Source organism: Seriola dumerili, unplaced genomic scaffold, assembly GCF_002260705.1.
Source record: "Seriola dumerili isolate Sdu_G_001 unplaced genomic scaffold, Sdu_1.0 BDQW01000242.1, whole genome shotgun sequence".
NCBI lineage: Eukaryota > Metazoa > Chordata > Actinopteri > Carangiformes > Carangidae > Seriola > Seriola dumerili.
This window is the reverse complement of record NW_019174497.1, coordinates 7397434-7516542: the sequence shown is the minus strand read 5'-3', so window position 1 is coordinate 7516542 and position 119109 is coordinate 7397434. Positions and strand designations below refer to the sequence as shown.

General features: G+C 40.0%; 3 protein-coding genes across 4 annotated transcripts in view; all 3 read left to right on the top strand.

Annotated features, from left to right (window-relative positions):
• Positions 1 to 13075: 13075 nt before the first annotated feature.
• Positions 13076 to 15339, top strand: LOC111229841 (calcitonin-1-like). The gene is made up of 3 exons (XM_022756325.1): positions 13076 to 13161; positions 14155 to 14289; positions 15150 to 15339. The coding sequence occupies exons 1-3, from the start codon at positions 13076 to 13078 to the stop codon at positions 15337 to 15339; spliced, it is 411 nt and encodes a 136-aa protein (XP_022612046.1).
• Positions 15340 to 23364: 8025 nt separating this feature from the next.
• insc (INSC, spindle orientation adaptor protein) lies at positions 23365 to 83639 on the top strand. 2 transcript variants are annotated; one of them, XM_022756283.1, is made up of 13 exons: positions 23365 to 23472; positions 44549 to 44644; positions 58363 to 58729; positions 59491 to 59543; positions 59644 to 59767; positions 60968 to 61081; positions 68884 to 69009; positions 78058 to 78229; positions 79230 to 79408; positions 79505 to 79571; positions 80763 to 80918; positions 82091 to 82167; positions 83275 to 83639. In XM_022756283.1, exons 2-13 carry the CDS (start codon positions 44571 to 44573, stop codon positions 83401 to 83403), a joined length of 1638 nt encoding a protein of 545 aa, XP_022612004.1. In that variant the 5' UTR covers positions 23365 to 23472; positions 44549 to 44570; the 3' UTR covers positions 83404 to 83639. The 2 variants fall into 2 exon arrangements, with proteins under 2 accessions (XP_022612004.1, XP_022612003.1); XM_022756282.1 differs by lacking the exon at positions 23365 to 23472 and adding an exon at positions 40480 to 40543.
• A 20210-nt stretch (positions 83640 to 103849) lies between these two features.
• Positions 103850 to 119109, top strand: part of LOC111229674 (ethanolamine kinase 1-like) — a 32154-nt gene continuing 16894 nt past the window's right edge. Inside the window, exons 1-5 of the mRNA XM_022756097.1 lie at positions 103850 to 104273; positions 109346 to 109608; positions 110921 to 111073; positions 117839 to 117987; positions 118498 to 118581. Coding sequence (XP_022611818.1) covers positions 104133 to 104273; positions 109346 to 109608; positions 110921 to 111073; positions 117839 to 117987; positions 118498 to 118581 — 790 coding nt within the window. The 5' untranslated portion in view covers positions 103850 to 104132. The remainder of the gene's footprint in view (positions 104274 to 109345; positions 109609 to 110920; positions 111074 to 117838; positions 117988 to 118497; positions 118582 to 119109) is intronic.

Sequence of the window (119109 nt, the reverse complement as noted above, 5' to 3'; positions counted from 1 at the left end):
ATGTCAGTAGCAGTAGCTAACTATCTAGCTTGTTTAATACTCTTAGCTTTCTTAACTTCAGAGTTTTTGAATTAGATTATGTCAAGTATCTACGGATGAATGCTAACGTTAACTAGTTTCTAACTGAAGCCTTAATTTACAGTTTAGCTCATTAATGTTAGCTAGTTTTTAACTTTAGACTTAAGTTACAGTTTAGCTAACTAATATCTGCTAGTCTCTAACTTTGGACTTAAGTTACAGTTTAACTAACTAATGTTAGGTAGCTGACAGCTAACCCTTTCATTTCCTATGTTAACTTGACATTTCATTACCAATATGAAATGTCATATATGATCTAATATTAGCAAATGGTGGTGCTCAGTCATGAGCAGGGAGACAATGGAGGATTAGTTGTTGTACAGACATGTTTTGACATAAATCGAGAGTTTACTATTTAATTTGGTGAGGTGGTTTAGTTAGTCTTTTACCTTGAACATTAGTTTTTATAATAGACACCCTCTTTATTTTCACTCAGGAATTCAGGACTTCTACTGGTTGGGTAATTAAACAATATTGAAATATGTGTGGCCAATACCTCAGTTCATTGAAGCACGTGCCTGTGCTGTACTGGATTCCCTTTCACTCTGGAGAAATAGTTGACCCCCTGATTGTCATTGTATAATTCACACTGTCTACAACATTTATCATACAGGTTGCTTGATTAGGTGGAGGAGTATCACTTGAAATAGGGGCAGTAGGGGCGTCGCGTAGCGCAGTGTGTTAAGCAGGCGCCCCATATATAGAGGCTACAGTCCTCGCTGCAGCTGGCCCCCAGTTCGACTCCCGCATCGGACGGCCCTTTCCTGCATGTCATTCCCCCTCTCTCTGCCTCCCCATTTCCTGTCTCTCTACTGTCCTGTCCATTAAAGGCACAAAAAGCCCAAAAAAAGAAATTAAAAAAAAAAAGAAATAGGGGCAGTACTGTTTTTATATATATCATGTGTTTCCAGCTCATGAAACTAACAGTAAACTTTACATGTACATTTGGTTGGAATACCAATTGAAAAGCAATACTGTAAACTTTTAAGCATTGTATGCATCACAGTCTTTTGTTTATTTTTTGTGTGTGGTTGTTGTTGTATTTATTAGTTTCTTATTCTATTTTAACTTTCCATGTCTTTTGTGATTGTAAAATTTTGTTTATTGTGAAACTATAATCATTCAAAAAAAACAACCAATTTGAATATTTAATATAATAGTATATTAATAGCAATAGGGTATGACAGTTAAACGAGATACAAAATATAGGAGATATAGAATTGCTCAAGCAGTGATTGGAGCAATGCATTTATACTCAGAAACTAATTAAAATATTCCCCTGCTTTAAATTTCATGTGATGTGACCTTTGCTTAATGTAGAATTTATATGAAAGCTTGTGGTTTAGTAAGGGCATGCATGACTGATTTAAATGATTACAGGCTGCTATAAAAAGATATTGAGTGATTTGTGAGAGCCATCGCTATGCGATCATGTCATTGGCTTCAATGGTGGGATTTATCAGGACATTGTCTAAGTATGAATCGTTGGTTACAGCGAAGCAAGCATGACATCAGATGAGGACAGGGAGGCCTGCCAATCAATACTCACAGAGATGTATAAGTCCGGCAAACAGTCTCTGCACAGAGGGATTCTGGTTCATAGCGAAAGGTTAGCTCAATTTGATATTTATGCTATCTGACTCTTGGTCTTGGCTGTTTTGGGAAATCCAATGAAATAATAAAGTCTAGACATATTTGGGTGTCTTGAGGGAATCCTTCAGTCCAGCATCAGTTTCTTTGGAAAGGAAAGAATGTTTTACCATTGTATGGACAGATTATCTTTGCCTGTAATAATGTCAGATTTTTTTATACATAAACCTGTCAACTGGTGAAGTGAACTCGGCATTGACTTGTAACTTGTGTGATTTGGCACCTAATGGGCAGGAGACACTTTGGTGGCACCGTTTAGGTGGGTGTGTGATCAAGTGTTGTTCTGGAGACACCTGGCTGCTCCAGCTAATCTATTCATTAAACCCCCTTAATGGCCTCTTGTGCTTCAGGATCCATCATGTCACAATAATGGCTTTTACGAGTGAAGGACGCTTTTAACTACATTTGACTGATTGGAAAAACTGTCCCATTTCTGGTGAGCAGAAAAAAAACACAATGGTTGAACACACCATATTAATTTCATTGCCATGCCGGCTGAACCATTAACTGGTAGACTCAATTACGTCAACGAGGGCGACATTACAAGGGAAAGAAGAGGTTCACGGGTCAGGAATTTGATGGTCCACAATTTGAGATATTTCCCTCTGAAAGGGAGAACGAGCTCTCCAAAGGATGATGAGTACTCTTTGGCAAGGCAAACTTGTCTTAGGTAGCAGGAGGTACAGGAACAATGACAAAGAAAAAAAGACAGAAGTAATGAAAGAACATGATGCAAAAAAAGCCTGAGTGAAAAAAACTTTTCACAAAAGATGATGTAAGAAAGGACTCAGTGTACTCTGATGAGAGAAAAAAGAAATTTACAGGAAAAAGATAATGACTGAGAGCTTTCCTGAAAGCTGCTGTTAAAAAACTGAATTTAGATTTAGATTTGGGTAGAACAATAAATAATCTACGGATACATATTTTTACCCATTGATGAAGATTTTTCTTCTTGGTTTCATTGTTACTTGAGCATCATTGAGTCACACCAAGAGCCAGAAATTTCCAACTCTCAGCTTTACTGCAGAGGCAGAAATGATGGCAGATTCTTGGGTCTGGGCCAGGCTCTATAACCGCATAATGTTTAACTTTCTATAAATACCACGGGATGCGGTCCAGGTTGATCAAGTGTGATTGAATCTGAAATGACTCCAAAGACGAGAGCCAAGTTTCCTTAAGATACTTCAGAGGAACTGCTTGCCTCTGCCCAGCTTTTAACAGGGCACCAGCCTGAGTCACTCCACGGTTTCTTAAGGTGCATCAGAGTTATTTGAGCAAAAATAATGGTCACAACACACAAAAACTCAAGCAGGACTCTACACTGCTAAAGGAGATAGGTAGTTTAATTGACTGTTTGCGAAGCCCAACACTCATTATCTATTTATGCTATGCTTGTCAAGCTTTTTGTTCATATGCAGTTTACAAAAAGAACTGCAGATTTACCATCAAAATTTTAAATTACTTTTGTAACCATGGGTTCTTGTTCAAGGCAGAGAGACAAAAGTCTTGTTTCTTGTTTCAATAACTGTGTCTGCGGATTAGAAATGACAACTGTTGCTGTTAAGCACGCTAAAGCTAATGTTAGTTCCATGAGTTTGTCCAAAACACTGTGAATTTTAATGTTTGCAGCTGATATGTTTTAAAACAAGAACCCCATAAAAATGGTCTTACACTATGCACTTAATAGCTACATGCATAAATCGGTATCTATTTATTCAATTAAATTAAAAATCTAAGTAAAAAGAGCTTCTCAGATGTAATTTGCTGCTTTTCTTTGTTTTATATCTCAGATTAAACTGAATATCCTTTGGGTTTTGGACTGTTGGTTCGACAAAACAACAGATTTGATGATGTAACCTTAGAGTAAATCAAATTAGCATGGGCATTGTATGGACCAAACAATTAGTAAGAAAATAATTGGCAGAAGTAAGGACTTCTTGGTCTGCACCCATCTAGTTAATCCAATTTAATCATTTAGGCTTATGCTCCTTCTCAACCTCCATGTCCCTCCAAGGAACATCGCCCAGCACTGCTCTCCCTGCAGACAAGACAATCGCAGTCCAGACTGTTCTCATCTGTAGTTCCCCGATCGTAGAGCATGCTACCAATTCAGGGGCATCTCTATCTTCAAGAATCTCTTGAAGACACATCTCCTCTCTTTAGCACCCTAACATACCTATCTCACACTTACTGTGCACTTCTTAACACTGATCTCCTTCCACTTTGTCTTACTGAACAGATTTAGTATTTGATTACTTCAAGGTCTCCTACTGCACTTAAGTTTTTGTTTTCTCCCTCACTCGAAAGGTGCTCTGTATAAAAGTGTCTGCTCAATGATTAAATGTAAATGTACATGTAATAATTCTGTCTGGCTGCTTAGATACACACTTGTCCATATTTTCAAACAGGAAAGACACAAAGTGTTTGACGAATGTTATTCTATTTCAGGTAATGTTAGCTGAGCTTACTGGAGTGTAAAAGAGCAGGACAGAGCAGCTAACGGTAGCTTAAAATCTAATAGCATTCAAGACTCTTCTCCACAGAGTGAGGAAATTTTGTGGGAAACTTTCTCTTTTAATGAAACTGGTAACCCCACAAAACATTTAACATAATTATTTATAAAAAATACATATAATTAAGGTAGTTAATGACATATATGCTCCATGGCCTTGCAAGTAATGCTCAGTTACTATGTAAGCTAGTTAGCTGGACATGCTAACGATTGCAGCTTATGTAAAATCAGACAAACTCTGTTTGTAAACACATTTGTTCATGTGTTTTCAGTTTTCAGAGAGGTTAAAATTCCTGATGCTGAGTATTGCACACCCTTGAGCCCCATGCACACTGATTGAACAAAGATTGACAGGTGTGCTGTGCACAGTTACATTTGCTAAGCTAGGAATGGACAAATACTGCTGGAAGAGGGGTTTAGCGGATTGTCACTTACTCAGTGTTGGATTCAACTTCAATAAGCATAACTGATGGGACATGTTTGAACACTGCTGTCCTGCAATTACTGTATTTCAACACCTAGTTTGGATTGGTGCTGGATTCATTTTGACGATCGTTTGTAAGGTTACAAAAATGAAAAGACTGAGCTGTGCTATTTGTTTCTGTTTTTGCATCGTCGTCTAGGACTGCAAGAGGTCCTGCCTTTTATTAGGAAATGAGAGTGGATGAAATAAATGATTGAGTGATTATCATAATGTTTTATATAGTCAAGCTGGCAAGCACAATTGCTGCACAACTCAAATTCAATTCGACCACATTTGTGCTGGTCAGGTCACTTCATTCATTATTGTGTAATCATGATAAATAGGGCTCCCAACAGGCACTTTTCAGAAGCACAAACCCTCCTTAGTGTTGTTCTGTTCGTCCACAGCATTTGTAAGTGTCTAGCTATCGACTGCTGAGAGGTCTCTTTTTTCTGGTTTGCTCCTTCTTCTTGAATGAATGTGGAGCAGACGTAAGCCCAGCCTTTCAGACAGTGCCAAGAGGCCGACATCCCTCCCACGTCACGATGCTCAAGGCCCCTGATTGATGCTTTGAGGTTTCAACAATTTAATGTAATCTCCCTAATGTCTGGGGATAAACAACGGCAAGCACCTGGAAACTTAGAACAACCTGCTCCTTGACATTTACATGTTTCCTTAACTGATGACCTCCTGAAATGTTAGCATGACTTTCTGCTCAGCCACTTGTTCTGCTGGTTTTACAGACAGAACAACATATTCAAGAGTATAACACCTGTTTTAAAATACATATCCTCCACTTCAGCCTGTTTCTGTTAATCCCGGTGGACACTCAATCCCAGGTGTTTAAACACAGTCACTCGACTCCCTGATGTAAAACCACAAAGTGACACCAGCTCCACCATTTGAACTTGTATTTAATCAGGTGGCGAGCTTCCTTTGTGGTGGCAAGGCACTGATTAGATTTGGAGATTGAGAGCCATTACAGGAGGCTGCAGCTGGATGATGACTTAAGTGCTGTTTCGCTTTCCTTTCTCTTCAGGAAGTGATTTATCTGGATGGGCCTGGCCTTAACTGACTGGGAGGTGCCCAATGGTGAGCAATACCATTCATAGATCATATCACCCTGCTCTGACCCTATCAACACTCTCTGTCCTCCCAATGGTGATTTATGGTTTCTGTACAAGTGAAAGTATGACATTACAATACTGGTTACATTCACAGCTTATTAGATGGGATCTTACTTTCACTTGTTCTTGTCCTTCACTTTGTGTGTCCTGTTTCATGTTAGGAGGACATGTTGAGGGAGCTGAAGCAACTACTTGATTAATAGATCAGTCAACTTGTAAAAAAATAATATGCAACTATTTGGATATTGAATTGTTTTAGCCATTTTCAAGAAAACAAATTGAAAAATGTTAAATATTCTGAAGTCAATCGTCAAACATATTAAAGGGGCTATTTGTACGTTTTCTCTGCTGCTAAACATAGTTTCTTGATTGGAGCAGGTGGTGGTGATTGTTGCTCGACAACAGATTCAGTCATCGTTGTATTTACAAGACAAGAGGTTATAATATTCCCTCTGAGCAGATACGTCTTCAGGGCAGGTTTGAGGCTACAGTGAGTCGCTATCAGAAACTGACTCGATGGACCTATCTGGTTAGCATTGCTAACTTCAGTAGAAGAAAAGACATGATAGAGACAAGAGTTAACTCTGGTGTTGCTTCCCACCACTGGAGACAGTAAAGGAATAAGTAAAGGAGTAAAGGAATGAAGTTTGATACAAAACTTGTGAGGTTTCTCTTAGACTGGTAAGTAAACAGCTGGCTATGTTGCAATAGCAAAATGTAAAAATAGCTCTAAACTGAATATCTTTTGGACTCTTGGTTGGACTCAACTTTGGACATTGGGAGGATATTTTTCGCTAGCGTCTGACATTTTTTAGAGTAAACGATTAATGGATTAATTAGAAAACATAATCATTAAAAAAAAAAAAAAACAATTGAGAAATAAAATGTAAGTTGTTCGAATGAATTCAAATGCAGTCCACTTAACACAATCATAAACTTAATGTTGCGAAATTGATGCGTATTTGTTCATTCCTGTTGCTATTAGCTGCCTCAGTCGAATGACAAGCTTTTTGATAGTTTATAGATAATGTTACTACAGACATTTTTTAAACGCAACAAACAGCCTTTGTACACAAGTCAAGTCAAGAACGCCTCCACATACTTCTCAGTAGTTTTGAGTGTGCCGTTTACTAATGCCCCCCACTGGAGTAGGTTACAAGACCTCCAACCTGAACGACCATATGTCATTTGTTCCAACCCTCTGAACCGACACAGAGGAGTGTCTCCTGAAATAATGCGGCAGGCATACCAGACTTTTGTTGTCATGGTTACAAGAATAAACATGTGGTTAAGCTTACGGAACAGTCACGGTTTGGTTAGGATTAGGCACAAAAATTACTTTGCAAGGTTTAGGAAAAGATCATGCTGTGGGTTACACTCGCTACTTTGTTAAGGTTAGAGGACCTTCGTCGCCATGGTTACAATAATAAATACGCTATTAAGGCTGTAACGCTCATGGATAAAAGGAACAACAATGACTATTGGTTTCAAATGGGAAACAAACAGCAGTGTCCAGGGTCATAGCTCTTTGTTTTGTTGACCCATCCGTCCGCACCAAACTGCTCCTGACATAAGTACTATGCCCACTAGAGGTCACCTCACTCTAAATGTAACTATGGGTCGTTATAAGCTGCTTTCACAGAGGACCTATTGTGTTGTTTTCTTGTATGTTATATCCTATATTTGAATAGTAGTTTTGATTCTGAATAAAAAGTGACAGCCCTAATACTGTATATGATAAACTAATGGACATAACTGTAGCTTTTCAAAATATAATAGTGTTTCTAACAAAGCATCTACAGTGCATACAGTCTGTACATGACTATCATGGCATGAAAGCTTTTTCTGCAATGCTTTTGTGCAGATACAGAATAGATAAAGCTGAAATAAATATGAAAAATGTACTTGTGTGTATTAACTATGTTAATATCAATTAACATGGAAAATATAAAAACATTTATTGTTATTTGGAAATATTTTTTTTAATGGGCTTGTTATAGGTACAATATAAGAAAGACATAGTGAATCACTATTAAGTGTCATGGAGAATAATAAGTGTGACAGCAAAAGGCATCCTCAACAGTATTTTAGTCAATCATGTCCACTGGGTACTTAGTGATTTTCTGCATTTCCCAGAATGCCCTTCATTAAGCCTTAGACAAACTGGTGTGAACTGTTTCCATTTATCTGTGGGCAGCACTTCAAGTATTGAAACCAGTGGTTGTAAATTGTTCCTCCTTTTCTAGGACTCACAAACACACAGAATCAGTCTGGTTTTAATCATTTGTTTTACAAGTTATTGAAAAAGAAACAACAAATATCCACTGAACATCTGACTTCTAATATCGAGCCAACTTCACTCTAATTATTTTTTTTAGTTGGAGTGAACAAAAAGAATAGCTGTCAGCAGAGAAACACTGACAGTCGTGCCCCTTGAACAAACACATGTTTTGTGGCTTCAGATCTTAAAGGAGTATTGAAGTTGCCTTGACTTTCTGTGGTGTCACTCATTGTTTGGCTGGTCATTTTGAAGCCACATAATATTTATATGTTTACCACTACATCCTGGAGCTGAAGCAGAGTCTGGACAATAGTCTAGTCAGTGGTTCCCAGGCTGGGAGTTGGATCCCCCTCACGCGATCATAAGATAAAATAAGTTGTTAAGTTGTTTTTAAATACTTGATAATTTCACCATTTTTGTCTTGTATAATTATTCAAATAAAATAATCTGAGGAAAAGGTTTCCCTTATTAGAAAGGACCTGAAGCACATTTTGACTTGAAGCAAATGTGGAACTAATAACATTGTTCAATGGAAGTATTGCATTAAGCTAAAACAGTAACCCATTATGCATAACACCAGGGAGAAGGTGGAACCAGCAAATAAACTGCCAACTGTGACTGCACCCACCTATCACTTAAAGCAGCCACGCCCTCAATTATGCATAATTTTAAGCATTAATAAAATTTAAATAGGTAAGTTACAGTTGTCATGGAGGGGGGAATTAAGAATAGAGACCAAAATATTTTCTTTTGTACCAGTCTGTAATGTTGGACATTTTAACATGGGAGTCTATGGGGATTGACTCTGTTGGAGCCAGACTCTAGTGGTCAGTAGAGGAACTGCAGTTTTTGGTACATCAGTGTTAGCTTCATTTTTCAGCGCCGGAGGTTGATGCTTGGTATACATGTATTTACAGAAGACTGAACTTGTTTGTCCACCTTCATGTGTGTTTTGCAAGCACTGATTTTTGGTTTCTAAATGAGATTCTTAATAGTCCCAACACTGACACAGTCGCATAGCTTTTGAACTCATGCAATGAAACCATTGTGTGTGTTACTTAAGTGTATGTGTGTGCATGACTTGAAACATCCGTGTACAGTCCATCACCTCTTTAATGAGCTCAGCCATTATGCTGACATATAGCACAGCCGTCCTACATGCCCAGGAGTATCAATAACACAACTCGTGTGTTGGCATCAATTCTGCAGGTGTGCACTTTTTTTTTACATTTACACACAAGATACTTGACTGGTCTAATAGAGCTGAGCCATTAAGGTGACATATAGCATAACGTTTGTTCACATCCAATAATACCATAGCAGCAGCAGCAGCAGCAGCAGCAGCAGCAGCAGCAGCAGCAGCAGCAACAGACATAGTGGTCATTGTGTCCCCAGTAATAACTTACACTACGGTGGGTGTGTTGATCTCAGCTCGGGTAGGCCTGGCTTCAAAGGTTACCGTATCGACTCAGCGCTCCAAAGTTTTTTCAGGAAGTCAGGAAGAAAACTTTGGAGGAGTCAGGGTGGCCTGTGCAGCTCCCTGGGGTGAAGTCAGATGCAGATGAGCTGAAAGGAACACCCATGCTGAAAATAATGATCCCATATACGTAAGCATTCACATATAGGGATACACTCACCCACACGCTGGAACACAATATACCACAGAGATGACATATAACACACATTTATTTTTTAGTTCAACTGTGACACAACCACACCACACACTGTTCAATTGATTTTAAAAGGCCATGTAAAAACACACACAGTAGATGATCACATAGATCATCACACACAGCTGAAGTTAAGACAGAACTCTTCTCAGATCTTTATGAGACAAAGGTGTGTCCATTCCTTTTCTCTTAAGTACACACAAACAACAACAACCTTGTCTTTCCACATTCGCGGGGACCCGTCACCGACATAATGCATTCCGGAGCAGCCCTAACACTAATCTTAACCATCACAAAAGAATGCTTAACCGTACCCCTTAACCCTCTAGAAACCACAAGTAAAGTGGGCTCCTAGTTCGTAGCTTGATGCGTATGTAGGTAGGCTGTTAATTTTGTCGGAAGGTTGGTAAATACTAAGAGAGTTTTTTTTTTTTAGCAACATATTTATAGTCTTCCATGAAGTCGCTGCTTGAACAGGTTAACACTGCTCAATGCTCAAAGTTTTGGAAGAAAATGAAGCTGTTTAGAGAAAGTTATCATTTTAGAACAAGTCTGTGGTCGTCTGGTATGTTTCCATCTGTCCAGAGTAAGTTATGGCAGGACAGAGGGTGTGCAGGTAGAAAAGCGATGTAGGTACATAGATGTGGCATGAGTCCCGGCAGCTGTCTATTCAGCGGTGATTTAGCGTCTGACATAGGTGAGCCTTGTGCCTCAATAGCACTAAAAGGCTCATCCTGTCTAATGGGGTTCCTCTATGACGCAGACAAGGAGAGGCAACCCCTCCCCTTCTTTTACTCTGACATATAATCCTACACACACACACTCGCACGCAAGCACACACACACACACACACACGCACACACACAAACACACTTACTGTACATCCATTCATTTTGCCCAGTGTGCACACAGACTTTGAGTGCACACACACAGACACACACATATCAAACACACACATGCTCATCTGTGTGCACACACAATACACTGTACAAACACACACGCATGCCGTCCTGCACACTAATGAAAAGGAAGGGAATTGAGACACTGCACGACAAACAGTTGTGTAATTGCTTTTGAGAAACGGCTCTTGTCAGAGGCGGTCATCGATTGATCTCGCTGAAGACAACTCGTTTACTTAGTGTGTGGGAGGAGGCCCAGGCGGCAGTGATCATTACTGGACCGACTGTGGTATCACTTTATTAACTTAATATGGTTTGATGATTCACTGTAGAGGGGAGGGGTGGGGTGGGGTGGGGGGGCTGTCATGCGCAGCTTAGGAAGATTTTATTGCAAACTACAACAAACAAAACACAATTGAACTTGGAGAAGACAAAAAAATTGCACAACGCATTGTAGTTTTAAAGTAATTTGATGGATACTTTGAACACAGTTGACTCATATGCATGGTTACAAAATATGTTAAGATAAGAAGTTCATTGTTTGCAGTGAATCACATCATTTTGCCCCAAATCAAATCAATAACAAGCGGATTACATAAACTGATTGTAGATGGTCTATGCTGAGCTGAAGCGCAGTGGGTGTAGTGCTGGAGTTGGTGCTATCCAAACAGTGTTATGAATGAAGAGCCCAGGAGTGCGTCACTGTGTAGTATACATCCCTCCCCAGCAGATGGCCCCGCCTGCAAGTGCTTAGCAGAGAGGGTGGCGGTGGTGTTGGTTGGGGGGGGGGGCGCCCTTATCGATTTGGCATTTGAGATATAGCATGCAATGTAACATTTTTGGAAGGTTCTTAAAATATTTATTGCTGGTGAAGCTTCTCCACGGCCACCGGTTTGCTTTGCCTCCTATTTAATTAATGACATCAATGCAAATTGGGGATAGCAAATGGTCAAAATGACTGGTGGATTTTGTGAATGGAGCACTTAGTGACTAAGGAATGACGTCAGCACAAAGCCATATCCCTTATTAGTGAGCCAGGACTGAGGAGAGACATCCCATTGGCTCACCGTAGCATCAGAGCGATGTGATTGGCTGCCGGCGGATAATTAAACACCTACACAGTCAATGCACAAATCCAAGTGGTGGGATATATAGGCTGGTGCGTTGGCGCTGCATGCAACAGAATCAAGAGTTATTCTGCAAGTTGAGAGAAAGTCAACTTATTGTGTTTTGCATAGAGATACATAGAGATTTATATTTATAAAATTTTTTTTTGCTGGGTGATTATCACTGAAGGTAAGTGTTGACTTTTAACGCTGTATTGGGCAAAGTGTTGGAATGGCCGTTTGACTATAAATGTACCTGATAAGCTGTTTGCATGTGTGTGTAGATCAGAGGGGATATGGACACAGAGTCACTGCATTAGTCTGCGGTGACGTGATTGTGTTGGTAATGGGATTGGAGTGTGGCCACTGGGGTCACCAGTATCACCACCATCACCCATTTTGTGAGGGTTCAGTCTGCTACTAGAAGGCCAGAGTGAGAGAGAGAAAAGGGAAGAAAGACAGAGAAGAAGAAAGGGGGTCAAAGATGAGAAGAAGCTGAAGTAAAGAACAGTAAGAAAAAGCAAAAAAGAAAGAAGAGATGGACAGGAGGATGCAGGTTTAAGTGTGTGTGTGTGTGTGTGTGTCTGTGTGTGGGTGAGAGAGAGAGAGCAAGAGAGAGAGAGAGAGAGAGAGAGAGAGAGTGCTGGCAGCTCATTACACTAATGCACTGGTCCCTTAGGGAGTTGGCAAGCTTGGAGCCCCCCCCCTCCCTTTCGCTTCTCACCCCTCCTCTTCCAGCGCTAGCAAGTGCTACATGCATCACACAGTCTAGGACCCCCACCTAACCTCACACACACACACACACACCCACACACACACACACTCACACACACACACTCCCACCCACAGACATGCCACACTCTGAGAACCTGAGGCGTATACGACATGAGAGAAGTACCTGTCCTGTGCTCTTGGCTGGATGTGTTGGAGGAACAGTGCGTTTTGCAGAAGAAGAGTAGGGGGGATTGTTCTGAAGGGGTGTTTTGTGGAAGTAAAAGTGAAGACGTTCAGCAGGAGACCAGAGCTAAATAGTGGCAAGCTGGGATGTGGGTAGAGCTGAGCTCACCTCTCGGGGAAATGACAGAAAGCTTTTTTTTTTTGTCTTGTTGCAACTTCCTCCCAACAGCACGAGCAGATCAGACACCTGAAAGTATATTTTTTTAGACGTATGTTGATGAATTTTTAAGTGACTTGAGAACTTGTTGTTTTAGCGGTGTATGAGTGTGAACGGCTGCAGTCTTGTGCACAAGCAGCTGATGGGGGGTGTCTCTCTTGCTGTGTAGGGGACCATGGTTATGTTGAAGATCTCTGCTTTCCTCGTTGCCTACGCCCTGGTCATTTGCCAGATGTACTGCTCACAAGCCGCCCCTGCCAGGTGAGATGCTCCGCATTCGCACTCGCACTCGCACACTCTCAGCTGACATGCATTTTTCCAGCAACTTGAAATGCAAACAGTAGAATTACAAGCAACCAGTGGGAAGGAGTCGACAAGCGGGGGCAAAAAGATGCCTCAATGTGTTTTCTGTGCTGCTGGAAAAATATGAATAATTGAGGAAAGATTTGTGTATGAGAGGGACAGAGTGATGCAAACACATGTCAAGATACATGATATGTACATATAGATATGTACAAGTCTACAGCAGGTCTAACAATGTGCATGCACACAGAATTATTTGTTTATCTTAATAATTTATGGAGGTAAATTTTAGGCACAGTTGGGATTTCTTAGGTTGAAAATGTGTCTTCAACCACATACTTTGAAGTAGTAAAATAATGTATATCTTATTAATTTGATTTTCCTAATCAATATTTAAAGTTTCACTAGCTTATTTTAACTGTCATCTAATTTGATGACACTACTCAAACTGCAAATGGAAACAAAAAAAGAACCAAAGAAGTGAAAAAAGACAGGACAAAAAAAGTGTAATTCACTTCTTGGGGAGATAAATGTGATCCATGTATTTATATGAAGCCTCATTCAAGCCACACCCCTCACTGTTCCCATGAAGCTATCGATTTAGTGATAAATCTGAAGCCGGCTGCACATCAGCCCCTCTCTCTCAGATGGGGCACTTTCCGCAGATTGTTTCCCCCGCGTTGGCCGGGGGCCCTCAAACTCAGACGTCATCCCTCTCAGAGTTGGTGACGTCCCAGCCAACCGGCCCCCTCCCCCCCGACCCGTCCTATCCATCCAGCCAGTCGACCGGCACCCTACCCCACCCTAACACCCTCATACACACCCCCCTCCTTTTAACTGCAGGTGATAATTCCATAGCGAGGGATTTAATACTGATCTCAATGCCTGTCCTCCCTCAACCCTCCTGACCCCTAAACCTCCTCCTGCTCGCCCTCCCCTTCTTCACCACAGACCGGGTCTAGAGTCCATGTCAGACCGAGTCACGCTCACGGACTACGAGGCGCGAAGGTTACTCAACGCCATCGTGAAGGAGTTTGTGCAGATGACGGCGGAGGAGCTGGAGCAGCAGGCGACTGAAGGAAACAGGTACAGATGACTCCTCTTTTGTTTTAACCCGTGTTCAACATTTTTTCCCTGTGAAGACACAGACAGTGAAGGCTGACTAATAACACGATAGAAGGTAACTGGTTAAACTCAACTTTTTTGGCCTAAATATAAGGGACTTTAAGCTGGAACCATTTCCTGGTTCCACTTTGACACCACTGAGGATGCGTCTTTTTAGGGCCCTCACTTCACTCAGGTGTAGAGGTATGTACTTCTCGGCAGACCAACAGACAGAAAAACTGATTCTTCCCAAGAACAGATGCTAATACACGCACACACACACACACACACACACACAAAAACAATCCCTATTCTCTGTCTTGACCCTGCTCCTGCATGGATGAGTTTGATTTTGACTTTGTTTGAAGGGACTATTTCCAGCCTGCCTGCCGGGCATGTGAGCAGTGTGTGCCTAACGGAACGAATAAGTGTGCATGATGTCAATTAAGTGAAGTTGCATGACATTGGGAAGCGACTGGTTTCTGTTTGTTCTGTGGGTGTAAACGATGCGACAAGAGGGGATTGACTGGGGGGGTGGGGGATGGCGGTTTTGGCGCATGAGGGGATGGATGACAAGTTCTTTGAATGAAGGGAAGGGAGGAAAAGCATGATACTAGTGTGTGTGTGAGTGTGTGAGTGTGTCTGTGTGTGTGTTTGGAGGGGGAATGTTTTCATATTTACTTTTTGATACCTGCGATGGCATGAGAAAGAAATGCATGTGAGAGAAATGGAGCGTGAGTGAAAGGAAAAAGGAAAAGAGATAAAGAAAGTGTTACCTGCATGTTTTCTCATATCTATGAGCCTGTTCTCTGCATGTGTTCTGTGTGTCCCCTCCCCGACAGCATGGACAGGCCCCTAACCAAGCGCTGCTCCAACCTCAGCACCTGTGTGTTGGGCAAACTGTCTCAGGAGCTGCACAAGTTGCAGACGTTCCCTCGCACGAACGTGGGAGCAGGAACGCCCGGCAAGAAGCGCAGTGCGCCTGAGAGTGACAGCTATGCAAGCTACGGCGAGACATTTGACAGCATCTAACCCCCTCCTCATCCTCATCCTCCCTCAGCCCCTCTTTTACCTTTACCACATCTCCTCCTACCCCTCCCCCTCTTCCTCTCCTTTCCTTTTCTCCTGTCCTGTCCTCTAACTCTCCTCATCCCAGTTTCTTCCTCATCATTTTGGGACTGGCAAGTGCATGTTGATTTTACCTGCTTGATTGAAATGAGAAGAACATGGCCTTTAACTGCAACCAACCTTTCAGTCCCCCCACCCCTCCCCCCCACCCCTCTGTTTTTTTGGCAGAGAATGAATTGCCCCGATCATTTCAGACAATCAGACTTAGTTTTCATTAATGTAATTCAGGATCTGGTTCAGACATCCATCTTTGTGTACTGTACGTGGAGCCATTTCATGGCAATTCAAAGCCCCTGAAACTAAAGAGTTGAGAGAGATCACTTAATCGAACCATTAATAAATGATCCACTCATGCGACACCATGTTTGTTGTTCAATAAACGTATTTTTCTACCAGGAAGCGTTAGTTCACTTTCATTCTTAGGGATGCTTTAAAACAGTCATGGACTCATTTGCAAATATGGACATTAAATGGACATTAAATAGGGTTTTAGACAAGCTGACTTGAAATTATCTCTGAAGCTCTCATCGAGTCCAAAGGTAAGAAAAATGACAAACTACAGGAAATATACCACTAAACTTTGCATGCTTGATGTATATTTTTTTAACTTCTGTGTTGTATCATCATGTTTTGTCTGTGCTGTGAGGAGAACGTTGATAACATAGATGCGTGTCACACCCGATCTCGGCGTTAATCCATTGTTTGCTCTCCTGAAGCAGCGTTACAGCACAGAAGCGAGCCTGCAACACGGCAACCTGCGTGACTCACCGCCTGGCGGACTTCCTCAGCAGGTCGGGGGGAATGGGCAACAGCAACTTCGTCCCCACCAACGTCGGCGCCAAGGCCTTCGGCAGGCGGAGGAGAAGCGTCCAGATGTGAGGGTCGTCAGGGAAATGGTAAATAAAGACTACAAGTGACTTGTGACTACATGTTGCAACACAAGGATTTGGATAGTCATACCTAACTTGAATTATCTTTTTTATTACAAATGGATTCATATCATTTTGGATTCATCCTGTAATAATTCAATCTTTCTTTCTGTCTTTCTTTTATTCCAGAGGTTGAAAAAAAAAGAAAACATCAGAAAAAAACAGAGAGCAAAAACCAACAAAAACAAAATCGAAGCGGAAAATAAACACTGAACTGGCCCTTTATCCACTCTCTCACCTTCTTATGGGAAAAAAAGATGTCACAGGACTCCTCGTCCCCATTTCCATCCTGTTAGTGAAACCTTTTGCTTTTGGCAAATAAGAGAAAAAAAAGAGAAAAAAAAAGCACTTTAGTTTATGTACATGAACAAATGAACTCCTGAAGAAAAGAAAAAAAAAAAGACATCCTAATGGTTCCTCTTTTTTATACATGACTATCATTGGAAAAATAAAATGAAAGCAGCAGTGGTTATCACCTTATTTTCTTCCTCCTTTCACCTCGTTAGAGCACATTTCTTCCATGCGATGCTTCCCATTTGAGATCTATACTCCATCCTACATACATCCTCCATATTTACCCCCCCCCCCCTTCTCCTTTCCTCCCGAGGGTACCCTGTTTTTCTGTGTGCCAGAGGGACGCCATTAAAGATCAGCCTACCCAAGGCCCCCCCACAACGGCTGTTGTCTTGTGCCTTGATGTAGAACAATTTACATGAACATGATTGTACAGTTCTGTTTCGAGACGATAACGAAGACCCGAGCGAGGATGAAGAGAACGAAGACAGATTAATATTGTAAACAATATTGTGAAAACAAATTTCAGCAAGATTAAAATGTATTTTAGATACACTCGGGTTTGGGGTACTTGTGTTGTTCTTCAAAGGTTTTTAAGCATTTAGGTGTAGAAAGAGACTGAATGATTGAGAGGTTGAAAAGCTTATATTTGTACATTAACTGTTGGAATATTAATAAATATTGCCCATAAATTATAAATGACAAATCTGAAGTAGAACCTAGAGTGATTTGTAATTCATTGGTTATAAATTTGATAATATTTCCCACCAACAGATACACACTCACATCCTGAAAAATGTGTCGCATGCATCTATGATTTCGCAAAAATGAAATCCACAGTCATACAAAAACACTGTTGGGCAGGTATAAACACATCAGATTCACTGACTGACGCCACAGCAGCATGGATATGTTGAGATACATGATAATACGAGACAATAACTGCATGGGTAATTGCTAAATAAAAGGCAGTCAAACCTGCAGTCAGACTTGTTCTTCTTTAGCTCCAGTGGAGGTTAATGCACAACATTCAGATCAATCAGAATCACTATATATTTCCATTTCCATAAATCTATTTTCCACATACAAGTGCAAACATTATTCAAAAGATTGTCTGTTTTGGCATAAACAGGACACTAAATGTATTCTCTTCCATTTCAGATACAGCTCACACAACGATACATTGTTCAAGTTGTCTTTACATACTGCACTTAAGACAACTGACAGACTGGCTCATTTTTAATCATCAGATGTGCAGTCACATGCAGGATCCGGGATGACTGAACAGTTTGGGGTTCTCTTGTTCTTACAACAGCACTCCAATAGGTGGCAATACAATTATCTTCTTTACAAACGTCTGAGTGGAACACAACACTGCAGAGTCTCACAGGTCTGACTCAAGTCACAAAAGCATCAAAGTCTCTTCCGGTGATGAACGTGAACCACCTCAGCAGGTGTTTCTAAGGCTGCTGCACAATTGATCTCAACCCTGAGCGAGTGAGAAGGAAATGTAAGATGATACAAGAGATGAATCGGTTGCATAAGGTTTTCTACTCTTGTATGAACAACAATGAGGTGTAAAAACACTGACCTGTTGAACACTCCTGAATGCATATCACGGCGGCAAATTACCCACCAATGCTTCATAACAAGGATGTGAGGTTTTGATGGGTTTCGATTAATGAAAAGAAAGTAAATTGCCTTTGAAAAGAAGATGCGCTTCTTATTCAATGCAGACTGTAGCTGTATGACAGTAAATTCCTTGAAGTCAGTGACTCACACAAATCAACTTCCTGCTGCTTCTGCTGACACACATGATGCGTCACATGAACAAACTTCTCTCCAAACTACAGAGCAAAAACGTTGTGAGCTCAAATCCTGATCAAGCTGAAGAGATGCTTAACTTAAAGGTCCCATATAGTATAAAGGTTTCTGTCCATGTGTAGCTTGATTATAAAGCAGGTCTAGGTTGTATATTAATACTCTGAAAGTATCAAAGCCTCAGTCCACAGAGAAATACACACAGCCTGTATTCAGAAACTGAGCCTTAAAACCAGCCGTCAGGACTTCTGGAACTTTGTGATGTCACAACAAAGCAGCACCACTCTGCCGCAAGCCCCGCCCACCTGGGCCCACCGTCCAACTTTGTAGGGTTTGGTTTCTCTGAGACCTTCAGAGAGAAGCCTAAGAGAGGAGATGTAAAACTATCTTGAGATGGTTTTTGGTTCTTAAAACCACAAATATATCTTTTTATGAATCAACACTTGAAAACTGTAAACACACTGGAAAAATGTAAAATATGGGACTCTTAACAACAGCACTGAGGCGTCCTTTAGTGAGGCATTCAACCCTCACCGGCTCCAACTAGTCTCCACTAGAAGATTTTGTTGCTGTTCAAGAAAAGGTGAACATCATTAGAGCAAAATGAAACATGAATCTTGTATTTTGAAAGGCAGTAACAGGAAACAAAACATTAATTTCACATAAATCACATTAATTGCACAAACTAGTGCAGATAACTCTGACGCAAATACATAATTACACATTTTGATGTTGTATTTCCCAACAATAACACACCCTGTACGCACTGCCAGTGGTTTCTAATGATTTGAGGTACAGTGTTTCCAGAAAAATCACAGACAGAGCTAAAAAGAATAAAACAAATAAAGGCCCTTCGCTTTTTAGAAGATAAATACGGGATGTAGGTTTGGAAAATTGAGGGGATAATGAGCCCATTCAATAAGGGTGAAAGTGAAAAACAGGATACACTTGATCCTATTTGGTTGCACGGATGGATGCCAAGTGTGCACCAGAGCAAATACAGGATATTTGTCACTATGTGCATCGCACCCAAGCACACAGGGACTGTGAGTACTGAGGAAAAAGATGTATTTTTGTAAAACATTTCATTTAGATGAATTCCAATAAAAAAAAAAAAAGAAAACAAATATCAACACCAGGCGTACCGTGTCCACACTATAGACATTTAAAGCATTAAATGATTGGTTATGATGCCAACTGTTCGACTGCATGACTTATTCATTCTCAGATGAGAGGATATGTGTGACTAATATGTGAACTTATGCTGTTTGAGTATAAACAGAAAAGGGGATTTGTGCCTTATTCCCCCTCAAGCCTTAAAACCCTCATCTGTCAGTTGTTTTTACAGCCTTTCCACTCATGCTCTCTCTCTGCCTCACTATCTGTCTGCGTGTCTGTCTGTCCGTCTGTCTGGAGACAATCAGTGCTGAAGTCGGAGCCATGCTGGAATCCACATGGAAACTTTTCGTGCTTGACTGTGGAGGAAAAAAAATAACCCCCTCCCCTCTTCTCCATATTCTGATAATTGAGGGGGACGGGAGGTTGAGGGCTGATTCGTGGGTCGGTTTGGTTTTAGGCTTCTTTCTCGGCAGTAATCTAACAATCCCACAATGCCAATGAGAAAAGCAGTCCTAATGACACACAGCTGCATCGAATGGGGCCCTTCCAGTTGAAAATTAGATGGTTCGTATAAGAGAAACTGAGAAGCAAGCCCCCATCTCCAGAGAGAAGACGTGCCACTGGTCCAGTTCCCAGAAAAATGCACCGCAAATGCATTTCAAACCTGAGGGTTTGGAAGATGCTCCTGTTTTTAATGTTTTAACTGAATAGTTTTGGGAAACAGAGAGCCGAAATCACAACGTCATATCCAGGCTAGAGTCTGTTCAACCAGCTTCTGTAACTGAACACAGTCTCTCATTCAGCATTTCTTTCTTTCTTTCTTTCATCTGCCTCTCTGAAAAAATAAAACATGTTCCTGGGCCTTACTTTCCATATTTGTGATTTGGTTCAATCCATATATGTAAAAATCACCAAAGCTTTTCTCAATATCTTTTTTAGCAGTAATTTCTTTTGTGTAAAACATCTAAAATGGGAGAGTCCATGGATTTTTGTGGAGCTGTAACATTTTGTCAGATTCTCTTGGGCTTATGGGAAATTGTGTTCGCTGAAGGCCTCTGAAAACAGAAATACTGACCAAAAAATGATATTAGAATTTTTTTTTTTTAATGACTGTCCTTATCTGGCCATATGGAGTAAACCACATGACAAACTGTTGAGTGATGTCATGCTCAAAGGCTAGATTTTAGTTATTAGCATAGTTACAAATGTCATTTTAAATTAAGTTTTCATATTTCTGTTACAGTACCCTTAAGTTCCAGTTTCACTTCAGTTCCGTGTATGACTGTTTACATTATACAGTTTCTTATTTCTGTAGGATAACTATAAAGCTAGAGCCAGCAAGCAGGTTAGCTTAGCATTAAGACTGGAGACAGAGGGAAACAGCTAGCTTAGCTCTGACCAAAGTAAATACAGCTTCCTATGGGTTTAAACTAAACTTCTTTGGCTTAAATAAAAAGGTAAAATTGGGCTGCCATGCTGATGAGTTTATGCAGAAACCAACCAAGATAGTGTGTTACCTATTTTGCTTTAGAATGAATGAATGAATGAATGACATTTTTATTACTGCACTGGCTAACAAGACACTATGAATTCATACATGTCAGCACCACAGTGCTTCAAATACAAACAACAGAGAAAGTCAATAACAGAAAAAGCACCTTCAGCATCAGAAATTACTTAGAGATTAAAATTTTTGACCAGAGTCAGTCCATCTGTTTCCCCCCTGTTTCAAATCTTAATACTAAGCTACAGTCATGCCCTGCCTCTAGCTTCATATTTAGCATACAGACTTAGAGTGGTATCATTCCTCTTCAGAGAGCCAAAGTGAAGTCTGAACGTCTGGGTTCTGCGCCAAGAGTAAGAAAACTTCACTCAAAATCAGACTGAAAAATGTGAATAACAAAAAATCTGGGGTCTTACTCAACAGTAGGTCAGTATGTTTAGACACAGAAGTTTATGTAATATTGTTGTTCACTAAGTTTGTCTGTTTTACGCAGGCTTTAACATACACCATTTCCCATAATCCTTAGACTGTAGAAGGCTTAAAGTGATAGTTTGAGTTATTTGACGTGGGGTTGAGTGAAGTACCTATCTATAGTCATTGTATTACCTGCAGCAGTAGCAGAATGGTGCCCTGTCAGTTAAGAGAAGCAGCAGGAGCACTGGAACAGGAACCGTGTCTGACTCACCTGATCTGCGGTCTAATACAGTGAGGACTGTAGGTGCATTTGTGCGTATTAATACAGTATTCATCGATTCAACAACACTTTATATACACTGAACTGATATTTGCTTTTAGCTTAGACTTTTTTAGAGTAGCTAAAACAAATTTTTGCAGATGTCCCCGTCCACAGGTGCTCCTGCTGCTTCTCTAAACTGGGAACACGCTGATCCGAATCTACTGCAGGCAATACACATACTACAGATAACTACCTCACACAACCCTGCCTCAAATAACCCCAACTATAACTTTGACATCACGCCTCAACAACAGAGGGGAGGCTATGAGTGAGTCAAGGGGCCACAGTCAGCCCAGATCACCAGCAGGACATAGAGGACTACGATTAAAGCTGAAAGGTTGGAAAAATGTATGATAACAAAATTCTGGAAAGAATGTCAGAACTTCGGTTCTGTATAAGTTTGTTTCCCAAAATGCTGGTCTATTCCTCTAAAGGAATAGTTAGCTAAGGATTACCTTCACACATAGCAATGTGCTTCCATGACCACTCTCCTGATGCTTTCACCAGGAAATGAGGTAAAATTTGTGAGGAAATTAGCTGTTTACGTTCAGATTTAAGCTAAAGCTAATATTTATTGACTCTATCTAGTGTAACAGGCCCTTATGTGCACATGGGAGTGCGCGTGGAGCCGCCCCCTTCACATAATCACATGGTAATTATTCACTCAAGAATACGTAGCCATATTAACTGCAGCAACCCAGACCAGCTGAGTCTTGCTCGTAATGGGAAACAGCCGACTGCCGTTTATATTTTCATTTTCCTTCCTCATCTTTAAAGCTCCCAATTTTTCCATAAGGTAGTCATTTCCAAGGCTGACGTGAAACCAGACACCTAGGAGCACTCATGGTGAAGGGCCAGAAACAACATACGGCCGGTCCGACATCCTCTCACCTTCCCCAATCCCCCCTCTCCTTCTTGTGCGACTGTTCCTGGGAAGGTAAACACCCTTTCACCGTGTCAGAAATGGGATTTCATTCTGCTGCCACGGCAGTTCCTTCATCTGGCCTTCTTTTCTGTCCCTCCCTCTCTTTCTTCTCCTCCCCTCACTCCCATTGCTGCCACATCTGGAACCCAGCCCCTCATTTATTTATGTGGTCTGTGTTGTTTCTTTTCTTATTCTTTTTCTTTTTTTTAAACTAACTTATTTAAAAGTCCTTTACCTTTTCTCGCTGGCAGTTCTCTCCATCTGATGAGGTCTGCAATTACATCTCGCCATAACTGGTCAAGCTGCAATTACATGCTCCTGCACTGAATCTCCCCCCCCCCCCTTCTCTGAACAGCACCACTGCTCATATGGCAGACCGAAATAGAATAGTTTCATGTCTGTTTGGATGGCGGCCCAGCTGAAACTATGCTCCGCCGCTTGACTGACAGTGGGATGTGGGCTTTTTCTCCCCAAGAAAAACCTTTAAGGCCGGTCACGTTTAGACTCTGAGCAGTTGTACTCCAGCAGGCTCTGGTGGTGGTTGGCCCAGCTGGGCTCCAAGAAAGGGGAACAGGGCAAGACAAAGTTAGAGTGAGTGAAAGAGAGGACAGAGACAGACAGTCTGCAGGGAAGAAGACGAGAACCACGAGCTGAAACTATGAACCCTCCTGGGAACACTTCATCGTTTAGTCGCTGACCAAGAGAATGGGTAAGTTTGGCAACCAGTTCAGTCTTATGTCAACTTCTGGAAAAAGGCAAAATGATGCTGTGAAGGACTTTGAGTCTTAGGTAACAAAGTTTTTCAGATAACCTAGCAGCTCAGCAGTACAGCATGCAGCACCTGATTTAAATATTCTGAAGGTAACACAGGATATCCCTGCCATATCCTCCAAACATCTTCAATGGCAATGCAGTTGTCCACTCGTTCAGGGGCAGACAGACATTACAGCAGAGTATTTTCCATTTGGCTTTGCAGTTGTTATATTTTGCTAAGTGCTTGAAGCGCTCTCAACTGACTAAACTGATGTCATAGCCCTTTCTCTCATGAAAGTGCTCTTGACCAGTGTCCAACTCTGCTTTTTTTTTTATCACTTAAACCTTTGAAATTTTCTAAAGATGTCAGTATTCTTATGTAAAAGCCTTTGATTTAAAAGTGCAGCAGTGCTGATCATCTGGATGCTTAAAGGTTACACCGAGACTGGAGACTGATATTTTTGAAATTCAAGAAGATTTAGAGTTTATATTTTTCAGTTATGTTTTACGGTATCACCCTTGCCAAATCCTTTAGAATGGATGAAAAAAAAAAAGAAACAAAAAAACTCCAAGAACCAACTCATACAGAGTTAAAAACATAAAGCCATATCCCCAAATCTAAAGAGAAACAGATTACATTCACCTGGATGGAGTAATCCTAACAAAAAGAAAATACAGTACAGTTATAGACAAAAGTGATCAGATTATAGGCACATCTGGGAATAATATGACTATAAATTGAGTTCAATATTCTGGTGGAACATTTGCACATGGGGAGTTGAGCACTTTCTTTAAAAGACATAGTCAACTGTGTGATACAACTTTTACTGATAAAAGACAAATATAATGATGATGATAATTGGTGCCCTAGAGGCGAGGCCTGTCTATACTTAAGCTCTGGTGGAGCTTAAGTATTGGCATTTTCTCATCCGTGTCTGGATCTTGCCCCGCTGTGTGCTGCATCTACCCCAGCTGACTGCAGTGTTTTAACCACGTCCTCCCTTATTTTGAGGGGGGATGCCACCAAACCTATGGCATCTTCACGTCATCTCTCTGTGTTTACCCTCACTGGCTCATTAGCTTAGAAAATGAAAGTTTTTCCATGGTGGGTAAAGATGCAAGAATGTCCCTCTTAGATAGCAAATGTTGTCAACAAATCCTTTGGAGATCTTTACAACCATTCACCAAAGGAACCAACGAGGCCTGTCTTACTGCACAATCCAAATCTTGGTCAAAACTTGCTATTTACAGCGTGTAGGTAGCTAGGATGTTGTTGTTTTCAGTAATACGCAGAGGATGGAAAGCTTATACCCACAGTCAGTCAGACTGAGTTACGTGAACCCTAGAATTAAAAGCCTATACCAACTTTCTGCTGAGTCAGTTTGTCTTTTTAAATCCAGTGACAACAGGGTCACACTGAAGACACGTTTGTGTGGATATTTCTGTCTAATTAGCACGCTAACACTTTACTGACTACTGACTGACCTTTACACCTAACTATGTCAGCTGACTGCTTTAAATCTCTGATACAGTACATGACTGTTAGTCTTCCTGTGAGAACTTGCATTTGCTAATTGATGCTATAAAAATAAATATGAATGGGATGCTGCTCAGTGGGAGAATATGTGTGTTACATTTTTTGTTCTGAGTCATGTTGAATGAACAGCAGAGCGGCTGTAGCTGTTTGGAGTTGGCTGATCTGGTTTGTGTGGGAGTGGTGGTAGCTGGGACAGTGGAAAACAACAACGATTACAGTGAGGCTGCTGGTGGTGATGAGGACACGGCTCCCACATGACTTTACTACAGGCTTTCTGTATGTGTGATGTGGTGGTGGAGAGATGTGTGTGTTTGAGAGAGAGACAATTAGAGATTACAAGAGAGATGTATCATTATGTTTTTCCATATGTATGTGTGTATGAGTGCATGTGACACAGATCCTTGTGTCCTATCTTTATCATTTCACTCCTTTTCTTTGCTTCTCTTGCTCAGTAACAGGGTCCATCATTTGCTCTTCAAGCAGTGAATGTCTGAGTGGAAAAGGCTTAAGAGGTTCTGAATGAAAACATGAACTGAACAACAAATGTATCTCCAGGACTAGAAGCATTTTGTGGCCGTGCAAGTCATGTTGTCACTATGTAATTACATGACAAACAACATAGAGCAGAGCTGGTTAGTGAATTATAATTATGAACTTCTTCCTGCGCCTGAGTTCAGGGTTTTTAGGTCCAGAGTGAAGCTTTTCAGCAAACATTGAACTCCATGTTATTTTGTAGAGATGTTCATATTCCCCAGATGATGAATTCTACAAACTCTGGTGATCCAACCTTTTTTCTTCCAATGCCGCCATAAAGTCGACGTTTTCAGTGTACAGCGAGATGACTTGGCAACCTGTTGGATGGATTGCCATGAAATGTGGTACTTATTGATTCTTTTCATCTTGTGCCATCATCACATCTAAGAATACTTTGGTTTATGGTCAAACATGAGTTAAGTGCTAATTTATAAGTCTTAGCATGACATCACATCAGAATAGCCCTGGAGATATTGATGGTAAGATGGTAAGTGTTATATGTGCTAGTATAATAATAATAATACATTTTATTTGGCAGCGCCTTTCACAGCACTGAAGGACACTTTACAGAAGATTAAAAACACAATAAAAATAATAAAAACAACAGACAGTTAAAGTAACATGGTCTCAGTGTCATTGTGAGGATGTTAGCATGGTGAGCTTAGCATTTAGCTCAGAGCACCACTGTGCTAAAGAGCTGCTAGCTAGTCTCTCCAGACTAACTGTCTTAACTGTGGATTGTCCACTCAGTCAACATCTAGAGTGTCTCGAGCCCCTTTTCCACGGGTCAAAAAACCCGCTAAGACCCACTCACATCAGGTTTTTGTCGGCAATGGGAAAGGGAACAGTCGGCATTCACAAATGACTGCAGTAGACACAGGTATTTATCGGTTCAATCGGCAGTGATGTAAGCATAACACCTTTGTGAACCCACTAATTTCCGCCTCTTTTCCTGCTGTAACCTCTTTCAGAGAACAGACACTTTAAACACACCGGTCAACTGTCCAGCACGGTGCTGCTCAACCAGAAACACCGCCGCTACAATGAGCTCAGGATGAAAGTATGAGAGAGTGAGCTGCAGCCACGAAATAAGATTTAAAAACACACTGTCTGTGTGTGCTCTGTAACCGTGATGATGACATTGCTCCCTGCAGTTGTGTGTATGTCCTCAGTCTGAACAGAAAGGCAAACTTGCTGGCAGTGTAAAATGTGTATATATATATATGTTATACTGACTAAATTTGGTGTACAGAGGGTATCAGAGCGTTCATAGATATATCAGTGAGGCATTTTTTGAGTGTTTGAGGAGGGATGAATGTTGGGATCCCTCTTCATCTTCAGTGTCTTGCTCTGTTATTTTATTTGTATTTTACCAGTCTTGCACCTTACACACTAGTGAGCCTTACATTTGGTGACTCATTACTTCACTCAAGTTTAGGATATTATTTATTATACCATTTAGGTATAATAATAACCTGCTGAATACAAGGCCGGGCTGTTTATAAATGCTGCTTTTATCATTCCTAGCAGCAAATTACAAATTACAGCCCAGCATCACTTGTTTTAAGTTGAAAGTATTAGAATAAGAGGTCCGTCCTTCAAGCTGGTTTTAACGGCTCATTTAACGTCGGCTGATGACAAACTACGACAACCGCTTCCCTTAAACATCTGTTTAGCACTTCTGTCTAATAATACATGACCAGTTGGGGATAAATCTGGATGCACAGTTACTCTCTGCCGTGCTTTCTCTTCTTCACTGCCTGGTGAACAGCTGAGGTGGGTGTGGTGTGGTTAACATGAACCGCACATGCAGGTGTGGCCCTCACTCTGCTGCTGCACTGTTTAATTAGGCTCTTTCTGCACGGGCGGGGAGTCTCTGGGTTTCATTGTCCCAAGACATTAAGAGAGCGCCTTGCCCATACAGTCTGATGAGCACTATGACTGAGGGTGTAACTGAACTTTGTGACCACGGCTAAAGCTGGAAACATGGAGCTCCACATAGGTCTGGAACAAGTGCCAAAGCATTGTGTAATCAAACTACCCTGTCAAACTCATCCAGTATATTTGCTGCTATAACAGGATCCTTATAGTTGCTGACAACACATTCAAAGGGTGTACTGGGCTGAGATCTCACTCTTGGAGCTGGACCTGGCCAAGCTTCTGTCACTCTCCATTACAAGCTTCTTTCTTCAGGATGAGGTAGTTTCTTTCTCTCTTTGTTTGGTGCTATTTTTCCATCCCTCCTCATTGTGCCTGTGTGGCCTCGCTGGAGTCAGGACCGGGTCATTTTGGTTCTCCTCCCACAAGTCTGGTCTTCCCCAGAAGCTGTTTCTCACACAGCTCAGCCAGTCCTCCGACTGTTTCCATCCAGATGCCCAGTAACTACATTTTCTTCATGGAAAACAACAGCGATACAGTTCTTTTCTTTAGATTATTGTTGCTGAAATGAAAATGGAAATAATATAATTAGTCATAATTAATTAGTAATAACTGATGACTACACACCAAATACCATAATACAAGTGGACAGGTGGTAGCTTCAAGGCCAGTAGGTTATTTTAAGGACAAGGCATTTCAAACTTTTAAAGGATTTTTTCAAGTGTGCAAAAAAAAAAAAAAGGTAGAGGAGGCTGTGGCTCAGTAGGTGGAGTGGTTTGGTTTCTGTCTCCTGTCCATGTGTTGAAGTGTCCTTGAGGAAGACGTTGAACCCCAGCTTCCCCTGATGTCCAGGCCATCGCCTTGCAAAGCACTGTATTAATGCAGTACATTTTTCAGATGATATTGAATACATGAATTTAATGGAAATAGTAAAAAGTTAAATACCACAGAGTTACCTGATAATCTGTTATTGGATATGACAGAGCTCTTAGTCTCTTTCATTCCATGTTATGAAGGCTGTCCAGGCACCCTGTCTTGTTACATGATTTCTTAGAGGTGAAATTAAAGTCTTGATATCTTGGTGCCATTTGGTGAATCGGCCTCTGTGCTAATTTTCTTTGTATCAAAAATACAAAACTCTTATCAACATATGTAAAGAACGGAGATACAAGCCAGGCCATTATCTGACAAATGTAATACATTTCTGCACTTTGGCTTCTACCTTTGAGTTGCTGACCTTTGACCCTGGTGGAATACAAACAACATCTTCCACCACATGGAGCCAGCTGTCTGTCTCCGACACACAGAGGCAGTTTTTATGGTTTTTAAACAAGTGTGAGAAGGTTTTGTAGAAAGTGTAAAAAAAAGTAGTTGTGTCTAAAAAAAAACCCTCCTGCTGTTGATTAAACATTCATTCATCAATGAATTAGATCTTGTCATGATAAGTATCGCACACCAGTGAATCAGTATACTTTTGTGATATAGTATTTAGATAGTAACAACATGAAGCAGCACCCATGAATCTCATCCCACTTTAATCCTTCTTACATCACAAGTACAGACGCTGCACGTGCGTCACGTGCACATCTTTGACGCTGCTTTGCTGTGGGTAATGGTGACTGTTGACACATCACTGCAGTAGTGTTCATGACTCAGTGGAGGCTCTCTCTTTGGAGTGGGGACTCAATTAGGAGAGTGCAGGTATAAATTTTTGCGTAGGTGGGCCCAATATGGCAGCCACTCTGGGGCCCAAGGCTGGGAGATAAATCAATATCAGACTGGTTGAATTAGAGCGTCAGCTTGGAGCTTCTCTCGCGTTGACCTCTTTTTCTTTGCTCTCGACTTTTCTTCCCATCTCCATCTGCTAATTGCATGGAGGTCATGGCTTTGTGGGCTTCGGTCTGTTTATCTGTCTTTACTGCAGATTGCCATCTACTGTGTTTGCTCTGTGGCCCTTGTTATGGTTCATTGGGGAGATCATGAGAGGAAATGGAGGCTTCAGTACTTCAGCGCGTCTGTTTGCTGTGATTCACAGACGACAGAGAGGTCATCGCTCCCTCCTCCTCGTGAAGAAGTCTTAAAGGTGTTGTGAGCACCCCAGGGAGTCCTGAGGAGTTACTACTCCCCTGCAGTGGTGTCATTTTCTGTTCGGGTGACCCCCCACACCCTCACTACCACTGTCCACTCACGGCTTCAAACAGCAGCAATACAAATCCAGGGGCATGTTCAAAATGTAAAACATTTTAACAGATTATGATTTCTAAGCTCTTCATTATCAGTCACATGTGTGAGCTCTAACTCAGGGAACTTTTTCTCATCTTCCTTTAAGTCCTACAGAACATATTTCAATAATGACTAAACCTGAGTTTTATAATTCATTATGTCATAACTAGGGCTGCAACTAATGATGATTTTCATTATTAATTTGCCCATTGTCTTCTCAATAAATCAATGATTTAGTTTTTGAAATGTTACAACATAATGAAATAAGCCGAGGTGATGTCTTCAGTCCAAAGATCAATTTATAATATAGAAAAGCGTCAAATTCTCACATTTGAGAAGCTGAATCAAGAGAAGCAAAATATTTTTTTGCATGAAAAATGACAATCACTTGATTATCCAATTAGTAGGTTCATTTTTTGTGGATTGACTAATTGATTAATTGGCTACTTGTTTCAGCTCAAGTTGCACCTTTTTTTTCGTGTTTAAATGATGCATATCTCATTTAGGAATCACGCTTTTTAAGTATTTATTTCTTAAAATATTCTGTATATGTCAAATGAGACATGGCAGACTCTTTTCCAGACTTAATTACCCAGAAAACTCTCACATGTGTTTACTTTTTGTGCTCAGAGTGGGAAAAAATAGCACTGAAGTGGCTTTTTGAAGTGTCACATGTGGGCACATGTGGAGCTTTTCTTGCATACCTTGCGATTTTTTGCAGCCGATATTTACTTATCACATTGACCCCATGTGTGACCCATTTAGCCCGAGCCTTTACTTCACTGGTGGAATAGCAGTGGAAGGAAAACGCCTTGAAAAAAATTCCACCCTGCCCTGAAGTGCTGCCTGTGTTCCTGGGCTCAGATCTGAGCCATGGACCTATCCTCCGCCCCTGATTCTTGCTCTTCCCTTTTCCCTAAACCCACACCCACACACACACACACACACACACACACACACACACACGGACCCAGCCCACCTAATTTACTCCCACCTCTTAATGTCAAACAGCTGTAGAGTTTACTCGCAAGGAATTGCTGCTATTACGTCCTCCACCTCTCCCTCTCTGCGCTCTTTTTCTCAGACATTTTGTGTGTGTAGCTGCTGATATCAGGTCACTCGCCGGCCCAAATGCGGCGTATGAACCACGTATCCATTCAGGCCTTATTTATGATGCAGGCGTTGGATATGAGGTCATGAATTTACATTGTAGGTGCCCGTGGGCGGAGATGGATAGACAGACAGCTGGCCATAAATTGTATGTATGGATTGTGCTCGACTCCTACGTTTTGCAGTTTCCTGGGTCTTTCTGACATGTGAAGCTGGGCCGTAACTGGGCCAATGCCATTTCCAAGGCACTTCATCTAACTGAAGGAGCTGCGTGACATAAATGCCAGTGAGGTCATTCTCCACGTGATTGACAGGAGAAGATCAGGCAATGATGCTGAGGCTTGAGAGCTCCTGCTGCTGTCGGGAATCTGCTTCAAAGGATTGTTTTGGCCTCATGCCTGAAGTCCGACCTGGAAGCTGATGACACAAATTTCAAGAATTTATCACTAACTTTAAAACTTTGGCCCCAGATCTTCAAGATAATGCTGCAAAAGCAATGAACCAAGATAGCTGAAGATACTTTGTGTATCAGAGTATTAACATCATTTATTTTAGCCAAACTCAAACAGAAGAGGAGAAAACAAGAGACAGAAAAACAAGGTGGCCAACAGAAATATGCAAGTGGTGTCAAATTGTGACATATTTTAATAATATTTGGACCCAGATCCAGACACTAGACTCAGTTAGAGTGTTGGAAACGTTTTATTCATTTGGAAAAATAGTTGAATGGGGTTGAAGGTGGGTGGAGGGCGAGGATAGAGGCAGGCTGTGCTGTTAGGGGAGAGGTGAGATGGCGTTCGGGTGAAGACTGAGGTCTGAGATGTAGTCTTGCAGATGAAGTTCTGGTCTGGCTCGTGGGATCACTGAGGCGCAGGAGAAAACCGGATCAGCGAGGAGCACGAGGGAAAACACAAGAGATATCTCACATAAATACTTGGTGGACTAGAGAGTTGAACAGTTGGAGATGAGTAGATTGCCATCAGGTGTGCAGGAGAAGTAGAAACGCCCACCACATGTACACACACACACTCATTCACACACACACACACACATGCACACACACACACACACACACACACACACACACACACACACACACACACACACACACACACACACACACACACACACAGACAATCTGGGTAGGAGGAGACACAAGGGAGAACAGGAAAGACACAGACACAGGGAAACACAAGAGAGGGGAGAAAAAAACACTTGCAGTTGAGCCATGACTCAAATTTCAAAATAAATGTCTAAAGATTGCTACACTGTATTCAAAACCATACGTCTGCTCTGTCCAGTGTTTGTACATTTTAATCAACTGACGTATTATTTAACCTGTAATAAAGCTCAATTATCAGGTATGTTTTTGTGGTGTTTTCTCATTTAGTGAAGCTGAGGTCTTGCTGTTTTATTGAGAAGCCATGCTGAGCCTGAGCACTTCCACGAAAGCAGCTGGGAGTTCACTGCACCTTGATGGTACCAGGTAGAAATGTGCTGTGGCTGTGGAGCTGAGAAGGTTTCTTTACTCATCTGTGGAGCCTCATCAATTCTCTCAAATCCTATCACCAGAAAACAATTGGGCAACAAAAAGGCGGGTGTGTGGCGGGAGGCAAATGTCAGTCTCCTGTATGAAAGTCTGTTTTGATCCAGGTCCATCCATCACCCTAGCCTCTTTACTTTCTTGCTAAGAGGCACATCAATCCATGCGCTGGCAATGAACTTTGGCACGGGACATAAATCGTGAGAATCCAATATGGATGTAATTCCTATGGATAGTGGGCTGTGTGTTTTATTTATTTTATCCTCTCAGGATCGTCCTGACCCCAGGGGCTATGTGTCCTCCTGACACTAGATCTATAAATATGATGCAGAAATGCAGCAGCAGACAGGAAGTGTCAGTATCCCACCCACTACTGCACAACTCATTGAAACTGTTACTCTTCTCTGTTTGGGTTTTTTTTTTTTTTGTAATTGGTCCTCAAAACATTTGTTTCTTCTCTTCAATCTGTATATTTACATGCTCATGGCTGGTTTTCAGTCTTATACTAGTTTTAATCAAGCATCAACCTCCGAGGCTGAAAAATGAAGCTAACATAGAAGTGTTAAAAACTGCAGTTCCTCTAATGACCACAAGAGTCTGGCTCCAAAAGCAAGTCAATCCCCATAGACTCCCACGTAAAAATTTCCAATTTTACAGCAGAAATAAACATGTTTACAACCTGGTACAAAAACAGTTTTGGTCTCTAGAGCTAATTTCCTCCTTCATGACAACTGTTTATGTAACTATGATTTTAATCTTACTTGAAATGGGGTTTTTACATGGAACAAGAGAAACCGGGTTATTCACATCTCTGTATATGTGATTGTAACAGTATTTAGGATTTGGATCATCTGTGTCTCTACTGGGATGATCATCTAAACCAGGATACTTCTGTGCACGTACATACACTCAGTGGGTGAACACCAGTGAGTCCTGACCTGCTGTATTTGCTCTTCTGTGTTGTGCAATGTAAGCATGAACACTGCTCTGATGATGTTTGGGTATGTGGTTGTCCAGGTTTGAAAAATGCAGTATATTATGTTTTACACAAATCCTTTGGCACTTCTTAGAGACCCCAGCCACGTATCTCATGACACTGTGGTTCTATTTGGTGTTACGTTCAGGATCACTTTTGGTTTGGTGTTCTGTGTTGACTTCATCTGGGTTTTGACAAAGGGCCAGTCAGTCAAACCACAGGTTTTCAAACTGATGCACTTCTGTCTCCTGGTTTCAACCTCAGTGTTTGTTATTTTCTCGGCTTCATGATGACTCAGCTGATGTTTCATCGGAGAAAAGTGGTTTCCACTTTTGTCTCTCGGAGCTGGCAACTGCTCGTCTCTGATTTGGTTTTCCCCTCTCCTTTGCCACGAGTGTTGCGTCCTGGCCAATCATATTCTGTCTCTGAGGTGGGTGTGGTTAAAGTTAGGTCATACATGACAACACCCATCAATCTTGTTATTTTGAACACCACGCTGGTTTCTAACTGACTGATCTGTTTTATAACTGTCAAAGAATAAAAGGTTTTACAAGACTGGACAGAATCTGTCTGAGTATACACTTGAACTAAACTCACACTGTGTGTAGAGTGAGGAGCTGCAGGGTGACGACTTAGTACTTTGTTAGCAACATGTGTCAAGTTGCTCCAAATGATTATAGTCATAAACCCTACATTTACCTGACTACGCTGTGAGCCTGTCTCCAATTATGTCAGTCTGACTCCCCATTAGCCATGTGGTGTGTGTGCCTCTCCACAGGCCTTACACATTCATTATTAAGCAGCTCCTGATGTTTTGCCGGTGTCAGGTACCCGCACGATCCCCTTCACTGAACCAGACTGTGTTAGGATCCAGTTCCAGTCTCTGTGACCTGCTGGAGCTGCTCCTCAAGCTACTGAGCTCCACTCCAAACTCTTTTGTTAGCTCTGGATGTTGTCTCTTCACCCCCGGCTGACTTTCCCATTATTTGTTTCGGCTAACTGTCGATGGAGCTGGGAAGCTTAAAATGCACTTGGATATTTCTCTTGGCGTGACGGTGGGGCAGTTTGAGCTCTCAGGAGGTATGGTGCTGCTATCATCTTTTTTTTTTCTTCAAAATAAGAATTACAGGCACTTTTATTGCTGACCATAAAGCACCAAGACAACAAGCATTTAGCAGGCTTGTGGTGAAGCAGTATAGTTGTTTATGCAGCTGAATTTCATCTTATTGGGGGGAAAATGTGTCCCAGGCTCCTCTGTTGTTTGAAGAATGAGGATTTAGCAGATGCTGGTACGCTCGCTCTGCCGTCCCTTGTAGCTGCCATCAGTCGTAGCAATCTGTCCTCTTTTATTAGTGTGACACTGAACAGGGTGGCTGATCGTAGACCACGCTCAGGGTTACAGGTCTGTGTGTACGCGCAACTTGACCCCATCTGATCTCATCTCCATAAGCAATGCAGGTTGCCTAGAAACCCCCATGAGGGCAGAGTGCTTAGCTTCCATATTATTATGCCAGAGGAAAGAATGCTCCCAGACCTAAATAGATTGCACAGTTTTCTGCCTTACAAGGGAATCTACTCATCCACTCCACTCAGGAGTGTGCTGGGGAAGGACTTGTTTTCATATCCCAAACTGGTGCACACAGAGACTCGAGGGTAATTAAGGCAGGCAAAACAAAAAACAAAATTGGCCTAATCTCTAGTAAAGTTTTTTATAGAGTGTTTTTACTGTATTCACTGCTGAGAGTAGTTGTGTGTGTGTTTGTGTGTGTGTGTGTGTGTGTGTGTGTGTGTGTTTGATGCTAGGATAGAAAAAGCATTGCATCTGCTGTTGTTATTATGTAACATTTGAACCTGCATGAATGATAAAGATACACTTTCAGTTGATTATTTTTCTTAATACGCTTCAGTAAAGTGTATTGACTTTGTAACTGAGCTGAATTAAATCCAGGTAAGGTTGCAAATAAAAACAGATGTGGATTTCTGCACTCTTAATACATTCACAGCTTAAAATACAAGACTCAGTACAGTAAATACTGTAAGATTCAACTGTATAATTAAAATGTACAGATAAAGGCTGGTTTAAAAGCTCACAACAAGTAATAAAAAGAGGCTGCGTTAAACCTCATAGTTTTCTAGGGGGACCAAAACACCAGGACATGCTGGTGCACAAACCAACACAAACACACACAATAACTGTACTGCCACCATGTGCAGGGAGGAGAATGGAGCATTAGTGTCCTGTAAAAGTGATTTCTGAAAATATGTACTGCTCGTTACTATCTATGACTTTACTGTAAACTCTTTCGTTCCCGTCGGGTTGCTGCAGAAATGATGACGTTTTTCCGGTGATCTGATTGGTCAGTAGTTTGTCTGTTGACAGGTTTTGACCTGATCCTCTGAAGTTAACCTGCGCTGCTGAGAAGTGAACCACTCACTGAAAACCCTGAATTAAACCTGAAGTTACCTCCATAACCTGAGATCCTGCGTCGTAGTTCAAGCATCAGGTCCTCGTTGAAGTGAGCAATACTTATCACAAGCCACAAGCCATGTCCGCACAGTCAGTGCTCCTCACACCCTGTTAAAAATACTTAAAAAAACAAAACAAAGCTAAAATATTTCAAATTAAAGGGTTGCATTCAAGAAACTTCAGACTTTCACATTTGGCTCCTTGAAAAAGTAAGAAAACTTTAGCTCCGTAAAGGTCGCCAAAAGTGAGATGTTCCTGCTCCACGTACCTCGAGGCCCACAGCGGATGGAGTATGAAGTATGAGTGACAGAAGTACAGTGGAGCAAAACTGTGGTTCAGCTGTCAGGCACTCTCAGACTACTGGAGCATTTTACATGTCAAGCAAGTCCATCTCCTCTGTGGAGGCTGGTGACAGATGCTGAACCGAGTCTCTCCTTCTCCCAAATGGATTTTTAGAGTCAGAGAGACTCAAATGATCCATTAAGGAGACATTGTGACTCACTTCTCAGCAGCTTCACCATCACTTTCCTCCACTTTTTTAGCACTGTTATCGCCCCACAGAAACTTTTTGTAACCTCTTATTCATCTTTCCTTGTTTTGTTGTACTGTTTAAATCTTAATACACATTACATTGTTGAAAAGTAAAAAGATGACTCTTACTGACCACTTGTTAATATACTTTACACCGCAGTCTCTTTTGCTCCTGTAGCGGTTCAAACCTAGAATTCATTTTTATTTTGGCGCAATATATTTTTGGCGTGGATCTTCATTTTCTTCTTCTTCCTCAGCCGCTTCCTGCAGTGTAGGATTGTGTGTGTGTGTGTGTGTGTGTGTGTGTGTGAATAAGAGGCAAATTATGAAGCACTTTGGATAAAAGCACCACACAGTTGTAGTCCAAAGCAGTCTATAATAATTAACAATAATAATTGTTGTTGTCATCATGATCATGTGTTTTACAAATGATTGTTGAAGGGGTTAAAAAATGGCCCTTGAGGGAAAGAGAGAATGGATGATGTGCATCACTGGCCTCAAACTGGACTCAGTCTGGGTCTGTTGCCATTAAGCGGTCAGCGTCTTAAAGACCAAAGCCACCGTGACGCCCCTCAAAGCATCTTATTAAATATTCACATTATAAGGACAAGACTGTGGCTTCTTGTGGCATTCAGAGCTGCAGTCTCTCCACCACATCTGAACCTCTCATGAAGAAATGTTTCCCTGTTACGAAACTCTTACTCTGAAAAACCCATCTATCTGGAGAATGGTTAATGTAACCGGAGTCTTTGTACAGTCCATGTTGTTACCTACTTTACCCACAATCCATCTCCCACGTTACCCCTTGTCATATTCTCCTCTTCTCCATTTCTTTTGACTCTTTCGATCTCCCTCCCAAACACTGTACAGCCACTTTTTGTAGTAAGAATATATGTGCTTCCTCTCCGTCCGCCTACACATTTATTCCCGACATCACGGTGTGTCTCAAAACTGTGACGTTCCTCAACCCCCCTCACCATCACCTGGAGCCATGTCAAGACATTGTCACTGTTTTTCTATAATTAGCTACACAGCTGTAGAATGTGGCTTTGTGTGTCTTTAAAGTCAAACTTATTGTCCAGTATCTGTGAAAGAGCAGACTGAGTCAATGTACAGTTCTCTAGGTGTAATATTCTGGTTTGTGTGTTGCGTCCTCGCTCGCATGTAAAGAAAACTCAATGATTGGGAGAATGTGGAGTTAACTATAGGAGCTGTCAGTGTTTCCCGTGGTGGTTCCCACTGTTTTTCACTTGGGTGACAGAAATGATTGAGGAGAAATCTGAAGGACGTGTTATTTTTGACAGGCCAGCGGAAGACCTGGATGTAGGCAGAGGGAAAAGTAGTGCGGCCGCTATTTTAAGACATACTTGAAAAAAATATTAAATATCAAGTTTTGACATACTTCACAGCAGATTGCATGTGTTTGCACGGTGCATTAGTCTGACAGCTTCATAAAATAAAAAAATCCCCTAAAAAATCATCAATCTTCTAGGGAGTGTCAATTTTATAAGAGTCAAATAACTTTCCAGTACTGTAAGACTGCAGCATGTTACAGCCTGTTCCCAACGCAGGTGAGCTTGTTGTGAGAATTGTATTAATGTGAGACATAATGTGAGTCTTAGTCAAACACTAAACACAGCTTTAAAAGCTTTGAAATAATTTTCATTCCTTTATTAATACCACAACAGCTGTGCTCACTGTAAGTTAACATCAGCTACATTGGACCCTAAATGCAAAAGAATTTTACTGTTAATGAATAAGAATAAAAACATTCATTAAACTTCTCAAAACTACAGCAGATTCCACCTCCATCTGGACACCCTTGTATTGTATACGACAGGGCATTAGGGCCATCGTAGGTAAGAGAAGAAAAAAAAAATGAATAAAAATTACAGGGAAAGGAGGATACATTAAGAATAAAGATCATATTTAAATATTTACAAGTAACAAATTCAGATATTCTCTAAGGTTAATTTACAAGAAAGAACTCGCAAATTTACATGAAAACACTTAAATACTCTGAGACTATAAAGTCATACCTTTCTGAGAGAAACCTCAGAAATCAAAAAAGACCTTTGTCAAGAACCACATCTCTTCAGTTTGCTAGGCTGGGTCATGCTTGATCAGATCTAATAATTTCTGTGATTTCGGTAACAAATTATTTGCTAGATGTGTGTGTGTGTGTGTGTGTCTTTCTTGTAAATTCAACACTGTAATTTTTTTTTACCTACAATGGCTCCTACACAGCGTCGTACTTGTGCTCTTTATGTTTCAAACACTCATATTTTCACAAAGTTTGGTTGAATATCTAACTTGTACAACTTCGGGGTCAAGCACAGTGCAACTACATGAAAGCAGTGTATTATTAAACTATATTTGCAGAAGTGAATTACACAGTGAGAGTTTGAGTCTCTTTGGGTTAGTGAGTCTCTTTCTGAGAAAGCCAACAGACACGATTTCAAGGTGAGCACAGCCATTGTTCTTCTTCTGTGAAGATGACTTTCAACATACAGGAGTGTCAAACACTCTTAAATGTTATGTGGCTCCATAAACCTTAAATTTTCATCAAACAGTTGTGCTGTAAATGTAACTGTACTTACACTACAGCTGATCCTCGGCTGGTTGTCAGCATTTGCTCTGACATTCTTCGTGGTATCCAGTATGTTACGTTTTACGCTCACCAGTGCTGAATGGGGCAATAGTAGCCTGGAGGTTGGGCTTGCGTCCAAGAAGTTTTCCCAGAGGGTCATTCACTTCCCTGGACAGGCTGGGAAAATATGAGCAGGCAATTGCAACGCAGTGACTCCCAGTTTCTCCAGTAAAGCTGTAGAGGAACGGCTCTACTCACTGACTGAACTGAGCAACACTCAGGTGTCGATAAAGCTGTGTTAATGTGTAGCTGGGTGTTGTTAGAGAAGAGTAACAGCTGAAGTTTGTTGTTCTTGGTCACACTGGAAAAGTTAGCTCCACTTTTATATTTGGTTTGGTTAGATTCACTTTGAGATTAAAAATAAAATAATGAAATAGTTTGAAAACAGAAACACAAACATGCTCAGTGTAAACATACGAGAAAGAAGAGTAAAAAAAAACCCGGTTAGACTTTATCCAAAATATGCATTTGGGACATTGTTAGCAAACTAAATACAGGTATTTTAGCTGAGTGTCAGCCCCTAAACATAACCGAATCTTAAAATAAATTGGACATGCCAGTGTTATCAGTGGAATGCTCTGGATTTAGACCCAATGAGATAATGGGCAAGAGGGTAAGAGGCTGTTGTGTCTGGAGAGAAAAGCATGTTCTTGAATGTCTCAGTGCAGAGGAAACACATTGATTGACGATTTCAAAATGTATTAGGAGGAAGTTCATCATACACATGGGCTGTAAAATCCAGTCAGCTAAATGCATGTTAGCTCATGTTACGTTTGTTAAGGTAGCTCGTGCTTACTTTAGACTTAATGTAGCACTGTTCCTTTAATATTGTGCAGCTGGAACACATTATCGTGAGTTTTTTTTAACAATAGAATAAGGCGCAATTAAAAAGGAAAAATTGTGTATTTCGATGACCATGAAACAGCTTGTGAGTAGAACGGTGTAAACGTAGCTTGTAGTGTTGTAATGTACCTGGAGAAACTTGAGCTGACTCACCAAACATTCAAGCAGTAGCAGTTCACAGCAGGCATTATCTGCTGCCCTGTGTGGGTCTCTCTGTCCAAGTACAAGGGCCCACTTTCAGCCAGCCCACTGTGTGTGGGATGGGAATGTTGGGTCCATGGCTCAGCACAGCCTGCTTCCAGCTTGTTCCCACCCAGCCACCCATGCAGTACCCATCGAGCTCTGCTTTCCTCTCCACATGACAGTTCTGTGGTTAGACTGTGACCGCTGTCTCCTCCTGCGAACCCAGTCTCCAGCTCAATGACAGGATGTGAGCAGCACGGCACCGCCAAGTCGCCGATTGCAGAGCATGTCCACTGTATTTAGAGGCCAGAGGCCAGAGACAGCTGCTTTAGTCGAGGCTTTCTTCAGTGTGTGTGAGTCAGGACAGCAGCAGCAGGAGGATTAGAAAAAAAAAATTTTGCTTAACTGCTGGCAGTTCTGAAATAAAGCCAAACCATAAGGAACTGGTGACACAATGAGATGCTTCTGAAAGAAGAAGAACGTTAAACGTGGAGTACATAGCCTGACTCTCTGCATCCCAGTGATGCAACCTGGTTTTAGTCTCACAAAATGGTGAGTGACTTCACTTGTTTCTCCAGTTTCTTTGCAGAGTTCGATTTCTTTTGTTTTTCTCAAACAGAAATTCATTCCTTTTGGCACAACAATAGAGCTAAACCACAGTGGTGTGGTACTGTGTTTTCTGCAGAACAGTTTTTGTATTCACTTGGTGGTTTTTTACCCAGAATCTGCCAGAGGCATTCAGCTTCACCAAAGAATATTATAAAAAGTTATGGAAACGTATTTTTATCGAGTGATTCTGCAGTTGTGGCGAGCACAGACAGTGAAGTCAGCCGACAATGAAAGCTTGGTGGCACATTAAGCTGCACGTGCGCTCATATTTGTGAGACAAAAATTAGCTAAGAGTTAGAGCTACGTCAGAAAGAATGTAGCATGTAGGGACTAAAGCTTTTAAGTTTCCCCCAACTTTAGGAGGGTGCAGTATGCGTGGACTTATATTTTAATTTAAGAAAAATATATACTAGGAGTCAAAGTGAATTTTGTAGAAAGTTAAGGTCCCCTTATTACATATATGCTAAAAGTGCTAACTGTTCCGTTAGCTTTTTTCAAAAATGAAACATGTCCCTGCCTTATTGCTTCAGATGAATGAGAATCTATTTTCAGTATCTACTTGCTATTGGGTTTTGAACCATTTTTGACTTTAACAACACTTAAAAGAGCTATTTGTAAGCTTTGCTATGGCTACATAGCTAGTGTTAGCATTAACAGCTGTTACCAGTCTAGAAGAAACCTTTTGAATTCAACATTAAACTTCTTCCCTTCACTCACCAAGAGCTTCATTTCCTTTCTACTGAAGTTAGCACGCTAACCAGCTACCCCAGCCTATTTCAGACATGTTGTCACTCTCTGATAGCGACTCACTGTAGCTCTGAAGATGTATTGCTGTGCCGGAACGTATTATAACCTATTGTTTTGTAAAGACAATAAGACAAGCTCTTGTCAAGCAACCATCACCACCACCTGCTCCTGGCAAGAAACCATGTTCAGTGTCGGAGAAAACTTACAGCTTATTCAGCTTGTTAGCATTCAAAATGTTTTTCCACCTGCACCTGGACTATGGTCATTGACAAGTGACTGTTGATTGTCACAGCTCACTACTCCAATGGCCTCATGCTGTGTCCATGTTGTATCAATATTATTGGAATTACGAATATCACAACAATCAAACAAACATGGATGCCTCATGTCAGCCAAAGACTGTTGTTCTGTGTAATTAAACCCAAGTTTAATGACTATAGCGTTAGATTGTCGATGCACAGTATTTTTATCCTTCTCTCCACCAACTCTGTAATTATGTAACCACACTGAGTTCTCAGATAACTCACATGTCGTTAACATGGGAATCTTTCCCACCTCTACCATGATGTGACTTCACTATCAGTCTGTGAAGCTGGTGGTTGTAGAAAACGGTGTTCAAGGCTGAAAAAAACAGAAAAATAATGATGATATCACATTATTTGTCTTAATTTTTCCATTTCCTGTCTAAGAAAAAGAATCAACATACTTGATTATGTTGTAGCACTAGATGTTTTGTAACTTTCATCATCACAAATTTCTGGATGTACTTTATTCTTGTCTCTGTCTTATCATATAGGTAATTTTCTATTATTCTCCCTAAGCTTGATCAGGTTTTACAGTCAGAATACATGAAGGCTACTGAGCTCAGATTAAAAGAATCCAGATGACTCTTGTGTTAAATGCAAAGTCGGCGTGACAAACTAGGAACAGACACAAAACATCACTGGAAAACTGCTGGTGACAGAAACATGCACACAAAGACACACCGACATTTAAATCCCCCTCTACACACATGCAAAGAATAAATACAAGTGCTGCAGTAAATCTGGAAAGCACACCCTGGTGATTTCCTTTACACACACACAAGTCACTGAGTGGTTGTTATTTTACCCGGCATGTGACATGAGGCTGAGACAGAGGTGTCCTTTGTTTGGCTTACCTACAACCGACACGTTCTCCACGGCAACTGAATGGGGAAACCCACAGGGCCGCTCAGGTTTCAGCCCAGACATGAAAAGAAATGTCCACCACAGCAAGAAAATTAGCTGGGATCTTGTCAAAGCTGACCATCTGCTTAGGAAACTCATATTTGTGTAGCACTTACAACCTTAATGCACTCGGGGACTTTTTAATTGTGGTGCCTGCAGCTCCGTGAAAATACCTTCTTTATTTAAAATAAATATAAGGCACAGCTTTAGCTCTAGTTGCTACGTTATGTAAATTATTACAACATAACAACACTGTGTGCAAAACTGAATCATCCAGGATGCTGTGAAAGAAACCCCCCCCCCATGCATGGTTTGCAGTCGGTGGCCTCTCACGGCAGAGATCACTTCCAGCGCAATGGTCCTTAACACGGCACTTAGTGGCGCATGCTAAGTGCTCAGGACTGAATTGCTTGATTGGACAACTCATCTCCATTTGTGTGGTAATCCACTGAAGAGCGCTGTTACGGGCTGCAGGCTCATGTAATGGAATCTGCTGGATCTCTGTCTCCCTGGCTGTGACCCTGTGCTCAATTACAGGGCCAATATAATTTATCTACACCTCTATTGTCATAATTATTGTGATTATATCAGAGCTTGTTTGATGGTATTCTACTGCGTAACGGCACTGAATGTTATGGATGTAGGTTTTTTTCCCTAACGCAGGGTTTTTACTGTCAGTCTTCCTTTGTCCTGGCACAGCATTGGTCTAATTTCTGATCCGCTGTGATGCTCTCTCTGAAAATGGCCCTGGAGGAGCCATGCCAACACTGCAGTTAAAGGACCCCCTCCTCTCTCCCTTTCTGTCCCTCCCTGCATCTTCTTCCTACTCTCTCCCTCTTCTTTTTCTGTCTGTATTATGACTTTCTATCTCTTCACCTATTCATCTGTCTGGGTATCTCTTTAACGAAGTCAATGACTCACTCCCCTAAAAAATCCCCCATCTTTTTTCCTCATCCATCATCAAATAGTTCCCTTGTTGCTCATAATTACGTAACCCGGGGAGCAAGTGAAGCAAATAGTAAAACCAAAATTGCCAACTCCTCCGATGCGCCGTTGTGTCTGATCCTCTCAGAACTCTACAGAATGTATCAGTTGTTTGGTCATTTTAGCATTTCAGCTTGATCACTGCGGCACTGCAAAAGCAGGCCGACATGGGATTGAATGTGTGACATCGAACATGCGTCACACATCCCTCTGGTCTCAATTGCTTTAGTATGAGTTCTCCTGTTTATGTCTATCGATCACCATAACAGCATTTAGTAAAAAGCAGGACACTGCAGCTCAAACCTGCCCTGTGACACTTTCAGGGTGTGTGTGTGTGTTTGTGTTCGTGAGAGAGAGATAGTCTCACTTTGTAACTACCTGCTAATTATACTCCACAGTAAACATAAAATTTGTAACCACACCACTGCAGGATATCATTAACTAAAAGGATTAGAGTGTGGTTCAGGCAGGAGGGCATCCGCGGCTTCTCCCGATTGAAAATGGACTAATCTAAATGGGATACATCAATAAAACGGTGGAATAAAGTTGCGGGCACTTAAAAGCGTCAGCCCCTTTTGCTCAGGCTCAAAGTAGAGAAGAGAGTCACTGGCTGGCAGCCAGCCAATAAATTAGAAGATAAGAAATATTATTCCACTGGCACACCAGCAGCTTGCAGCTATTTAAAACAGGGAGGTTTATTGATAATTGAATTACTTGGAGGAAAAAAAAAGACAAGACAAGAATAGAAAGCTTGGAGGCGGATCAATAAGGAGATATTGTAGTGGATAGTGCTGCGGTGGCAAGCACCGCAGCCAGGAGGATGCGGAGTGTGTGCTCATATGTGTGTATGTTGAATGTTGCTGTGTAATGATGCTGTTACTTTTGATAAAATTAAACTTTTTCCAATGTATTCTCACACTTGACGAGAAAAATAAGATGATAACAGGAAGAGACCATAAGGTTCATGTCCTGCAGCCTGGACGTTTACGTTGCATGTGTTGTGTTTCAGGTGCTGAACTGTAAGAAGTAAGATGGCCTCTGACAGAATGGCGACTCCTCAGAGCAGCTCCAGACAGAGCAGCTCGCTCTCTTCATCTCCAATGAGGTAAGTAGCAGCAGTGTAGTCTGACCACTGTGGATCTTAAGTAGCTGCACCGCACTTTCTTTAATGCGCTTATTCAGGTCTGATCTGAGGTGTACACTCAGAAATCACTAAAGTAACATTTTCCCGCTTGTTTCTTTTGTGCTTTTCTAAGCATCAATAACTTACTTTTAAGTGTGTTTCCATAGAGCTGCTTTATGTGCTTTTTCAATTTGCTATTGAAATCAAAAAGGTTTTTTTTTTACTGAGGTGGAAAAGTTGGTGTATTGAAAAAGAGAGGATGAAATAAAAAGAGCTGAGAAATACAGATTTTTTTGAATACATCTTGACATTGCAGTCGGCATCTTGACATTTTTCACTTCTTTGACTATCATCAAAGTTTTCATGTCATGCTGCTACTCACAGATATTACGTACCTTCACTCCAACCTTCAAGCCCAAAAACTACAAAAAATAAGTTTGTGAGATCAAAACCATGGAGTCCATCTCAGCACAGTGGCTGATAAGAGAATAGGTCGATCAGAAAAGACAAATTCATTTACTCAAAAATTACAAATGCAATCTTAGGTGTGAAGCAACAATGAAATATCCTGAGCAATGCAGTAAGTTGTCACGTACTCTTGAATATATTTGCATAAAGATAATTGCTATGATCCACATTTTATTTTGCTGAAATTTCAAAATACACTCAAACAGGTGTTTTACTGGTTTACTGGAGTTAAATAATGTCACCAAATTTTATTAAGTAATAAAAATGATAAAGGTGTAACTTGTAAGGGGTGCAGACATGGCTTTATAGGGACATTAATAGAAACATAAACCAATGTAGTGGCGCAATGATGCATTTTTTGGGTTTAATCTTTTCTGTATGGAGTTTGCATGTTTTGCTTGTGCTGGCTTCCTAACCACAATCCAATGCCTAAAGAGTTAAATAGCAACTCTAAATTGTGTGAATGTGAGTGTCACTGGTTGTTTGTCTCTATGTGTCAGCCCTGTGATAGACTGGCAACCTGTCCAGGGTGTGTCCATACCACCTGCGATCCTAGATGGATAAGCGATGTAGCTAATGAATGAATAAACCAATGTAAATATATACTACTTATACTAGTCATCTTCGGGCTGCTCGTGTTAATACTAAAGCTATTGGTGAAGAGCTGTAAATATTCTTTTCTGTGGACACACGAACACACACACACATCACATACATGTAAAAGCACACCAAAACAACATACTGATAATAATAACCATGATAGCAAGAAATAACCCTCCTGTTTCATCTGCAGATGGGGCCCCCAAAAATGCAGCCTACTTTGGTGCCTATCTCCTTCTGATAATGTGCTGTAATGGTGGCGGTGGTGTGAGAGATGCTGGTATCATGGCAGCTGTCGTAGGAGCAGAGATTGAGGTTTACTGTGGTGATGGGGTGTAGTTGTGTCATAAGTCATCCTGAGCTGTATGATGATGAATCACAGAGATGTTTGGTAACAGATTAGACTGCTGTGAGGAAAGCAGGTTGTATTTGGTTCTCGGTGGTGCATGAGTCAGGAGATGCAGACAGAAATGCTCTCAAACTCTCTTAGGGACAAATCTACACGGGAAATTCAGGAATAATCATTATTGAATCAGCACATCAAACATCAGATCTTCTTCAGAGTGTGATTTCCTACTCAAGTGCTAAAATGACAAGGAACAAGGCTTTTAGACCATTAATCACTTAAGCACCTCTTCCCCTTGTACAGCTCAATTCACTGACGGAGCAAAGAACTGGATAAAAACCCTTATATTCAATGAAAAAAACCAACTTATCATATGATAATAATACTCTTAAATAGCCAACTCTAAGAAAGTGTAATCCTTGTCACTTTGATGACAGAGAACTCAGGAAGGTCTGTAGGAACTGAAACAGTTTGATGTACTGACTGAATAAAAGTCTTGAACATGAGACTGTCTTGAATGCAGGACTTTCCTTCTTCTTTGAGACACTTGCATAGACAGTTCTTTTCTTACTTAGTTAAAACCTTGGGCGACCAAAGCCGTCTTCTGCTGGAAATGACTCACTTATAGCAGCATTAAGAGAATTCTTGGCCTCTTGGGGGCAGCACAACAAACTATGAAAAGTCTGATATTGTCACCTTCAGACAGAAAACAGTCCTGTGTTGAAACAATGCAAGGTGCTGCGTTGGTGGAGGGCGTGTTGTTTGTAAAGTGTTGGTGAGACAATGAAAGACTAAAAGATGAATGTGGGTAAAGACTTATCAGATGCCTGCTCAGTGGTTTATAATACTGGCAGACTACTTTATCTTTTATTGCAGCAGTAGAAACATGGCATTCACAGTACTGAGTAATCCAGTAGGAACGTTTGCTTGCATGTATTGATTGACCAAAGTAGTGCCTTGCTGGATGACGTCTTGTTGCGTTGCAGCAAAAGTAAAGAGCCCCTTGTGTTGTCACCCCTCGCTGTCCTGACAGACTGACTCCATTCAAAAGGAAAAGGGAATCAGGAAGCTATGTTTAGTCATTCAGGGCTAAAGACACACCGGGCAATATTATTATTTATTTAGACCCTACAAATATAAGTCCAATATCTTGTCTATTAGCATTTTGGTTTGCTAAATGCTAAAGGGAAATATCTGGCTCTTTAGCTGCTAAATGCTCCATTATCATCACTAACTAGTTGGTAACTTTGTGTGTGTGCTGTTTGTTGGTGCTGAACAGGGAGGCTACAGTGGGTTTATCAGATGGGTTCATGAGAGTGGTGAGAGTTTAACAACCTTTAAAGTCGAAAGCCAGAAAATCAAAACAAAACAGAAAGATGTTAAAATGCTCATTAGAGCTGAGGGGGACTGCAGTGACCCCTTCACACATTTCATCCATTTCACCCCATGCTTGATATATTACAATATAATATATTATCTAGTGCAGCTTTAAAATTGACAATACTTTTATCAAATAATTACAAGAACTGAATAAAAATCATCATGGAACTGGACTGAAACTGAGACTGAATGAACTTCAGGTGGTTCATCTGTTGAGAAGGGTTGAGGCAGGTCCTATCGACCGACACGTCAGGAGCTGCTGTGAAAATTCACATCCACACATCCTTCATATCTGCCCTGGGAAATATTTAGTGGCTGATGTTTGATTAGACTTGTTGGTTCAACATCCCCAAACCAATATATCGGCCTTAGTGAAGATCCTAGATCAACAAATTAGAGGCAGTCAATAGCAGGAGGTGTAAAGGTCAAAACCTTAGTGACAATGCAAACAGATCCTCTCACTCCCTCCCACACACACGCACACACACACACACACACACACACACACACACACACACACACACACACACACACACACACACACACACACACACACAATGTGAAAACATCTGTCCACAATTGGATTTTATATTTGAGTTGCATGAAAGCTGGAGATTGTAACCAAAAATGCTGAAAAATCTGTCAGACATGTGTGGAGCCAGCACATTCCAAACAATCAGAAACTGAAGTTAAAACAGAGCAGCGCTGCTTCCACGCTGTCGAGTCACGAACAGTTGACAGGGACCTGCCAGCTAACCTAAACCTGGACTCCAAACAGGCTTCATCACAAACTGGAGGGCCGCTCTTTCAAAAATAACATCAATAACAGTTTGTTTCTTATCACAACTCTTCATTCCTATCATACAGCACTGATTTATATCTTTGTTGTGAAAGTGCCAGATGCTGAACCCCCCCCCCCCCCCTTTTTAATGGGAAAAGCCTCTTCATCAGATGCTGTGGTTGAGAATATTTCAGTCACTGATAATAAATTTGAATATATATCTTCTGACAGTTTTGTGTTTACAAATGCTTACATAGCGTTGCGGAGGATGCACGGTGAATGCCCCTGGATATCACATCATTAGAGCTGTCATGCCATACATTGGCAACCAGACGCACACACTCATAAACAAACCGATCATCTCTTACTTGCTTTCTTTGTCCTCTCTCATACACACACTCAAACATAAATCCTATTTGTGCCGCACATGGCAGTAAATCAGCTGATGAAAGGAGCCAAATGACTGAATTGTATTAAAATAAATAGCAAACACAGATGGAGCGCACACACATGCACTCAGCTGACAAACATCTCCACAACAGAACCAGCTCTTTGCCCAGATGCCCTTGTCCTGACAATTGAGGCTTCAGGTTACAATCTGAAAGTGGTTGGCAAGTCATTACAACATGAGCAGGTTAACCAGGTTTCTGTGGCGTCATTTGTCTATGCATGTGTCTCTTTCTTCATGTTGCAGCTTTTTGCTTGCAACCCATGTAGAAGTGTTGGAAAAGTGTGGGTTTGCTGATGCGAGGGAAAGAGACTGAGAGAAGAGAGCAAAGCAAATGGGAGTGTCAGCTGGATATGGTTTAAGATACAGATAAAGACAGAGTAAATCTACATATGCCTGCAATAGCTGTATATTTATGCCTACGGTGCATGTAACCAGGCATGTGTTAGGGCAGGAGTGTGAGTCAGAGAGAGAACAAATGATGGAGAGAACTAGAGGAACAGACTGAGACAGAGACATAGAACAAGAGAGAAACAAACTTGTGTGTGGTGTGTGCTGTTTTAGGTGAATCTGGTCTTGGCTGCACATTAGAGGCCATCTGAAACATCTGGGAATCAGATGTCTACCCCTGCTGCCAGGATCCAACTGTACCAGTCAGTTGCCACAATATCCCTTTACAATCCGCTACCTAAGGGGGAGCGCAGACTCGGCCTGCGCCTACAAAACCAAGGCTTGCATTATGTAAATTTTCAGTTGAGCTGTAGCCTCCATGTAGAAAAGTGTTATAGGAGAGTTGTGTTTAGCAAAATTCTGGTTTCTGAGCAGAAGAGGAATGCATTAACACCCCGTTTGGTCTTTATGTATGCCTCCATATTTAATTCTTTTTGGGACAAGAGTGTCCTTGTTTCCTCTTTCAGTTGAAGCCAAAGCCACAACGATCTGGTCCTCAACATCTCACAGCTCATTCTGCCCACATTTCCATTCACTCTGCCCCGCTGGACTGTGGTTCTGTTGTGGTATTTGAGAAAGATTTCCATTTGTTCATTCGTGACATCAGGCATCACACTGCTATATTCATGCAAACCAGACACTGGACGACAGTGAAGGGCTACTTCCTGCTTATATCGGGCTGAATGACCTCCATATCAGAAAACTGTGTGGAGGATGTGAACTCAGTGCAGTCAGATCCAAAGCAGAAATCATAGCATGAAGTAACACATGTTGCTGTTTCTCTCCAAACAAGCTGCTTGTAATACTTCATGCAGTTCGTGCACAATTGTAGATGTTGGTTTAAACCATCTGTTTAAGCTTTTATCAAAACCTCCTCACTGTACTGTACCATGAATGCATCCATTTGTTATATAGTTTTACAGAGAATCAAACCACAGAGTCTTTTATTCAAATAAAAGGTTTTTGTTTTGTTGATTAAAGACAGTAACAAATTTTCATTCTCATTTGTGCCTGACATGAAGAAATAGCTAAAAATGGGCAAACAAAATAAGTTTGTTTATTCATAAAGGGTGATAAGAATACATATCACATCAATTTTAAGAGCAGGTACAAAGAGATGCAAACATTTGACTGGGGAAGCTAAAAGTGTTTTAGTTTGAGCAACACATCCCCCCAACATTCACATCCCAAGCTGTTCACTTTCTGAGCATACGATATAAAGAAGCAGAGACAACAGAACAACAGTTACTGTAAAGTTTTGGGATCAGTCTGAGCTGTCTCACAAATACAGCAGAGACACGGCTTCGCTCTGCGCACACACTCAGTGCGTGGGAGCTAGCTAATAGCTACCGCTAGCTGACGTTCGTGTCTATGGTATGTTAACTGTAATGATAAACAAGTAAAAGTCAGAAAAATTTTTTCCACATAAATACATCAAAGACATGGCTTCGCTCCGCACGCACAGTCAGTGCATATGTCAGCTAACATTCCTGCAGTTGGTATATTTAATGTCTGTGGTGAATAACACATGAATATCAATTTATAACATAAGAAACGGTCAGAATTTCTCCACATAAAACAAGGTGAAAATTCATGTTCAGTCTGAACGCACGTAACTAAACAGTTTAGTTACTGAACTATATCAATTTGTATTTTTAACTTGACTGTAGCCTGTTTAAACCTTAATGGAATAGCTAATGTTTTGAGCTTGGTTACACAAGAGTATTTGACCAAAAATGAATACTCACAGTCAAAAGTATGTTTTCATGAGGTGAAGACAGGTCCTCACAGTTAAATACTTACCCACTTAAATCACTTGAATGATTTAATTAGGGATGCAACAAATTATTATTTTCATTGGTGCATGCTTCCAGTTATTTAATCAATTAATTAATCATTTGGCCTCTAAAATATCTAGCAGTGTAAATCTTAATGGTATTACACATAGAGCTAGCAAATTATTAGAAGCTTGAAACTTGAATTGTTGGTATTTTTAGATAAAAAATTACTTTAATGTATCAATTATAAAAAGAGTTGCAGATTTTCTTTTTTTTTTTGATTGTCTTGGCGTACACATTTAAATATACCACATACTCAGCTTCGTCAATTCAAAATTTTCTGCTGATTCTTAGTTTTTCCTTCATAAAATCCACAACTGGTGCATATGGTATTTTAAGTATTTGTGTCTCATCTTATTATTTGTATTTTAAGACATGCTAATTTCACACACATTCATAAAACCAGACTGAGCTCAGGGGGTCTACGCCTTAATTCAGAACATCAGTGGGATCATTTTGCAGTTGACAGCAAGGTGGCATGACATGCAGGGAAACCATTCATCAAGTGGCCGACTAAAGAGAAGCAGACATTAGTCAGCCTGTGCTCATGTTGGTGGAGGGTTGCACTATAGTACCTGAATCACTCGAAGCCTCTAGCGATATGTAGAACAAGACTATTAATAGGCAGCCACCCTCGAAGAACAAATTAGTTCCTGCTGTCCAAAAGCTGCAATGCTTGAGTGACAACAGGTGCCGCAACGCACAGTTTCCAACCTGCTTGTCTGCTGCTAACAAGCACGACACCGCATTGTTAGCTGATACAATATGCAGGGCAAAGATATGACTCTCACTGTGGTTTAAAGCACATTGTTATTGTCCTTTATTGTCAATATCTTCATGATGCGATTAGTGAATGACCCACAGAGCACACACGTTAAGAGATTAATGCTCAGTGTGTTTTCATGCAGACATAGTTGCTGTTTTTAGCCTCATGGACACTGACTCACACCCTGTTATGAGACATTCAGTTAGAGATTCACATGAGTGCTACGATGCTCTTGTGTTTTCCTTTTCTTTGCTCGGTGAGGGTTTCCCTCAGCATAGAGCTGCTGTCAGCAGATGATTCCCTTTGTAAAGCAGCCGGTTTCCACAGAGTGAAGGTTTTAGAAAATGCACTCGGTGACTGTAAGGTTCATATGAGTGACACCATTTCAAGTTTAAAGGTCCCATATATTATAAAGGTAGATGTCCATGTGTTTGATTATAAATCAGGTCTAGTTTCTATATTAATACTGTGAAAGTATCAAAGTGCTCAGAGAAAAACATTGAGATGGTTTTGGCTATTTAAAAGCACAAAAAGAAGAAAGAGTGCTGGGCCACTGCCTCTGACTGTGCTGCATCTTGAAAATACATCTTCTTATGGATATCGAAACTTAAGTTTCAAATATAGGACCCTTAAAAATGCAATTTTTACACTTCCTGAGAATATTCACCTTATGGTCTGGAGCCTCAGCTGTTCCTGCTATTAGACGTAGCCTAGTTATAGCATAAACGAAGATTCATTACTAAATTAAAAGAGGTTGCACCACAGGATCCAGTTCATATAGGCAATGGTCGGTTAATAGTTAAGAAATATTTACTTACTAAATACATACATACTAAATGTCAGGTGTAACTTTTGTGTAAGTAACTGACAATATCATATCGTTTGGCTTCTAATAAAGAAAAGTAAAAGGTGATATGGACCAAAACTGGAAATTATGTTACTACTATGTTGTTCTTTATCTGCCATATCATTCCCCAGTGGTGCTATAGAATTTAGTAGATCACTTTGAAACTGGCTAGTAAGAACTAAGAAATACTTTATACAAAAACCTCACTAGCCAACTTCATTTCCAGAAAATCTGCAAAAGAAAATGCTAATTGTTGCACATGGTACCGTTCTGAGAAAATGAAGAGTTGCTTCATTGAGACAAACAGCTGGTGGAGCTAATTCTCCAGTTGGTCCCATGAAACAACTGCAGAAAGAGAGGTTGCAACACGATTACATAATCAAAGGAACGCCCCCGTTCAACCTCTAATGGTGACAAACAATGTAGTGAACATGATGGAAATACAGCATTTATATTTGTTTCTGTTAGCCCCTAACTCTGCCCTTACTCATAGCAACTTTAAGCCTATAACTCCAGCTCTTACCCTGACGTCAACCTTAACACACACACACACACACACACACACACACACACACACACACACACACACACGCACACACACACACACTGAGGTCTGTCAGAGCAGCAGCGTCTCAGTGACTCATCCAGCAGAACAATTTGATGTTCCTCAAGTACATGAAAAGTAAAGTAAAATGAATCATCTAAAAACCCCAAGTTATCACGTTCACTAACTGAGCACACCAGTCTGAGTTCTTACATCAATATGTGTGGGATTCAGCTGTTTCTGACACCGATCAGACAACCAGATTTCTGCATGTAGCTGTCTCCATATGAAAGTTATTTAATTCTGCCTGTGAATTCTTCCTGCCAAATGTTCAGATTTTTTCTTGCTTTATATTAATTACACACCATGTTTACCCCACTACACCACCAATCTCGTATTGATTTTTATTCATTTTCCATTTAATTTAATTTTCCAGAAAGCACGCTGAAAAACAGAAACCCACAATGTGTTAGTACGTCTCTCTACTTCCTGTGTTCCCCACCATATACGGCAGTAAGTCTTGCACATATACTCTTATTGACAGCTGTGTAGGATCAACAGCTGTTTACTGTGACAGAATCTAAATCTGACTGATCATGATTTCTTTTGCAATAATGGTTCATTGACAGTGTTTAATAATCTAATGCCTGTTAACTACAGGTGCTACAAAATTACTTAACATCTAATCTAATCATAATACAGAGATTAATATCAATCAAAGAGAGAGAAATTAATGCAAGTCTGGTACAAAAACGCATGTTTAAATCTTGCCGGCTACTCTCTGCTGCTGCCACCGTCCCTCAGTTTACTGACAGCCACCAGCAGATGAGAGGGGCCGATGCTTCGTCTCCCCAGGATCCCTGTCTGGGATAATAGAGACGCTGTCGCCTGACCCTCTCTCGGCCCTGCATGTAAATATTTGTCATTCCCTGCAAGCTAAAGTGCACCGCTTCCCCTCCTTTGGAAAACAAACCTATTATTATCATCTTTTTTTTTTTTTTTTTTTTTTTCCCCACGATGAAGGGAGCGTTTTGTGGCTTGTTGGGTTCACATCCTTACGTGATGCTGTTATATAACTGTGGAAAATGGTTTGAAATTGGCAGATTGGGTCTGATATGAAGAGAATCTGGCATGTTGTTGCACATTTTTACCCCCAAGAATGATTTGGTTGTTTGTTTATGAATTTTCTGAGTCACTTGAGCGGAGTTAGGAAATATATCACAGATAAGTCATCAACAAAGTATGGGTTAACTGGGTGAAATATATAGGAAAATGGACGCAATTAATAATCGAGGGCTCTTTCCATCTCCTCTTCAGCTCTGCCTTTGACTGGCAATCAGGCTCTTTGAGGCTAATTTGACTCTCTTAGTTTGAGTCACAGTGTTATTCACCACTGTGTGATTAATCTCCAGCAGGAGACATTTTCAGAACTGGAGTGGTTTTTAAGAGGTTCTCTCTTATGTGGGAAAAAAAGAACTGAGGCTGGGTTCAGTAGTATTTTATTTGGAACATTTAGGAGAAATTAATTTCCTAAATTGCTCAGAGTTTAAACTAAAAAACTCATATCTCATCCATTTTCAGAAGTCACAGTGATCCTTTTGAAGCCATTTACCCCACTTAGCAGAGCAAGCTCCACATTAATGATGACCACGCAGAGTAACACTAAGCAGTTATTTATTCTAGTCCGCATTCACAGCTACTTACATCCCCATCCTCTCTCTGAACTGAGGGAGATTTATTTGAGTTTTGAGCAGGTGAGCTTCTTCACTCTGTAACCAGCAGATTATTCCACCTCTTCAGCTGACAGATGATAGACTGAATGTACGATTTAGACACAAATGTATGTACTGTATATTTGAGTGAGTCTGTGTAAGTATGTGCATTTCTGCTCCACACTCACTTTTTCCAAGTAAAAAGTGTCTGAGGGGAATGTGTTGCTAAATCTGAAGTGAACTTAAAATGCAAAACTCTGATGATGAAGTCCTGCTGACTGTTTTATCATTTTCATTTTTGCGTTCTTTAATTTGAACTCTTTGCAAATGACCTCAGTTTACATGTGCTATAAAACAAAGCCCATTCAAATTGTAATTTCTTTTTCATCTTGTAATTTCTTTCTTTTTTTCCTTTTTCTTCTTTTTCTTACTATAATAAAAATGGCAGTTTAAGAGGAGTTTATGTTCATGTCTTCAAATGGCAGCTGATTTAATCTGCCTCAGCTTTTAATTAGACCTTTTCTGACCTTAACAAAGCTCCATATTGATTTTCTTTAGTTAACAGCTGCCCTCCATATGGTTTGATAATGGATATAATTGAAGTTGTGGTTTTTTTTTAAATGATTCAGTCCCATCTCACCAGCTCTGGCTCATAGCTGAAACTCAATACCTAGCTTGAACATGTTATGTAATGATGCTGGTTGTTGCTGCTCAATGACAAACCATTGTTTTGTGTGTGCACACAACCACAATGCTTCTCTTAGACCAGATCAACCAATATTCAATACCAATATCCCAATGTCTCCAGTGAGCTGCCATTTCCCATAAACTGCAGACAATACCCAGAGAGCCGAGAGGAAGATATCAAGCTTCATTAGAGACCCGTTCGCATGTGTTGACTCAAAGCAGAGGTGGCTGTCGTAGCCATCGACCTTTCCACTTTCAGGGAGCTTTGACTCACTGTGATTGCCGCCTTAAGCCTGGTTTAAGGGGCTCAGAAGTGGGGAGGAGTACTTGCTTGGTGCAGTCCATTGTTGAAGCTGAGGGGAAATGACGGGTTATCTAACAAGTATAGAAACCGGCAGTTATTGGTGGATAACTGACCTCGAGTAAACATCACTGATTTTAAGGACGCCATGGTGTTTCTTGCTTGAGCGCTGCGTCTCCGGTGGCCATCAACTTTTTATAATGTGGTTTTCATGGACTATTACTTTACAACATAGAAGTCTGGATTTTATTTGCATGTATAAGGGCTCATAAGATAATTTTGTAGGACTGTAGATGACATTGTTAGTTTACATACTGCATGTGTAACAGCACTAGTCAAAAGCATTACATTTCAGTTCTCCATTTTATTTAAAAGCAGTGTGGTTAAGTTTAACTATTCTATTTTTTATAAATGGCCCTTCACTAAGCCATTTACCATTACAAACACTGAGTGCTTGACCTCAGACAGGTGTAGACAAAAACAGGTTCTCATTTTTAGTTAGAGTCCATTTATTTATTAGCTAAAATGATAAGTGTTATCTCCAACTGACTTTCAATTGTCTCCAGTTGACTCAATTGGCGGCTACATGCACATAGCCTACTGTGCAAAGGTTTTGGCACTTTAGATGTTTAGATTCTTACCCATCACTCGTACCATCTGATGGGTCTCAAAGTTGTTAAGAGCTACCTTCACAGACAAGAAGTCAGGAGTCAGCCTCGGACTTCATAAAGAGACAGACTACACTGACACAGACTAAATCCATATACTGTGGCCAGTTCTCCAACATGTTTGAGCAGCCGACCTGCCAAGGACCTTGAAAAGCTGCGTGCAATTGTACCACAGAGAACTGGTCAAGGTTGGTCATTGACCGTAGTGCTTAAAACATTTGCACAATACTGTTTATTATATCATGCTAATTTAGACTGAAAAAAGAAACTGAGGCCCGTAGAACTGACAGGTCCGAGGCAAAAAGTCACCAACTGATGAAACACATTAGACACTATAAGTACAGTATGATAAGGAAAATGCAGACCAGACTGAATGCACAGATGTTTAACAACACAATTAGGTTTATATTTTGATGTTTTACATACAATATGTTTCACTTTTACTTGAGTAAATGAATTGAGGATCAGGATAAACCAAAGAACTCGGGTAAACTAACTAACCCATAATTATACAGATGAAGACAGAGCCACTAACGTTACATTAAGTCTGATATAAGGGTTAGTAGTGTGGTACCTGCTCCCACACAGTGGACACATGGCATCTTAATGTAGATACATCCAAAGCTTAACAGACCAGCTTCTTCCTGTTGCATTTCTTAAGCTATTATTCAGCAAATGCTGTTTGGGGTTTATGGAGCATTGTTGGTTACAAAAAAAGGCTTGTTTTGGCTTGTTTTATCACACCAAACTTACACTACAACCTACACTTTCTTACATAAAAGTAAGCGATAAAAGGGAAAAAGAGATGGAGGACTCATACAAAGAGGAGGAGGGTGGCACAGCCAATGATCTGTCATTGTCCAAACAAGCAGTTTGGATTTATGAGTAAGCACTTCCTTAATTTTCTGCTGATTAAGCATGTTATTTCTTGTGGAGGAGGCAAAGATGATTAAGGTTTTCTCATATAAATCAGTTGGCGCTTTAGTCAGCAGGCTGGTCAGCAAACACAACTTCCCGCATCTCAGACAGTATCTGTGTGATTGATGCCGAGAACATTTGTTGCACGAACATGCTTCTTTTGTGCAGTCATATGTTCCTTTCATTTTTATATCAATAAAGAGCGACTGTTATGAAACCAAACAGTCGATTTATGTGGATTTCCTCGAAGCAAATCAATTCAGAGGCAGGAAACTGAACTTTGTCTGCATATAGCAATCAATAGAGGCGACTGAACTCTGGACTGTACCACCTGATGTCATTCCGATGTCTTCCATCAATATAATGCAGGCTGAATATATATAGTGATATGCACTAAATCCAAACACTGCCCATAGATTTGGGGACTCAGACCTCTTGTTTGGACTGTTGGTTACGGTTGTTCTCTTTTTTGAGCAACTGTTCTGGAAAATGAATATTCTTTCCAGGGAAGCAAATTGTCCTGGTTTTAGTGAAAATGCCCTTTTCTTCTAAAGCTACTCTGTTTTCTTCCTGGCTTTGTGAATTTGAAGAAGCAGCACTGCTCAGAGGGCGTTTTATACTCTCTTGTATTATAAAGACAGTGATGGCTGAAACTCTTGTCAAGTGACAATCACCACCACCCATTCCCGCAAAACAGACCTGATTCAGCAGCAGAGGAAACTTAAAGATAGCTTCATTAAAGTATACATTTTTAGCCAGTTTATGTGGGATTAAAAAATTCCCATCCTACATTGAAGTCATCATCTCTATCCTCATTTAAAAACTGGTCTCTTTGTTGTAACCAAACCAAAGCTCTTCTTTTTAAAACCTTACAATGACTGTGACTCTCCCTCTTCACCAAAATCAAGAAACAAGCTCTTAACTGTGATATTACTTTCTCCCACAGCACCCGGATGCAGTCTCTCCAGGTCGACTCTGTCCAGCGCTGGATGGAGGACCTCCGCCACATGACCGAGGTGGAGTGTATGTGTGTCCTCCAGGCCAAACCCATCGGGGTGGAGGAGGACTCCCAGCAGGGAGAGTTGATTGTGGGCTCCGGGGTCGGTGCAGGGGATCATGTGGCCAGGAACAACCTGCAGACGCTCCTCCGCCGAGCGCTGGTGGTCAGCACGGAGCTCGGCAAGATGTTCCAGCGGCTGGAGAAAGGACGCTGGCAGAGGGTCCACAGCACCGCCGTACGGGCTAACTGCCACGTCCGCTCTCTGGTGCATGAGTACAGCACCGCGCGGAGCACGCCACCTGAGATGCAGAAGGTGAAGGTGTTCAGAAGTGGCTGGAATGTGAAGCTTTTAACTTATTAATGGAAGATACAGGTCGAAGTGAAGGCTTCCTCATACACCAATTAAAATATAATATCCACGTTTTCATGCTGTTACATAAAAAGACTAATTTTAGAATTATCCATATCCATAAAAATGTACTTAGGCTTATCAGTCTAACAATAGCAGCCTTGTTATCCTTCTCCAAGACCTCGACACTTCACAGGCCTGGGAGCACCAGTCATCAGAAACATACTGTATATCATCAATTACCAAATACCAAAATAAAGATAAAAAATTGCAAATCTGATTTAGAAGTGATCAGATCTTTGTTGATGGATGATCATTTAAATATCAGGGTTTTGTGCAAAAACCTTTTTGAACTCAAAGATGACTGGAAACACCAAACTGCACCAAACCTTAAAAGGCTGCAGATTTATTTAGCTTTAGTTCACCTTTGTTTAACCAGGTGAATCCCACAGTTAGAAGTTAGAAACCTCTGTCTCAAGGGAGAGTTGGTCAGGAGGGCAGCATTGCAAGTTTCAGACAGGACAATACAACATCAGACACATAAATAAAACAATACTAAGAACCAGGTGACAGAGTAGGGTTTCTCAAATAAGCTAAGAACAGAGAAAGTTCACAACAGCCTTGAACTCAGTCTGGGATACCATGTTGTTAGGTTGTCACATGGGACATGTCTGATGACTGTTTTATCACTACTCAGTGTGTTTCCTCTTTTTCATTTGTTGCAGTATGAGAAATCTTTGTTGGACAAGTGCATGGAGCTGACGAACATTACAGAGAGGTAAAACTATAAAAAGCTAATACACAATCATAGGAAAAAACAGTGTAATGATGCATAACATATCAGTAACTGTTGTTTTAAATTGCCCCCTCACCCCCAGGTGCCTTCACACTGATGATGAATTCTTCCTTAAATCCATGAGAGAGGCCATCCATGACATCCTCACTGATGTCAGTGATTCATTCAGCAACATGATCGACATGGCCTTAGCTAATGAGATCCGGGTATGTCATATGTAATATGTAAGCATATTTACCTTATGTTTTTCAATATTTATATTTTGCTCTCTGATCGTGCCGAATTTCTTCATGTCAAATGAAGGTGAGTTTAAGGCCGTGTGCAGCGTATAACAAAAGCTTTAGAGGATTGTACGCCTGAGTGAGTCACAGCTCCACCCGTGACTCTACAGTGGACACTATCTAAGTGCATTTCACACACACCACACATGGCTTTAACTCACGGCTTTAAAGGTCCCATATACTATAAAGGGACCAGTTTGAGTTTTAGAGAGTGAGGACATTTTCTGAGTCTGGCTTTGACCGTTTGAAGGCCTGTGCCTGGTTTTTGGGTTAAAGTTAGAATTAGATGTTTGTGTGTTTGTGCCAGTGAATCAACTGAGGTACAGTTTCCCAGTTCATCAACTATATACGGTCTAGTAGAAATACTGTATAAACATGGGTCCATCATTATTTGGGCTGCACTAATTGAGGATTACATCATGTTTGTATGACCGAGAGAATTAAGGTAAAGTGGAAGATATATTTATTATTTCACTCTAATGAATCCATGATTACACTCACGCACATGATGGATGATTGAATTTCATGTCTGAGACATTACACAGAGTCAATGACTGTAGGAAAAAAGTTTCTATTTATATGTTCTCATTGTGTAATTATCATTATTCACTCTTTATTATTTATTTACACTTTAAATTAAATATTTAAGCTTGCTCTACATGAGTCAGCTAGCACTCACAGATCTTAAAGCTGAGTGTAAAAACAAACAGTGATGAGCCTGTGAAACGGCACAACCTGTTATCCTGTAATCCATCTACTACCATCATTTGGGCCCAGTCTAATGGCAGAAAAAATCTAATTATCCAAATGACCTTACCTCATGGGAAGAAATATATCATTTATTTACAATGTGCAGAACTTGACAGTTTCTGACTTTGGTCCGCTGGTAGTACAGTATAGCTGATCCACGGATAATGAGATGAACAGGCTACTAGCAACAGACTTGTATTTTTCTACAAACAAAAACTGCCATCAGAATAATTTCAAAAATGCTTTGATATATGAAAACTATAAAGAGGAGATTTAAATGTTCATCAATTAAAACAAATTAACTTTAAATAGACCTTAACATTATTTTAAAAAACACAGCTAATGAGCTAATGGTAGTGTTTACTCTTCTCACAGGTCCTGATCAAACAGATTGAATCATCGGACAGCATTCACACCATCGGCAGTGCCATTAGCAACCTGCTGTCCCTCACACAGGATGGACCTCAGCTCTGCAGCATCATTGCCAAGGTACTGTGTACTGTACTTGCTAGTGGACTCTGTGCTGTCTTGGCAATGGTTATACAGACTTAATTTATAGAGACTGGGAGCATTGAAATGTATCTGTATGAGATTAATCTATCTCCACTGACGCATGTGATTGTGAAAAAGCCTGTGAGGTCTGAGATCCTGACGTCAGTGACAAGTCAGCAGCATGATGTAGTATATTCTTAATTTGCGATTTTCACTCAGACCTCCCCACTGAGTCTTTGGCTGAGGGGACTTCATTTGATATTAAATCTCCACCCCTTCCTTCTCTCTGGACACACCCCTGTTATGATCAGCCCCACCTTTTGCCATTGTTCATCATCCGGACCAGCAGACCTGCGGCTATCTCTTTATACAAGCCTCTAAAAAGCTATTTCATTGTGAGATAAGACAAGACAGACCAGACAGCAAGCCTCAGTTGGCCATTAGTTAGCTGGCTGCTTCCAGGATACTCTTGATAAGAGTCGTTCTGATGGCCTACACACACACACACACACACACACACACACACACACACACACACACACACACACACACCTCTTTGCTCCCAGATTTTCAGATCAATTCTGTCAGCTCCCATTAGCAGGGAGCACTGATCACAAATGCAGGTCGCTCAGGCTTACCTTTCTGTCAGCTCCGTCTTTCTGAACTCCCTCTGTAGCTCCTCTGTAGCTCCGCTGGCCGAACCCTCAGAGAGGTGTCTGAGGGAAACCTGCCTGCAAATGGCTACTAATGAATACCCAATACATAACATCGTCCACCTGCCATCTGACTTAATTAGCTTCCACCAGCCTCTCTGTCACATACACACCCTTTACAGTAATGCTGGCTCATATCCGAGCTGCTCACTCATTATTATTTTCCGCAGCCTGCTGACTTTACTCATGCACTTATTTCGAATAACAGCAATTAGCCGTTTAAATGCTTGGGTGGGGACCTGATATTTCTGCCTCCTCCATCTCTTTACCAGAGGGGAGTAGGTTAAATGTGTGGTGGTGAAGCAGACAGCAGGATAAATAGAGATGAATCTCTGTGAATATATTCAGCCAAGGGTTAAATAGATCTGGAGGATCTTTAGGTATTATTATGTTGATTTCATTATGCTGGAAGCACCCAATGAGTGGAGTTTAACAATATTAAACTGCATTATGTATAACAGACAGTTATAGGTGGTGGCACCTCCTTAGAGAAATAAGAGTGTTGTGTTCATAATTAGGTATTAACTTGTTATTTACATCCATCTAGCTCGATGACAACAGCAGCTCTGTCTTGCTCATTTTGCTTGTCATCTTGTTGCTAATACATCAGTGTGCATGACAGGGTTGTTATTCATACAGTCATACAGTTCTCCCCTGGGTTTTGTAGGAGAATTAAAGGCCCCCTATTCTATTTACAAGTAAAGATTTCCATGTCTTTTTTGATAATAAAGCAGGTCTAGTTTCTATATTAATACTGTGAAAGTATCAAAGCCTCAGTCCACAGAGAAATGCACACAGTCTGTGTTCAGAAACTGAGCCTTAAAACCAGCCGTCAGTACTGCTGTAACTTTGTGATGTCACAACAAAGCAGTCACTGCCCTCAGCCATGCCATACTAGAGCTCCAGAGAGAAGCCTGAGAGAGGAGATGTATAACTACACTGAGATGGTTTTTGGTTCTTAAAACCACAAATATATCCTCTTACAGATATAGAAACTTTTGATAAAACACAGCAAAAGTGTTTATTAAATGAAAAATGTGGATCCTTAAAGCTGCATTCATTTATTTCTGTATACTTGGAGGCAGCAGAAACAACCTGTAAACAGACATTTATATTACAAATCCGCTCCACAGCAGAAAGAACATTAGAAACATTAGCATTCATTTGGAGTTTTGTTTATGTTTATGTATGCCTAATAAATATGTGTCCAATATCCACTCTCTTTTTAGCTCTGTTTTGGTGTCAACCAGCTATCTGGCTCTTTAGGTGCTAAATGCTCCACCATGTTCACCAGCCTGTCTCTAACTTGCCTGCTGTTTGGTGTAAAGCACATAGCATACAGTGTTTGTTTTTTTTTGTATGTTTTTTTACTGAGAACAGCTGTTTGCTGCTGTAAACAAGGCCAATGAATGCTGGGACTGAGCTGAAAACCAAAACAATGAGCTGAAAGACGCTCAGAAAGCTAATTAAAGCTGAGTCAAGTAATAATTATATGTGGGTCTGTAACTGTGAACGACTCCTTTAACATACAAGTAGTCAGTTGTTAATATAAAAAATTCAATATACAGTAGCAGCTTTAAATAAGATGTGTAAGAAAGTAGATTTAAAAATCCATTATAGCAAGTGTATTAGGGAATCTATTTATACCTTTATATGGGAGCTAAATAAATCATATGCTTTAAAAACATGTTTCATTTACTTGTGGATAAATTATTTAATTTGTTTGCAATGCTATATTAAATCAAATGTATGCATGACAATAATGGCAAGCGGAGCGCATATGATCTTGGAAAGATACCAAAAAGGCACATGAGATGTACCATTTTTCATCTCTAATTATAATAACTCAGGATTTCAAAACATGTTCAGTGTTTTATTCTCATGTGCCTCTTATGTGTGGTTTATACTACTACCGAATAAAGCACTTCTCCATAATTGACAGCTTGTCAGACTCTGAGTAATCACGCAACCGTGACTGATTTGTCACGACTGAATGAACTGCACCCATCTGGTATACCAAGCAGGTCAGAAAAAATCATAAAAATTATTGTCAAACACCATCCATGTCTGCCTCTATATGATGACCCACTCATAATGACAAAACATAAAATAATGCTTAATATAGTTAAATAAAAGACAAAAAGATCTTTTCAATATGTGTTGAGCAAGTCGAGTCTCATTTTCTTTTCTTTAACATTTATATTTTGAGGGTAATTTATAGTCTAATTTTCACCTGATCTGCATGTCACCAACACACACATAACAACTCCACATGGACAGGACCAGGGCAAGAAAAATGTTATATGAGCTGACAGTGTTTAATACTGAGCCATGTAGCACCTCATAAATCAAACAGCAGCTGGAATATTAGAGAGCAACTATTTCATGATGTACAAGCGAGTTTAGTGTCTCATTGTTTACCTACCGTCATGACGGATACTGATCTAAATGTGTCCATGTTGGCAGACTCCTCGTGTGTGTGTCCTTGCTCTTGTGACAATGAAAGCTTCAGACTGCGGGGTGTGGGAGAGCGTGATGTCGCAGTAACTCAGGCCTGGTGAGAGTCAACGTGCCGTCAAAACTACGTGGGCAGAGAGGGAAGAGATATTTAGAGATCAAACAAAAAGAAGAAGAATGAACTGTGTTTTTGGGGCAATCATTATGCTTTTTACCAACCTTTAGTTGAACAGTGAGATTGTTTTTTATTTATTTATTCTTTTCTTTAACCAACAAGCCTTTCGTTTGCAAATCAAGAAGTAAACTGCCTGCAACCTCTTGCATCCTCCAGAAACTGCAGGCTTTGTGTCAGCGAGTACAACACACCAGAGCAAAGGTTTCAATTCAGAAAACTATGAGATGGAAAGAAATTACACGCTGTGTAGGCCTTCACATGCAAACACACGGATAGAGAGGCGTTTTTAGACGAGTAGTCAAGTTTCACATGATGATGTTAGTGCAGCAAGTACCAAAATGCGTGAGTGCGAGAACAAATGTGTCTGTGGGCTTCGTTTAAAGGATGAGGATGAAGTCAGTGGAAACAATAGAACTGCAAGTTGTTTGACAGGGAAGGGAAAGAAACAAACGACGAGCCCAACGATCCGTGAAAAGGAAAAAGCAAGAGAAAATCTGTAAAGATGAAACCAACACAGGCACCTCCGCTACAAACTGTCTGAATAAAATTGGCTGTATCAGTTTTATTTGTTCTCTTGTACATTTTTGATTGTAGTCTTTAATTTTTGGTCTCATTTATTGCTTGTTTACTTCATGTGCAAATGACCTTTATCAAGTCTATGAATACTTATCAGTTTGAATACAAAGATGCCTCTGTAGTTTAGATTATCCAATCATACAACTACAAAAATTAGCTACTTGAATGAAACGCTGGGATCAAACAACTAGCCATTCAGGTAAATTTGACAACAAGGCTGTAGGCAGATTAAGAGTCTACAGCCATGCTACAATCTCTTTGAAGCTGTACTTAGGACAGCATGTGCTTTGAGCTAAATGCTATCATCAGCATGCTAACTTGCTGATGAGCAGGATATTTACCATGTTCTTACTTATCTCAGTTTAGCATATTAGCATTCTAACATTTACTAATGAGGGCTAAACTCAAAGGACAGCTGAGGGTGATGGGAATGTCATTAGTTTTGCAGGTATTTTGTCATAAACCAAAGTATTGGAAACCCTGACCTGATGTTGGCAGGAGATCTCTAAAACGATTAGAGTTCATCCTGGCGGACAAGAATGTGTTTACCATATTACATGTTAATCCATCCAACAGTTGTCAAGGTACTTCATTCAAAACCACAAATGTGAACCTCATGGTGGCGCTAGAGGAAAAGGCAGGCGATCATCAAGTCTGTTGAATTCATGTTCTTTGGATGTCTGCACCACATTTCATGTCAATCCATCCCATAGTTGTTGAGATATTTTAGTTTGTGGACAGACTGACATGCTGCTAGCCTGACTAAAATCCATAAAACATCACACTGTCAAAAGCTTGAAAGAGACAAAACTATAAAGGAGTTTTCCACTTTATTCAAGTTCTGCCACAATCTGATGCACATCTCACATTCAGGTGTGTAGAGATATACACTGTCAGTATCAATGCCACAATGTGGAATCTTTAAGGGAGCTATTTGTAAGTTTTGCTACATAGCCAACGTTAGCTTTAACAGCCATTTACCGCCAGTCTTGCCAAGAGCCTCAGCCATTGCTGCATTTACAATACAAGAAGTTATAATGCTGTATGTCCTTTGAGCAGAGCTACATCTTCGTCGGAGCACTGACTCTGCAGTGACTAGGTATCAGAAAGTGACAAGACAGGCTAGCTCATTAGCATGCTAACTTAATTCGAAGAAAAACAGTGATGGAAATCAAAGCAAAACCAGAGGGTTGCTTTCAACCACTGGGGACACCTCTTTGTTAGTAAAGGAATTAAGTTTGATGCTGAACTCACAATGTTTGTTTTAGACTGGTAAATAAACACCTGTTAACGCTAATGTTGACTATATAGCGATAGCAAAACTTATAAATAACTCCTTTAGCAGAGATTATACATCTGTATAGATGTAAAGGTCTCATTGTCATAACTTGTTTGATATCCAGGAGCAGTTTTTAGCCAATAAAACTTTATTTTATTTTATTTTATTTTTTGTCTAAATTTTTATTTTAAACCAAAGCTCAAAAGTGCATTAGCCCATTCTGAGATTCTCCACAGACTCTCTCTTAGTTTTTTAAAGCTAAGCAACATTTGCGTCACATAAAAACAGCCAGATCAACAGCCTCTTCATCACTACCCAAACACAGCTTGAATCCGCCTGCGAGGCTCTCTGGAGTTTCAAAAGGTTTACTGAAAACTGTCTGACGGTGTTGGCAGCTCCTCCAGGGATGGCGGACCAATATTGTGTAGGCAGCGAGCAGGGAGGAGCGGTCAGGTTAGAGGGCAGGATGATTAACCACTCCAAGCCCCAGCAGCATGGCCTTCGCAGCATATGAGACATGCCAGCCCAGTATAATGGCCTTATTAGGATAATGGTGGTAGTTACCGGCTTCGTCTTCCTCCGTGTAATTCTGTCTATCTGCACGGTGAATAGAATTCAATACCTGCAAGTGTTTTTTGTCAGAAGGGTGCTGTAGTGTAGACATGGAGCCAATACAGGAGCTATTTTTGTTTGTTTACACCAGCACAACCCAACAGAAAATGCTCAGCTATTATGGCTGGCAAATCATCTCTATTTTTGCTCAGTGTTTTCCGTTCATGAAATATGTATATTTTGGCTGTTTTTGTCCAACATGATAAATTGTGTGAGCCATTTGATAGGCTCTGTGGTTGGCAGGCTCGCTGAGTGAAGCCTCCCAAATCCATCGGTCATCTCGGGTCTCCTGGACTCTTTAAAACCAGTGTGCTGCTATTGGCTTAGGTCTGTGGGACCTGATGGATCTCACAGCACAGTCTAAGCAAGGAGCAATTTGATCTGTCATTTTGCACAATCATGTGTGCTTCAAGACAAGAGCTGATTATGATGTGTGGTGCATAATTTGGTGTATAATGTCAGGCCTGTGAAAGTCTCGTTGAAAGTTGTTTTACCGACCTAACCCGCTTTTTGTTCTGCTTTAACCTGTGCTGCTGGACAATGTAGAGAGAATGAACTGAATCAAACAGTGTCCAGTTGACAAATGAACATCTGCATATGAGAATGTGATGTACGGTACCTCACAAGGTTATTATCATTAACTAAAACTAAATAACGAAAACTAGACGTGAAAAAACATTTTCATTAACTGAAATAAAAATAAAAAAGCTTTTTTTAAAAAATGATGATTAGCTGAAACTGTATTGTGTGTTTACAAAAGTAACTAAATTATAGAGATATAGAGATTTGTGGATGGTTTTTCATCTGTCCTAAGTGAATATATTTTTTAAATGATATGATGTTTTGTTGAGTTTTTATTACACAGTCCCTTTTCTGACCTTTTTGTATCTTGCCCCTGACAAATACCACATATTACAAAAAAAAACTAAAACACTGAAACTAAACTAAAACCAAGCATTTAAAAAAAAAAAAAAACTAAACTAGCAAAGCTGCTTTAAAAACAATTTAAAAGTAAACTGAAATTGAAAACAAGTCAAAACGAAATAAAATTAAAAACTAATAAAAAATCGAAAACTATTATAACTTGGCTGGGCCTTCTTAATGGAAAAATAACAGTTACTTTGGATATACAGTACCTGGAAAAGGTTTCACTGACATACAACCTGTTTAGGGTGTTGCCAGGTTGTATCAAGCTGAGGTAGCTGCCACAAATTAGTCATGGCTACAATGCTGATGGAGGAAAGCAGAGCAACAAAAGCGATATGACCTCAACCTACTGTTTAAAAGCTGCAGTGTGACTGTTAAACAGCAGGTACAGGATTAACACACACTCAGCTATAGCCTGAGAAATGCAACTGAACCCTGCTCTTTATCACAGCTCTGATGCTGCAGTTTTTAAAAAAAAATTGTGTGCCAGACCAGGGACAAATACACATGTTCATGTTCATATATAATATGGCTTTATACTGTGTTAGGGGTTACTTTCTCAATTTTCACTAGGTAAATAAGGATACATATTTATTAAACAGAGTAAGTCTTTATTTATCAGTTAATCAATAAATGAAATACCAAAAAAATAATAAACAAGTGGTGTGAGGCCACTTCAAGTCTGTTACAGTTATTTATAGTCCCCCAACTAAAAGACTTGGTCTTGTACAAATATCCAGTCTCCATTATGCACACGGTCCCTGCATTCACACAGACTCACTGTATTGTAACATATCCATATTCATGTTCATATTCATTTTGTGTGTTTTCAATGTAAATTTCTCATGGAAAAACGCTTCTCTTGTCATTTTACTGTTGAATCAAACCAGTGGTCAACCAAAGATTGAGCAGTTAAACCTGTTCAAAGACACCTGTTACTGATGCTGATGAATATAGTTTTACTGTTGCAGGGACTCTACTTGTCACAATTTAGCCCCAGTGCAGATTTATGAAGCACTGTAGTGTTGTGTAGCTCTTATTATATTTCCTTCTTCCACAGGAAGGAGCTGTGGTGGCCCTGTTTAAGATCTGCAGGCAGGACCGCTTTAAAGACCTCTACGCTCACGCTCTGAGAACAGTGGCCTCTATCTGCTGTGTGGAGGAGGGCATCAACCAACTGGACAAGGTCAATATATTACACACACACACAACTACAGATGGATTGGCAAATTTAAGGAAAACCCTGAAAAATAAGTGGAGAAACAGGATGACAATGCTCCCATCCACAGGGCACGAGGGGTCGCTGAATGGTTTGATGAGTACGACAATGATGTGAATCATTTGCTGTGGCCTTCACAGTCACCAGATCTCAAAACAGTTACACCTATGGGAAATTTTGGACTGACATGTTAAACAGCACTCTCCACCACCATTATTAAAACACCAAATGAGGGAATATGTTTTGGAAGAATGGTGGTCATCCTCCAGTAGACTTGGAGAATCAATGACAAGGAGCACTGAAGCCGTTATGGAAACACGTGGTGGCCCAACACCTTACTAAGACACTTTATGTTGGTTTTTCCTTTAATTTGTCACTCACCTGTATATATATATATTCTATTCTTATTGGTATACAGCAATTCACTAACCCTACCCTCATCCATCACAACTGAAATCTAATCTAACCTAACCTAAATCTAACTCTAACCTGGGCCTTAATTTAGATCTTAACGTTAGCTCAATTCTAAAGTTAATCAAAAACTTGGTTTGGGTTTCGGACCGTGATAATAATAGCTGATTGGGTAATTCATTTAATACAACTGAGTATTTATCAGGGACATATTTGAAGATTCATTGTTCTTAGATAAGCAGCAGTTGGCCTTCAAGGCAAATATTCATCTATAACTCATGGCCAGATGTAAAAAAACAAAAAGAAAACATTAAAATGCGGAAGAAAATTGTACAAGAGCACTAATCCAGATTTTCTTGTAATAGAAAAATGGGTATGTGGATGTGTATGAGACAGAGAAAGAGAGAGAGAGAGAGGGAGAGGGAGAAGGAGAGGACATTAATCAAAACTAAGTAAGTACAGTACTTCCAGTAAAATACCTTGGCTACCTCCAGTCCAGACAGATTATGTTTACACTGATCAGCTGAAAGTTGTAGCTCAGACAGGCAGTTGCTCCTCTTCCCAGCAGCAGCACAGTATATCCTGCCTAGTACACTTTCGGCCAAGCTCCCACTCTCCATGTTATGACTGGGAGGCTGTAGTTTGTTTTCACAGGTGAACTTGCGCCAACAATGGCAGCAGGAGGAGGCTTGGCTGCACAGACATAGTGTGTGAATTTGAGGATCAGTAGTTTGAATGAAAGATTTAACAGAAAAAAGTATTTGTTTCTTCACTGGGAAATAAAATAATGTCTTCTTTGTATTAGGACATCCTTTTGATATACTATAAAATATCTGTACATTGGTTTGAGATTACAGTACCTGGTACCTTATATTTGGTATAAAGTACCAGTTATAATAATATAATATATAATAATATAAATATATCATTATCTTTTGCCAGTGCAGCAGAGAATAGTATTTACCAAAATCATGATTCCTTAAAACATTTAACCTTTAAGTCAGTGTTATACTTTCCACATCTTTGAGCATGCAAGGGGTTGTCATTTTTGTCATCAATATGCTGTGTTCGTGCGACCACTACACTAGAAGGGTACCAACTGCAAACAAACATGGACGCCAAGTTTTAAAGGAGCCATTTGTAAGTATTGCTATTGCTATATAGCCAGCGTTAGCATTAGCAGCTGTTTACTTACCAGTCTAGAAGAAACATTGCAAGTTCACCATCAAACTTCTTTCCTTTACTCACCAAGAGCTGTCTCTAGAGCTGGAAAGCAATGTTACCTCTTGTTTCTATCACGTCTTTTCTTCTACCGAAGCTAGCATGCTAACAAGCTAGCCCCGACCTGTCTTGTCACTTTCCGATAGCAACTCACTGTAGCCTCCAATCAGCCCTGAAGAAGTAGTGCTGCTTAGAGAGCGTATTATAGCCTCTTGTTTTATAAAGACGATGGCCGAAGCCACCTGTTCCTTGGAAGAAACCACGAGAAAACTTACAAATAGCCCCTTTAAGAGAACCTGTATGATTAGGTCGGCCGCCACCCTCACCTCAATTCATCTTTAGAATAATACAAAGACAACCAAATGTGTTGTAGTTTTTCTTGCAAGGATGCCGCCATTTTGATTTGATTCATAGTGCACATGGGTGAAATACGTAGATGATGAGCTGCTGCAGTGAGCATAACTGAAGCCTTACTGGAGAGGACACGCATGTTGCAGGTACTTCAGGCAGACTTGATTGTAAAATGTAGTGTAGGAACTGACAGGGCCAAACTTAACAGCAACACTGTTTTTGTGTTTGTCTCATAATGAATAATTAATGTTACATGTTGCTCCTTCATATTGTTTTGGAGGCAAAAACTGACTCACACAGGCTCCATGGATTTATTACTACACTACTATTTTGGAGAAACTTTTGACTGCAGTAGTTGAGTTTTCCAGCTTTCTATTTATTTGATGAAATTTTCATGAATGAGTTCACTAAGTTCAGTCACCTCAGGGTTGGTGAACCGCCATTAAACTCTCTAACTGTATAATTTTAGGACAGGAGGCGGTGAGGAAATAAGCACCACACTGTGTAAGGTTAAGTATGTGTTTTTTTTCTGATGCCAGAATTATACAGCACATACACAAGAAGATGAGTCATGATTTACAGTGAGTCTCTGAGGTACGCAGAAATGAGATTATTAAATGGGACCTCCTGACCGATGAGTTTACAGGTCAAACATTTAGACCTGAGTGACTTCTCTCAGTGTTTGTGTCTATGTGTAAAGAAAAAAAAAAGGTGAAACAGAGAGAGAAAACTAATGATACAGCCTTCTGTGTTTGTCCCTGTTTTTTCCCTATCGAGAATTCAACCACAATAAACAACAGACGCACCTGTGTCAAGCGAGCGTTTACAGAAAGACAAATATAACCTGATTCCAGTGAATAATGATGCCACAATGGTGTCTGCGTTCACATATAGAGCAGCTGGGACAGCATGAATCATCCGAGTGTGAAAACTTTTTAACGGGAACCAAAGTCCGCCCCAGATTAGCAGCTTCGTCCCGGGAGAGAGGCTGTCAGGCAAGTCTATGCTACCAACCGCTCACCGGCGACCGCTCAGGCTTGAGAAACACAACTGTCACTGTTGAGGGGTGATTGAGAAAAAGGGGCCGGTGTGCACCAGCACTGCTCATTGGTGAATATACAGTACACCTCTTAGTTTTGCTCCCAACAGGAACACTGTGTAATCATAATATGGTGAATAGGAAAAGTATTGATTGTGAGTGAGATGGACAAAGAAAAAGAACTTCCACATCAAGTAGGCTACACTGAAAAAGATCAACTTTATTTTATTTATTCATTTATTTTATCGGTGAAAAAACATAATGAACAGAAAGTGACAGCAGATATTGTGGCTAGGAAACCATAAAACACAGACAGAGAGCTGACGTGTCAAAGTGTATATGAAATAAGATTTAGGGGTGTAGAATGAATATTGTTGGGTAAGTCACGGGTAGTGTGTGTGTGTGTGTGTGTGTGTGTGTAAAAAGATCAGTTTTAGCTCACAGTTCTACAAAATAGATCTAAATTATACGACATAATTGCCCTCAAGTGCAACACACACACATATTTTGTCTAGCCCTAAATCACATGATGTAGCACACAACAGAAGAGTCACATTGACGGAGCCTGGATGTGGCCAGTACGTGAAGTGAATGCACTTCTGAAGCGTCTATGTATGTCGATGCTTCGTGTCCTGATGAATGTAAATTTGTGATGCTACACACTGGTGTGTGTGTCGCCCTCCTATCACTTCAGGGTGCCATATTTTAGAATAGAGCAGTGGTTCCCAACCGGCGGGCCGGGGCCCACTGGTGGCCCGCAAAGGTTGCAAGTGGGCCGACAACATTTTCAAAACAGAAAAATTTTGGTGAAGATGTAATTATAGAATATATATAAATATGTCAATAATATTTTTAAATGTTTTAAAAGAAAATGCTTTTTAAAAACATTTTTAAAAAAATTTCGTGTAAGGCCTATCACTGTGATAAACTAATGGCAGGAACTGGTTGCTGACCAGACGACTTTGCCGCTGGACTACATCATATAGTTTTTTGCTAGTCTGAAAATTTTTTTTGCTAATCAAATCTTGTTTGCAACAGGAAGAATTAAAGGAGAGTCAAGAGACAGATGGTGAATCGACAAGTGATCTCTCCTCTGTCAAACAAAAAAGAAAAATTGTTGAATTGAGTTTACATGCTTTCAGTTGAGTCCTGAATGTTTGATCGTTATCATTAAAATAAAAAAGTGTTCAGAGAAGGCATTATTCAGCCTCCACGGTGTTACAGTCAGATGTGGGCCGCCAACATTTTAGATTTTCAAGTTGGAAAAGGTTGGGAACCACTGATATAGAGTATATTAGAGTATTTGGGATTTCTTTTGTTATTTTCCCTTTAATAATGCATGATTACCCCCTCTCTGCTAAGTATTCATGTCGTGTAAGTTGAGAGGAAAAGTTTCACATTTTCATTGGGAGTCCAGGTTTAACATTCTGCTCTTTTGTTCCTGTAACAGAGAACCACAATTCAATTTATTTCCTCGATCACAAGCAAAAAGTAGATGAAAATAACAGTGACAGTGGCATCGACTCTTAAAAGTGCAGAGAAGCGGTTTGGCGTTGGCGCAGAGATTGAACTGAGTGAGATACATCCACTGTAGGGTAAATGAGGAGTCGGGGAACGTTCTATTTTTGGGAGGAGGAGGAGGAGGTGCAGGTGGGGGATAGTGGGGGAAACAGAGGGGGGACGGTAGATGAATGGGGAGGGGGTGGAGAGTGGACTGTTCCACGTCAGTGGGTCGTGCTGGCACTCTGCTACAGACGTCCACAGAGACAAAAATAGGGAAATGCCCTGTGAAGCTTGGTGTGCGGATGCTCGTCAGCAGATAGGACTGACAGGTGTGGCTGGCTGAGAGTGATGCTCTGCCTCACTCTGGATGCTCGTCTCTAAACTTTAGTTTTCAGGAGAGTTGGTTGATGGTGACGGAGCATCAGAAGCTTCAGTGTGCTCTTTCCTAAATGATATCAATATTGACTAAAATTGAACAGTGACTGTAATAAAGAAAACAATGTTTCTGATCTATCAGGTAATGCATTTTCTCCTGATTATGAATTTTAATTGGTACTGTGGAATAATCCCAGAGTGTGTGCTGATTTTCAGCATTTGCACACATGCAGGACTGGCATATGATGCAGAACAAGCAGCAGCTGTGTTAAACTTTATATGAACTGTGCAACACTGCCCTCCAGTGGATAAAGATTGGTTCTACATCTACATAATTTTCTGAAGCCTCCATACTCTCATACCAAATCATACACACAAGTAAACACAACCACACAGAGGAGATCACTATGACCTCATGCCCCTGAGTGAACTTGTCTTCAGAGGAGGATTTCCGAAATCACACACAACTACAAAAATATCAAGGACAACAGAGTAAAGTCCAAAACTTGTTTCCATTGTGGTCCACTGATGTAAAGAGAGTAAAGCTGCAGGAGTCAGTGTGACATCATAGGGTTTTGGCGACAGCCAGGGTTTCTGTGGATCCTTAAAATGTTTTAGAAAAAGGCCTTAAATTTAGATTAAAAACATGTGCAGACCAACAAACCAGCACAGTAAATACCTACTGTATATCAACTTGAAAAAACTCCAAGACCTTAAAATAGATTATAAAAATACATATACAGTATATTTTTAGATAGGATTATATAAGTTTATTCCTCCAAATTTCCAATCAACCAAAATTTGACTTTGTTTTTTTTTTTTTAAATGTGTTGCTTACTTATTATTCTAATGTGCAAAGCAAACTTGTTCCTTATTCCTGGCACCATAGAACCTAAAGGAACAGACACCCTTATTAGTATTAAACCTCGGCAAGCACCAGTTGGCAACACTGGCTCTTTGGTGGCATGAGTTCACCCTGAGTCTACAAAGGTCGTCTTTGAGCTACACTGACAACAACTCACATTAAATTTTAAGTATTTCTAGATTGATTTACAACTGTCCTGGCAGCCACTGGTTTCCATTCAATTTCTCACAGTATGGAAAACTTTAGACTTTAGTCAATCAGTCAATCACTTTATTTGTCCCCAGTGGGGACTTTAGCACACATACAAACTTAAAAACACAGGGCACATAAATGCAACACCAAGACCAAACGCTAAAGGACAATGAGTTAATAAAATACAAAACAGAAACAGTACATTAGTAGACATCAGGTTAAAACAACATCTACCTTTTCCTCCTCAAATTCAGGAGGGAGACGGCAGAGTGTTTGAATCAGTGGAGGGAACCAGATGGCAGAAACTGAGTCTGCTGATGTAAAGGAACAATCTGACAGGATGGATTGAGTTTGTTGTAAAGATCCTGCAGATTGTCCTGTGAACCAGTTGTTTTACTACAGACATTTACCACCTTAAACGGAGGCTCACGATAGGTCAGGCAGGCACTGATGTCAGCTATAGTCACATGTCCAATACACCCTCCAATCATGTATGTCTATAACAATGGACATCGGGCTCCATATAAACATTTGGTTCACAATCAGTCTGCTTACAACAACGCTGAGCTCTGCATCCTTGCTGCCACACTGCTGCTTTCAGGATTTAACCCCCCCACCTCCCACTGTATTAATATTTAGTTGTATGTGCATTTTGAATGTTATCAACATGTATCATGCGCAGTAAAATGTTGTGCACATCAGGCTCAGTAATGAATTGTCATGAACTCACCAGTGAGCCTTTTTTTTGTCGAGGTAATTCAGTTAGTGGCAGTTAGTAAAACTCCTCCTATTGGTGCATTGTGTATCACACTCAGATGGCTGGAACTGTTTCATGCTTGGTGCTGTTGAGTAGTTTACATATTCGTAAATGTGTGAAGAAGTGCAACCCCTTACTTTTTGCTTATTGATTCCACGTGTAGCACACACACCAGACAGCCTGAGAACTCTGAAGTCACTTATAGTTCAGCTTAAATCAAATGAATCATTAGTGACTGTTACTGCTAATACACCATGCACCTCCAGGTTGAAGTCAGGGGTCAGGTACAATGTATTTCCCACGGAGATCACAGTGCTCTTATTGTTGAAGACTATTTCTGCGGTGACAGTGATTGAATGTTTCCTCTAAGGGTGAAATGAGAGTCATGCCCTTGACTAGAAATAACTAAATGAAGTAAATGTACAGGAGCATGAGACAAAACAGATTCATTACAGAATAATTGCTGGAACCATCACTGACCAACTCTAACGAAGAGGAACTGAGAGTAGCTCCACACCAACCAGAGAGAAGAAGAAGCCACAAAACATGAACTCCCACGCTTTTAGATCAAGTTGAATGGCACGATTTATTTTAAATTAAACTTAAAGAATTCGGGAACAAAGTGGGCAAGTTTCGAGTCAATCTGAAATGACAGTTAAAACTGTAGAAGAAGCTATTGCTACTCAACAAGCTAACTGATAACAGCTGTCAACTATCCAACTAGACCAGGACAAAACTATAAAAAAGGATGGCAAACAGAGGAGGAAAGCAACACCAAAGATAAGGAAAGGAAAGAGACAAGAATAAGAAGGATTAACTACACATTAACTACATTAAAGAAAAACTGGATTTCTAGTACATGTAGTATAGTCCATGTACAAAAACATAGCGAAACAGCTTAGCTACAGAAAGCAGAGAACACAGGAGTAACTTCTCTCAGTTGGAAAAATGGATCCAAAACAATTACAACCAGACGGATGGAGTCGTGCTCTGGTGATCGACTGCCCAGAGGACATGACCAGTGAAGCAGGGAGGAAGAAATACAGAAGAAGCTGCTCAGAGATCACCCTGAGACATCCTGAGACAGACTTTAAAAGGCAAGGTGACAGAGCAGTAACAACAGACCTGCAGACCTTCTTTACATAGCACCCAGACGCTTGGCATTCAACGCTCTCTGTGAGCAGTATAATAACCTTCAAAATGACTGGCAACTAATCCATCCGACAGGTATATACAGATACTGTACCCCAAATTCAAGCACAGTGACAGTTCAGGGGTCTCAGACAAAACTAAGACTTTGAAATAGACTTCTGCAGACTGAAAACTGAAAACTTTCCTCGCTCAAAGTTCCATCAGATTCAACCGCCTGGCCTTCTCCTGCTCCAACCTCCCATGTCCACACAGCCTCCAGCACTCCTCCACCTTCCCGCTTCAACAGCCCTCACACACTCAGGACACCAGTGTCAGTGCAGCTTCAGTCAAATCTCCATAAAGAAATCCGGCATCACCAGGCCCAGGGTGATGTCCTGTTGATGTGAGCATGTAGTGGCCCACTGAGGCCCTGCATGCAGACTTTTGTAGGTATCTGTATTAACATCCAACTGATGATGAATGATTATTAACATTAAATAAAGAACACTCATATTTTGTTTTTTTTTCTCAAACTGAGCCCTGAAGGGATTTCAGGCACCACAAACCCAAGAACTGAGCCCCTAAAAGAGTTCCTTCTGATCAAATAATACCCAGTACTGTTCAACCTCAGACCAGCACCGCTCTCCAACCACTAATCAGAGTAAACCAAATTATTAAATCATCAAAAGATGCCTATCTGGAACGCTGGACGAATCAAACCAAAACTCTAAACAAACTTAATTGCTATCTGGCCCTAAACCATGAATATGAATTGGCAGAGTGTCTCTTTACTGTCAGAGACACAAAGCAGAGACAGACTCAGTGACCACAGTCCAACCATAGAGAAGGGACGACACAGGAAGTCCTGACCAACAGAGAAAGTCTGTGGTCACATGTATTTTTTTATGCCATTTCCTTTTTCTGTTTATTTGATTTGACTTAATGAAGTGTATTTTGTTCTCATTTCATTATTGAATTGTATTATTCTTAATGCTTTGGACCTTTATGCCAATAAAACATACTGAATTATATTCAATTGAATTGTATCCCTGGTGTTTTCCTTTAATATCTCGTCCTGTCTATTTAAAACAGTGGATTGTTGTAGTATAATAGGTTATAATAAATTATCATAAGGTACTTAATGTGTGTTGTATGTCATCTAATGTGTAGGTGGATGGGATCCTGTGCCTGGCCGACATCCTGACTGATGAGAGCAGTGTGGAAGCAGCCAGGGCAGAGGCAGCGGCCGTCGTGGCTCAGATCACCTCGCCTCACCACACGTCCACACAGCACCTCGCCAGCTTCCTGGAGAGCATGCACGACATCGTCACCGCGCTCATAAGTGAGTGGACTTACAATAGGCCTCACCAAGAGAAACAGGGTGTTAATAGGTCCAAATAAATATCTACCCGTGAGATTAAATTCTAGAGAAAATAAAATGTTAGTGTGGGTTTATTTTATTTTAGTTAATAATAATAAAGGTTCAGTGAAGGTATTTTTTATACTCACTCAGTTTCCAGTTTATTAGGGAAACATAATTCAGTCTAATACAACTACCCTACAATAAATCCTCCTTCATGACGGTTATAATGTTCAGGTTTTGCTGAGACCGTTTTGTTGTTGATTCAATGTTATGGTAAATTTGGAGGCTGCAGTTTGTAGTGCTGTTAAATTATGTTGTATTGAGAAGTGTTTCTTATGTCCTACCTATTTATATCAGTGAGGGCACAGTAATAGAACAGAATCTGAGGCAGTGACAATTTTGGCAAACCTCTCTCAGTGTAACTTACAGTGTAACTGTAACTGTAATACATTTGAACAGCACCACAAAATGCATCAGAAATGCAAAATGCAAAAAAACCTTCCTGGAGACAAGATTTATTTTAATTTCATTAGACTGCATTGATTTGACCTAACTGTACCTAATACACTGGCAACCAAAGGTATTTGTAAGGGCTATATAAAGAGTACAACAAAGTCCTTTTTGTATTATGCAGAAAATAATATTAATTACCTTAAGCTTGTACTTGTATGCTTTTTTTTCTTGTTACTTTTTTTTACCTTTTAAAAACTCCATAAAAACCCAATTTTGCAACTCTTGCACAGAAGAAAGTTGCAAAAAACAACTGTTGGTGTCATTGCTTTGAAATATGCCTCACTACAGTACCTTATTGAATTCCTTTAAATCCCTATAAAACTCTGCAAAACATGCAAACAAATAAGTTTTCTGATCTGGTCTCCAGGAGAGACCAACCTCTAACTGGACTAAATAATACATTAAGTGTGTTATTTATGTTATGTTGGAACCACTGTACTTATCAAGTGATGCCTTATTCCCTCAGAGTTGTGTGAGAGCGCCTCCTGCGGTGAAGTGTTCCTTCTTGCGTCTGCAGCCTTGGCCAACATCACCTTCTTTGACAGCATGGCCTGTGAGATTCTCCTGCAGCTTAATGCCATCCACATCCTGCTGCAGGCCTGCAAAGACCGCCAGAGGGTCGACACACCCTACTCCAAAGACCAGGTACACGTCATTAAGGTGTTATTATACAAAAACAGGGTGCATATGTGTATATGTGTCATCATGTTTGTTTATTATTCATTACTGTTTAAATCTCAGGTGGTGACAATCTTGGCAAACCTCTCAGTCTTAGAGCAGTGTGCCTCTGAAGTCCTACAAGAGCAAGGTAATTTATTTTTCACCTACAATTTTTAATTGAAAGTTATATATCATATCATTATTATTTCTTTGGGGGCACAAATGCAGTTGAATGGAAGAAAATACACCAGAAACAATTGGACCACTCACTGACGTGCATTAGTTGAGGTACAAGTGAGAAAAAATATTGTAATTCCTCTTTAATCCTGAAGATGGCAGCATCAGGTAACATCTGTGCAGTAGCCTGGAAGTGCTTAAATAAAATCAACCATTGAGCACATCCAGATATTTTTTAAAGATTATTGATATGCATTTTAAATGTTCTTTTTTTAAATCATGTTTTTTCATTCTTCAGTTTTATTATTAATATTTTCTGGTTTTATATGTGTTTCTGTCTTCTTTCTGTCTCATGTAAGTCTCTACATAACATTTTCCATTGACTCTGAGCTTGTGTTAGTCATGTACTGTAAAATACATAGATGGATGTATATGTTTTCAGTATGAGTCAGGGTCATTGTATTAGAGCCTCTCAGTGTATCAGTGTATCAGTAATATTCATCAGTAATCGTCCATTAAGTTTTTGTTTGATTTCTCAATCAGTATTTCTAAATATATTTTATAATTTGTTCTTTTCTGCTTTAAGGAGCATTTACAAAACAAAATTTTTATAATCTGCTCAACGTATTTCAATGTCAGTTTGTTATAGTCTTTGTCCCTGTAATTTAAAACTGAATTGTACTGATGCAGTGAGCCTTGTGGAGCATATTTGAAGAATTAGGCCTGACTGACTGAACTGTTTTTATCTCATCTTTGCTTTTAGAGTGTTTTTGGACTAATGACTTTGCTGTCTAGCTGCACTTTTCATCTATATCCTCTGAAAGTGATGTATGTAATGTCTGGCTCCTTTCTAATTCACCTGAACACTTTGTTGTGCCTGAGTCTTGTGTAACTTTAAGTCTGGAAAGTTTCTAACTGAACTGTTCATTGTGTTGGGTTCCCATGTTTCTGACTGTGTTACATTGTTTTGTTTTTCTGTTCTCTAACTTAATTCTTGTCTGTTTACTGCCTTCGTTTGTTAATAGTTTTTTATTGTGCGTCTTAAACATGTTCCTTTCTGATTATTCTGTTTGTTGTACTTCCGTTCCTTTTCTGTCCTTCCTGACATCTTTGATTCTTTGGTTTCTTGCTTGGCTAATCTCTACTGTATGTTGTGTTTCAGGAATAGAGCGACTGCTGCTGCTGCTGGGAGAAAAGCCATCCTCCTCCAGTCCATCAGAGGGCGCCGCCTGTGAGCGTGTCCAACAGAAAGCTGCGGTCACACTGGCCCGTTTGAGCAGAGACCCTGACGTGGCCCAAACAGCCATCCAGCTAAAAGGTACCACAGCTTTTTTTTTGTTTCATATAACACAATTACAGTATTTCTTATTTATTAATGGTACAATTAAAAATGCAGGAGAGTTGAGCAAAATTCATAAATTGCTAACAAAATAAAGTGGTAAAAACAAAATACAAATAAACTGCAACAAATAAAAAATATTAATTTGGAAAATCAATATAAAAAACCCAACACATAAATGAACTGAGTCGCTCCTATGGCCCTGCAGCCACTAGAGGGCTCCCAAACAAGTAAATTAAAATATTTCCCCACTTTTTCTCACAGTTTACTCACTAGATTTTATCTTAAGTGATATTATCTTATGCCTTCCTTTGTGTAGGTTTGTATATGACTTAATATACTTACCTATATTAAAGTATGCTTTGGGCTCCATAAGGACTTTAGCGGGTTGTATAGATATCATGGACCAAAAAAAAGAAAAACCAAAAAGAAAGTATAAAATATGTCATTGAAATTTTGGTGGGACTTTTTTGTAGAAACTGATCCAAAAAAAAATTGGCCAAACAGAATGTAAGAGGATTTCTAAGTTGTAATTACAATAAAAGTTGATCTCAAGGGGAGCCTTGAGGTACGCCATTCATAATTAATGAGGCTAAATCAACAAAATCACCAACTGGAAACAAGTCCCTGCTTCTTTGTCCTCTTGAGGTTTGAATATTTATTTACTCTCAGGAGAAAAAATGTCTCAAGATAATTTCCCAGGCCATAGGTCTGTACCCAATCACTGAACAGAGAAACGTCTTCTTTAATATACAAATGTTCTGTACGTTCTATATGTCCATTCCCCTGCATACCTCATCGTCTCATGGGAAGCAGCTCTTGATGAATACTTCATTAAACCTCATCATTTGATTTTTCTCATATACCCATATATTATAAACTCTATGAAAGCCAAACATGGAAAAGAGTGTATTTTTTTCTAAAGGTGATGCTACTTCTGTTTAATGTCATTGGAAGCAACGTGATTATTTGTAAAGAAAATTATATAAAAGCAAATAATGGTATTTTGGGAATGTTCTCAAGATTATAAGAAGTACTTTTACTCTGAATGCCTCCTGTACACAAGTACAGCTGCTTTGCATTTCTGTTTGATATCAATATCTAAGAATGGGACAAGCTTGTAACAGATTTTTTTCTCTCTCCTGTATTAGCTGTTCCTCGTCTTATTGAACTGTGTCGGTCCCCTACTGAGAGAAATAACAGCGACTCAGTGCTGGTTGCTTGCCTGGTGGGTGTTAAGTGTCTATATATGTCTATATATGTTGGTGTGTGCACAGAGACTCAATGTCCTGAATAGAAATATGAAATTTAAACATTCAAATTGTCTATTTCAGTCACACCCCTAAATTATTTTACATTTTCAGCTCCACTGGATATATAGGACTTCAATAGAACAAACCGTGAGCATTATACCACAGGTCTGCATGTATAACATCAGTGCAGCAAATGGCTGTCCAATTTAATTACATCCACAGGGCAACATTTGAAAATTGAAAATATATCACAACCTCTGTATCTTTAAGGCATGTTGAGATAGCTGACCGATTCACATCATCTCAAATGTTGTATGTTTAAATATGTACATATCATGAATAATATCCCTGCTCGTACTTTATCATTCTCTCAATCTGATCATAATGATTAAAACCAGATCTTAAGGCCGATGAGGGGATTTGAAGCGCATAATGGTCAGGAGCTTAATTGGGCTGCCTCGCCGCGCTGAGAAATGCCCTCTTCTTCACTGTAACTGCACTTGTCAGTCTATTCAAATTAACGTGATTCTATTTTATCCTTTTAGCCAAGGGTTAAGTAGTGCATTTGTAGGTGTTGAATTTTTATCTTCAAAGGACGCTGAGCTTTCACAGATCATTTGTAATCTTAAATGTAAATGTTGGAGCCTCTCCTGGCTGAATGGGTTTGAGACGTCACACATAACAACTCATGCGCTCTTGTAACCACAGCAGATGTGGAGAAAAAAAATCATCCTGTGATACTCAGCTAGCTCATGGACTGAATTTAGTTTCATCAGGTAGTGCAGTTTGACTAGTTTGTTCTTTGCTGCTAACAAAAGGGTTTTTTTTTTAAATTATTTAACTATATTAAACTTGTACTGATACAGTTCTTCCTCCGCAATTGTCTTAATGTATGATTGCATCTGTATTTACATGATTCAAATACACGTTTGCATACAGCACTGCAGCATGATCTTGATATGTGAAAACGCATATGTCTATGTTTTTTGTCTTTACACAAGTGTGTACTGATCTGTGTGTGTGTGTGTGTGTATGTGTGTCTGTCTGTGTGTGTGTGTGTGTCTGTGTGTGTGTGTCTCCAGGCTGCCTTGAGGAGGCTTGCAGCAGGGTGTCCAGACAGCATCGAAGCAGCCGACCACCAGCAGCTCATCAAACCACGTCTGGTCGACTCTTTCCTGCTGTGCTCCAACATGGAGGAGAGCTTTGTATGACAGCCTGCACACTAAACACTGAGAGCGGAGAGCTGAACTCATGTACGAGATCATATTCATATACTGTTTCATGATGCAGAGAGGACCAAAAGGCAGTTTCTCTGCAAATCATTCTGACTGAAGCTTTGTTTGTCACTTCATGTTTGGACACTCTGAATTTGATAAACGGAGTGAAACTGCATTGTGTCAGTTTGAATGGATGCAGAAGACATTTATATTTAAATATACATATATGTAATTTTATGTCAATGTGCTGCCTAGTGCAATGAATGTCTATGGTGTGAGGAGAAAAAAGGTCATTAGTTCATTTTATTCAACTGAGAATTTCACATCAGTAATTATATCAGTAATTATTTGTATGAGTAGGTGCTACTTTTTTAAAATGAAAGTATAACCTGTTCTGAATGAAACACTTTATATGTTACCACTGTGCAATGTTTTTGTTCTTGTCTCAAGATAGAGGATAACACAGAAAAATGCCTTTGACAAAAATTAACATCTGAAGTATTTAGCATTGAAGAACCAATATGTATTTCTGGTAAATTTGTCCTCGGCTCTTTTGTCTGTTAAAAATATGGCCTTTTTAAAAAATGTTTTCAATCAGCAGACACTTTATTTGGTTTCCGATCTGTTTGTCCTGGTGTACAATATATTGTTTCTTAAAGAGCATTGTATGGCATGTTAAACTGAATTTGCCATTAATCTCACATATTACGTATATTTGCTACTGGAAAATTAATCTTTTCAAATGGTCTTGACTTTGAAAATAAAAATGCTTTTTATTTAAAGAGAATTACCATTATTGTATGCCATGCATGGAATAAAGGCAATCATCTATATAATGTTCAGTGTGTTTGATTAGAATGACTTACTGCTATACTGTATGTGTTAAATGTTCACAATTGTATGCTTCAGTCTTTCATAAAAAAATGCAGTACACAACAACACATAGCATGGTAAAGCTACAAGAACACATAGTTAACATAGTGAAGAACGTACATACTGACAAAACAAATTAAGTACATAAATTAAGACAGAAGAAGAAGAGGAGAAGAAATACTTCAGGCTCTACCTTGTAACCGCTGTTATTTAAATTGGCATTTCTTCCAGAACAACAACAAAGGGTGACTAAGGGATTATGACAACATCTGCATTTTGCTTTCTAAATGGCAGCATTTGTACAACACTTTATAGTGCATTAAGCACTGTCAGGCATTTGTTTAAGACTGATAGTCAACATTACATGCTGAAAGTCTCTCTCCTGCATATTGCTGCACTCTGGTCGTCTTCACCTTTCTGCACTCCTTCCTGGCTGAGCAAGTATTAGGATTGTTCCTTTGAACTGACGAGTTTCTACACACATCTGCACATGTGTGTATTAATGTAAGTAATATCATAGCTTTTCTCGAATGGTGGAAGCTGACTCAACGACAGTCTGACAAGCAGACTTGTTTGTAGCTAGTCACTGATCAAAGTTACCAGTTATCTTTTTGGACATTATGTGCAAATGTCCAAAAGATTGTGCCCCTATGATAATTTTAGTTTCACATAATTGGAAATCATTTTATAATTTAGGTGACTGGTAAATATCCTTTGAGATTTCATATGTTTAATGTATATTAATGTTAATCTTAAAGAGGCTATAATCACTATTTTGTGAAAAGAGAACAATGTGAGTTTGCTCACTTGCAGTGATGAACATAAAGAATATGATCACCTAAATCTGCAGCCCTCTTCAGCTTTATGGAGATTTATAGTAATTTACTTGGAACATTTTGGTTCAGTCTCACCACTCTCATAGAGTCATTTTCAGCTCTTAACAGCAGACACACACAGTTAGCACCACACTAGCTGTGGAACATAGTGGAGCATTTAGCTGCTAAAGAGCCAGATACTTCACTCCAGATACTACACAACTCCAAATATATTACAATATTGTTTCATAAGTGTTAGATGTGTAAAATAAGCAAATCTAACATATCAACTTAAAAGATGTCAATATTGTGTACACAACTTGTTTCTGTTGACCCCAAGTGGCCAAAAAAAAATAGTAATTACAGGTTTATGGTGTCATACACGCCTAATATTTTCAATACCCAGAGAAATTTGAAGTATATAGACAGTGTAGCTCCACTGCAAGACAGTCTGCAGTTCAGCTTCTGTGCATCTTTACTGCGGTCACATGTTGTGGTGCTACACCACTGGTACATCAGCCCAACAGGGTCAGGGTCCATGTAGCTAAAGTCCCCCAGAAGGCTCAGCTGACCTCGGGCTATCTCAGAGGAACGACTCTCACTCACATCTGTCTTGTCACATATGCAGGCACAGGGAGGAGAAAAGCCTTTGAACGAAGCTCACAGAGAAAGAAAGAGGCTAGGAGAAAGGTGGGCCCAAAGGTCTACCTGATGCTCCTCCATGAACCACCAGGTCCTCTAAAAGAAGTGGCGGAGGGCATTTGCTATTTAAGCCTCCAACTTTTCAAAAACACTGACTCTCATTGGGAGGAATACCAGTGCAGAATGTAGCTATGTGCATTAGAAAAAAAACTTGTCATCAGCTTTTCAAAGTGAGAATTCATTCATTCATTCACAATAGCTTTGAAAGGGATTCACAATCCCAAGTGCAAGTCCAAGTTTTAGCTCACAAGTGATTGAGACTCGATGCAGCTAGTGATAGCAAAGAAATATGTGAGGGCTTATCTGCAAAACTTGTCCTTTGTATTGTCATCTCTTTGATGAAAACACTCTCAGGTTTTTTTTTCTCCATAAGCCTTCCTCTCCTTGGAGAGACAATTGAGGGCCTTCTTGCTCTCTCTGTAGCTTCTTTTTCACCTAAGGGCACTTATGCTGCCTGGACTTGTTACACCCTCACCCAGTGTTGAGACCATTGAGCTGCTTTGTGTGTGTGTGTGTGTGTGTGTGCGTGTGTATGTTGTCCAGCATACATGTGGGACTGTGTTCAGAGGCCTTTGTGATAGAATATGCTCCTGCCTCGCTTTGTTGAGACCCAATGAAATATGTATAGACACAGAGGAGAACTAAACAGACGGCCTAAAAACACAGGTTCCTTTGATATTGTTTTGGTTCGACCATGACCATGAGACCGAGTATTGTAGCTCTGAGTTTTTCAGCTTTTCTCAGTTTCTAAGCTCTTGAACTTTCACTCTCTGTCTTCTGTATGTGTGTTGTTGCCATCCTGATTGTTTTCACAAACTGCCAATGTGAGCAAAGTTTCAAGGTAGTGATTGAATGATGAAAAACCCACCAACCAACCAAGTTTTATCTCTAATAATTCTAATCGAAAAGGTCACTCTGGCAGGTATCAGAATATCAGCACTAACACTTTTATTATGGGAATTGTACATCATAAATACAATTCATCGTTCCTTAAAGGGGTTATTTGTTTGTATACGTTTTCTCTGCAACTGAATGTGGTTTCTTGCCCGGAGTGGAATGGTGGTGATTATGACAAGAGCTTCAGCCATCGTTGCATTTACAAGACATTAAGTTATAACACGTCCTCTGAGCAGCGCTACACCTTCAGAGCAGATTGGAGGCTACAGTTAGAGATCAGAAAGTGACAAGACAGGCTCGGGCTAGCTGGTTAGCATTCTAACTTCGTCAGACTAGTGCGGACTAGAGAGACCAATACATAAGAACTGATGAAGCCGCTTGGATAAGAGGCGAAACGTCTTCCACAGACAAATACAAGTCCAGTTGCCTTCGATTTAATTTGAGAGAGAGATAACTTCAGTAGAAGAAAAGAAACAAGAGTCAACATTAGTGTTGCTTTCCACTGCTGGAGAAAGCTTTTGGTTAGGGTGGCCAGTTGACCCCATTTTCCAGGGACAGTCCGTTTTTGGTGACTAACAAAGACAAACATACCAAAACCCCCCTAGCCGGAACTTAAAAAATGTTTTTATGTTGGAAGAAATGAAGAAGAGGAAGTCGCCCGACTGTCTGCAATGAACCTCACACAACAATATTCACAACCTTTTATGAAAAATTCTTTATAGGAATATAAATAATTGAGGAATTGATAGACAACAGGTCTTCACGTCTGCTTCAAAGGTAGGAAGTTGTCATTTTTTCAGTCGGCCTTCACCATAGTTTATTACATTACAACAGCTACCATGGTCAAAAGACAGGAAACCGGGACTATCCCCCTTTTTATTACATACGTAAAAACATTGGATATTTTAAGGATATATTGACCGCTGAACTGGAGGTGTCCCCACTTTTCATTTCAGATATCTGGTCACCTTACTCTTGGTGAATAAATTAATGAAGTTTGATGTTGAACTCATACCCTTACTTCTAGGCTGGTAAGTAAACAGCTGTTAATGTTAATGTTGGCTATGTAGCAATAGCAAAACTTAGCTCCTTTAAGAAGGGTAAGCTGTGGTACAGAGTCATTTTCATGTCATCTTCGCTGTCCTAAACCATAAATCAGACATTTTGTGTAAGAAAAGGATCTGAGGACTTGTAGTCTAATGCAAGAAGACACTTCTCTGTGACTCTCCTGAGACTTTAATATTTTATGTGTCACATCTTTTGCTTCTGACTCAGAAAAGTTTCTCTCTGTGTCACTCTTTTTAATTCAGAGGGCCAAATATTATTGAAATGTCCTCTTGCTTTGAAAGTGCTTTCAGAACTTGATACATTGGATTTTACTTTAGAAAGAAAAAATTCAAAAACAAATTAGTATGAAATAATTTGGCCAAACTTAAAAGTCGGATTCCTTTGGACAAGAGATTAAATGTGATGTAAGACTTCTTATAGTTTCAAGATGCACACAAAGAAGTGCTGACCCCTGACTCCACTGTTAGTCTACTGAAGAACTGCACTTCAGATGCAGTTGATTTCAGACTCAAGAAGGGGAAGATTATTTTCAAGAAGCCCCAAACATAAGCAGCCCGGTGAAGATGATGTCTCACTAAGGTAAGACATCATGTTCACACATTGAGCAGATTTTGTACAATTGGCTCAGTATGAATGCCTTAAATCAAGTGGCAGGGGGGTCATAGCCAGTTCGTCTCAGAGTGCACCAAGCCATAAAAGGCGAATGTTGACTCTTACTGCCAAATTGTGGTACTTTTAATGTTTCCACCAACAAAATGATTGGATATATTTCAATAACATGACCCCTTCTCTCATCTGAGTCTAACTGAGACTGGCAGGGCACTGAGTTCAATCAGCACAGCTCAACATACAAAAACCGACACACATCGTCTTCACCTTAGCTCACAAGGTCTAGAACAGATTTGCATCAACTCATGTCTTTGCAATGACTTTTACCCAAACATGCTGCCTATAAAAATCAGCTTTGGAGACCCTCTCTCTCTCTCTCTCTCTCTCATGCACACACATACACACACACAACACACAACACACACACACACACACACACACACACACACACACACACACACACACAAATCCCACATTAGCATCCTGCTGCAGCACATGTTGACCTCACAGTATAAAGACTAATTGTGTCTTAAGTGCCATCACCTGTTGGACAGCCAATTAAGAGAGTAATATTCCTATTTACTGATGTCTCTGGTCCAGTCCCCAGCTGACTCCCATTAGAGGGTCCAGTGGGGTTTTAATTGCTGAAATACAACCACAACATTGAGTGTAAATTAATATCAGCACTTTGCGGTCACAACTTTTGGCCAAAGTCAGTGGAGGGTAAAAGCCTAATGCCAAAAATGTTCAGGGGTCTGTGTACTGCAGTCATATGGATTTATCCTGTAGCTGCCATGCATTAGCACATCATAAAGTCTTACCCTATGTACTGTGATAATCCCCTTTCATGATTTTACGCTATGTGTGTTGATGCTGCAGATAAATAAACTGCAAATGTTTTGCCATAAAGGCAAATCACTACTGTCTGAATAACCTGGATTTTCTCCCCCGTTCCTGCTGGTTTTAATGTCGCAGGATTTAATTCAAAATTCACTAATCATAATTTTAAATGCCACTGCCACAGTTTTTAACCTGAGCTCCATTAAATAGCCAATTGAAATTGTTGTGTAATATTGTTATTGGTTGAAAACTCTGCTGACAGGAGGTTGGACAACATAACAATCTTGGATAAAAGAAAAAAAAAAAGAAAAGGGATAATGATGTGAACACGTTTTTTTCTTTTTGGCTGATATGTGTGTGACGATGTTATAACCATGGTGTTTCGAACACCATGAGGTGTTCTGATATAGAAAATAATGGACTCAGTTGAGAAGACTTCAATCATTGCGTTTCAACGTTATTACCGCTCCATCATCATCATTCCTTATATCAGGGCATGTGTATTATTTCACCTTTCACCCAGTTTTTCCTCATCATATATAAATCACATGTCACACTATGGGTAGTCTTCTCACCCTACACTCCAAGACAACATTTCATTTTCCCGGCATGTTTTAACACAGCTTGTTTTAGCAAAAGAAATGTCCCACTGCACCGTTCATAATCCAGCATGATGAAACACTTTACTGACAACAAGAACAACAAACAATTAAGAAAAAAGCATCTGCCTGTTAATTTGTACTAAATCTACCACTAAAGCAAGTCAGATACCATGTGCTGCACCGTAAACTTTACTTTCACAGACCTTCAAGGTAAAACAAAACCATTTTTTTTTTCTCTTTGTGTTCAGAAGAATTCCTGGTGGACTGCCATGAATTTGTCCAATTGTTGCCTGAGTGCACCTTAATTTGTTCGTGCCAGGCAGGACGACGGGAGGTCGCTCAGTGGGGGTCAGAATGACTCTCAAATAAAAGCACTGCGCCAAGGCTCAAACAGCTCCTTTTTGTCTCAAGACGTGCAGCCTTGATCAAATGTTTGGCATATTCAGGGCTGCAATTTATTTTTCACGGCGTAAAGTAAAAGATAAACAAAGGTGATTAATTTTCAGTGAAAGAAAATGAACATTTTCAATCTTTTTCTTTCACTAAAATAATTCTTGAGTGTGGTGTACAGTAGCTCATTGGACAGAGAGCAGCGTGCTTGTGGAAAAAAGGAATGAATTAATGAAATGTGGTGATTAAAATATGAGCACCCACAGTCTTGTTAGTTTCAAAGGGTGTTTTTATTAAGTCTGTATTTTAGCATTTTTGCATCTGTCTGTCTGTGTGTGTGTGTGTGTGTGTGTGTGTGTGTGTGTGTGTGTGTGTGTGTGTGTGTGTGTTTTTTGTGTGTATGAGAAAGCGAGGAGAGAGAGACCACTGCTCTTTCAGGGCTGGAGCTATGCCAGCAGAGAAAAACTACTTTGAACATCACGTTTAACACACATAATGTATGAACACACACGTTTGTACCTCTAAATGTATGAGGACCCTCAGTGACATAACTGATCCTGGTCTCTAAACCTTAACCACCATCATTACATGACCACTAAGCCAAACCCATTCACCATGAAAATCCAGTATTTTCAAGACAAAGCTTTAGAGTAAATTCACCCAAGTTACAAACAATATATTATAATGATATAGCCATCTATGTGTCCAAATAGTTTTGGCTTTATTTTTCCAGGATTTACAATGTCTCTCAGATATTTTGCTGCCACCCCATTACAGCAGAATAAAGTCGAATGAGATTGCATAAACAAATTGCACGAAGCAAGTTGTAATTGGAACTTACCTTGTTATTTAAACATGGTATTTGCAAGTTTTCTGCCGCAAATGCTTGACAAAAGCGTGTCATCATTGTCTTCATTATACAATGCAACCTCTGAGCAGCGCTACATCTTCAGAGCAGATTGGAGGCTACAGTAAGCCGCAATCGTAACGTGACGAGACAGGCTGATAAAGGCCGGGGCTGATAGACACAAGAATTAACACTGGTGTTGCTTTCCACCTCTGGAAACAGCTGTTGGTGAGTAAAGGAATTAAGTTTGAAGCTGAGCTCAAAACATTTCCCCTTAACTGGTGAGTAAACAGCTGTTAATGCTAACATTAGCTATGTAGCAATAACAAAACTTACAAATAGCTCCTTTATGAAATAGTGCTAATGTAATTTGTTGATGTGAGGTCTGTGGATTATCAAAAATTATGGGTAGATTGTAATTTGGGTTGACTAGCCCTTTAAACTAATATAATCTAATCTTTGCTGATACAGTGGTTCATTCATCAGTCTGAGATGATATCTTTTATTTAAACATGACAGAGCAGTTTAATAATTTTAACTCAGTCTCAATCATAACTTAATTTCAAACTACATGTCTTATCTTGTATTTCTTTTTTAATGTTGTAAGGCTTATTTCGGTTCACAAAACAGTACACATTTGATTTCTTACATTTTGTTATTATTACTGTATATCTGAGAATATATTAAATTAATATTTTATAATTTAACTGATCTTCAGAGGGGAAACAACAACAATGCACAGGTGTCTGAGTTACCAGCAGGTGGATAGAGCCATGAGTCAAACTCTTACATCTAAGGATTGAACCCATTTGACCAGACACACCTGAACTTGATTTCTTTGAGCTTTTGACTGTTTCCTTTGGACAATGGACTTCAACATTTTTCTGAACATTGTAATAATAGCACCCTTGACTTCAGACTTCCCAATAGTCCTCTGACTCCATGAGCCATCTGGTCAGTGTTTCCTAGAACTAATTTTAGATTAGACTATACCTGAAGTTAACTGAGGCAACTACAACAAGACACAGTATGAGCTGTATCACTTGGAGCCTTTGAGTTTTCAGTTCGGGTTTTGAACATCAAAATTCACTGAGCCTCATAAAAATTGAACCTCAGAACTTCCAACCTGTTTATCCAGGCTATCTGGTCAAGGACTGTTTCACACATTTTCTTCGAGCGTTTGACTCTTTTGTTTGGGCTCAAAGAAAAAGTTGGGATTACTTTTGGCAGGTGATGGTGGCCCAGTGGAAAGGCACTGGTGTAACTGGACCATCCAGGGGGTTAGAAGTTGAGGGGCCGATCCTCATGCAATTTTGAGGTCTTGGGTTCAATCCTCAGGATCTGCAGTAAATTTCAAAGTGCAAGACCCAGAATAAATATTCAAAGGCTCTGAGAAATAAGGGTTAACTGTCTGCCCAAATAGCTCATGGTGTTAGAGGACTGCTTGGAAAGTTTGAGGATGTGAGTTTGATCCTTATGAAGATAAGTCAGTTTTAAAGGTGTAATGTGTAAGATCGTGCTACTTGCTCCACCTCCATAGGGGGCAGCATTTGACCTCTTCGCCCCTGTCCAGTTAATCATGTTGTTGTTTCCCCCATGTTCCTTATAATTTAATATTTATATTTTTTGTCAATTGTTAAAATTGTGGATAGCACTGTAACAAATCATGAGTACTTGTAATACAAACAGTATCTTTTTAGTTACCTATAAAAATATGAAGGTAAGAGGATACTGCATGACACATGAGTGTCAGGCTACAGCAGCATGAGGAAGGGATGATGACATCATCACAAAGACAGAATCAGAAAATAAGGTTTATTGCCAGGTAGGTTTTTACTTACAAGATATTTGGCTTGGTGTTTGATGCAGTATCCAATAAACATTCATTCATTCATTCATTTACTACCGCTTATCCTCTAGTAGGGTCGCGGGGGTGCTGGAGCCTATCCCAGCATCCTTTCGGGCGAGAGGCGGGGTACACCCTGGACAGGTCGCCAGTCCATCGCAGGGCAAACACACAGAGACAGACAACCATTCACTCTCACATTCATACCTATGGTCAATTTGGAGTAACTAATCAGCCTAGTCCCCATTTGCATGTCTTTGGACTGTGGGAGGAAGCCGGAGTACCCGGAGAGAACCCACACAAGCACGGGGAGTCCAATAAACATATTAACAGGAAATAACAATAAAAAGGTAAAATACTGCAACAGTCAAAATGATAAACATACATAAATACACATATTAAAAAAATAAAACTATGAAAAAACTATGTACAAAAGGAGTAATACTCCAAGGTGTTACTGTAATGTGGTTGTTGATGGTTGATGAGGCCAGAAGCAGAAGTAAAGGCAGGTGCTGGTCCATCGCTGGGAATGACTGGACAGGAATTCATTCAATACATGTGATAGAACAATTAGTTTAGATCATACAAGTTCTTTATATTCAAACATGTTAGGTCTGTTGTGTGTGTAAATAAATAGTAAGGATTAAATAAATACAATATTAGGCAGTGGTATAACTGTGGTATAAATTACCAATATTAGATGTTACTCACTAGTCTGAAAGAAGAGTAGGGAGCTCGCCATCAAACTGCATCTGTTTACCCGGAGCTGTCTGCAGCAGTGGAAAAACACAGAGGATTCACTCGTGTTTTGCTTCTTTGCTGTCAAACGTGGTTTCTTGTCAGAGCGGTCCTTTGGGATGGAGATAAAGATCACTTTCCAGGAGCTTCATCCATCTCTGCGTTTCTGTGATGCTAGTCAGCAGCTTTTTATTTTTATTTTTTAGTTGGGAGCTGTAGCGTAACTTCAAGCTCTGGAGGAAGTTGTTCTTCTTTGTGGGATTGAGGGCAGACTAGACACTACACTTACTCACACAGCATCTAGTGCCATAAAGTGGTACTACAACACGGCCCGGCACACAGCTAGTTGGTTAACATTCTCATTTCAGTAGATATCTCTGAAATACAATAGATGGATGTCTTGGTCATGAAATCATCACTGTGGCTCCTTCACATACATGTTAGTTCATTTTTTGAACATTATAAACTAAAATTCTGTCCAGATCTGGGCAGATCTTAAACATTACACCTTTAAAGTGAAAAATCTAAAGTGATCAGAGAGAGGCTCCCAGTGTGAAGGAGACGTGGTGTCATGGAGGGTTTTTTGCAACACTAAGGTGCCAGTGGTGCAGTGTCTGGTTCAAATCCTACCTGTTGTCGGTACCTGGAGCGTCAAATCAATTGTTCTGTGACCTCCACAGAGATAGAAGCAGGAGGTTGTGTCATGGAAAACCATGTAGTGCGTGCTGGTTCTGCACCGTGCCTCCACACCACCGCTGCCCTCGTAGGCCTGGGCCTTCGTTGGTCCTTTGACAATGTGCCCTACTTGCTCACTGCTGGTGAGTGTGTATCAATAGGGAGGTCCACTGTTGGATAGCTATGCAAGCGTGTGCGCAAGTGCGCGCGCACACACACACACACACACACACACACACACACACACACACACACACACACACACACACACTCTTCCCTCTCTGGTCCTCTGAGCCCCCCCTCATTATTAACAGGCCACTGCAGCACGCCTTCTCCATTTAGGTCCTCCAGTCCACCCACACCCCCCTTGTGCACGCACACACTCGCAGACTCTTCTTTCCTTTCTGTCTCTGAGGATTTGTGGAGAGATTGTTTCTCCTGCAGACGACCAGGCAGCAGAATTGTATTTGTTTTTTCTGTATCACTGCCCGTAACTGCAGACAGTAGCAAACCGCTGGACTGTGTGTGTTAACCGTCTGTGTCCACAGTTATGACGGCGTGTATCATGTAACAGCCCCGAGAATCTGTAGCCTTTAGGTTTTATATGTCTAACAAGCCTGAGTATGTTTGACACTGTTCTGGATTGACAGGAGACGTCTCTGGTCTCCAGGGTATTTATATTTTGAGTGACATGTGATGTTTTTTTTCCAGAACTGCACAGGATGTGATGAAAGGCCAGTTGCTTAAAAATACCCATATGTTATAGATGTGTTATAGTGGCTTTTTTTCTTATACAGATTTAGTTTTGTTTTAGTATTTGAATGTTTTTTATGTAGCTTGAATTTCATTGGCTCAAAGGGTAACACACACACACACACACACACACACACACACACAACATTAATATTAATACTTTTGGTTTCAAGTTTTTAATATTAAAGATGTGTTAAGATGCTAATAAGGCAAAAAAAAAATAACAAAAATAAAAAACGGACTTTTCCCAAGCAGAAAAGTAAATCCTTGAGTGTCTCATGTATGTAACCTGTGTCCTAAAGTGACACTCCTGGTTAAACATTAAGACGGATGGCTGATTGTGTTTGTCCTCTTGGAGTGGATGTTTGAACATGAATGACTGTGTGTGTGTGTGTGTGTGTGTGTGTGTGTGTGTGTGTGTGTGTGTACAGATATTTCCACTTGAAGAACACACATTGAAGAAATAGAAACACTGTGAGGCTGTGGACGCTGTCGTAATAAGTAACTGATAAAACAGACACTTCTCTGTATATTTGGATTTGAGAAAATGACCCTGAATGAAATGACTCATTGTAATGTGTTGTATTACAACAGTGGGTATAGTTGGAAAACAAATGAAATGTGTTGTCAAATATTATTTTACAGATATATTCAGTATGAACATTTTGCATCTTTGCAGGTTCAAAAAGTTACATGTCTTTTGCCGTTAAAAAATAGTATATGAACATAAGAGACACGGTTGCAAACAGAATAGAGTTGCACCACTACAAAACTGATCAAAACATCCTTAGAGGCTGCACAAGTCTTTGTGGCTGAAAACATTTGGTGCGAAGGAGATGAATTTGCAGATAATGTTTTGGGAAGGTTTTCTAAAACATGAATAAACCCAAAGGCTCAAGTTAAGTAAATGTGTCTTCATTGGTTGATAAACATGTGAGTTGAGTTAAAGTCACCATTTTCTCAGTGACAGCATCATCATTTTAGTTCTGATTTGAGTTCCCTACCTCTGTGTTAAATAACATTCCCGCCTAATGTTCAACATCTTTTCACAGGCAGATTTAACTTGAAATCAATGATGGTTATTTATTTATTTTTGTATAGTAGGCACGTGCAGACATAATCCTATTTATTGTTCTTGACCTCAGTTGCTAAACGGTGCGTGGCGAGGCCGCCGCCTCTGCCTCCGCTGGACTGTTCTGCACCCCCCACCCCACCCCGAGCTAACATGGCAGCGACATTACCATCTCTGTTTAAATGGCTCTCTGAGACAGTGATGAAGGGGTGGGGGTACATGGGACAGAGGGGGCAGAGTGTTTGTCAAACCCCTCCACCTCCTCCTCCTCTCATACCCTGACAGGGGAAATTACAACAGCCGCTGAACAGAGAACTGGTCTGGCCTTCTCTATTAGAGACACTTGTAGACAGAATAAAGTGTCTTTCATTATGAGGGGGTGGCGAGTGGCTGTGTGTGTGTGTGTGTGTGTGTGTGTGTGTGTGTGTGTGTGTGTGTGTGTGTGTGTGTGTGTTTCCCAGGTGATGGATGTTTCCTCACAGATGTTGCTGTTTCAGATGTTGTTTAAAATGAGATGAAAACAGACAATCCTCAGTGTGTTGCTCACCGCTGTCTTCAGGTATCTCACGTCTCAAAGATTAAACAAGAGCAGCGCTTGTAACCAAAACAGGTAAGGACAAGTAGATATTAACTAGACAGGGCACTTGACAGATGTTTTTCAGATACAGTACAGCGCTTTTTCCCTTCCATCAAAAGAGACCCAACAGCAGCATTGAGGGCAGATCTGTGTGATTTTGTAGCAGATGAAAGTGAATATGTAATTAACATGCTATAATTGCTGGCAGTCTCTCTTTTTATTTCAAGATGAAATGATGCGAGCTCTCTCCCAAGCCAAGGTCAGAGGCCCGAGCCTATGCAATACATATTTAATGGAGAAAGACAGAACATGAACGTATGTGGCTGGATGCTATGAGCTATACTGTATTTTAAATATCATCCACAGCTGCTGTTTGCTCATTTCGGCCTGTGAAATAAATTAGCCAGTTAACTAAAATCCCTGCGTAGCATCTTTACACAGCATTATTTATCATTTTCAATGCGTCATTAATAAGAAATGTTTTTCTTTTTCAGTTTGTAGGGTCTAAATCCAGAGGATGATTGTTCATTTCCTCCACTTCCAACGTAATTCAGGAGGCCAGACCGCAGCTAGAGCACACTCCACTTAACATAAAAGTAAATGGGCTACCTCTGCCTCATGTGCTGACGTGGTTTCGTGGTTCATTCTTCATTTCTAAATCGCTTCAGCATTACCGCCACGCAGCCATGCTCCATAAACGCCGTCCCGAACTACCAACGCTGCTCCTCACAAAAAAAAAAAAACAAAAAAAAAACGGCATCACAAGCACAAGCTCTCCACGGACTTCAAAACGTATAAACTGAGAAAACGATTCAGGTTCACAAGCCACCTCGAAGAATCCCCGCAGCCCGAGACAAGACAGCATTGTTGGACTCTGAACACCCCGAAATAGTGTGGTGAGAGATGGAGCTGGTTAAGCGTCTCCCTGCCAATGATATCAGATTAAACGGAGCTTTCGGGGCCCGTCCGGTGCTGGCTACACGGATGACCTCATCAGCTGCGGCTCGGGTGGTTTGGCAGTGAGGAAGCGTGTATAAGCTGTGGCAGGGGATGACAGAAAACACAGCAGAGACGTTCTTCTGCAAAATAAAAGAGTGTTCAGTGCCGACACTGGCAACAGTTTGATCCTCAGAGATACTTTATTTGATGAAATTCAGTCAACAGGAGTAAAGCTTTGGAAGCGTTTCGGGTGTTTAAAACCTCCAAGTGTGTGAAAGCTTTGTGTAGCAGCTTATAAAAAGACGCAACAGCTACATTTCATTCTGATGAAATACATGTAGTCCAGCCTATTCATATTAACTATCCTCTACTGCAGTGGCAGAGGAGAGCAAAGTGACAACCCTCCATGAAATGAAAACAAAATAGAAGAAAACCAAACTAAGAAAGTTAAAATGCATATTTTTGTTACCCCCTTAACACATAGTTTTCCCTCTTGCATAGCCAAAAAAAAAAAAGTTGCTAGCATCACTTCATGGCCCACTGTATCATAGATATTCTTTATCAGATTGGTCTAACTTTTCTTTTGAGCTGTATGATGTTAAGAGTGAAATATTTAAACTCGAGGCTGCACCATTCAGTCCAAAGGAAAACTTTGGACTGAATGTCTTTTATTTTTTTACCTTTTTGTACAAATTTCCTACCGACACAGTGAAAAAACAAATGAGAAAAGCCACCACAATTAAAGTAAAACAAATAAAACTAAGTGTACAAGTGTAAAATATTTGAAACACAATTAGATAGCTCTTGGAAAAAATCCTCATCCTGGAGAGAAATCAGTGAAGTATAACAACTTCAAATTTCCTTTATCTTATCTCTTAAGTTCCTATTTTCCGATATTCAATATAAGACATTAAATACATAGATTTGTCTTGATAAAGGTTGGTGAACAGGAGAGGGATGATGATTCCTGACAAAGTATCTATGTATGTTTTTTATATATATATAAATTTAGTAGGTTCTTATCCATCAAGCAATTTGAAACTATGCAAATGTATTTGTATTGTATGTAACTAAATTGCAGTAAAAAAAAAAAAAGCAGTGAAGTGACTGAAGAGGTGATTTTTCCTTTGCAGACCTGCGGCACAATTGAGAGAGAGCTGCAGTAAACATCAGTTACATTACGTACAGTAAGCACGAGTCACTGCAAAGAAGATTTGCCAGAAAACGTCCCATCCACAACTCTCATCTGTCAGTGCGAGGCAACAATTAATTGGAGTTGCAAAGTATTTTCTTTCTCCATGTAGATCAATAATGTCTCGGACAATTAGCCCCCCCCCCCCACACAAAGGGTTGAGGCCTGAATCCTGCATGTCACCCTCTTCACATAATGAAGAGACAGCGGGTGTCATGTCTGGACTTGGCAATCTGCTACTGACATGAGAGTTAGAGTATTAAATGGACTAACTGCCGGCTTTACCGTCGAGGAACACTGGTGTCTGAGCCCAATGATTACCACGGCCCCAAACAAAAATGACATTTGTCTGACAATAAAATTGGATACTAACCTGTCTGAAAGCTGTCTCCATTTGCCTAGAACAAACGTTGGCGTCGGCAAACAGTTTGACACACTTTCCCCTTGAATGCATAGAGAAGGCGAAGCCATCCTTTGGCTCACGGTAATGGCCCCTCATTGTTGGCCGCAGAGGATGTAGCGCTATTCATACCGGTGGATGATTGAAAAGAAAATTGAATCCCTTTTGATGTGATAAATGTGTCTATTACTGCATTTGCACACAAAATGTCGGTGGAAATTATAGTGGGGAGGCAGGACTCAGAGGGGAAAATACATAGGGATGGCATATTTGCTAGCCTTGATTGGAGCTGAAATATAAATATACTGTACCGGTAGATGAAATGAGTCCAAGCTCCCTGATTTTTCCACAGGAACTTCACAAATGAAAGGCCTTGAGAGCCCCAATTGTAAGACTATATAAAAAGGTTAAATGTCTGCATAGCTCTCTCTCTCTCTTTCTCTCCAAAGAGCTGTTTGATAAAGGACACCAACAACTGTTTGCCTTGTAATAAAAGGGAATTTTCTCTTTTCAGAAACTTCAGTTGGCCATGTGTACAATTTCTAAACACGTTGGCATCTCATCCACATACATACAACCTCACATTATTTGTATGTGGGCAATAACACAAGTTCATACTTTGACTAAATGACATGCACAACGAGCAACCTTCTCCTTCAGGGTCGAAGCTTTTTTCCTCTGCATTTTAATAACCATTATTTCATCAGAAAGAGTCTTTGGTGGTGTTAATGAATGAAAGCTTTCCTTGAACAGGAGTTCACTGTTCTCAAAAACTTCTTAAGAACTTTCTCTAAAGAATGTATTACAACAATCCACACAATTCAATATTTACTCACAATTCTCCAAATAACAGGCTTACTGACTTGGTACTGAAGGATCAAGGTCATCCACACAAATTGGTTCTCTGTGGGACACACCCACTGCGCATCTTAACCAGGCTGTGGTCGAGGAGTCGAAAGAAAAATGTTCTTTCCCAACCACTTTGTGAAGCGGAATTCTTAAGGACTTAGAAAAAGACAATCATGGTGCTAAGAGAAGCCGACTTCACTTACACTTGGCTGTTTTTCAGACGCATGAAAGGTAAGTACAGTGACTCATTTCTGTAGGCCGACAATTAAAGTAAGGTTTCCTGTCTAACACAGAACCACACCTCCTAAGAAGGACTGTTTTTAATTCATACATAAGCTACATGTAACCATCACTTCCTCATAGGAAGTAACAACAAAATAGATTGTGGTTGTAAATAAAAACAAAAACAAAACAAACAGGGTTGAAATGTTGAAATATAATAAAATGAAAGGAATGCACAAGTAGAAAAATTTAACCATTAAATTGACACAAAATACAGACTTAAGCAATGGCGTAGAGTACATTCTATTCAGATACAATTATATTAGAAATCCCTGGCATATGTGAATGAATTTCCTCTACTTATCATATGTATAAAAAAGATGATGAGCCATCTTTTTTATACATATGATAGGTAGAGGAAATTAATTTTTGTGCATTCTACAATTCATTCTACAAATATATGAATGGATTTGGGGCTCAGACAATCAAAAGTTTTGGGTTTGTGTCACAAGCATAAAATTTGCTCTGTTGTTTATACATTACATAACAAACTACAATGGCACGATGCTTTCAATACTGCTGCATTATCTCCTTTTCGTAATCAATGGCAGCGTACGCTGTGCTAAAGGAGATCGGACAGGAAGCACTGAAGCCCCTTTCCTCAGCATGTAGAGAATTCAACCAGCTCTTATCATGGCTCAGTTAATCTGGGTTATTTCACAGTGAGTAACCTTCCTAAGGCAATACACTATTTGACTTCAACCCCAGGCTCAGTCCCGTCCTGTGTGGCTTAAAAAGTGTGCAGCAGATGTACTGTTTTCTTTGTTTGATTTTTAGCTTATGATGAAAAATCATAAAGTTCCTATATGTAAGTGCTCTCTGCTGCCAAACGCAGTTTCTTGCTGTGAATGGGTGGTGGTGGTCATGGCCACTTGCCAAGAGCTTCAATCACCCAAGATGGATGTTAATACCAGGTGTGAACAGGGCCAGTGACTCACTATTAAGTAAAAGCAAAGTAGTATTATGAGACAGTATGAGCTAAGGCTAGCTGGTTAGCATGCAAACATCAGTAGAAGAAACAAAGTGATAGAAATAGGAGAAAACTGAGTTAAAATCGTTGTTTCTTTCTTTCCACTGCTGGAGACAGCTCTTAAGGAAAGAAGTTTCTTCTAAACTGGTGAATAAACAGCTGTTAATGCTAACGTTGGCTATGTAGCAATAACAAAAACTTTCATATAGCACCTTTAAGGTGCACAACATTTGGTGAATAACAAAAAACAACTCATTACATTTCTGTCATTTTGTATATACACCTTTGAAGTTGCATCAACGTCCATATACAGTAGTACTACATATCATCATGTAATTAGCACTAGCTGCAGGTTTAACTATGCTGTTGTATTGTCTCAAAATTTGGGATGGGAAGCTCAGTGGAAGCATCCTGGATGCACATAAATTTTTATGATGGAGTTAGGCTTATATCAGTTAAAATGTTCCCAACAAGCATGGTAATTTCTAAATAAGTTATTTTCCTAAATTTTTGCTTTTTATTATAGCAACAAATTTCCCTACGAAAATAGTCCCCAACAACTGCACATTTTGCTCCTGTTTGTGTCCAGTTGCCTACTATAGAAACAAACAAGCTTGGGGCTTAAAGCCACAGAAAAGGCAGGGAAGTCAGAATGACTCTTTTTGTTTTGGTCTTGTGATTTATTTGAAATAACCAAAAATATGGAATATCACCAGTTTTATCCTTTAAAATGGAAACTTGTGACCATGTTTAAAGTTCAACCTGCTTGTATTTGAATCGCTCATTTGTGTCCATCAATCCTTTATCCAGAAATCATGGAAAACATTTTGTAGCAGTTTCCACAAGAAGCAAAAGTGAGGACATATGATCCTTAATCAGCAACAATATCTAATCTTCAAATAATGAAATATAACTCTCCTCTCCTATACTATTCTCCTTCTACACATTTTATTTCAGAAGAAACTTCAGCAACATTAACTCCTGCTCTCCAACACAACTAGTACTTTGTTGATCCTTTCATAAATGATTAATTTTCAAGGATCAAAGACCCAAATGTTAATGTTTGCATTAACAATGATGAGGAAAAAAAAAAAGAAAAGAGATTGAGACACGAGGCACAGTAAGTAAATCTCAGTAAGAAGTGTCATAACAGTACATAAATGTATGCATGGGATATTGTGTGTGTCATCTTGTCTTTTTTTTTTTTACCAGCCCTCTTGTTTTAGGCTGTACCACTCCACCACTCTATTCTACCGCCTGACCCTTACATTTTTAATCGAGACACTCATCTCTCTTTCAATACACAACATCTTTGATGATGAGGCGCTCTTTGATGGCAAGTGAATTTCATTTGCGTCTAAAAGCTTGCAAAGTATTCAGTTCAAGACGATCACCACATTCGTGACTTCTAGGCAATTGCTGTAATGATGCAAAATGGTAAACATTGGCCCAACATCTAAATAATTTAACAGACTGAAAACATGCTGCTCCAATGTTTATGAAATTCATTTTGTGTTTACAGAGTGATCATGCTGAAATGTTCCATGGCATTGAGTGAGCATAAGAGGTCATGTTTGAATGAACTAATTGTACGGGTCCTCTAGATTTCACGATGACTTGGGTCAGACAATAGACTCCACCCTTATGAAGTCTTTGCTGCTGCACACGAGCCAAATGGAATACATCTGAAAAATATTTAGGGGAATTAAAAGTCATCTTATTGGCCTGCCATTGCCGCATACTTGCCTTTTAGCTTGAATGACGTTGAATGAAGTAAGCTGTAACCTAAATTCTAGATATGTCCTGGGGGACTTGCTGCAGAGATGTTTGCGGCACGCTCAGTTTTGATGTTAGGACGGCGTGATGGGGCATCAGGTATTAGGCAGCAGTGCTGACAGTGAGTGCAAGGAGAGCTCAGATTTATATGCCAAGCTCAATTTGGACACAAGTGTCTCCTCTTTGTAGGCGACAGCGCAGACTTCCATCTGTTTGAATGGATTACAGACAACTGATGGTGAAAAGTTCATTAATTGCAGACCTGTATTTTTGTATTGCCCTTCAATGGAGTCTAACTGTCATAGAAATGGACACTCAAAAGGAGTGTAGTCAAAAGTAGTTCTAATTTTAAAAACATTTTTTGACTTTTGTTTTTTAATAACTTACTTACATTTTACAGTAAAATTTGGTCTTTATTTCATTTCATTAAATTACCATTTGCAGGAATTTCTCTTTTCACTGCACATTAGAATGACTCTGATGCAGTGTGGTAGGTGATTAAATGAATGAATAAATAAAAATGAAAGAGCTCTACTGAGGCAAAACTTTAATCACCACACTTCATTCAAAATCAACAATTGTGTCTCCCACTGAGTCCTGTTTAATAAATACACGTGCCTGCAGCAGAACTCCAACCACCTGTGGTTAATGTGTAAACTGTGCAGCAGTGGGGATGAAGATGCCCATAGGAACATTGGCCCCTGATAAGCAAGCTGGGCCTCTGCTGAGTCACTGGACATACGAGTGGACAATTTCATTGACGTGTAAATACCACTGATGGCTCTTGAATTGTTCTGAGAGCAGATGTTAGAGCTCTGCTGTGCATTATATCACCATTTTTTAAGAAGTAGCCCATGTTTGGCCGATGTTTTGATGAACTGGTTTGCCTGGACATAACTCAGGTGGATTTAGAGCAGAGTGGGACTTTGGTCTGAATATTACTGAAAAAGTTCAGGGCCTAAAAGTCTTTGAAGGTAAAATTGGTAAGACTTTTGATCCACTTTGTTGAAAATGGACAGTGCATGTGCTGGTGCTGGGAACCAGCTTCTCCATGTGGACATCCACATTGATGAGCACGAACCTCAGAGAGGAATCCTGGACCTTCTCAGCAGACTCCGTCCTCACTGGAAGGCACAGGACATTCAGATGAAGGCAAGTGAATGTTTGTGTCTCCAGATGTTTGGGTCATCTGCCATTTAATCGATGACTGTGAGTTATTATGAAAACATCAAGTTCCTATGTTTCTAGGTTGGTTTATAAAAGTATCGCTAAGATGAACTTTAATTCTTGTGACCCTGCATTAATCTGTTGGACAATGCATGAACAGTATTTTACTGTATATACTGTAGGGTTTGCTTTGCGTGCGCTGGTCAACCTTGATAATATTAGCACAGAAATCTGGGCCAGCGTTTAGGTTTCAGGTTTTCGGGTGCTGCTCTTCCATCAGAAAACCTGAACAGTTCCTAGCTCCAAGGATGGGAATGGGAAGGCCTCACTAATGCTGCGTTCACACAAAGTCAGCAGAAACACCACTTATTCCAACTTCTTTACCAAGTGAAACCAGACACAAACAAACAGTGTACAGTGCATTAGTTTTAATATTGGATTTCATTTTGATATAATTGCCAGCGATGTTGCATTTGCAGCCATTCTGCCAACAGTTTGTTGATGCGTTTGCAGCTGTTGGAGACATCATCGGTGTCAGAAATTCACAATATCTCCAACTTGAAATCACAAGTTGGAGCCGCTCATAATTACAGTTTAAACAAAATGACAAATCACATGACCCCTGGACTTTATTAAGAAAGAGTCCAATGTTTTTACTTATCTACATATCAGGTTACAATAAGTTCATATTCAGTTCTGCCTCCTCCACTCAGACTCGTTTCAGGTTAGATCCCTGTTAATCCAGAATCATAGAATATTAACCATTTGTGTGAAGTCTGGAGTAATGGCCAAACTCATGTTTTTTGAGGTCACCTTGACCGTGACCTTTGAACCACCAAATTCTAATCAGTTTGTCCTTGAGTCCAGGTGAACATTTTTTACCAAATTTAAAGAAATTCCCTCAAGGCATTACAGAGATATCGCGTTCACAAGGCCAAAACCTTGTTTTGTGAGGTCACCGGGACCTTGACCTTTGACCACTAAAATGTAATCAGTTCATCCTCGAGTCCACGTGAACATTTGTGCCAAATTAGAAGAAGTTTACTAAGATATCGTGTCCACAAGAATGGGATGGATGGACAACCCAAAGTCAGTATGGGTCTGGTGGCTGTGTTGGTGAAACATATTCAGTTGAGATACAATAGGAACAAGTCTCACACAATGGGATCTCCCTGCTTTACCCAAAGCATCCAATATGTTAAGTACTATGATGTGGTAACTGTGTTCATAGTCCAGTGAAGCATCTGTTATACTGACCCCTGTAAAAACTGTTGAAGTACAGTTATGGCTAAACCCACAGCTGCAGGTGTTAATGTACTAACTCGCCACAGGTGTTCTCAGTTACAGGCTGAGTACAGGCGCTTACAGGAGTGTGTTCTGTGTGTACTGGTCAGGCTCATTAATTGGCACCTGATTCTCTTTGCTTGTTTTTGTTGAACCTGTCAGCAGGAATACTCCTCTGTGATTGGTTGTGTTCAGATTGGCTTGTGAGCAGCAAGTTAATGTCATAGCAGCAGAAGTTATGGAGTGCTGTATGCTGAGAATGAAATGTACTGAGTTGTAGCAGAAAAGGATGAAGGTCAACACTGAACGTTTTAAATGACTGACACGCCGCAGTCATTGTTCAGACTTTTTGAAACTTTTGTCAAAGACATGATCCACTTTTCTCATGAAACTAGCCACAAACCTGAAGGACGGAAGACGGAAGATCTTTTCTTCTTTCTCTTCTTTCTCAGCACAGTTCTGTCCAACTTTAATTCAAAAAAGCCTCTTATCAACCAAAATTATTTAAAACACTGTAGGTGGATGAGTGGTTTGATGACAAATCACATTCACTGTGATGCTTGACTTTCATCTTTTCACTAAACTATTGTTTTAACTGTTGGAAAACAGAACTATATCACAAAACTATATTGAACTGCATATTGAATAATGTTAATGATTTTTACTTTTATTTCTTTCAAAATAAAAGACAAATTACATGCACACATGGTAATAATATGTAACATTTAGTGGAGTTTAAGGGTCTGAAAAAAAGTCTGTCTTGAGTAATGTTTACTAAAAATGACAGAGCCCAGCTGTTCAAGGACATCATTTTTGAATTTGAATTTTATAACAATAACACAAATATAGACTATCACCAACTTTAGTCTTTAAAATTAAAAGTCATGACTTTAAAGTACAACCAGTTGGAACTATTTTTAGGAAAAAAAAAATTAAACCACATTTGACACTGAACCACAACAGCAGTATTTTCAAAATAAAAGCACAACACGGAATAGCTATATTAAAAGCACACACAATAATAAAAGGTGATATTCAGTTTAAGGAATGGAAAAATTCTAATGTCTCAAATTTCACTGTATAGAAAGACGTCTTAAAGTTATTACACCAGCAGAAAAGCCAAGGTAACTGGACAACAAAAGGAGACTTTTACTTTCTCTTTTTTTTTTAAACACTGGGAACAGATGCGTAGATGTTGTCAGAGCATCTGCTCAGTACAGAATAATCCCATTCTGGTCCCATGTGCAAACACAAGGTCCAATCTTTCAGAGAAATTGGGTTTATGTTTGTTAGGTGACAGCACATTGGATGGGTGACCTCTCAATCTACACCAGGTCCAGTAATGTACACAAAGGAGTAGATGTTTCCCTTCAGCCCTCAGGCCCCAACGGCCCCTTTAATGATGTATTGTGTTCATCTGATTGGAATATACAGAGTGAACAGGGGAAGGACAGATAGCTCCTACTGCTACACCTGTGCTTTTAACTGTCAGTTTACCTCTTTAAATTACTTTCTGCTATATCTTGTATTCATATTTATCTATTTGACTGCTCTTTTTTTATTATTATGCCTTCCTGTGACGCATTGTAATCCATTTTTTTTTGTGACAAATGGAACAATAGATCAAACTGAAGGCGAGGCAAGTTCATTTATCAATTCAGTTAATATTTTATTACATTTTTTTTCAAGAAAGATTAAAAAGAAAAAAAAAAGAATGAACACACACACACACTAGTGTTCTAAAAAGCGTTTAGGAAGTGCTCTAAATAGTAAGTTTTTGTTTTTCAAATTACAATTTATTTTATTTATCAGTTGTTTCAAATATCATAACATGCAGTAACTTTCATATAAATATATGATTATGAAAATAATACTGTATATGCAACTCAGAGACAAAAGGAATTTAATAACACTGTGAAAGCCAATGCAAAGCATCCAAGTGGTGCCTCTTTAAATAGTTGATCAGATGTGAAGGTGGGCCTGTGTTCACTTCCCCTCCAGATGAAAAACTGTTGTGTGCAGGTCCCATCTGAGGCTCAGAAAATGCCTTGGAGACTGTGGCAGAGAATGAGAGACTCTGAGAAACCGCTGAATGACAACAAATGTCCGACGAGACCTTTGCAGGCAAACAGTGGTCACTGTGGGATTGTAGTGTACACACACAGAGCCAGGCAGGGCTGAGCTGGAAGTGTCAAAAAACAAGTCCAGGCTGCAGCTCTCTGCAGCTGGACGTCTGTCATTTACCTACTCTTGCATATGTGTGTCTGTTTTTCTGCATGACGGTTTAATTTAACATTCATGTATTTTGGGTTTTTTTTTTTTTTGCTTCAGTTTAGAGGAAAGCAAAATCAGAGATCCAGGAGTTTTCTTCTTTCAGCTCTTTATCCCTTTCAGTCTCAGTCTGTTTATATAATGTTTGTTGTTTCGTTCATATATATAATATCTTGACTATTAATACTATGAATCTGGGTTTACATTGATTACAGATTTGCTTTCCTGTTAACACTGCGCATCACAAAAATTTGTATTTTATTAACTTTCTAAAGAAATAAAGAATATGCTTCATCTGAACACAGTATAAACTAAACATTTCAACATTAATCCAGGACCTGCTGATTGATACAGGTGTGAATTCTCTCGCAAATATGCAAATGCCCTAAAACCAACTGATGCACAATGAACCTGGGACTTTAGATGGCTGATCCATTGATCCTCAATGGTGGAATGTAACAAGTATGTTTATGTAAGTATTTGTAATTCGAGTATAGTAGTATAGTCATACTACTTTATACTTTTACTCCATGACAGTTCAGAGAGTTATTTGTACTGTTTTACTCCACTACATTTTTTTCACAGCCATAAGATTTTCCATGTGATCAAATTATGAAATTTGATGCAATGTTAAAGAATAAACTACAAACGGTACTTAAAGTTGTTCACATTTGGTGCCACTTTGACAATATTCAAATGGCTTACTTCCTTTATCATATATGATAAATTTAGGTGCCACTATGCACAATGAGTACTTTTCTTTTTGATACTTTAAGTAGATTTTGATGCTAATACTTGTATATTTATGTACATAAAATTCACAATATGGTTCCTTTTAATTTAAACATGGCCTCTTTATATATTTGAAAAATTCAGGATTAAACGTGTTCTGATGCAGAACGCAGGTATTTTCTCAGGTTTCTTTTCAAGTATACAAATCAGCAGTCACTGGTAAATGATCTCTCTGTTTCTATATTTTTCACAAGACTGTGTCTTTAATGGAAGGTTTAGAGGAAATTTTAGGTAATGGGCCATAACAGTGGGGAATTAGTGGCCTGTAAAATGATATTGCAGCAGAAGTTGTAAGTCCTGAAACCAAACATATGGCATCTGTTGGCTTCATGTATTTAAACTGTAAAGCTCCATGTTTAGTGTGATAGTTCAAGGAGTGACCCATTAAACTTCACATGTATTTCACTTACACAGTAATGTACAATTACTGCCTGTTGTACACACTACACGAACAACAGCTCATGCTGTAACTTTATTGTCCACATGTCACTTTTGCAAGAGGTTGCACAGTGTTATCATTGTTATCTATATAAGCACTAGTTTACAATGTTCTTAGAAATAAACAATGATAAATGTGTGATGGACTCTTTGGAATCTACAGTATGTTGAAATTTATGGTATAACTACGCCATAAAGTGTTTCATCTGCTCTGTTTCCACATATAATAATTTTTCTGTATTAACTTCCTTTCTGATTTTCTTTTCTTCCAGACGTTCACAGAGGGCATCACCAACCAGCTGATCGGCTGCTACGTGGGCTCTCTCCAGGAGCCTGGTTGTGTCCTGGTGCGGCTGTACGGCAGAATGACGGAGCTCTATGTGAACCGGGACCGGGAGGTGGAGATGTTCCAGGTCTTCCACGCCCACGGCTGCGGCCCACAGATCTACTGCAGCTTCCAGAATGGCATCTGCTACGAGTTTGTTAGAGGAACGGTGCTGGACGACGACCTGCTCAAGCAGCCCTCCATCTACAGGTCTCTGCCAGAGCAGTTTTAACATTTGATTGATTTCTTCTGTAAAGTTGATTTGATCACAGACAGTGAGCTGAACATGTAGGGAGGGAACATGTTCATGCAATGATGACCATCATCCAGTGTGACAAGGTTGTCATTAAAAGGAGAAAAACAGTGACTCAAAGTTAATCAGAAATCATTTTGAAAGAGTTAAATCTTGACTTTTCAAAAACTTTTCGGTATTGAGCTTCATCACTAAGTTTGCAATATGGAATGCGAACTTAGCCCCCAATCTGAACAACATGTGTGTGTGTGTCTGTGTGCGTATATATATATGTATATATATATATATATATATATATGTGTGTGTGTGTGTGTGTGTGTTTATATATATGGTATGGGTACTGAATGATATGAACAAAAACAGTGGCATTCAGGTCATACTGCATCTATTAGGTTTGTTGCCACGTACTGTAGCCAAATGGGACTTTATGAGTGAGTTGTTATTTCATCATTATATAAAAACAATATGTTCAGTCATAGTACGTGATCTGTGAGTAAAATGATACAGCACAACATTATGGAATTTACTACTTAAACAGGGCTACTTCTTTGACATTTCAAGTTCATTAGTTAAAATATAATATGGTGGTTAAGATATGAGTTACAACAAACTTAATGTAAGTTTTATTTACTGTGAAGGCTGTTCAATCAGTGCTATCAGTATCACAGAAAAATACACAGTCAAATGATGTAAAATCTATTGTTTTCAGGTCAAACAGGTTTATTACTGAGAATAATGTGTTTTCTAAGAAAATAGTTGGAGGTCATTGTTGGAGGTCATGTATGTGTGTGTGTGTGTGTGTGTGTGTGTGTGTGTGTGTTTCTTTGTGCTGATGCAGGTGTTTTTTTCTTAATTATTTGAGTTGAGTCATGTTTCATGTTGAGCAATGTTGTTTAGTCATGGCCTCTGTTTCATTCATCACTCTGATGATAACAGGCCAGCATCATTATTCTCACCACAGGACAGTAGGACACAACACAGCAATGCCGAGGCTGAGCAGCCAGGGCCATGATGGACATCCATCACCCTGCTCTGCCTGATACCCTCTGTGGAGTATACCCAGAAAACTCTATGTCACCACTCAGATGCCTCAAGAATGAGCACTCTGGTGGTCAAAAGGTCACAAATGCAACAAGGCCCATTTTTTGAAAAGAAGAACAAGATAAGAGCGCTAAATGGAAAGGGAGTTGTGTGTCTACTCTGATAATGGTTGTTTGGGCAATAACAGCGTCAGCCAGGCTCATCTGAGAAAATGTTTTCTCTCCGCAGATTGATCGCAGCAGAGATGGGGAGAATCCACTCGATCCAGCCAAAATGTGGTCTGTCTGCTGAACCTCTGCTCTGGACAAAAATGTCCCACTTTCTCACACTGGTGCAGAGCAGCATCAACAGCAGCCCGGCCGAGCAGTGCTGCACAAAGAGGTACAACTCATGACACCATCTCACTGATGTTTTTAGTAGATATATACATTTAAGTCTGTATATTTGATTTGTTGTTAGTGATTTGGTTGGCCTCAGTCAAACTGGTGTTTTCTTCACCAAGGGATGTTTAGTTGATGAAATGACCTGCAACTGTTTTACTGTTATAGATATGAATGAAACATGACTCTGCAGCTGTATGACCTATTTATCATCTCAGATTTATTGACTACAACACTTTTGCGGACAGTGACAGACTTTCTAAGAGTTGAGGTTTGCATTTAGCTTCAGCAGTTTATCTGCCCTGTAGTCACAACTACACACAAGAGGAGCTTTTGTTCAAACCGGAGAGGTACAATAGTCAGCGACACCGCATACAGCCAGAGAGACCTTCTCAGGGGTTCAGGGCTGTCAGAGATGAACTTGAAATTTGGAAAACAGAAAATCAGAAGCAAAAGCCAAGAGCAGCCCAACCAGCTGACCGTTCGCTAAACCCAACCCCCTGAACAGTGAATTTCTGATCTTACCATAGCAACTGTAACTAAGCATGACAGGTCTGTCAAGCTTTGGATTTGTCCACATGCTGAAAAGTTTGGAAGGGGGTGTCATCTTGCTTTAACCCTCCCAAATCAAAAACACAAAAGCAAAAGTGTAAGAAATGGATTAAATGGTGTGTTTATCTGTTCTAAAATAAGCTGAAAACATTAGCACGCCCGGCTAACTAGAGTAATACAGTAGCCTACTAACTTATAAAAATACTCCATTACAAGCCCCTCATTAAGAATTCACCCTACATTAGTACATATGAATTAGTAGCAAGAAGTACTTCAGAGGCCAAAGAGCATGTCATCAACTACCTAAGTTAGTTTGTGAGGTTACAGGTTACGTTAGAAGAAGCTCCACTGACAACTAGCACAACTACTGTAAAGTTGGGACGCTGACTTTTCACCTGGGGCCTGCATTTAATTTTAGTCTTTAAACACAAATTTAAGACCCCTTTACAAGTTTCATGTTTTAAAACGAGCCAGCTGGAACCATTACATATCAGCTGGAGACAGCATTTTCAACTAGCTAATGGAGCTACACTACGCTCAGCTTCATTAGCATGTTAGCTACAGCTGAAAGGGTCAGTCTGGGACAGTAGGCTGCTTGACTTTGTCTTTTTCTGCCAGAATTGAAGGATCAATTGTTTAAAAAATTACTTTGGATGAATAATATTACTCATTATCAGAAAGCTGGATGGGTGTAGCAGGCATAACTAAGAGAGGGCGGGGTTTAGTGAATGGTCAGGTGTGCTCTCAGGTGTACAGTACGAAAGGTTCAAATTACAGTCTGGGCGAGGGAAGACAGCTGTCCATCATCCACTGTTCTGAGAATTACACCAGTTTCAGAGTTGGTGTAGGACCTCAGTAGTGGATCTTCGCCATCATCCTTTTGATAGAAACCAGCCACATTTTTTCACATTTTTATCTCTGAGGCCGCAGCCCTTCCACTGATGCCTTATCAGTTTCTCACATGCAAAAAGTACATTTCTCAAACCTGCTCCTTTCCACCAGTATATTGTCTTTTAAGTCGCTGGACAGTCACTGCTGGAGTTGTTCTTTTGGCACATTCACCTCTCACCATGTGGACGGAGGCCGTCTCTGTGAGCTGTCATTGGTCAGAGGGACGAGGCGGGGGAGTGGCCTCCGTGGCAATGACATTGCATTATCTCTAACAGGGGTCAGGGAGTGAGAGGTGAGAGGGGCGCTCCAGACACTACAAAGAAACAGACGCTCGGCCACAAGCTTCCTGCAGAGCTCTCCCTTATCGGTCAAACGTTCAACCTTGTTTATGTTTGCAGCGAAGGGGTCAGAAGTCCACACAAACTGTGGCTGCAAGGCCCAGAGTATCAGAGTCGCTTTGAGTTTCCTCTTTGAGTTTCTTCTTTGAGTTTTAGCAAGTAGGTAAAGCAATTTGTACCAGACTGAGTCATCTATAAAAGAGAAGGAATGCAGCAGGTATGATAAGAAGTCGTTTTTCAGAAAGACAAAAGCCCCACAAAGATCCAAGAGAAAGCCGTCCCGGCTAAACATTTTTGCCATCAGGAAGACAAGAAACAGGCAGCCATTCTTGTTCTCAGTCAGTATTTTCTGGTTCATCTGGCTTTTCATTAGCACTCCTTTTTTTTCTTCTATGATCTAGGAATGTTTTCAGCAAAATAAAATTACCACAAGCAGGCTGAAATAAATCATGCATCAATTTAGCCAAACCTTTTGAATCTCACATTTTTAATTTCATCAACAAAAATTCACACTCAAAGTGCTGATTTGTTGAGAATTCAACACACACACAGAAAAGTAATGAGATGCACTTTTAACTGTCTCAACAGTTTTCATTTTATTAACCAATGTCTACTCTTACAGTTCACTCATTTTTATTTTCATGCTCAAGCTTTACTTTTACACAGAACTTTCAAAACTGGTGAAAGACTCTTCTACTCGAAGCTTTGAGTGTGTGGATGAATCAGAACATCAACTTAGGATAAAGTACTGAAACATGCATCTACAGGAGCAAACTGCACCACATGTACAGGTCCAATAGATGGTGCTATATTGTGAGACATTTGTGTGAGTGAGTGGTTTGACACGGACCACTGCTGCTCAAACACAGATAGACGTGCAGAACAAAATGATCTGGAATCCATCATCTGTTCGGATATAAATAAAAATAGAGTGCTGGAGAAGTGCGATAAAGAGATGGAAGGAATGCTGCAGCATCATTTATTAGGTTTGAGATTTAAGAGGTTAATTTATGGTTGAAACTCAATTCTGTGGTGTGTATTTCTGTTTGCATATTCACTGGTCTCTTGAGTGTGCAACTGCATGTGTGACATGACACACATACAGACACACAGAAGCGGGGACAGAGGATACCAAGAATGGGGGGGAAGAGGGGTTTTAAACAGGCATCAGAGAAACTTTTGTACTTAAGAGTGTATGAGTGTTGGTATGAATGTGATCTTCAGAGGAAATGGTAAAAGAAAGGCAGAGAGAGAGAGAGCAGGAAGAGGCTGCACCTGCAGAGGAGGTCTTCAGCTCTCAAGCCACCCGCTGTGCAAAGAGAGAGACAGATAGAGAGACAAAGAGAGAGAGAGAGAGAGGGTGAGAGGGAGAGAGGGAGAGAGGGAGCGAAAGAGGCTACAGCAGCTGCAAGGTTCGGAGAGAGAGAGAGAGGGAGAGAGAGAGAGAGAGAGAGAGCACAGTAGAAGTCAGAGATGGGAGAGAAAAGAGAGAAAAGCAATGGAAAGCAAAAGTGCAACCTCTTCTTCTCCCAAAGGCCCCCTGCTACGTTTCCCGTTTGCACTTCCATGAATCGTATAAAAAACCGCAAAGAGCAAAAAAAAAAAAAAATCAGCAGTGCTCGGCTGGTGTTTGAAATCATATGTAAATAAGGCACATTGATAATGAAGCGCCAGAGGAGGAAATTCCACTAATTACCTTACAGAGACTTGACAGGGAGCAGGAGGCGAACGTACTTGATGCACTGTGCCTTCATGAAAAGGACAGAAAAGAGAGAGGAAAAGATCTGATGGCAAGACGACAGGTTTCCATTTAAAGTCAATGGAGGTCTTTCATTTAGCTTTTGACTCCGAGTGATCGTGGGTTTCTATGGTAAAGTCGGTTTGTTAAGGTTAAAGAAATGGATGGGTTGAAAAGGAATCAGGGTGATTCACCATTCGACTCTGTGTTTTAATTCATATTAGAGTGAGAGATGGATAAATTATGCATGTCAGAGGGGGTCGATTGCAAGTAACAGGAAGATTTCACAGGCGAGGAGATGTGAGTGAGACTCTGACAGCTCTACTCGAGGCCTACACTATTTTGAAAATGCAATTTAGAATTAAATTTTACATTCCCCACAATTTGAGTCGACAATAAAAGTGAAGCAAACTCTTTCTTTTTTCTATAAATGTATCAAAAAGATTCAGGAAACACAATCAAGTTTAGATCTCAACCTGTTTTTATTCAGTCAGTCCTTCCTCCATCTGTCTATCCACAGCAGGAAGGAGGAAGTGAATGACGTAGAGGAAGATAATATACAAAAATGACCTGTTGTGTTGTTGCAGATGTGTAGGAGGAGTTGTATAAGTCGGTCTGTGTCACGACTATAAACACGGCTCGGCTCCTCTGCTTTTATTGTGCGTTCCTAACAGGCCCTACTAAATTATGTCTACAAGTGTGTATAATACCGGAGCATCTGTTTGTTCCCCTTTGAATAAATAGGTAGTGTTTAAATTACACTGTTTAAATTACCTTCTTGTCGTGGCTCGATGACTGAAAAGAAAAAAACTCGAAAATTAATTAGGAGACGGATGCTTATGCAGCATTTCTTCCATCCAAGGACATTAGTCTTTGATAGATAGAGTAATCAACAGAGTGAAAACAAGGCATGTAACCTTACAAGGGTCCCTGAACCGCCTCAGTTTACAAACATGTTCTTAGAAGAAAAGTGTGGAGTTCATGACAAACCTGCTCCTCCACTTTTTCAGCAAACGTTCTCACCCCCCTCTCCGACTGCGCCGGAAGATTTCCCTTCGATGCACAAGTTCAGTGTTTTCCCCTCAGCTGCTGTACATAGGTATATCCACTGTTTGTTTGTGATTAGACTGAAATCCTGATTTTTCTATTTTAACCAGTAACCTTTGTAAGTCTGTGTTTTTCCTTTAACCTGTGGTGGACAAGCCTCAGCCCACAACAGGACACTAACTCTGTTGAAATCCAGACAAAATCAAATTCTTTTAGGGTGAACAGTCTTTAAATGCACGTGAGTCACAGTGTGTGAGGGGAAGCTCTCAGTTACACTGAACCCTTCAGAGAAAAGAAGAATAGTTGGAAAAAAAAAAAACATAAAGGTACAATGAGACGTTCTTACAGTGTCTTTTTCTAGTTAATGTCTTTTCTTCTTTGTCCTACCTTTAACTAACTTGTCATTGTTAAGAGGAACCCCTCCCATGTCACATGCTTCTGAAGACTGTGAAGTAGCATACATTTACTCAACTGCAGCACTTCAGTATAGTTTAAACTCCATATTATATACCAGATTTCAGAAGGAAATGTTTGCACTTTTTTTACTTCACTTCATCCATACCTGTTAACTACTGGTTAATTTGCTAATTAAGATTAAGACCAAAACATGTGATCAGTTTATAGAATATGTTGTCACAGGTTAAACTACTCAACTGTACATACTTACCTGCCAACACTCCTGTAGTTCAAGGTAACCTCCCGTCACCCTACTGCCATGGCCCTCAACCTTTATCATAAATAATCATCATACATGTATCCATATGTTTTCTATGTTTGTCTGACATTATCAAAGTTGCCAGGTTGTGTATGAAACACGGGCTGGACGCACAATCCACACACGTACACACAATTTCAACCCATCCGTTAGCACAACTTGGCAACCCACCATCTGATTCAAGTGGTGTGTGCAGCTGCTCTCTGTGCAGGCAGGACATCTGACTGTGGGATGAATGAATTGTTGTTAAATAGATAAGATCAGATAAGACTTTATTAATCCCAAGACAAACAAAATAAACACGTTTTGTTAAACAAGTTTATTTTATGTTCATGTAATCTAATGATGAATGTTAATATTAAATGAGAAAAAAATGTTCCATATTTTGAAACCTAAGGTCTGACATAATGTAGTTAAAATCACTCCAGCACATCCAACGACAGGGAGATACTCTGTCCACATTAATACACCAGTATCAATCATTCAACCAACTATAGGGGCCATTTGTCTACAGGACAAGGACATTTACTCCTATAATACTTTTAGTAGCCTAATTTTTGTTGAACATTTATTTATGGTTGTTTTACATAATGAAAAACAGGATGACAAAACATACTCAAATAAAGTTGACATGTACAGCACTTACAAAAAGGACAGTAAATGAAAGTATGCTAATAACAAAACCTCTTCCCACCCCTCATACTGGGGGCAAAAAAATCCATGAAGTAAAGTTAGGGCTGCATTCTCTAGTATTTCCACATCATCACTGCTAACACTGAGAAAGGTACACAGTTATATGATACAAGGGGGACAGATCTAATGGTCCTTGATATGCTGTAGCACCAGGTTCCATGTGGGTTGCCAGACGTTCAGTTCATTAAGTAGCCTAAATTACACCGGTAATTAAATTTTGTACTTTTACTTAAGTGAGATTTTGAATTCAGGATTTTCTTTCACCTCTGTCCACAGTGCAATCAGTGCACAGCTGCTAGGGCTGAAGTTACAAGAAAGCCAGATGCACCGTGAAGCAGAAGTTGTGCGCAATACAAAAGTATTCTTTAATTTAATGTGGAAACAGTCATTTTTGCTTCCATGTAAAGTTGTGGTGACAAAATGTAAAAGTTAAGCTGCATTACTTTGGAAGTGGAGAACACTGACTGACTGTTTTGGATATTTGCTGACTAATGATAACACCTGTCTCATGTCTAAATTATAAATTTGATAACTAAAGGCTCAAGCTCTTGGAATGAAGTATCACACACTGGCTAAATTGCTAATCATGAATGATGTGTGGTTTACTGACATCACCTGAAGTGACTTTTGGGAGCTGAACTTGTGCTGCCAACCTACACAACCGCCTTGTACCCACAGCTACGAATCAAACACACTCCTCTTTCATGAAACATGCCTCAAAACGTTGGAGAGACAATCCTGTCTTCTCCATCATGAAAAAAAAGTAATGTCAGTGGTTTTTACCTCTTACAGTTCTGCGGCTCTGCTAGAGGTGCCCAGCTTTGAGACTCTGTCAGCGGAAATGGAGTCACTGAAGAGACACCTCTCGCAGACTGACTCGCCGACTGTCCTCTGCCACAACGACCTCCTGACGAAAAACATAATATACAACCAGAAAGAGGGTGAGGAACGGCACTGCACATCACTGACGGGCAGATTTTCATCAACTAGATGCCAAAACCCGAGTGAAAACATTTCAGAATAAAAGACTGCCTCATTCTCCACCCTTTAATTGTAGCTCTGTGATGAAGGAACCTCGGTCCATTACTGAGGCTAAATTAAAAGAATGTGTCTCTTTTCATCCGTTTGAAATAATGCAGCTCACAGTCTTCATATTGCTTCCCTTTATTTTACACACGGAGGTAAACCTTTGCACTGCTGAAATCCTGTTCCCATTTTATTAAATATTTTATCTCATTTGTTTTATCCTTTTTATTATGAGTTTATTTTTCTCACACATTTTACAAAGATGCCATGGGCGACTCTCAGTCAAAAGAAACTCCTTGTGCCTTTGACTCCTACAAGGTTCTGTACTTTCAATAAAAAGAAGGAGAGTCAGCTATACCTGAGATGTGTTCGTCATGTTGCCCTGGTAACCGCTACTGCTCTCCCTCTCTCTCCTCCTCCATCAGGAATGGTGAAATTCATTGACTACGAATACGCCGATTACAACTACCAGGCCTTCGATATTGGAAATCACTTCAACGAATTTGCCGGTAGGTCTGTGTCATGATGAAAACAAGTTCAATTTGCCAGAACATATAAGACTGATGTTGAATAGATGTTGTGTGTACAGCATGTGATATGCAGAATGACTGCTCAGTTTGTGCACTCTCCTTAACTATGATATCATTTTATCTTTCTGCCGATATGTACCATGACACTATGTCCTCCTCCCTCTGATGCTGCCAAGACAAATTGCTGTCTTCAGTATGTATTGTGTCTGGTGATAATAGAGACAGTGATGTACCAGCTGTGTCACAATGAATCTTCACTTTAACACTTTTAGATTGAAGTGATTGAAAACTTGTGATCATTACAGCTTTCATGTCAATGTTCACCATCTCAAAGTGACTGTAACTGAAGTCACATCTGAAAATTATCTGTGTTGTTCTTGCCCCTTGACCCTTAAAGGACCCATATTGTATAAAGTGATATTTCCATGTGTTATTTGATTATAAATCAGGTTTAGCTTCTATATTAATACAGTGAAAGTATCAAAGCCTCAGTCCACAGAGAAATGC

Bases quoted from the DNA above. Each gene is read 5' to 3' on its own strand.
- LOC111229841 (XM_022756325.1), top strand. From the start codon at position 13,076: ATGGTTATGTTGAAGATCTCTGCTTTCCTCGTTGCCTACGCCCTGGTC. The intron at 13,162-14,154 runs GTGAGATGCTCC...TCTTCACCACAG, and splicing joins TCACAAGCCGCCCCTGCCAG to ACCGGGTCTAGAGTCCATGT. The intron at 14,290-15,149 runs GTACAGATGACT...CCTCCCCGACAG, and splicing joins CAGGCGACTGAAGGAAACAG to CATGGACAGGCCCCTAACCA.
- insc (XM_022756283.1), top strand. From the start codon at position 44,571: ATGGCCTCTGACAGAATGGCGACTCCTCAGAGCAGCTCCAGACAGAGC. The intron at 58,730-59,490 runs GTGAAGGTGTTC...CATTTGTTGCAG, and splicing joins CGCCACCTGAGATGCAGAAG to TATGAGAAATCTTTGTTGGA. The intron at 59,768-60,967 runs GTATGTCATATG...CTCTTCTCACAG, and splicing joins CCTTAGCTAATGAGATCCGG to GTCCTGATCAAACAGATTGA.